The following is a 113,722-nucleotide window of genomic DNA, read 5'->3' on the forward strand; positions in this document are numbered from 1 at the left end:
CGCTTCCAAAAGTTTGTGTATCTCATTAAATTTAGTCCACATTATCTATTTTATAATCCGACGGTGTTATGTTATTCATGCTTTCACTGAAGATGAATAACAGTTTGTTTGAGAAAACTTTGATTCCTGCAATTGGAAGCTTTCCAACTTATATGTTATTTTTTAACTTTCCAAAGAACATTTGAGCCAAGAATGACAATGAACAAGTGCTTACAGCTTTACGTGTGATTTTTGATACCATGCAACTTAAAAGTTTTAAAAGATTTAAACTTTGCATTACAATATCTTGGAAATATTCCAAAAACCAGCTGGAATTCTTTATGCAATAATTCTTTATGCAACATTTATATCAACATTAAAAAAAAAAGATATTTATAAGTACTGAGCATCATCGTACATGCAAGCTTCCATTTTCAATATCGTGCAGGTTTTGAAATTTGAACAAAACCTAATTAAATATTTTACAAGAAACAGATTATTTAAAAAGAACGAAAAGGATTTCACCGAATAAAATTTGAAGCCCATTGACAGTTAACCACTAGTGCGCATTGTGTTGAATGATCTTATTTCAAACTTGGAATGAAGTAAATTGACTCATGCGTTATGTAATCGCTCATTTCTTCGCAATCAGTCAACCGATTCCGGTAAAATTAGCGTATAAGATGCAGCATAAGATGAGCTACACGCTGATGTTTAGAATTTTGGATTTTGATGTCTATTTCTTGACTTACGTCCAAATTCATTCGCCCGGTAATTTTTTCTGGGACACCCTGTATATAGACTTTACCATGTTTACCCCGAAACTACATGACAATAATCTGAACTTGAACCACGGGTAATCGGGTATTGAACTTAGGCTGGTGACTCCAAAGTCCAAATATTCGCTGTTAAATATTCGTGCAACAGTTTTAGTCAATAATGGTTCATTTATGTTTTTATCTTCTGCGAATGTTAAATAAAGAAATATCCATTTGATATATAACATGTAGGCCTATAACATGGAAACAGATAATCGATTTTTTTCGTCACCAATCATTCGTTAAAAGTTTTAAATACTGGAAATATTCGTGCAACAGTTTTAGTCAATAATGGTTCATTTATGTTTTCATCTTCTGCGAATGTTAAGTAAAGAAATATCAATTTGATATATAACATGTAGGCCTATAACATGGAAACAGATAATCGATTTTTTTCGTCACCAATCATTCGTTAAAAGTTTTAAATACTGGAAATAATATTGAAATAGGTTGAATACTCGAATACATATTGCATCAAATAAATGACGTCGAATCAAAAAATATTGTTTAGACCTTCAGACTAAAATCCGGACAAAAATAGAATATTTCCTGCTTGGGTTCTTCTTACACTTATATACAAAACAGTGTGTAATTGTTGTCTAGCTGAAAGGTAAGAAAACATACATGGCTTCTTAAATACTTCCGAGAAAGGCGAGGCGAAAGGCTTATGATCGGTAGTTTGGAAGGATGGTCTCTTATATTCTATTCTCACTTGATGAGTAAAAACAAAATTTCTCCAACCTTATTCTGTATAAAGGTATACATTAACATTGAAAACAAAAACCGCCTGACCCAAACTCAACCCCCACCCGAATTACATGGTGCGTCCCTATTGGATGTAGCATTTGGAGAATGAATTGACTCTTTATAATCAGAATGTTCAAGCCTAAGTTAAATTGGCCAACATTCAAACTGACTTTTTCGATTATTAATGAAGGCGTTCAACAAGGTTGTGTATTATCTCCAGTTATATTTAGCATTTTATTCATGAGTTTAGCAAGCTTCTGGGGGCTGTAGGCTAAAACAATTATGCACCATCATAAATTATTCAGTGTTATAAAGAATGATCATGATTGGCTGAAATGCCAACATATGGATAATTACTTCCAATCGAAATGTACGTTACTTTCGACGGTGGCTCCGATATTATATTGGCCCTAATTACAATTCCCGGTAAGGTGAGTTGGATTTTTTTGTGTCCATTTTAAGCCCAAAATTGTTTACTTTCATGCGAAAATGTAGATATGGCACTGGGAAATATATTTTATATGTCACTCCTGTTTTTCTGAAACGATATTGCACGAGTACGAAAAAGAGCCAAAACGCACCTCGCGGGAAATATAAAATTATATGGTGTTCACCGTACGGGAGTGCAGTGGATAAACAATCTGCTACAATACTTTCTATCTACTATAGTTTTTAACATGTTCCTATTATATTAAACTTAAAGTAACCGCATCCCATAGAAGCCAGCGAGAGCAGTGTTTTTGGAAGAACTTGTTTAAATTGTGATAATGAACTTGACGTAACCCTATGATTTAACATGAGCCTAATTAAATTATGACTCAAACCTCAGACATTAGATTGCAGTAGACCATAGATCCTGAAAAAAGAAAAACTAACACGAGTGGTTCGTTCTTAATTGATAATGTTTGGTAGGGTGGGGTATGGGGGGTGGTGAAGTAGGTGTTAGGTGGAGTCGGGGCAGGGAAGGGCCCCAAGCAAAAAGAGAAAAATGGGCCGAATTTACCTGGGCCAGGCCAAAATTTGGAGGCCCCAAACTCACCGTGAAGAAGGCATGTGCACTCAAAGAGGCCAAGTTTGGTTTACAAATTGGAGGCCAACTATAAGATCGACAGTGGTGGCAGAAGCATTGTAAATTAGAGGGTGATAAGCATATTTTGTTCCGATCTTACTAGGACATTTGCGCACTAGATACATTTTTAATTTAAGACCATTTTAGCCAAAATGAAGGTGAATTTTGCTTTGCCTAGTATGATATGCAGTTTTGCCATATTTTGGTCCAAAACATCATGTTGTCGGGCTAAGAAGAACATGTACAGGGCAATTTTAGGGGCCCCTCTGGCCCAATGGCAAATCCGGCCCTGCTAAAAGGGCCCCGCACTGTTTCTTGTCCATGGGCCCCCTAGGCACTTGCTACGCCCCTGAGTAGGGGTGGGGTAAGGGTAGAGGTTAGGTTTGAGATGAGTGGGTACTGGGTAGGTGTCAGTGGGATAGGGGGTGCTTGGTGTTCATTACAACAAGTTGCAATAGATCTAGTGACAAACTCTAATGAGCTGTGACATCACTCAATTGACATCTCGCCGTGATTTAGTAGTATATTTACTATGCAAATAACCACATTCCTTGCTCCACAGTGTATCAGGAACTAACCCTTTATTATGCTAAATAGGTTTCCCAATTTTACATGTTGAAGGCCACACTCTCCATACCTCAGTAAATATCAAAAGAGAAGAATACTTGTGTATAATAATTATTTGTATAATGGCTTGCCAAATATGGGCATTATAGTGGTATATTTATGAATATTGCAAAATACCTGGATGGTGTCCAGTTTGGCTCGAATATACCGCATGGTCAATAATATCGAGGGAGTTTGATATTTTATGAATGAACTGTAGTATGAATGGTAGCACACCGCCATCCAGAGCCTTGATTCACTACGAAACAGTAAAATGCTTGGTTGAAATTACATCTGTACCTGAGTCGGTTTTTAAGTTTTGTAATTTTTTTGCACGAAATATGAAGATAACTATTCAAATCAATATTACTTGTGATGTTTTGGCCTAAATACATTTGTTTAGCAAGATACGGCTTTCGAAAGAAGTGGATACGTGCTGGTGGCCTATACCCTTGAGTGTGTGATTATTATGTAGTCAATTCACCACACACTGGTGAATGGGAGATGTCCTCCAACTTTTTCTAATGTGTGGCTAGGTGGTGGTGGGAGGGGTAGGAATGAGGTTTGTTGAGTAAGAGTATGCTGGCATTATGAGTGTGTTGATTAGGGGTGGAGCATAGGGCAGGGTAGGGATTCATATGAAAAGATTTGACTACAAAAACGATTCTCCTATAGACGAATCCAACGAGCCAAGTCATGGTCAGGATTTGGTCGGCCATATTTGGTTCCCCTGCATGCACCAAACAGGTGTTGTGAGTGCCCAATTGGGTGGATTAAACCCGCTTAAAATGCGATGTTAGATTCTTTTGTATTGTAAACTGTCATCATTCTTTTGTCTACGTGTAACACGGGTGATAGAATGCAGTTTAAAATACCCTTCAAGGCCGCATCATTTCACAATTTAGGTGAGATAGCTGGGTCCCCGTCGCGGCTATGGCTGCCATTGAGGAGTAGGAATGCGTGAAATTGGATTCGTCTATAAATGCTTCTACGCACAGTTTCCACCTCGGTACACCCGAGTACACACAAATTTCCAGCACTGCGAGAATGAGCGAGTCTGGTCTCCACACAGTCTGTGTTATACTACACGGTTGAGTGCATAGCATTTTAAGAGCTGTGTGAGATCTATCCCTCGGTAGGTACGCCACTGCTCGTTATTATTTATTATAATGGTTCGATAAGAATATATTGTTCTGAAAATTTACTGGCATTTGAAATATTAACCCCCTTTTAGATTCCTTCAGATTTATGTCCACAAGTTTTTAATTCATCTTTCTCTCCATCCACATTTCGTATCGCGGTCCACGTCCTTTTTTTCCTGTCAGCAAAATAAACAGGGAAAAAGACACATGCTCCGAGAATGTAGGTAGCACCAAAAACGTAGAAACCAAGCTTGTAATTACCAGTTATATCATGTATTGCACCTGCGCAGAAACAATGAAAAGAAACGAGTAGCAATTTAAGGTCAGTTGTAATAGACATTAGTTTGATTGAAGTTTTTTTTATTTACAATTGGTATCTCGTACACAAAGTTTTTGTATCGATTGTAATTCCATTGATGATACGCGCTGTTACGTAATCAAGTATAAGATATCATTTTCGTAATTATGTGGTTTGAAAAACAAAGGTACAGTCTTAAAGAAATTCCATCCTAATATTCAATGGGGTCAAAGGTCAACTCTCGTTACATACTGACCACCCCTCGTATATTCTCGCGGAAGTCGGAATTTCGGAGGTCGAGACACATTGCACAAACCTGTGCACTTGCACGAAGTAATTATCTGTCATACACTTATGAACGATCAGTAAGTAGAAAAATATTAACCGCTGTATTCATAACTTTAGTTTTGAAATTTATATAATTCGCGCGCACTGAAGAGTGAGTCGGGAAATATTATATACACGGGACAAACTTTACAAGGCATATAAATCAACAATAGAATATTCAATTGGTTTTGTTTTTGATTCACCTGCTAAATATGCTCCAGTCATGATTCCCAAACAATCTACGAATAGCTCCATCCCTACCGCTGTCGCCAAATGTGATATCCCAGTTAGTTGAAGCAACATGACATACATGACTGTGAATAAAATACCCGTAGTAAATCCTGTGCCAAACGCAGACACCATAAATCCAGCATAATTATTAATTAATGGGTTCACAAAAGTAGATGCGGCAGCTACAATAAGGGTTACTTCATATAATGTCATCGGTGATACCCTGAAAACGTCAACTACAATGCCTTGAACGAAGCGTCCACAAACACTTGCAATGCCGAGCAACGATAACACAAATGCTCCGTCTTTAGAATAACCACTAATAGTCATCTGATTTGAAGAATGTATAATCGCAGCCGTGTAGGCCATATTTACGAAAAATGAAGTTAAATAAACAAGAACTAATATTGGCGTATCCATAAGCAGGATAATATGACTTGGAAACCACCCAGAGGAAATCCCCGATGATTTCGTTGCACCTGTTTCGTCAAACTGCTTCAGCGCTTTGTCATCTATATCCGGATCATTATATCGTAGGGAGGCTATCCTCCTACGATTCTTGAGTTTGTACGTGGCCACGAGCTTACTTCATTGTCAGTGAAATAGTGTGAGTGCTTGGGTACATGGTATTAGGTTTCGATAAATGGTGGTGTAGTAATTAATGGATATTGAATTGTTTTTTCAATTGCGATTTGTGTAGTGGAGCGTGACAGGGTAGGAAAATGTGTTTTGGGAGGAGTTGATGATTTAATGAATGTGGTGTTAATGAATGTTTGGACTGGTTTTTTGGAGTTTCAAGGGTTAATATTAATTGGAATTTGCAGTGGGAATTGTTAAGTTTGTTTAGTTGAACTTGGCCAAATTGTTTGTTTTCCGTTGATGGAGATTAATGGAGAGTGTATTAACATATGGATTGATGAGGTTGTGAATGCACAATGATCCCTTGGGACTACTGAAGGGTGTTTAATAAAAGTGGAATACCAGTAGTGATTTTAGGAGTTTTAAGTGCAGCAAGTAATGTGATATTGATTGAATGCACTTGAACCGAGTTCAAGGTTGTAGGAGGTTGTAACCAAATAATTTAGTTACTTTGAACTCAGAAAGTTCGGTAGATGGCTTGTGTGATGTAGCTGCTGTAAGGTGAGTGGGCTTTTTGTGTTATTCTTAATTGTGTGTAATATGGGACGTTTGTTTTAGAGCAGCTGTTATATTAGTGGCAGGATTGGTGTGGCTGTTTTGTAATGAAGGGTGTTTGTGTTCACACTAGCTAAGGGGTGTTCACACTAACTGAATTGAGAGGGGGAGTATATTAGTTATGGCACTTGTGATATAGCTGCTGTAAGGTAAGTGGGTTTTGTGTTTTTTATTCTTAATTGTGTGTAACTGTAACATCACGTTTGTTTAGAGCAGCTGTTCTAATAGTGTCAGGTTTGGCATGGCTGTTGTGTAATTTTACTTAAAAGTGATTTATCTGTTTGTTGTGGCAGTTGTAAGTATACGAAGGGACTTTCACACTAGCAGTATTGCGAGAGGGGGTATTTAACTCGAGTAAACTGGGTATTTATACCTCAAGTAAAGTGCCCAGTTGTGGTATTGTGGTACTGTAGGCTTACCCCCATTGACTCATTACAAAACATTTGTTTAAGAGCTTTAAAGGCAGATATTACTAGTACTTGTGGAACATGTCACTAACCATTTGCTTGACTCATCAGGGTATATATAGTACCCGGGAGATAGTAAACCTTAGAGGAGAAGGCCCCGTAAGAATGGGTGACCATTGGGAGAGTCTGTTTAATATTCAGTAGTAACACTAACATCAATCCCAATCACACCAGTTCTTTTGCCCAATATATCTGTACAATAATTGAATGACCTTTGAATGTGTAAAAAACTCATATTCCAAAAGATGAGGTCAAATATGAGCAATGATTGGTATTATGCTGGTGAACGATAGTTTTACCGAGATGGTGTCACTGTACATAATCACAGATTATAAGGACTGTGGTATATATGAACTTGACAAGGTCAGTGACTTTCTCTGTCAAAACATATTATGGTATTGTTTCAGTGTGAAAGTGGAGATATCTGAACAAAATGATCATGGTGATTGGTGCAATTATCTTGATTGTATCAAACAGTCAAAAGTCTTTTTGAAACCAGTTTTATGATGTAACAACTTATACATGAACCTTTGTTTGAGATAAAGCGGTATTGCAACAATTTTAATATGACTTCACATCGGAACTGGATAATATTTTGATGGATTTGGACAGATTTGTTCGGTGTTTTGTGTTTGTAATTTTTGCTATTCGTTATGTGTATTTTGAGTTGCGTTGGTGGAAAAGGTAAGTTTCTGAACCAAGTTTGAACAGTGATGAATGCCAATGGAACATGTAGTTAGAATTGAGGGAATCATTCTAAAAATGTCAACATTATTGATTGATCAGAATTGTCAGCAGTAGGCCTATTGATCAGAATAAAATGGGGGAAATGATAAGCACATTCAAGATCGCTAGTTCTTATTGACAGAATGAACTCATAAGAAAATATCTCAGGCAGGCCCATACACAGGGAGGAGGGTGTGCGGGGGTGCCACGCACCTCTCCAAATTTGGAAAAGTATACAAAAAGTCCCAAAATTTCAGAATTGGCGAGCGTAGCGAGCAAAAAAATCAGGTTTTTTATGCTTTTTGGACAAAAAAGGTCAAAATTGTGTCCATTTTTCACAAAATTGCCCCCTCCCTGGAAAAAAGTCCACTTTTTCAAAGTCAGCACCCCCCAAATAAAATCCTGCGTACAGGCCTGATCTCAGGTTTGGGCATGTAGCAAAAAAAATTGGTATGCCAACTCAACATGAAAGTTAACCCATACTCATGGATTTTTTCCTTATTTTGTGTACTACTACTGGTAGATACTATTGCGAAATGAAAAACCTGAAAATTTGAGGTCGTAACTCCCTTTCGTTTCCGCGCTACAGCAATTTGAAATTTAGGGGGGCACACGAAAATAACGCGTCGCGAGGTCTACTTTGATTTTCAAGGTGGCGTAATTTCAAAAGTATATATCCCACACCCCTGAAAATTTGTATTCTGGGCTAACTTTTTGTGTAGAATCCAAATATGCAACTTAGAAGTTCATAGATATACCATATTAAAGATACGATGGTCTAAACATAGCCGAAAATCAAAGCTGGACCCACTTTAGGGGGGTCGTATCACCGAAACACAAAATATTTTTAGAGTCCAAGTTTTGTCATCTTTAGCCTGCACCCCCTACTACTCACACACAAAAGAAGGGGCCAATTTCAAATTGTTCAACTGAGTTGCAGGCCTTCAAAATGAACACAATAAATTTTGGACCTAAATTGCCCCCCTGGAAATCCACATCAGACACCTCGAACCAACTTCTCTGTTACGACCTCAAATTTTCAGGTTTTTCATTTCTCAATAGTATCTACCAGTACACAAAATAAGGAAAAAATCCATGAGTATGGGTTAACTTTCATGTTGAGTTGGCATGGAATGACTCAATCAAGTTAATAATTGGTTTCTGGCCCCTAAGTAAACCATATAATAACAAAGCTGTTGTGGCACTCGACTGCCCCATCTATAATTTCCAATAGTGGTGCAATAGGAAAGGTTTTGGGAAGGATATCAGCTTTTGGTAGGGCATTAGGCACAACTAACCACCAACATCCCAACAACCAACCCCCAACCCCACCTCATCCCCCGTGCGCCCTCATCCACAGTTACAACAGCCATCACAGAAAAAACCTACGATATATGTGGCTCGAGAGCCACAGCGGCTCTAGTTCCAATCTGCTTTCTTTTCAGGACGACGAGATAGTTGATACGTTGCACCAATGGCCACCACGTGGAAAATTAAGGCGCCTTGTATCAGGAGAGCACTGCGCCAACCGTAAGTTGAAATCAGAAAATTTATTAAAGGCGGAGAACAAAGACAGCTGAAGCACATCCAGCAAACACTATACCTATCATGGTACCGCAGTATTTCGTAAAGTATGATGTGATGATTATTGGCTGGGATATGTAGACAAGAGATGCACCAAGTCCTGAAAGAAAAAAAAATAACGTAATAAATGGTTCATTCGTTCAAATTAAATGCAAGCCGAATACTACTAACAGGAATGCCTCATTCATTGCATTCTTCTTTCTAACTACAGATGAACCCGGGAGATGAACCAAATTTCACGCATTCTTATACATCAATGGAGATCATAGTTGGTTTCCATCCCACCTGAAATGTGAAATGATGCAGCTTTGGCGGGGATTTTAAACCGCATCCCATCACCCGTGTTATACGTAGACAAAAGAACGATGAAAGTTTACAACACAATACAATATAAGATCGATTTTTAAGCGGCTTTAATGCACCCAATTGGACAGTCACAACACCAGTTTGGTGCGGATGGGACCCAGTAATGGCCGAATGAATTCTGACCATTATTTGCCTCGTTGGATTCGTCTATAGCTCGTTAGATTCGTAACGAGCTAAAGTGATGGTCAGAACGAGCTAAAGTGATGGTCAGAATTCATTCGGCCGTTACTGGTCTTTCTGCACCAAACCGGTGTTGTGACTGCCCAATTTGGTGGATAAAGGCCGCTTAAAATCGATCTTATATTGCATTTGGTCTACGTGTAACACGAGTGATGGATGGAATGCAGATCCCCGCCAAGCCTGCATTATTTTTTTTTTACATTTCAGGTAGGATGGACCCTGTCAATCCCTGCCATTGAGGTGTAGGAATGCGTGAAATTTGAATCGTCTATACTCTTACCTACTCCTCCTTCATCGTATTTCGCTTATCAACATAACAATCATGATCTTCGTCTTCATCATCATGATTATCATCCCAACTCTTCAGCTTCGACTTCTTCCTCTTCATGTCTATCATCATCGTCTTCTCCTCCTCCTTCTTCATGCCCTGTTGCTTCGTCTTCTTCCAGGGCTTCTTCCACCTGCTCCTTATCATCATTGTCTCCTCCTCCTCCTCCTTCGTCTTCATCCCTTTCTGCATTTACTTCTTCCACTTCCTCATCACAAAATTAATGATTACCCCGGGTGATTACCATCTCCTCCTCCTTCTCCTCCCCCTTCTCCTTTGTCTTCATGTAAGTTCACACTACTGCATCTTTGTCTTCCTCTTATTCCTCCTATAATTCATGTTGATCAAGGGGAGTATGAAAGTCACATACCAGGGATAATGCCTAGAGTGATGAACAGTGCCGAAGTTGAATTGGCTAAATAGGTGGTCATCATTCCGGCTGCTTGCAATGTACCTCCTGCCATCACCACCCACCTGTAGTGGACTTTGTTAACCACAACACTTGTCAACGGACCTGTAAATATTTCCAATATAATAATTAATGAAGAAGGGGAGCAAAGAAAATTTGGCTCACGGGATTCGAACAGGTTACCGTTTTATTACGAGTTCAGTGTTTTACCATTTATCCAGCGCCGTGATGGACGGCGATACTGTATACTCATACCTTTGCTCGTATCGCATATACAGGGTGGTCCAAAAACAACTTTACCCAATTTCAAAGTTTCATATCTCACATTCTTAACAACCATCTTTCTAAGAGTATTCGTGCACATTCTTAACAACCATCTTTCTAAGAGTATTCGCTGAAAAAAATTAATGAAAAAAATTAAATTACAAATGTAGCGGCAGTTTTAAGACAAATGGTCAAATGAGTTTCAAATGGCTGCTGCCCCACAGCACATTATGCATCGAGTGTTTTCCCCCCGATGGTACGCAGGCATGTTGCAATTTTCAGATGGAATTCCGGAACGGGACGTAAAATACCTATAAATTTACGTGGCTTAAGGGATCTTTTTGTGGGACATGAGAGCACATCAGACATATCGAACTGCATTCTGAATACGAAGAATGTCTTTCTGGTATCAAATTTTTTTTTTGAAATTCACGATATAATACAATTTTATGACAAATTATTAAAATTTGATATTTTTCACATTTTTGATATATAACAGTCCTCGGAGTAAATTTTATAAATCTAATGATATATTCTTAAAGTGTATGTAGCTGGGAGGAAAAATCGACGATCAATTGAAAATTTTGACCTTTCATATTGAAGATTTTTTCCCCCAAAGACCTAATTTTGTGTGTGTTTTGGGAAAAAAATCCATATCTTCAATACGAAAGGTCAAAATTTTCAATTGATCGTCGGTTTGTCATCCCACCTACATACACTTTTAGAATAAATCAGTAGATTTATAAAGTTTACTTCGAGTACTGTTAAATATCAAAAATATCAATTTTTAATCATTTGCCATAAAATGTGTATTACATTGCGAATTTCAAAAAATCCAAAATAATTTGATATCAGAAAGACATTCTACGTAATCAGAATGCAACTCGATATGCCTGATGTGCTCTAATGTCCCACAATAAATACTGTCCAAACGTTCATACCCCTCCCCTTAACTTAAAAAAAAACAGCTTTAAAATCGGCTAACATCATATATATATATTATTCTAAATTAAAGAGACAGAAATTTATTCTGTAATTCTGGGGAAAGCTATATGCAGACATCCCAGCAAACACAAAAACGTTTTAAATAAGTTATATTTTGGCTTTTGGTTTAGGTAAAAACGTTTTAATAACATTAAAATGTCGGGTTATATAAAGGTCATGATAACGTTTTAAAACGTTTTGTATGAAAACACACTGCAACAATATTTTTAAATGTTTTCAAAAAATGTTATTGTAAACTGGTTTTGCAAACATTTTTGCCAAATATTGTGTCAATATTTAAATAACATTATGATAAAATATTTGAACCCAGCAAACACAAAAATGTTCTTAAAATGTTTTTTTCAAAACCTTTTAATAACATTTAAATGTCGGGTTATATAAAGGTCATGAAAACGTTTTTAAAACGTTATTGAAAATATCTTGGGCAAACGTTTTTCGCAAAATATTTTTTTATCCCCAAAATAACATTCTGTTTAGAATGTTTTGTATCAAGTTTTCAAGAATGTTTTTGGAATGTTATTAAAACGTTTTTTATATCCTTTATATAACCTGTAAAACATTTTTGTTTGCTGAGCAGTAGATTATCAAAAAATGTTTTTAAGGTTATGAAAACGTTTTATACTCTTAATATACCCTTTATATAACCCGACATTTAAACGTTTTCTGACAACCTTTTATAACCTTTTGCGAATGATGTCGAAAACGTTTTGTGTTTGCTGGGATGTTATACCAAAAACTCTCTACTTCCTGATGCCTCACACGTCATTCCCTCTGACATAACTTGTCGCATCTTTTACAAGTTGTTAATATTCACAAGACCTTCTATGTTTTGGGCATAATTTATGTTACAACGCTCTTTTCTTTACTTTCTAAAACATAAGGCCCTATTATACTAATGAATGTTGTATTGCAAAATACAGACATAATTATGATAATGAAGGCATGATTTGCGGGTATAAGCGAATTCTGCACATTACGATGAAACCGCTAACAATACTCGCATATTTAGGCCCTATTATACTAATGCATGTTGTATGGCAAAATACAGACATAATTATGATAATGAAGGCATGATTTGCGGGTATAAGCGAATTCTGCACATTACGATGAAACCGCTAACAACGCTCACAAATTTCCTTCACCAATAAAAAAAAAATATAGCACCATAAAATAAATTAAAAGAAAATTATTTTATACATGCATGTAGGTCTAATGCAATAAGCTGAAATCTTGGTAATTCCAACAATATGACACAGTCAGAATAATTTTAGAAGAGTCGTTGCGAGAATCGATCTGAGAGCATCGATTCCCGTGACGACTCTTCTAAAATTATTCTGTTTGCGAGAATTCTATTCTCCTAAATTCATCCCTTTTCCAAACGCAGTACGTTAAGGGGGTACTACACCCCTGCCCAATTTGTGCCTATTTTTGCATTTTTCTCAAAAATTATAGCGCATTTGATACAAGTAAGATATGTATATTATAGGGGCAAGGACTACAACTACTACACTGAAAATTCACCAACTCAAGGCAAGTAGTTATTGATTTATTGATCAAATACTGGTTTCCCTCATTTTTGACTGTAACTCCACAACTGTTGTCTGTGCTGAAATAAAATTTCCAGTGCAGTGGTTGTGGTCCTTGCCCCTATAATATAAATATCTTACTTATCACCAATGCACTATAATTTTTGAGAAAAATGCAAAAATAGGCACAAAATTGGGCAGTGGTGTAGTACCCCCTTAAGATGATTCTTTCAAGATGAGTATGCGTTTGTGAGTATCATTTTGTATTCACGCAAGTTCGAAACTGTACCACGGATGACAAATCCCATAGGCTTACGTGTGGACAAATATTATTTTGACCCTTTACGTTAAAACTGGCGCCACATAACATTCATTTTCAGTAAATTTTTCACCAAATACTTTCAGAAAGATGTTCTTTTAGGATATGCAACAAAATTTTGAAATAGATTTTTTTTAACTTAGAGTAATCAACCTTTGAAATTGGCCCGGGAAATTGGGCAAAGTTGTTTTTGGATCACACTGTATTTAGAATAGGTCTATGTAACGCTTTTGAGAATAGCTGCTCAAAACTCCGAGAAATGAACCTTCCAAATTGGGTAAAGTTCTTTTTGGACCACACTGTTAAGTAGAGATGGTCTAAATTGAAAAGGTTTCAAACATCAAATTGCAGTCCAGTCAAGACCTGACACTAGTGGATAGGTTCATATCCCAGCAAACACAAAACGTTTTCGACATCATTCGCAAAAGGTTATAACAGGTTGTCAGAAAACGTTTAAATGTCGGGTTATATAAAGGGTACATTAATGGTATAAAACGTTTTCATAACATTAAATAACATTTGTTGAAAATTTACTGCACAGCAAACACAAATGTTTTACAGAAAACATTTAAATGTCGGGTTATATAAAGGGTATAAAAAACGTTTTAATAACATTCCAAGAACATTTTGAAAACTTGGTACAAATCATTGTAAACAGAATGTTATTTTGGGGTTGAAAAATATTTTGCAAAAAATGTTTGCCCAAAATATTTACAATAACGTTTTTAAAATGTTTTCACGACCTTTATATAACCCGACATTTAAATGTTATTAAAACGTTTTGTATAAAAACATTTTAAGAACATTTCTGTGTTTGCTGGGTGCAAATATTTTAACATAATGTTATTTAAGTGTTGACAAAATATTTGGCCAAAAATGTTTGCAAAAATAGTTTACAGTGACATTTCGAAAACATTTTAAAAATATTGTTGTAGTGTGTTTTCATACAAAACGTTTTAAAACGATTTCATGACCTTTATATAACCCGACATTTTAATGTTATTAAAACGTTTTTACCTAAACCAAAACCCAAAATATAACTTATTTAAAACGTTTTAAAAACGTTTTTGTGTTTGCTGGGATATATACCGGTACTTCGATATATCTACCTACCTGCAATACATTGTGTAGCATATGCAAGACTGCAAATCCACCCTGCAGCTGCTGATCCAACATTGAATTCTTCTAATATCGGTGCCATATAAAGCCCCATAACCTGCACTGTTCCATTACTCAAAAGTAACGTAGTAAAGACACAAAGTACTACGCATATTTGTCGCAAATTCAAGTCCATGGTTGTTTCAATAATTTAAAAGACTGCTGGTTCAACCGTAAACATAGCACATGAATACATGTATGTAGGCCCTACATTACTGAATGCAAATAAAGGCTATTATCTTCGGTAAAAGGTCGGGACAATCGGTTAGAATTGTGCTATACAGGGTGTCCCAGAGAAAACTACCGAGTGAACAAAATTGAACGTAAGTCGAAAAATAGACATCATAATCAAACAATTTAAAATGCAGCGCATAGCCTATTTTATTGTGCATCACATACAAAAAATTTATTTGATTCGGTTGGCAGGTTGGGAAAATATAAACGATTACATAATGCGCGCATCAATGCAGTTCATTCCAAGTTTGATCAACAGGCGCTTTTTTCATACTCGCTCAACGCTTCCAAAAGTTTGTGTATCTCATTAATTTAGTCCACATTATCTATTTTATAATCCGACGGTGTTATGTTATTCATGCTTTCACTGAAGATGAATAACAGTTTGTTTGAGAAAACTTTGATTCCTGCAATTGGAAGCTTTCCAACTTATATTTTATTTTTTAACTTTCCAAAGAACATTTGAGCCAAGAATGACAATGAACAAGTGCTTACAGCTTTACGTGTGATTTTTGATACCATGCAACTTAAAAGTTTTAAAAGATATAAACTTTGCATTTTAATATCTTGGAAATATTCCAAAATCCAGCTGGAATTCTTTATGCAATAATTCTTTATGCAACATTTATATCAACATTAACGAAAAAAGATATTTATAAGTACTGTGCATCATCGTACATGCAAGCTTCCATTTTCAATATCGTGCAGGTTTTGAAATTTGAACAAAACCTAATTAAATATTTTACAAGAAACAGATTATTTAAAAAGAACGAAAAGGATTTCACCGAATAAAATTTGAAGCCCATTGACAGTTAACCACTAGTCCGCATTGTGTTGAATGATCTTATTTCAAACTTGGAATGAAGTAAATTGACTCATGCGTTATGTAATCGCTCATTTCTTCGCAATCAGTCAACCGATTCCGGTAAAATTAGCGTATAAGATGCAGCATAAGATGAGCTACACGCTGATGTTTAGATTTTTGGATTTTGATGTATATTTCTTGACTTACGTCCAAATTCATTCGCCCGGTAATTTTTTCTGGGACACCCTGTATATAGACTTTACCATGTTTACCCCGAAACTACATGACAATGATCTGAACTTGAACCACGGGTAATCGGGTATTGAACTTGGGCTGGTGACTCCAAAGTCCAAATATTCGCTGTTAAATATTCGTGCAACAGTTTTAGTCAATAATGGTTCATTTATGTTTTTATCTTCTGCGAATGTTAAGTAAAGAAATATCCATTTGATATGTAACATGTAGGCCTATAACATTGAAACAGATAATCGATTTTTTTTCGTCACCAGTCATTCGTTAAAAGTTTTAAATACTGGAAATAATATTGAAATAGGTTGAATACTCGAATACATAATTATTGCATCAAATAAATGACGACGAATGAAATATATTGTTTAGACCTTCAGACTAAAATCCGGATAAAAATAGAATATTTCCCGCTTGGGTTCTTACACATATACAAAACTGTGTAATTGTTGTCTAGCTGAAAGGTAAGAAAACATACATGGCTTCTTATACTTCCGAGAAAGGCGAGGCGAAAGGCTTATGGTCAGTAGTTTGGAAGGATGGTCTCTTATATTCTATTCTCACTTGATGAGTAAAAACAAAATTTCTCCAACCTTATTCTGTATAAAGGTATACATTAACATTGAAAACAAAAACCGCCTGACCCAAACTCAACCCCCACCCGAATTACATGGTGCGTCCCTATTGGATGTAGCATTTGGAGAATGAATTGACTCTTTATAATCAGAATGTTCAAGCCTAAGTTAAATTGGCCAACATTCAAACTGACTTTTTCGATTATTAATGAAGGCGTTCAACAAGGTTGTGTATTATCTCCAGTTATATTTAGCATTTTATTCATGAGTTTAGCAAGCTTCTGGGGGCTGTAGGCTAAAACAATTATGAACCACCATAAATTATTCAGTGTTATAAAGAATGATCATGATTGGCTGAAATGCCAACATATGGATAATTACTTCCAATCGAAATGTACGTTACTTTCGACGGTGGCTCCGATATTATATTGGCCCTAATTACAATTCCCGGTAAGGTGAGTTGGATTTTTTGTGTGTCCATTTTAAGCCCAAAATTGTTTACTTTCATGCGAAAATGTAGATATGGCACTGGGAAATATATTTTATATGTCACTCCTGTTTTTCTGAAACGATATTGCACGAGTACGAAAAAGAGCCAAAACGCACCTCGCGGGAAATATAAAATTATATGGTGTTCACCGTACGGGAGTGCAGTGGATAAACAATCTGCTACAATACTTTCTATCTACTATAGTTTTAACATGTTCCTATTATATTAAACTTAAAGTAACCGCATCCCATAGAAGCCAGCGAGAGCAGTGTTTTTGGAAGAACTTGTTTAAATTGTGATAATGAACTTGACGTAACCCTATGATTTAACATGAGCCTAATTAAATTATGACTCAAACCTCAGACATTAGATTGCAGTAGACCATAGATCCTGAAAAAAAGAAAAACTAACACGAGTGGTTCGTTCTTAATTGATAATGTTTGGTAGGGTGGGGTATGGGGGTGGTGAAGTAGGTGTTAGGTGGAGTCGGGGCAGGGGAAGGGGCCCCAAGCAAAAGAGAAAATGGGCCGAATTTACCTGGGCCAGGCCAAAATTTGGAGGCCCCAAACTCACCGTGAAGAAGGCATGTGCACTCAAAGAGGCCAAGTTTGGTTTACAAATTGGAGGCCAACTATAAGATCGACAGTGGTGGCAGAAGCATTGTAAATTAGAGGGTGATAAGCATATTTTGTTCCGATCTTACTAGGACATTTGCGCACTAGATACATTTTTAATTTAAGACCATTTTAGCCAAAATGAAGGTGAATTTTGCTTTGCCTAGTATGATATGCAGTTTTGCCATATTTTGGTCCAAAACATCATGTTGTCGGGCTAAGAAGAACATGTACAGGGCAATTTTAGGGGCCCCTCTGGCCCAATGGCAAATCCGGCCCTGCTAAAAGGGCCCCGCACTGTTTCTTGTCCATAGGCCCCCTAGGCACTTGCTACGCCCCTGAGTAGGGGTGGGGTAAGGGTAGAGGTTAGGTTTGAGATGAGTGGGTACTGGGTAGGTGTCAGTGGGATAGGGGGTGCTTGGTGTTCATTACAACAAGTTGCAATAGATCTAGTGACAAACTCTAATGAGCTGTGACATCACTCAATTGATATCTCGCCGTGATTTAGTAGTATATTTACTATGCAAATAACCACATTCCTTGCTCCACAGTGTATCAGGAACTAACCCTTTATTATGCTAAATAGGTTTCCCAATTTTACATGTTGAAGGCCACACTCTCCATACCTCAGTAAATATCAAAAGAGAAGAATACTTGTGTATAATAATTATTTGTATAATGGCTTGCCAAATATGGGCATTATAGTGGTATATTTATGAATATTGCATGGTACCTGAAGGCAAAATACCTGGATGGTGTCCAGTTTGGCTCGAAAATACCGCATGGTCAATAATATCGAGGGAGTTTGATATTTTATGAATGAACTGTAGTATGAATGGTAGCACACCGCCATCCAGAGCCTTGATTCACTACGAAACAGTAAAATGCTTGGTTGAAATTACATCTGTACCTGAGTCGGTTTTTAAGTTTTGTAATTTTTTTGCACGAAATATGAAGATAACTATTCAAATCAATATTACTTGTGATGTTTTGGCCTAAATACATTTGTTTAGCAAGATACGGCTTTCGAAAGAAGTGGATACGTGCTGGTGGCCTATACCCTTGAGTGTGTGATTATTATGTAGTCAATTCACCACACACTGGTGAATGGGAGATGTCCTCCAACTTTTTCTAATGTGTGGCTAGGTGGTGGTGGGAGGGGTAGGAATGAGGTTTGTTGAGTAAGAGTATGCTGGCATTATGAGTGTGTTGATTAGGGGTGGAGCATAGGGCAGGGTAGGGATTCATATGAAAAGATTTGACTACAAAAACGATTCTCCTATAGACGAATCCAACGAGCCAAGTCATGGTCAGGATTTGGTCGGCCATATTTGGTTCCCCGCATGCACCAAACAGGTGTTGTGAGTGCCCAATTGGGTGGATTAAACCCGCTTAAAATGCGATGTTAGATTCTTTTGTATTGTAAACTGTCATCATTCTTTTGTCTACGTGTAACACGGGTGATAGAATGCAGTTTAAAATACCCTTCAAGGCCGCATCATTTCACAATTTAGGTGAGATAGCTGGGTCCCCGTCGCGGCTATGGCTGCCATTGAGGAGTAGGAATGCGTGAAATTGGATTCGTCTATAAACGCACAGTTTCCACCTCGGTACACCCGAGTACACACAAATTTCCAGCACTGCGAGAATGAGCGAGTCTGGTCTCCACACAGTCTGTGTTATACTACACGGTTGAGTGCATAGCATTTTAAGAGCTGTGTGAGATCTATCCCTCGGTAGGTACGCCACTGCTCGTTATTATTTATTATAATGGTTCGATAAGAATATATTGTTCTGAAAATTTACTGGCATTTGAAATATTAACCCCCTTTTAGATTCCTTCAGATTTATGTCCACAAGTTTTTAATTCATCTTTCTCTCCATCCACATTTCGTATCGCGGTCCACGTCCTTTTTTCCTGTCAGCAAAATAAACAGGGAAAAAGACACATGCTCCGAGAATGTAGGTAGCACCAAAAACGTAGAAACCAAGCTTGTAATTACCAGTTATATCATGTATTGCACCTGCGCAGAAACAATGAAAAGAAACGAGTAGCAATTTAAGGTCAGTTGTAATAGACATTAGTTTGATTGAAGTTTTTTTTATTTACAATTGGTATCTCGTACACAAAGTTTTTGTATCGATTGTAATTCCATTGATGATACGCGCTGTTACGTAATCAAGTATAAGATATCATTTTCGTAATTATGTGGTTTGAAAAACAAAGGTACAGTCTTAAAGAAATTCCATCCTAATATTCAATGGGGTCAAAGGTCAACTCTCGTTACATACTGACCACCCCTCGTATATTCTCGCGGAAGTCGGAATTTCGGAGGTCGAGACACATTGCACAAACCTGTGCACTTGCACGAAGTAATTATCTGTCATACACTTATGAACGATCAGTAAGTAGAAAAATATTAACCGCTGTATTCATAACTTTAGTTTTGAAATTTATATAATTCGCGCGCACTGAAGAGTGAGTCGGGAAATATTATATACACGGGACAAACTTTACAAGGCATATAAATCAACAATAGAATATTCAATTGGTTTTGTTTTTGATTCACCTGCTAAATATGCTCCAGTCATGATTCCCAAACAATCTACGAATAGCTCCATCCCTACCGCTGTCGCCAAATGTGATATCCCAGTTAGTTGAAGCAACATGACATACATGACTGTGAATAAAATACCCGTAGTAAATCCTGTGCCAAACGCAGACACCATAAATCCAGCATAATTATTAATTAATGGGTTCACAAAAGTAGATGCGGCAGCTACAATAAGGGTTACTTCATATAATGTCATCGGTGATACCCTGAAAACGTCAACTACAATGCCTTGAACGAAGCGTCCACAAACACTTGCAATGCCGAGCAACGATAACACAAATGCTCCGTCTTTAGAATAACCACTAATAGTAATCTGATTTGAAGAATGTATAATCGCAGCCGTGTAGGCCATATTTACGAAAAATGAAGTTAAATAAACAAGAACTAATATTGGCGTATCCATAAGCAGGATAATATGACTTGGAAACCACCCAGAGGAAATCCCCGATGATTTCGTTGCACCTGTTTCGTCAAACTGCTTCAGCGCTTTGTCATCTATATCCGGATCATTCCAATCTGCTTTCTTTTCAGGACGACGAGATAGTTGATACGTTGCACCAATGGCCACCACGTGGAAAATTAAGGCGCCTTGTATCAGGAGAGCACTGCGCCAACCGTAAGTTGAAATCAGAAAATTTATTAAAGGCGGGAGAACAAAGACAGCTGAAGCACATCCAGCAAACACTATACCTATCATGGTACCGCAGTATTTCGTAAAGTATGATGTGATGATTATTGGCTGGGATATGTAGACAAGAGATGCACCAAGTCCTGAAAAAAAAATAACGTAATAAATGGTTCATTCGTTCAAATTAAATGCAAGCCGAATACTACTAACAGGAATGCCTCATTCATTGCATTCTTCTTTCTAACTACAGATGAACCCGGGAGATGAACCAAATTTCACGCATTCTTATACATCAATGGAGATCATAGTTGGTTTCCATCCCACCTGAAATGTGAAATGATGCAGCTTTGGCGGGGATTTTAAACCGCATCCCATCACCCGTGTTATACGTAGACAAAAGAACGATGAAAGTTTACAACACAATACAATATAAGATCGATTTTTAAGCGGCTTTAATGCACCCAATTGGACAGTCACAACACCAGTTTGGTGCGGATGGGACCCAGTAATGGCCGAATGAATTCTGACCATTATTTGCCTCGTTGGATTCGTCTATAGCTCGTTAGATTCGTAACGAGCTAAAGTGATGGTCAGAACGAGCTAAAGTGATGGTCAGAATTCATTCGGCCGTTACTGGTCTTTCTGCACCAAACCGGTGTTGTGACTGCCCAATTTGGTGGATAAAGGCCGCTTAAAATCGATCTTATATTGCATTTGGTCTACGTGTAACACGAGTGATGGATGGAATGCAGATCCCCGCCAAGCCTGCATTATATTTTTTTACATTTCAGGTAGGATGGACCCTGTCAATCCCTGCCATTGAGGTGTAGGAATGCGTGAAATTTGAATCGTCTATACTCTTACCTACTCCTCCTTCATCGTATTTCGCTTATCAACATAACAATCATGATCTTCGTCTTCATCATCATGATTATCATCCCAACATCATCTTCCTTTTCTCCCTTCTTCTTTGTTTTCATTCTCTTCAGCTTCGACTTCTTCCTCTTCATGTCTATCATCGTCGTCTTCTCCTCCTCCTTCTTCTTCATGCCCTTCTGCTTCGTCATCTTCCACATGCTCCTTATCATCATTGTCTCCTCCTCCTTCGTCTTCATCCCTTTCTGCATTTACTTCTTCCACTTCCTCATCACAAAATTAATGATTACCCCGGGTGATTACCATCTCCTCCTCCTTTTCCTCCTCCTCCTTCTCCTTCTCCTCCTCCCCTTCTCCTTTGTCTTCATGTAAGTTCACACTACTGCATCTTTGTCTTCCTCTTATTCCTCCTATAATTTACGTGTTGATCAAGGGGAGTATGAAAGTCACATACCAGGGATAATGCCTAGAGTGATGAACAGTGCCGAAGTTGAATTGGCTAAATAGGTGGTCATCATTCCGACTGCTTGCAATGTACCTCCTGCCATCACAACCCACCTGTAGTGGACGTTGTTAACCACAACACTTGTCAACGGACCTGTAAATATTTCCAATATAATAATTAATGAAGAAGGGGAGCAAAGAAAATTTGGCTCACGGATTCGAACAGGTTACCGTTTTATTACGAGTTCAGTGTTTTACCATTTATCCAGCGCCGTGATGGACGGCGATACTGTATACTCATACCTTTGCTCGTATCGCATATACAGGGTGGTCCAAAAACAACTTTACCCAATTTCAAAGTTTCATATCTCACATTCTTAACAACCATCTTTCTAAGAGTATTCGTGCACATTCTTAACAACCATCTTTCTAAGAGTATTCGCTGAAAAAAAATTAATGAAAAAAATTAAATTACAAATGTAGCGGCAGTTTTAAGACAAATGGTCAAATGAGTTTCAAATGGCTGCTGCGCCACAGCACATTATGCATCGAGTGCTTTTCCACCCCGATGGTACGCAGGCATGTTGCAATTTTCAGATGGAATTCCGGAACGGGACGTAAAATACCTATAAATTTACGTGGCTTAAGGGATCTTTTTTGGACATGAGAGCACATCAGACATATCGAATTGCATTCTGAATACGAAGAATGTCTTTCTGGTATAATTTTTTTTAATTCACGATATAATACAATTTTATGACAAATTATTAAAATTTGATATTTTTCACATTTTTGATATATAACAGTCCTCGAAGTAAATTTTATAAATCTAATGATATATTCTTAAAGTGTATGTAGCTCCGAGGAAAAGTCGACGATCAATTGAAAATTTTGACCTTTCATATTGAAGATTTTTTCCCAAAAGACCTAATTTTGTGTGTGTTTTGGGAAAAAATCCATATCTTCAATACGAAAGGTCAAAATTTTCAATTGATCGTCGGCTTTTCATCCCACCTACATACACTTTAAGAATAAATCAGTAGATTTATAAAGTTTACTTCGAGTACTGTTAAATATCAAAAATATCAATTTTTAATCATTTGCCATAAAATGTGTATTACATTGCGAATTTCAAAAAATCCAAAATTCTTTGATATCAGAAAGACATTCTACGTATTCAGAATGCAACTCGATATGCCTGATGTGCTCTAATGTCCCACAATAAATACTGTCCAAACGTTCATACCCCACCCCTTAACTTTAAAAAAAAACAGCTTTAAAATCGGCTAACATCATATATATTATTCTAAATTAAAGAGACAGAAATTTGTTCTGTAATTCTGGGGAAAGCTATATGCACACATGTTATACCAAAAACTCTCTACTTCCTGATGCCTCACACGTCATTCCCTCTGACATAACTTGTCGTATCTTTTACAAGTTGTTAATATTCACAAGACCTTCTATGTTTTGGGCATAATTTATGTTACAACGCTCTTTTCTTTACTTTCTAAAACATTAGGCCCTATTATACTAATGCATGTTGTATGGCAAAATACAGACATAATTATGATAATGAAGGCATGATTTGCGGGTATAAGCGAATTCTGCACATTACGATGAAACCGCTAACAATGCTCACATATTTAGGCCCTATTAGGCCCTATTATACTAATGCATGTTGTATGGCAAAATACAGACATAATTATGATAATGAAGGCATGATTTGCGGGTATAAGCGAATTCTGTACATTACGATGAAACCGCTAACAATGCTCACATATTTCCTTCACCAATTTAAAAAAAATATAGCACCATAAAATAAATTAAAAGAAAATTATTTTATACATGCATGTAGGTCTAATGCAATAAGCTGAAATCTTGGTAATTCCAACAATAAGACACAGTCAGAATAATTTTAGAAGAGTCGTTGCGAGAATCGATCTGAGAGCATCGATTCCTGTGACGACTCTTCTAAAATTATTCTGTTTGCGAGAATTCTATTCTCCTAAATTCATCCCTTTTCCAAACGCAGTACGTTAAGATGATTCTTTTGAATCTTTCAAGATGAGTATGCGTTTGTGAGTATCATTTTGTATTCACGCAAGTTCGAAACTGTACCACGGGTGACAAATCCCATAGGCTACGTGTGGACAAATATTATTTTGACCCTTTACCTTAAAACTGACGCCACATAACATTCATTTTCAGTAAATTTTTCACCAAATACTTTTAGAAAGATGTTCTTTTAGGATATGCAACAAAATTTTGAAATAGATTTTTTTTAACTTAGAGTAATCAACCTTTGAAATTGGCCCGGGTAAAGTTGTTTTTGGACCACACTGTATTTAGAATAGGTCTATATAACGCTTTTGAGAGTAGCTGCTCAAAACTCCGAGAAATGAACCTTCCAAATTGGGTAAAGTTCTTTTTGGACTACACTGTTCAGTAGAGATGGTCTAAATTGAAAAGGTTTCAAGCATCAAATTGCAGTCCAGTCAAGACCTGACACTAGTGGTTAGGTTCATATATACCGGTACTTCGAGATATCTACCTACCAGCAATACATTGTGTAGCATATGCAAGACTGCAAATCCACCCTGCAGCTGCTGATCCAACATTGAATTCTTCTAATATCGATGCCATATAAAGCCCCATAACCTGTACTGTTCCATTACTCAAAAGTAACGAAGTAAAGACACAAAGTACTACGCTTATTTGTCGCAAATTCAAGTCCATGGTTGTTTCAATAATTTAAAAGACTGCTGGTTCAACCGTAAACATAGCACATGAATTCATGTATGTATGCCCTACATTACTGAATGCAAATAAAGGCTATTATCTTTGGTAAAAGGTCGGGACAATCGGTTAGAATTGTGCTATATATAGACTTTATCATGTTTGCCCCGAAACTACATGACAATGATCTGAACTTGAACCACGGGTAATCGGGTATTGAACTTAGGCTGGTGAAGCTTGGTGACTCCAAATATTCGCTGTTGAATATTCGTGCAACAGTTTTAGTCAATAATGGTTCATTTATGTTTTTATCTTCTGCGAAAGTTAAGTAAAGAAATATCCATTTGATATAGGCCTATAACATGTAGGCTATATAACATGGAAACAGATAATCGATTTTTTTTCGTCACCAATCATTCGTTAAAAGTTTTAAATACTGGAAATAATATTGAAATAGGTTGACTACTCGAATACATATTGCATCAAATAAATTACGTCGAATGAAAAATATTGTTTAGGCCTTCAGACTAAAATCCGGACAAAAATAAAATATTTCCCGCTTGGGTTCTTCTTACACTTATATACAAAACAGGGTGTAGGCCTAATTGTTGTCTACCTGAAAGGTAAGAAAACATACATGGCTTCTTGTACTTCCGTTATACATATGACGCAGACAAGAGATCACAGGTGCAAAAATATGTACAGTGAAGTACTGATTAAAATTTTGATGCTGTCTGCTGTCTAGATGGAGCCGTCCCTCAATGCCATCTTGAAGGCATTGAGTGTTGGAAAGGCTGCTGGATCCTTCTTTAAGGAATTCCAATCCCTACTTGTGCATGGGATGAAGGTACACTTGCGAGCTGCAATATGGCGTCCAGATGCGGGAGTTATAACCTCTGGTGTTGGATGTAGCTTCAGTGATGTGATCTTTCCAACTGATGTCAACCAGATCAGAGTGAATCCTGTAGAGCATAGTTAGCCGGCTTTGGCGACGTCTAAGAGATGGCCACTGGAGCTCACTCAGCAGGGGGTAACACTTGATCTGCGGTCGTAGGTGTTGGTAACGTATCTGGCACTGTTTCGCTGGACTTGTTCCACTTTCTTGATGTTTCTTTGAGTGTGAGTAGCAGTAGGTCTTACATAAGTCATGTACGTAGCCTCCTTAATCCTGCGACTGCTGTGGTAGAAGTTGTGCTGGAGGAATGCACGGGTGGAATTTGCTTTTTTGGTGGTGATGTGACTGATGTCTACATGGTCGTTGAAACTCAGCTTGTTGTCTATGTTGAGACCAAATGTTCAGGTTTTAACAAAAGGTAGAAACAAAGAGTTCGATATCTTGTGACTCAAGTGGTTAGGCAGGATAATAGGAAACCACGTATTAAACCAAAACCAAAACCAAAACTAAAACTAAACATTTGAAATGACCGACTCTCTTCTCCCCTCTATCTTCTACTTTTGCAGTAAAAATTGCTTCAGTAAAAGTCATTAGGTTATTAGAGGTCATATAATGGCCTTCCATCGATTCTGGTACATGGGATTAAGGACATGAATCGATTTTGTTTATAGCACCTATACAATAGAGGTTATCCACTTTACTCATGCTTGACTTCTAACAAAAGGCGCTGGTTCCCGTAGTATTCCTCATTCAAAATAATTCAATGCACGACCTCGGATTTACCTGCATGACTTTGGCGGGCTATTTTGAAATAGTCATGGTTGCACATGCAGGTACTTCTTTTAAAGTCCTAAACAAGGTATAGGAGTCGTTGGTAGGATATGCTGCTTATAGAACACGGATAATGGCTTTTAATTAAGCGAAGTCGAATTAAAACTAGATTGTCAATGGGGAGAAAATTTTTGGCCAGGTGTAAAATGGGGAGTTTTTTTCGCCCTTGTGTGTATAATATGGGTTAAGCCGTTGATCCACTTGGGAGTTATGCACATCAGTGATTTCAGATATGCGTTCACCCGTGTTAAAACAGGTGCATGGTTATAAAGCAAGCATAATGGTTTTGTTAAATGTTTTTGTTGTTTTGTTGCTATGATGCAACCAATCACTTGGCATAATTGTAGCTGGTCAAATGCAAATGGGTTTTGACTCATATCATGTTTTATCATCGAGAGATCAACTTCTACTGAAAAAATGGTTAAAGCATCTATGGTTAAATAACTGCATGTCAATATAAAACAGTGGCATGTTTAATGCTTGCATTCGCTCTATGGCAAAGTATAGGAATCTCCCAACAGGATATTAACAAAATGGCAACACCGCAACAGTAAAACAATCAGGGTATCGAGTGCAAGCAGAATGTTACGTAGATTGCGATTGTAAAGCAGGATGGGGCGTCATCATGGTGGAATCCTTGTCTTTCGGTGGTATGGAAGAGACAGAGGACTTGAGTAGGCAAGTTATGATTAATCTGTTAATTATACTATGAAATAATAATGATAATAACAAATAACAGAAATAGCAATAACGAGGATCACCATGAAGGACAGCGATTAAGTTATACGAGTAACATACATGTAGCAAAAGATTAGGGAACTATAGGCCTACTTATCTCGTATCTTTTGAAAATTTTATTAAATGTAGGCCTACACGTATAACATCTATACGCGTATAACATCTATAAACAGTGCCAAGAAATGAGTGCGTAAAGGCATAAGATAGGATGCGAGTTAATTAAAACATTAAATAGTACCAACGTGGGCATTTCAGTTGATCGAATAATTATGAATATTATGTGGTTAAATAGGGCCTAGATTAATTTCAAACATGCTCAATATACATGAGCACATGGTATGTGTAAGACGGAGGGCAAGCAGTAGGACCTATGGTACCTTATGTACTGGGGGATCAAATTAGGCCTAAATACAAATGCACGGTCAGATTCATCTTCGAGTTATTGCGAGTTGATAGAGTACGTAAAAAACCCGAATTAGTATCACACAAGTTGGAATTAATGACGCTTCAGACCGGGGCTTCAGATTGACATGGTTTCGTCAAAAAATAATAAAGCCTAAACACGAATATTACAGGATATAAAAGTTGTATTAATTACGGTAGGCAATAAGTACAAGGATAACTAGCGGGGAAAAATATTATAAGCAACAAATGGTAGGGTCAAGGAGGTTACACTAAATTCATGGTTCTATTACTAATGCAAAACAGAATAACGAAAAAGTAAAACTATTGTTTATCAAGGGAGATAGACCAGCTCTATATAATGGCGGCAGAGTCGAGATCTTATAAACTGACATCTGAATAATATAAGAAACTAGCCAGATTAACAATAGATGTGAACAATTGCTGTACAAACGGAAGTAAAGAAGGCCAACAAGAAAAAATATCTTATTTTTCTGGAGGTAAACAAAGTGGGATGGTCACTTAGGTCACAAATAAGGAAATAAAGTATAAGTAATAAGCCTAACATAAATATAAAATAATAAGCATACCAGGTACAGTAATAGCATCTACGCGTATTTAGTGGATTAAAATAAAACACATTTGTATAGGTAATGATAGATATAATATGCAGTAAAATATATAAATATTTCTTCAAAAACATAGATTAATTACAAGGTAAAAATGACCGGTCAAAATTAGTGGATCTGCATTATATAATTTAATATAACAATATCAAAGAATACATACAGGTAATATTATAATGCAAGGGAAAAAAAAAAGTAAATAAATAAATGGAAGTGAGTATATTAAGTTTTAGGCCTGATATCAAAATTTATAGTGACATGCTTTTAAAAAGATTCTTTTGGGTGGTTGTCAATTAATACCAGTTATATTGAGTTAGTGCATTCACAAAACTCCACCGATGGTTTAGGACGTTTGGAGTGCAAGTATACATGGTATAGGATAGCGAGAGGCCTTGTTAAAATATAGAATGAACAAAAATTGTCTTGTACAATGGTAAAATATGAGAACCTTTAAGCTTATTACAGTGTTAGCAGATCACATGACCAGGTTAGCAATATTGGAATATATTCGTATCATAGGCAAGAAATATAGTTTGAGGATAGGCCTATACTAAAAATGTGAACTTATGTAGTTAGGCATTCATTTATAGTATTATAAGATATGCTGACACATCAAACATGCAAAGATATATAAATGTAGGCACGAGCAAGGAATACATGATTGTATAAAGTAGATGAGAAACAGGTTGATTTTAAGATAGAACAAAATAGGAGGAGCAGTAGATGAGGAAGCCACAAATTGCATAGTGCGTTAGTGATGTTGACCCCTTTACATGATAGTTAACCAACTAATGCAGTAAGAGAACAAAACAAGCCTAAGTAGAGGGGCGAAGGTTACGTTTGCGAGTTCATATGCATCCAATGTTAAACACGTTTATAACAAATAGACATTTCAAAAATAAAAACAAAGGAGTAGGCCTATATTTACAATTATAGGTGCAGACGTATATCAAAGAAACATGGCTGAACAGACACCAACAGACATCATATCTGCATAAATCATAAAACAGTAGTATAAGACATACAGTGTTTAGCATCAGTCGACTCGTGCTGTGTATTTTTGTTTCATTTCAGAAATTCATAGTGCTGAAGTTGTGGAATTAGCGTACTTGGTGGGATATGGCAAAATGTGTAGTGGACATAATGCATGGTATACAGTTCAGTCTATAACAAGCGACAATGGGCGGTACCTCACAAGGCAGAGCTCCTGAACTCAGGGAAATTAAAACAATTTCACGCATAACGCATGAACGCTTGGATCAAACTGCGGAGGATATCAGCATTCAAGTCTAAGGCCTACAAGAAGTTAATAATACCGAAGTTCTTGAATAACATACCACTGAAGATTATAATACGAACATGAATAATGATGGACGAGATATGGCAAAACGAAGTTCCTAAGCTCATCGAAATTAAAAACAATTTCATGCATGAACATTGGATCAAACCGCATTAAGGCCTAGAATGTACAGCTCATACTACTACTACAATATGGACTTAGGATAGACGCGGTATTGGCAGAAATGGGGTCGTAGCAGCCAAAATATTGATTTCGTTATCTAAATCAATATATCATGGAAAAATAACACGTTGATGTTTTGCAAGAGTACATTTTACAAATCATATACCGTGAAAATGTGCCGGATTATTGTATCGTTGTTACCCAGCTAACCAAAAAACGTTTTCTGAACGTTGTGAGAACGTACCGTTGACGTTTTCTAGACGTTCTGATAAAACGTTTTTAAAACGTAATTTTGTGGAGGGTTTTTGACGTTTTAAAAACGTTATTAAAAGACGTTCTAAAGAGTTTGGTATGGTTTACAAAAGTGTTGTTGTTTCAGCACTCCTTACAACATAACTCAAGAAGTGCACATTACCTACTAAAGTATATCTGTGATATTTAAATTCTTCTACACACTCGCTATGAAATGATGAATGCTATTTTTGCAAAAGCTCATCTACCAGTTGCAAGATGCTGTGAACTACCAAATTGCAACGGCAGGAGGTGCGAACGTGTCTCACATATGCAGCAATAATATTATACGTGCTTAGGTGATGTTGTAAACCGTGAAAATCGATGCACATCGATAAATTTATAATAGCTTATAATATTAATAGTCGCATCAACACCGCATCATCAACATAATTGTCAGGGGTGTGTCAGCATGGAATTGGCATTTGATGAAAGCTCAGATAACAAAAAACCAATGCAAGTAGTTTGTAGTCACAAAACAAAGTCAAGCAAACTTTATTCTGGAAATGGCATGATCATCACCAGAGTTAAACAATGTCCACAAAAGTACAAATGACTGCAAGTATATAGTACAGGGCCGGGTTAAGCAATCTTAAGATACATTTAATTGTTTTTCTTGGGGATACAAATTGAAACTTAATTCGTCAAATGCATAAAGCCAGTAGGTAACATTTAACACTCTTGCTATGAATTTGACAGTTGGCAAAGGCGAAACGATAAACCAAGTTCATAAAAGAAAAATTGTATATAGATCCTGTATGGAAATCCTTGGTAAATGTTGAAACGATACACGCTGCAATTGGAAGGTTTTCCTGCTTTTATCCCACGAAGGTTTTGATTAGGTTTTTCTACGTTCCAATTACATCTATTCGGTATCAGTGACAGTATTAAATCCAACGGATTGGTATGGGAATTTGTGTTTGTATGATTTCAAAGTATGGGTTTATTTAGTCAACAATTATTTGAAAAGCCGTTAAGAAAGATATAATATACAGTAAAGCAGTTAGCCACTCCAATGCTCAAAATCAGTTCTCGAGGTGCTAACCGCTTAACCCACAAGTAATTTGGGTATTATGTTGGGCAAACTGGCGGCATTCTAAAGTCACAATCATCAACTTATGCTCCACAAGTTGAAAAAAGTATCATCCTATATCAAACTGGATAGTGCCAGGTAACTTTATGCTGCATGTTTCACGCTGCATCATGGAATATTGAATCATTGAAATTGAAAAAAAAAGGGTGGGGGTTAAGCAACTTCCTTCTGAAATGAAGGAACTTGTTTGGCAGTTATTTTTCGGCTTTCAATGATATTATGCATTAATTATATGCATTTATGACAAATCATGGCAAATGACATGGTCATTATTTGAAATCTGCGTAAAGTATGGAATTGGGTGTTATAAAATACACTTTGAGGCTTTGGTAACTTGTGCCCTTAATTAGTGCAAATTATGGTCATGTTTGGCTTTGGGGCATTCACATAGGGAATAATATGTGCCCTGAAATGGCTGCGGATTATGGTCTTGTCCGGGTCAAGGGTCACTTTCCCATGGAATCTAGAAGTGTGCCAATTGGCGAATATTTATGGTGAACAATGGTAACTTGTGCCCTTAATTAGTGCAAATTATGGTCATGTTTGGCTTTGGGGCATTTACCATAGGGAATAATATGTGCCCTGAAATGGCTGCGGATTATGGTCTTGTCCGGGTCAAGCGTCACTTTCCCATGGAATCTAGAAGTTGTTAAATTAATAACGTCATAAGAAATAATGTGCCTTTAAATACGCGCAGATTATGGTCATGTCTGGTGTAGAGGCATTTTTCTTTGGTATGAGATACTTAAGAAATCCCATAAAGGATATTCTTTATATATAAATAAACCAAATGATCTCTCGGTTGGTATAGAACATGACCACCACAAAATGTTGTTGTCTCCCATGTTTGTTTTTGAGTCCATTGACAACCTCTATTACAATAGTGGCCCCTTTTGTAATGTCGAATGCAAATATTTCGATGGTCTATATTTTTTCACCACGTGACCAAAACCAAAACTAAAACTAAACATTTGAAATGAGGCATTGTTAACTCTGAAGTACCAATCAGCTTATTTCAATAGAGGTAATTGCCTGTGTCAATAAAGGCTGGAGATAAAAGAGTATGGAACACCGGTGTCTGACCGCTGTTTTAATGGTCTAGCACCCTCTCGTGTTTGACATTGATAAATTGATTCACATTATTATGACAAAATGCAAATCCGAATGAAAAGGTCCACTTTTTTCTGTAAAAACGTTGAAAATAAGCCCCTAAATCACAAAAGGTCCGCTTATGAGCATGTCGCACCCCAATGCACATGTGCAGGGCCACAGTGTTGCCCTTCCCTCGTATCAATGTCTATATCTCTATTTTGCTCCCCCCTCCGAATGATCAGTCTCCCCACTCTCTCCCCGGTCTCTTCTCTCTCCTCTCGAGTTCTTCTCTTCCTAATCTTTCCGTTTCTCCCTCTCCTCTCTTACTTCCTCATCCCCTCCCACTCTCACTTGTTCAGTCTCAAGTATCCCCTCCCTCCTCCTCCCTTGCGAAATTTATCAGTATGATCCATGACTGAAAATAAGCTCTGCAAAAATGAACATTTAAAATAAACCCGAGTCTTACAGGCCCAGCCAATTATCAGATTAGCTTGCCATTGCTACGAATGAATAGAATAAAGTATCTTTGCTCCAATGCAATTCTTTGCATTTCAATATAAAACATGTTTACCAAATCGCCACTTGTACGCGCCTCATTGGGAGATATTTGGCTATTTCAGACGCTCGTTTCATTGCCAATATGAAAGACTTTTGCTTATAACTTGGCAACATGGTTAATATATATTTCAATGCAAGACTATTTTTACGAGCTACTTACGCCTAGGCGTAAGTGCATATACACCAAACGCAAGTCAATTGAAGCCGTACAATTTACCACGAATTTAGGACCGTAAAATTTTCTAGATTAGCACCCAACCGCACATCTCAAGGTTTTATGTCAAAAATCATTACCAAAACGAAAACTGAAATCCACGAGCTTCAAATTGTCAGTAACTAACAAAAGGCTAGAATAAAAGATTGGTCACACCTGGGAGACTACCAATTCAGAATAACAATGACTTACAAAAACGGATACGGATACGGAAACAGAAACTGAAAAGATAAAACGACGGTTAGACTAGCATATAAACCGTGTTAAGTCCACAAACTCATGTATCTGATTTCCCTGTATATTGCAATGCTATAGTTTCAGTTGGATGAAATATTACAAAGCAATCGCATAGTAACAATACTGTGCTTGCTTTGTTCCCGAAATGAGAACAATAGTGTGCATATTGTTATGCAGCATTGTTATGGTAAGTGATAGTACAACTCTTTGTTGCTAATGTCAAACTTGTCAAAGTGATTGTGATTGTATGATGAGAGCGTGATATAGTGCCCGCTTCATTTACCTACGTCACCAGCCAAACGGGGGGAGAACACGTACGCATCAAACGGGGGAAGAACACGTACGAGCCTGAACTTTACCCACACAATTTCTCCTTTTTCAGGAGAAATACGCACAAAAAAATGCAACAAGTGTCAACTTGTAATGTAATAATTATTCTCTTCGAATAGAGATAAACTTGTTTTCGCAATAGACCTGCCCTTTAACATATTTCAAACATATACTTAATTCACAATTTAAGTACATTTTTGCATTGTCCTGTACCTCTTCAGAGTTCATGCAGCCAAAGTCTAATAGAAATATGTGCAAGCATAACATTTGGCCCATGATTTCATCCGATTCTGAGGTTATACATTTCTCCAAGTAATTATTTTCCTATTTGGTTTGCCCAGAGGAGTATTAAGACAAACTTCGATTGAATCAGTGCAACTTGAAAATTTGGGCTACTCCTTCATGTAATTATACACGAAATTAGGGTTAGGGTTAGGGTTAGGGTTAGGGTTAGGATTAGCTTACACGTACGCCACTGCTCGTTATTATTTATTATATGGTTCGATAAGACGATATTGTTCTGAAAATTTACTGGCATTTGAAATATTAACCCCCTTAGATTCCTTCAGATTTATGTCCACAAGTTTTTAATTCATCTTTCTCTCCATCCACATTTCGTACCGCGGTCCACGTCCTTCTTTTCCTATCAGCAAAATAAACAGGGAAAAAGACACATGCTCCGAGAATATAGGTAGCACCAAAAACGTAGAACCCAAGCTTGTAATTACCAGTTATATCACGTATTGCACCTGTGCAGAAATGATAAAAAGAAACGAGTAGTAATTTAAGGTCAATTAATTTATAATATTCAATTATTTGATTAAATAGTTTGAGTAGGTCCGGATTTACCTTTGTGTGGGCCATGGGCCAGCTCAAAATTTGGAGGCCCCAAGCTCACCATGAGGTATGGTCGTACCCAGCTTTCTTGGTTAGCAGGGGAGATTTTCGGGAAAAAAAAGAAAAGAGAGAATTTACATGTAAAGTCTTTGAGTTTCCAAAAAGCAGCCGTCAATCATTCCGTCACTACCTTTTTGCTATTGTTTTGGAAGTAGGAATAAAAAATGTTGGGTGTGTGGGTGGAGATGCATGGGTGTGACCAGTGTTCCCCTACATTTCTTTTGTTATATACATGGCAAGAAATGTTCAATGGGTGTGTGTGTTTTGATTTTGTTAACCCCCTGAGCACTACCTGTCGATCTAACATTGCCTCTGATTGGTTTCACTTTAATCACCAATCAGAAAGGAGCTTTGCAAATAATTCACCCCAATTTTTGGCGTGGTGAAATTATTCTAACAATGTTGCTGATTGGTCCAATTGATAATGAAAACTAATTTTTGGGCAATCGGCAGGTAGTTCTCATGGGTGCACTAGCACAAGAGTTTTGAGGTAATGTGAAAGTTTCCATCCGCTAATAAAACTCCAGATTATTGCTTGGAGTGGGTCTTTTACACATTGTTGACTAGATTAATAAATTGATATCAAGAAAGATATCCGTTGACAAAGGAAGTATCGTCCAACATGTCCAAATGTTTTGTATAGGATACACAAAACGGTTGATCAGGTGTTGGGGAAAATATTAAAGGACATTAGACTTCGATCATCGCCCAAAATAGAGAACCGAATCAACACACATTCATTAGCTGATATAATAAGCTGCTCTCTGGCTCTCCATTTTATAGATCATGATTTACTGCTGGAATTATTCCATTTTCGTAAACAAACAAATAAAATCTAAATATCCACAGTAGTGCCTTGGGTTTGTATAATACATATATATTCGCGCGAAAGTAAAAAGTTCGATTTTAGAGGTCGAGACATATTGCACAAACATGTGCACTTGCACGAGGTAATTATCTGTCATACTCTTATGAGTGATTCTCGCGCCGGGTTCGCCCGCACTGAAGAGTGAGTCGGGAAATATATATGCCCGGGACAAACTTTTACAAGGCATTATAACAATAGACTGAATATTCAATTGGTTTTGTTTTTTGTTTACCTGCTAAATATGCTCCAGTCATGATTCCCAAACAATCTACGAATAGCTCCATCCCTACCGCTGTCGCCAATTGTGATGTACCAGTCAGTTGAAGCAACATGACATACATGACTGTGAATAAAATACCCGTAGTAAATCCTGTGCCAAACGCAGACACCATAAACCCAGCATAGCTATTAATTAATGGGTTCACAAAAGTAGATGCAGCAGCTACAATAAGGGTTACTTCATATAATGTCATCGGTGATACCCTGAAAACGTCAACTACAATGCCCTGAACGAAGCGTCCACAAACACTTGCAATGCCGAGCAACGATAACACAAATGCTCCGTCTTTAGAATAACCACTAATAGTCATCTGATTTGAAGAATGTATAATCGCAGCCGTGTAGGCCATATTCACGAAAAATGAAGTTAGATAAACAAGAACTAATATTGGCGTATCCATAAGCAGGATAATATGACTTGGAAACCACCCAGAGGAAATCCCCGATGATTTCGTTGCACCTGTTTCGTCAAACTGCTTCACCGTTTTGTCATCTATATCCGGATCGTTCCAATCTGCTTTCTTTTCAGGACGACGAGATAGTTGATACGTTGCACCAATGGCCACCACGTGGAAAATTAAGGCGCCTTGTATCAGGAGAGCACTGCGCCAACCGTAAGTTGAAATCAGAAAATGTATTAAAGGCGGGAGAACAAAGACACCTGAAGCACATCCAGCAAACACTATACCTATCATGGTACCGCAGTATTTCGTAAAGTATGATGTGATGATTATTGGCTGGGATATGTAGACAAGAGATGCACCAAGTCCTGAAAAAAAAATAACGTAATAAATGGTTCATTAGTTCAAATTAAATGCAAGCCGAATACTACTAACAGGAATGCCTCATTCATTGCATTCTTCTTTCTAACTACAGATGAACCCGGGAGATGAACCAAATTTCACGCATTCTTATACATCAATGGAGATCATAGTTGGTTTCCATCCCACCTGAAATGTGAAATGATGCAGCTTTGGCGGGGATTTTAAACCGCATCCCATCACCCGTGTTATACGTAGACAAAAGAACGATGAAAGTTTACAACACAATACAATATAAGATCGATTTTTAAGCGGCTTTAATGCACCCAATTGGACAGTCACAACACCAGTTTGGTGCGGATGGGACCCAGTAATGGCCGAATGAATTCTGACCATTATTTGCCTCGTTGGATTCGTCTATAGCTCGTTAGATTCGTAACGAGCTAAAGTGATGGTCAGAACGAGCTAAAGTGATGGTCAGAATTCATTCGGCCGTTACTGGTCTTTCTGCACCAAACCGGTGTTGTGACTGCCCAATTTGGTGGATAAAGGCCGCTTAAAATCGATCTTATATTGCATTTGGTCTACGTGTAACACGAGTGATGGATGGAATGCAGATCCCGCCAAGCCTGCATTATTTTTTTTACATTTCAGGTAGGATGGACCCTGTCAATCCCTGCCATTGAGGTGTAGGAATGCGTGAAATTTGAATCGTCTATACTCTTAGCTACTCCTCCTTCATCGTATTTCGCTTATCAACATAACAATCATGATCTTCGTCTTCATCATCATGATTATCATCCCAACTCTTCAGCTTCGACTTCTTCCTCTTCATGTCTATCATCATCGTCTTCTCCTCCTCCTTCTTCATGCCCTTTTGCTTCGTCTTCTTCCAGGACTTCTTCCACCTGCTCCTTATCATCATTGTCTCCTCCTCCTCCTCCTTCGTCTTCATCCCTTTCTGCATTTACTTCTTCCACTTCCTCATCACAAAATTAATGATTACCCCGGGTGATTACCATCTCCTCCTCCTTTTCCTCCTCCTCCTTCTCCTCCTCCCCCTTCTCCTTTGTAAGTTCACACTACTGCATCTTTGTCTTCCTCTTATTCCTCCTATAATTTACGTGTTGATCAAGGGGAGTATGAAAGTCACATACCAGGGATAATGCCTAGAGTGATGAACAGTGCCGAAGTTGATTTGGCTAAATAGGTGGTCATCATTCCGGCTGCTTGCAATGTACCTCCTGCCATCACCACCCACCTGTAGTGAACTTTGTTAACCACAACACTTGTCAACGGACCTGTAAATATTTCCAATATAATATATAATATTATTATTTAGTGAAGAAGGGGAGCAAATAAAATTTGGCTGAAGCCTGATTCGAACAGGTTACCGTTTTATTACGAGTCCAGTTTTTTACCATTTATCCAGCGCCATGATGGACGTATCTTTTTATGGCACATACAGGGTGGTCCAAAAACAACCTTACTCAATAGAGGTTATCCGTGTTCTATAAGCTGCATATCCTATCAACGACTGCTATACCTTGTTTAGGATTGTCAAAAGAAGTACCTGCATGTGCACTGAGGCATGACTCTTTCAAAATAGCCCACCAAAGTCATGCAAGTAACTCCGAGGTCGTGCATTGAATGAGGAATACTACGTGAACCAGCGCCTTTTGTTAGAACTCACACATGAGTAAGGTGGATAACCCCTATTTCAAAGTTTCATATCTCAAAATTGAAAAGTCTGTTTTATATTGTTTTTGCTTATTCTTAACAACCATCTTTCTAAGAGTATTCGGTGAAAAAAATTAATGAAAAAAACTAAATTACAAACGTGGCTGCAGTTTTAAGACAAATGGTCAAATATGAGTTTGTCCACGCGTAAGCCTATGGCTTCTGCGCCACAGCACATTATGCATCGAGTGTTTTTCCCCCGATGGTACGCAGGCACGTTGCAATTTTCAGACGGAATTCCGGAACGGGACGTAAAATACCTATAAATTTACGTGGCTTAAGGGATCTGGAATGAGCGTTTCGACAGTATTATTTGTGGGACATGAGAGCACATCAGACATATCGAATTGCATTCTGAATACGAAGAATGTCTTTCTGGTATCAAATATTTTTCATTTTTGAAATTCACGATATAATACAAATTTTATGACAAATTATTAAAATTTGATATTTTCACATTTTGATATATAACAGTCCTCGAAGTAAATTTTATAAATCTAATGATATATTCTTAAAGTCGATGCAGCTGGGAGTAAAAGCCGACGTTCAATTGAAAATTTTGACCTTACATATTGAAAATATGGATTTTTTTTCCAAAAAGACCTAATTTTTTTTGGTGTTTTGGGGAAAAAAATCCATATCTTCAATACGAAAAGTCAAAATTTTCAATTGATCGTCGGCTTTTCATCCCACCTACATACACTTTAAGTATAAATCATCAGATTTATAAAGTTTACTTCGAGTACTGTTAAATAACAAAAATATCAATTTTAATCATTTGCCATAAAATGTGTATTACATTGCGAATTTCAAAAATCAAAATTATTTTGAGGACATTCTTCGTATTCTGAATGCATTTCGATATGTCTGATGTGCTCTAATGTCCCACAATAAATACTGTCCAAACGTTCATACCCCATCCCTTAAGATGATTCTTTTGATTCTTTCAAGACGAGTATGCGTTTGTGAGTATCATTTTGTATTCACGCAAGTTCGAAACTGTACCACGGATGACAAATTCCATAGGCTTACTTTTGGACAAATATTATTTTGACCCTTTACCTTAAAACTGGCGCCACATACCGGTAACATTCTTTTGCAGTAAATTGTTCACCAAATACTTTTAGAAAGATGTTCTTTCAGGATATGCAACAAAAATTTGAAATAGATTTTTTAACTCGAGAGTAATCAACCTTTGAAATTGGGTAAAGTTGTTTTTGGGCCACACTGTATTTAGAATAGGTCTATATAACGCTTTTGAGAGTAGCTGCTCAAAACTCCGAGAAATGAACCTTCCAAATTGGGAAAGTTCTTTTTGGACCACACTGTTAAGTAGAGATGGTCTAAATTGAAAAGGTTTCAAACATCAAATTGCAGTCCAGTCAAGACCTGACACTAGTGGATAGATTCATATACGAGGGGCAGTCAGTATGTTTTAAGAGTTGACTCGTGACGTCATTTGTGGATTGTTTTCATGGCATTTCTCAATGATTACATAAACACTGTACCTTTGTCTTTCAAACAACACGTGTACAAATTATGTCGCACACATGATTACGTAACAGCATTAGCATAAAATCAATGGTCTAGAGTCACTTGGTGAAATTGAGTCGTTTTTGTTCAGGGAAATAAGAGGCTGAAATGAGGTATTGTTGTATTTTCTATATTTTCTCGGGAATTAAAGTATGGAGAATGCTGCTTTTTGGAACAGTAATAGAACACAAACTACCAGTTTATTTAACCATGTTTGTTGGGCTGTAAAGGTTTTAGTTTATTAAAAATGCGTGGTCAAATGTGTCTTATTTTTGATAAAAACAAGGTTTTTCTTTCTATAAAAATCTTGATATTGCCAAAAATAGCAAACGTGAAATTTAAAAAGAATTTTGCCAGTTCTGTTGACTAATCTCCAAACATTAAAACGGGAATCTCCCTAGAAAATATTTGAATCCGTGATTAAAATATAACCGTTATTCTACCATTGTTACATTTATACAAAAAGTAGTGGTACAGAGAGAGGCCATCGTTTGAATGAGAAATTTATTTTTAAAACTTTTCTGTTCATTTCAGGTTGAGATCATCCATAAAAATTCATATGAATATTTAAATTCAAATTTTCATAGCATTTTGTAATATTTTAGGCCCTATTTACATGGAATTGTGCAATTTTTGTGCATTTCCACCATGTTGTATCGGTCATCCTACCTACGCATGCGCAGATTGTTGTTTAATTTGCACCAGTTATCATTGCAATGAGTACCAGCTCTCACACGTGACCAGTCATTAAATTTTAGTCTGTTTCATTTTGGAGATAATTAATGTCATCATTTGTAATAACTGCTTTTTCATTTTTGCCATTTTGGAGATAATTAATGTCATTTGTAATAACAGCTTTTTCATTTTTGCCATTTTTGCAGAATAATTTTGCTTCCATTCAAGCCCTAAAGTTGTTGAAGTTTCCAGACGTCTAATTTTCACCCAATTTTAATGGCAAGAAACTAGCCATATGCACCTTGTACTTTTGCTGTTCTCGGACATTTTAAACACGTGTTTTTTCTGTAATTTAAAAGGCCCGCCTGTTTGCGTGATTTGCCAGTGTCCCTAGTCTATTGATTTTATGCTCATGCTGTTACGTAATCATGTGTATGATATCATTTTTACATGTGTTGTTTGAAAGACAAAGGTACAGTGTTTATGTAATCACTGAGAAATGCCATGAAAACGATCCACATATGACGTCACGAGTCAACTCTTAAAACATACTGACTGCCCCTCGTACTAGTAATTATACCGATACTTCGAGATATGCCTATCTACCTACCAGCAATACATTGTGTAGCATATGCAAGGCTGCAAATCCACCCTGCAGCTGCTGATCCAACATTGAATTCTTCTAATATCGGTGCCATATAAAGCCCCATAACCTGTACTGTTCCATTACTCAAAAGTAACGTAGTAAAGACACAAAGTACTACGCTTATTTGTCGCAAATTCAAGTCCATGGTTGTTTCAATAATTTAAAAGACTGCTGGTTCAACGGGAAACATAGCACATGAATAGGCCTACATGTATGTACATTACTGAAAGCAAAGCAAAATAAACGCTATCAGCTGCTATCATCGGTAAAAACAAAGTTTCCCCAACCTTATTCTTTATAAAGGTATAAAACCCGCCTGACCCAAACTCCCACCCCACCCGAATTAAATGGTGCGTCCCTATTGGGTGTAGCATTTGGCGAATTAATTGACTCTTTGTATCAGAATGTTCAAGCCCAAGTTATATTGGTCAACATTCAAATTGACTTTTTCGATATTAATGAAGGCGTTCAACAAGGTTGTGACCTGTTGTGTATTATCTCCAGTTATAGCATTTTATTCATGAGTTTAGCAAGCTTCTGGGGGCTGTGCAACAATTATGAACCATCATAAATTATTCAGTGTTATGAAAGAACGGTCATGATTGGCTGAAATGCCAACATATGGATAATTACTTCCAATCGAATTTAATCGAAATGTACGTTACTTTCGCCCGTGGCTCCGATATTTATAATAACGATTCCCGGTAAGGCGAGTCAAAGTTTCTTTTCGTTTTCTGTCCACTTTTATCCTAAAATTGTTTAAAAATTGTTTGAAAATATAGATAAGTGGCACTTGGAAATATATTTTATGTCACTCCTGTTTTTCTGAAACGGTATAAAAAATATTGCACGAGTACGAAAAAGAGCCAAAACGCACCTGGTGAAAAATAGGCTATAAAATTATATGGTGTTCAACGTACGGGCGTGCAACAACCTGATCGGGGGCAACTTGTTTATATATACAATACTTTCTAAACTCAACCCAGAAAGTATCGAAACGATTTTAGATGGTCAGATATATCGGGAACTGAAATATATAGCAAAAATTATTTAATGTATATAAAGAGCAGCTTTCTCCTGCGTATTTTGATACCTCTCTTGTTGCTCTACGATATCATTTGGTCGAGTTATGGGCGCTTGAGTGCCTTCAAGTCGGATTTTGAAAGTTGCACTTAGCTCCTATTCAAGCCAAATGCGTGCGACGACGAATCCAGGCATTGATAGACAGGATGGTGGGCACACCAAATATTGAAATGTCAGCAGAAAGAGTTCATGAGATAAGTCAGAGATAAGTAAAGGGTAGCAAATATTGAAGTTGGAAGTCGAAGGAGTAAAATAAAGTAAAGTTCATGGTTAAGTAAACAGAGCACATCGGTGTCCTTTGTTGTGTGTGGGGGTGGGTGTATGTAGGGGGTGGGGGTGTGTGTGTGTACACGAAGAACGCATTTGGCTTGAATAGGAGCTAAGTGCAACTTTCAAAATCCGACTTGAAGCCACTCAAGCGCCCATAACTCGACCAAATGCACATCGTAGAGCTACAACAAAAGAGGTATCAAAATGCGCAGGAGAAAGCTGCGCTTTATATACATTAAATCAGTTTTTTTGCTATATATTTCAGTTCCCGATATATCTGACCATCTATAATCGTTTCGATACTTTCTAGGTTGAGTTTATCTACTATAGTTTTTAACGTGTTCCTATTATATCAAACATAAAGTAACTGCATCCCATAGAAGCCAGCGAGAACAGTTTTTTCGAAGAACTTGTTTAAATTGTGACTATGAACTTGACGTAGCCCTCTGACTTCGGAGCCTAATTAAATTATGACTCAAACCTCAGACATTAAATTGCAGTAGACTATAGATCCAGGAAAAAAAAGAAAACCTAACACGTGTGGTTCGTCCTTAATTGATTAAAAACTCGGTCGAGTATTGCCAAAGGTTTTTTATTATTATTATTATTATTATTATTATTATTATTATTATTATTATTGTTGTTATTATTAGGCGCGACCAGGTTTATTAGCGCGAAATCTACTTCCAGTTCAAATCTTTTGAAATCCACCATTATTGTTCTATATAGGCCTACCGCCGGTGTTTCGCATTTTTTAAGATTGAAATTGATCCAATACTCTTACAATTAGGCCTATAGACTTATGCCCGCTTTTTATAACATATCATGCAATTATGAAAACTAAAAACTCTTTAAATTGATCAAGTATCAACCATCAAAATACGCAAAAAAAACCTCTCTTCGAAAGTTCTACTTGAATTGTTATATTTGGGAAAATATCGGCATACCGATAGACAACAAATGTGCACTTCAGAAGTGGCCAATTATGTTCTAATAAATTGTTATCATTGCGCCCAACATCATACACGATTTTATACACCAACTTCACCAAGTACTGATTCATTTGGGCTTCATTACCGAAAATTAGAAGTCGTCAAAATGGTATCAATATGATCACATAAATACTATAATACAAGAAAATAGTCCATCGAAATCATTTAACGAGAGCCAAGATAAGATAACATTTCATAGTTTTGCTTTAAAAATCTAGCGAACCCAGTGCCTGGGTACAGGGGATCGAATGTCATTTGCCGCCCCACCAGGCTGCTATTTATGTGATTATTCAACATTTCTACAAGGGCTACAATTTGCAGATAAAAAGTGACTTATTTCCAGACGAAATCAACAAATCATAGCACATACCAGTTTCTTATCTATTATGAATATCAAAATGCTATGTCTAACCTTTTCTCAACAAAACCTAAACATGTTCAAACTCCACTTTCTGTTTTTACATGCAAAAATGAGCAAATAAGCACTGCAATGTAACATGCGCATGTCAACTTAGGAAGATACGCCCGTGAGCCCGTGACACGATTAGCTAATATCATGAATATATTTTAGGTTTCAATGTTAATGGGACCAACTTTAAAAAAAAAAGGTAAAAAGCCACACAGGAAAGACGTTTTTAAACGTTGGTCCCTTTTTACCTTTCGAAAGTTTTGGTACAAAATACTTATCTACCTGTAATACATTGTGTAGCATATGCTAGACTGCAAATCCGCCCTGCAGCTGCTGATGCAACATTGAATTCTTCTAATATCGGTGCCATATAAAGCCCCATAGTCTGTACTGTTCCATTACTCAAAAGAAACGTAGTAAAGACACAAAGTACTACGCTTATTTGTCGCAAATTCAAGTCCATGGTTGTAAAAGACTGGTTCAACCGTCAACATAACTATTAATATAGGCCTATATAAATCGGCATATATAATACTGACCAGGCAGAACGCTGACATTGACCTAGCTATAATTTTCAATCATGTTCAAAAAGTGTGGAGACCTTTCTTTTATTGGGCCCGTGAATTGTTCACTAATAGCGAAGAAGTCACACAAAATTTATTATCAACTAATATTATTTTTTTGGTAAACAATAGACTTGATAATAACTATTCATTCATTCGTCTTTGTTTCATTTAATATAGAATAGCCTAACAGCACAGCAACAAAATAATACAAACATTGATTGAGGAGATTCCAAGGCTGGATAGACTGTATTAATTACCCCCTGGCCTAAATTAAGTTTCAAAAAATTTACTCAAAATGTGTGTTCCTTGAATACTGTACATGCTCTTGGAGCTCTTACTGCAGACATTGGCAGATGCTCGAATTGCAGGCTTATATAATTTAGGATGGGGCTATGTTGGGGTGTTTTTTGGGGGGGGGTCCAATAAATTGTTTTCAAAAGTCGAAAGGTGGGATAGTCCTAGAGGTGATTTTGCACCTGTTTGTCCCATCCTTTTTACCAGCATTTTATTCTGTTTAATTTGTCTTGATTAGTATGTGCAATATTTATATATAATATATTTGTCTTTGTAATTGTAGGCCTATATGAACCAGTGATGAAGCATTAATAAATGAATAAATAAAATAAATCAACCTTTGAAATTGGGTAAAGTTGTTTTTGGACCACACTGTATTTAGAATAGGTCTGTATAACGCTTTTGAGAATAGCTGCTCAAAACTTAGACCATGCCATAGTCGATTTTTGATAAATAAAAACCCTTCAGAACTAATAATTGTTTCCACACAATTTCTACATAGAAAGAAGGACGATTTATTTACGCGCATTTTGATACCCCATTTGTCCAATTTCGTTCATTATTAACACCACAGCAGTGTTTTTAAAGAACATAACCCGAATTAAAAAGTTGCAGCTATTTGTATTGATTTGAAGTCAGCGCGAAGATAAATGGAGGGTTTTACGTGCCATAATGCTTGCGTAATAACCATTGATCGCTGTAACTTGACTGCAACTTTTAAATTCGGGTATTTTTTTTTTTTTTCACTACTGTGTTGTTAATATTGAACGATATTTGACAAATGAGGTATCAAAATGAGCAAATTTGTGCATGGAAAAGGCTATCCCCTCTTACAACCTATCGACAGGTCTGATTACTATAATGAGGTGTCACCGGGTTTAATAATACCAAATCTAAACACCATGAAATTCACCAAATCACGACCAAGCTCACATTGGGCGCCCCATTCCTTTTTTAAAATAATTTTAATAAGCCACCTATACAGGAAACAAATTTGGCCATAAAGAAAATGGCAAGATGCCTTAAATATCACTAAAGTAAACAAATTACACAGCCATTTGCTCTTGCTAGCTTTTGTCAGGGTCATGGTCCTGCTTTAATTTTATGAACACCAATATTATACAGGTTTATACACATGGGTTATTACAAGAGTCAATAAACATAATAGATAATGGACTTAGTTTTGTGCAATGTAGTAATTTTCTGAAGTAAATCGCCTGCTGCATAGTTTTCTATACAGATGATATGTTTACTTTATGATTAGGCCTGACCTTGACCTGCTAGTTTTGATTAACCAATCAGTTATGTGTATTGTCAGCATGTGATGGCTATAAGCCAATTGCAAACATGTTTATAAAAAAGGCTAACAAATTTCTACATTTAACAGACTTTCCCGGGTTTAAGGGCTAATATACTAAGTTGTCATGTGGGGCAAGATTAGATAAAGGCATACAAACTAGGGTATGAGATATTAGGAATTATTTCCTAGCCTCTTATAACCACAGGATTTGTGGGCTATATAGCTATTCAAGACACAGGATATGTAAGGGATAAACTGTGCATATGAGATGTGGGTGCAAGTGGTATCATTTCACTGCCGTGAAAAAAAGTGGAATTTGGAGTCTGGGGCTGTCCAATAATTATGAGCCATCATAAATTATTCAGCGTTATAAAGAAAGATTATGATTGGCTGAAATGCCAACATATGGATATTAACAATATTTATTTTCAAAATAGACTTTATTAGTAATAAAACATGATTATAAAATATTTGTATATTAATTTATCTGAGGACTTGCAGTAAATAAATTGATTGATCTGATTATATTTTTGTTGGTGTGGTGATGTACGTGTTGCTAGTAATCAGGTAATGATGATGATGATGACGACAATATAATGACGACGACAATGATGATGTTGATGACAGATGATGATAATAATTAGTACACAAACGACAAAGAGGAACAAACATGCCTAGTAACAATTCTATTTTTAACATCGAAAAATTTGACCGCTTGTCTCCTTGCAGATGCAAATATCTTTATAATAAAAACCGGTGTTTGGCCTTGAAGAAAATATTTTACATGCTGCTCTAACTATAAAGACATAGTTGGTTGACCTTATGTTTGTGCTGATAAATTGACCCCTGAACGCATTGGGTATAGGCACATCATACTCCACAACTTCAGGTTAACGTTCTTGTTGAATGGAGGTCTCGAGGTCACTGAACTGTGTCTTAGGAGATGTCTTATTTGGCTCATAGCACACGTGCTAAGCAAAAACAAACCTGAAAAGTGAGCAGGGTATTTGATATGTGCGTTTTGTTTAAATATTACAAGTGACATGAGTGGCAAACATTAATGTTCCATGTTGTTTTCAACCCCCTCCTCCCCCAATCAATGTTGAAGCCAACACTAGACTAATTGTCCGTTCCTGTCTCAGTATCAAAATAACATTGACTGGGTGGGTGTAGAGGTGAAGATTGCATACTTAATTAAATCACGCATCATTGCCATCATCATATTTTTTCATCATCACCACGATCATCAATCATGTGACATCAGTATTATTCATCATTATCAACAAGATAATCAACATCATCATCATTAACATCAACATCATCATCATTAACATCAACATCATCATCATTAACATCAACATCATCATCATTAACATCAACATCATTATCATTACCAATACAACCACACCAATAGAAATCATACATTAACTGCAACTTATCAGAAAAACAAAATATTTAAAACATTGTTTTATTACTGCATGCAGTTTGCAACATCAACTGTTAGATTATGCTCAAATGGGAAAAAAATAGACTATTTAAAGTTATAACTATTTCCAATTGAAATATATGTTACATTCGCGCACATACATGTAGCTCTGATATTATAATAACTTTATACTGAATTTCCACACAGGTGACTGATTTGATCCACGCAATGGTTGCGAGAGGTACAGGGGTAAATCGAGTTGTTTTTTTCTTTTTTTGTCCAATTGTTTGTCCCAAATTGTTTATTTTCATGTTAAAATCTGGATATGGCACTGGGAAATATATTTTATGTCTTGTTTTTCTGAAACAGTATTGCATGAGTACGAAAAAGAGCAAAAACGCACCTCGTGCGAATAAAAATGATGTGTTCAACGTACGGGCGGGTAGTAGATAAACAACCTAATCGGGGGTAACTTGTTTGTAAAAAAGCACCAATTGGGTGATTACGGATCTCATTATTGGTACTCAAATACATCAAATTACATATCAATTATATCCAATTTTAGATGATTTTCAAAATGAGATCCATTTTCCAAAATGTTCTGCACAGCAGTGTCTGTTGTAATTATCATACCATCTGTATCATTTCATAGGAAAATAGTGTCTGATTGAAATTCTGTCTGTCAGAAACTGTTGCACAGTATTAAAAACTGTATTAAATCAGCCATCGTAGCCACATGCTTTCAGCCATGTTGATCACCCGGTTGATCATAGTTGGTCACTAGGACTATTGGGTGGTGCCACAGATGTCACATGATCAACTTCCGATCAAATGTCATCCACTTCCGGTCAGTGGCCAAAACCGTGATTTTCACTAAAAATACTACTCCTTCCACATATTACATAGCACCGTGACGGCACTTGCACACATGCATCACCTATAGCCAGTGTCTAAAAGTTATACCACAAAATTGGAATCAAAGGTCATTATTAAGGGGTCACTTCTGGTAAAAGTCTGAAAAATTTGTAAAAATATTCAAAAAATCACTGTCTTTACAAATTACATAGCAGAGAGTCGCCATTAGCACACATGCATCGCTACTAGCTCGGGTCTTTAGGATGCCTACAGTTTTGGGGTCAAAGGTCATTAAGGGGTTACTTCCGGTCAAAAAACAAAATTATCAAAAAAGTTTAAAAATTTTTATCTCAAAATGTAAACAGACCAGAGTAATATAATCATCATACATGAATCAGTGTTACCTGATGTATGCATGGTATTTTTCTTTTGGGGTCAAAGGTCATTAAGGGGTCACTTCCTGTTTTTAGCTAAATAACTTTAAGAATTTTTATCTCGACAACTAAACAAAGTAGAATATTTTAATTAAAATTGGAACAATACATTTTGTCGGTGTACATGTGGTTTTTTTTTTCATTGAGGTCAAAGGTCATTAAGGGGGTCAAAAGGTCAATCATAAATTTAAAAAAAAATCAAAATCCATGTATAAGTTCCGATTAAGCTGAAATTCACCAGGAATATTCCTTATGACATCCTAAGCACTATGTATTTGAGAAGTATTTTCACAATATTTACATTGGTATGGTTTCTCTTTGGGGTGAATCCTTTCATATCTAATCTTGCATCTGTGAAAGTCTTTTCACAATATTTTTAAATCATGAAAGAAAGTCATGAAAGAAAATCATGAAAGGAAGTCATGAAAGAATACACATGGTGAAACCTTAAAAGGTTTCACCATGTGTATTCTTTCATGACTACATATAGTCTTGTTACATGTATTTGAGTCTTTTCACAATACATGTATTTACACTGATATGGTTTCTGTATGGTATGAATCCTTTCAGGACTGTTCTTGTTACCTGTATTATGAGAAAGTCTTTTCACAATATTTACATTAGTAGGTTTCTCTTTGGTGTGAATCCTTTCATATCTAAGTCTTTTTACAATATTTAAGGTTTCTCCATGATTTGAATCCTTTCATGATTAGTCTTGTTACATGTATTTGAGAAAGTCTTTTCACAATATTTACACTGCTATTTGGTGTGAACCCTTTCATGTACAGTCTTCTGACATGTTTTTGCGAAAGTCTTTTCACAATATTTACATTTGTAAGGTTTCTCTTTGGTGTGAATCCTTTCATGACTAGTCTTGTTACCCGTATTTGCGAAAGTCTTTTCACAATATTTACATTGGTAAGGTTTCTCTTTGGTGTGAATCCTTTCATGTCTAGTCTTGTTACCTGTATTTGGGAAAGTCTTTTCACAATATTTACATTGGTACGGTTTCTCTTTGGTGTGAATCCTTTCATGGCTAATCTTGTTACCTGTATTTGAGAAAGTCTTTTCACAATATTTACATTGGTACGGTTTCTCTTTGGTGTGAATCCTTTCATGGCTAATCTTGTTACCTGTATTTGAGAAAGTCTTTTCACAATATTTACATTGGTAAGGTTTCTCTTTGGTGTGAATCCTTTCATGTTTAGTCTTGCTACTTGCATCTGAGAAAGTCTTTTCACAATATTTACATTGGTATGGTTTCTTTTTGGTATGAATCCTTTCGTGATTAGTCTTGTGACCTGCCTGTGAGAAAGTCTTTTCACAATACTCACACTGATATGGTTTTTCTTTGGTGTGAATCCTTTCATGATTAGTCTTGTTCCATGTATTTGAGAAAGTCTTTTCACAATATTTACATTGGTATGGTTTCTCTTTGGTGTGAATTCTTTCATGATTAGTCTTGTTACATGCCTCTGTGAAAGTCTTACTACAATATTTACATTGGTATGGTTTCTCTTTGGTGTGAATCCTTTCATGCCGAGTCTTGTTACCTGCCTGTGAAAACGTCTTTTCACAATATTTACATTTGTAAGGTTTCTCTTTGGTGTGAATCATTTCATGTGTATTCTGTGTATTTGGACAAGAGAACCTATCATCGCAATATTTATATTGGTATGGTTTCGCTTTGGCATGAATCCTTTTAGGTATATTCTGTTTACAGCTGTACCAGTACCTGTATAATTTCGCTCTATGTCTCATCACATGGTTCACATAATATGTGAAATCACTGTAAAATCGTCTGCAGTAGATACATCTGTATGGTTGAAAACTTTTTGCATAATTTGACTTAAGTTGTACTTGATACGTCCTGCCCCATAAATGCTGAACTTTGTGTCTAGTCTTCATGGATCTGAAATGAGAAAGAAAACATATTAATCGGTTAAAAAGAAGTGTTTTAGAAGTAATTGCATGGATAAAGCTAGATGAAGCTACTCAAAGGGACATTCGCAAATTTGGAGTTTATGGTAACCCTACTTAAAAATTAAATTTGAGGATATATCATCTTGGAATGTCGCATATACATTATTACTTGCCTTCAGAGCCGGCGAATGAGATTTCTTCTCGTTGGGAGGAAGATTTCTTCCCGTTGCGAGGAAGAACATTGTTTTTCACAGCTGTGACATCCAGGGTTACTACGTACACTGAGTTTGGGGTCTTTTAGCACAGATCATGAGGGACTCCATATTTTTCAAATTTTGAAAATTATGGGTCCACCTGGACCCCATAATTTGAGACTAGAACATGATAACTGAGTCAGAATTTGTGTCCAATGACCCCCCCACATTGTTTGGGACCCTATATAGTTTTCAAATATTGCAGATTATGGCAGTTTAACCCTTACATACCCTGTGTCTTAAATAACTTGTAGCCCACCAACCCTGTGGATAAGAGCCTAGGAAATAATTCCAAATAGTTCATATCCTCATTTGTATGCTTAAATTTTTGTGACCCCCCCCCATCACGGCCTAATTTTTTATGATATTACGGGTTGAAAATTTTTTATGATCCCCCTTCCGCTTGTACACAGACTCAAGACAAATTATTCTTTGCCGGAACTAAAGGCACAGAGTGTGCAAAAACTTCAGTGTGAAGAAAGTGCATGGAGCATACATGTAAATTTGGATTGTAAGTGTAAAGAAGGCGCACAAAGCTAAAGATTGTGCACACATAACACCCTTATTTTTGGTCTAAAAAGTCTATGACCCCCCAGTATATTCATGACCCCCCCATTCTGAAGAAAATAACAACCCCACTAGCCCATTTAATCTTGCAGTGAGACTGTTTAGCGTAAGAAATTTTTAGCCTTTTTTTACAATTTGCAAGTCAGATGGGGAAGAGTGGATGGATGTTAAATCTACAGGCTTTCACTTCCAAACATTCTGTAACATAACTAACATCTCCATAATTATTCAAGCATCTTAGAAATAGGATTTTCAATTGGAAATTAATAGAACAGAATATCTCTAACATCCATAGAACAAAAAAAAAAGTCAAGTAGGCACAATGAGATGAAAGAAGACTGCAACAGGGTGATTTGACAAATTGTACTCTCACATCATTAGTCATGACTCACATATCTTCATCATATTCTTCATCGCCACTGTCCTCTTCATCTTCATTTGGCTCGTATGGTGGGTCCCGACTTTCATCGTCAACGATCTCAATGTCATCATCACCTTCATCATCTGCTTTGTCTTCCACGACCTGCTGTGCTGGTTCTTTGTCTGTTTGCGTTGCAACATGCTGTAGTTCAATGCTTCCAGTGGGCCTAACAGTTCCGTAGGTGATGTCTGTCTGTAAGCCTGCAATTATCATAAATTTAGAATTAGGCGACCAAAAAAAACCCACACAACTACTCTTTGGACGGACGGCTAAACTTTCACCAAAATCTGAAAAAAAATCTAAAGATTCTTTGTAAACATATTTTCTAAAAATGTTCAACCAAAATTAATAAAATTTTGGTTCAAACTTAACTGAAAAATTAGCAGTAAAGTTTCTCCTGAAAAAGAAAGGTATTATGAAAGTATGGTAAATTATGAAAAACAAGTATGATCCAATTATTATTAGCTACTAGTACTGAATGAAGTGGGGCAGATGGGTTTGTGTATGTACGGTATAATAATTACCTTTGTTATAACCAAACGGCCTCACTTGTAGTCCACATGTTTTGGTCTTGATCTTCATCTTTGCCTGTGATTTGCGGCTGACCATCTGCAAAGTAATGGTTATTTGTAATATGAAATTCTAGGATTTCTATAAAGTAATTACAGAGGAGTGGCAACAAATTGATGGGTCATCGGGTTTGTTTTAGTATGAAATTAAAACGGCATTTAGTTTTTTACCAAACTGGCTTGATTTTTACTGAAATTTTAGGGAAAAATGAGACAATTTTCAAAATATTTTTGAAAAACAATCACTCAAACATTTTGCTCTGCAAATCCAATGAAAAAGTAACTCAAAATCGAATGCAATATATCTATTTATTGAAAAAAATAAATCCATTTTTTTTTTCAATTTTATGTCTGCCATTAGAACAGTATTTTTTGTCACCTGATCAACAACAGCACATCTGGTAGGGGATAGACAGAAAAATGCACACAAGTAACATGCGCCTTTCTGCAGGCGCGTCGCAAGTGGGGTGCCACATTTTTTGTAGCTTCTTCAGATTCACATAACTTTGGGTGCCCCACTTTTTGTCACCTTGCTACGCCTGACTTTCTGAACCGGCAAAAGAGATTGATCTCAAACAGGTTCAAAACAAAAAAAAAATTGAAAAAAAATTGCATAAACACAATGATGTACTCACCATTGGGGTAGATTGGATAGCTTTATTATTCTCACGCTCTCTCCTTTCCATTTCTTCAGCAAGCTTTTCTTCTTCTTTCTTTTCATACTCCTCTTCTATTCTGCCTATTTCCTAAGAGACAACAAGCAATGTCACAACACTTTTTATATTTAAGAACTTAATTCCTTTTTGCTCATCAAAAGTTGGAAAATGTGATATAATTTTTGCCTCAGGTATAACCATTCGAACATTAATTATGTATTAAGTCCTCGATATCATGTTGGTCACTAGCCTGGAGAACTGGAGACAGGCTTCATAATACTTTTTAATTTTGGGGCCTGCTTTTAAAAACAAATCGCCCCCGTAATTTAACATTTGGGGGTACTTTCACTTCTCAATGGCCTGAAAAGCTGTAGGCCTACTCTGTCTATCCACCAGTTGGAGATCTTGCCCCCACCCCAATTTCCCCTGCTATAAGCATTTTTGAGGAAATTTCATGATTTGTTATGCCCTTTAAAACTTTATCCCCATGCCCCCAGGGCAGTTCCTAGGGATTTTGCCACCCTAGGCAAATCCTCTCCCTGCCGCCCCACCAAAGCATACCAAAAAAGTGTTAAGTGGGGTTATATTACCAGTGGCGGATCTAGAGCAGTCAGAGGGGGCCCAAAATGAAATGTAAAAATGGACGTAAAGCAGCAATCGCATCGTGCTTGAGTGACACAGGGGGTTGTCTGAGGGGGGATGTGGCTCCCTCCGAAGTTAGAAACGTTAGGAAAATGAAGACCAAATTGAAGCCATTTGGTGGACCATTTTGTCACTATTATTGTGTACAATCTTAGTTTGAAGAAGCCTAAAATTTGAGAAAAGATGTCTCAATTGAAGCCATTCGTGGACAAGTTTGGACTTTTATTGTATAAATTACCCATCATTGCTTTACATGTAAACATAAAGTTGCGCCAATTGACAGGCCAATTGAAGCAACCTTTTTCACTATTATTGTACAGTGTATATTGGTTTAAAAGCTTTCTTGGATCATTGTTGAACGCAAATAAGTCTTAATCAGCTTTAGCTTAGAAAAGCTATGTTCACCACTGGCAACAGATACAGGAAGGGTCCGAAAATGCCCTGTTTCCTCCCATTTTTTTCTTTTTATCCGCCCTCATTTTTTCTTCCCTTTTCTTTCTCCATTCCCATTTATTCTTTTACTTCCCTCCCGCTCTTTTTTTTGCACCCCTTTTTTTTGCCGACCTAGGCGACCGCCTTACCTGGCCTAATGGTAGGAACGGCCCTGCATGCACCGCCCCATGCATGCCTCCTGGAAAAAACATTTTGATGCCACCATTGATTTTAAGCCCTGACCGGAGCCAACCCGGGGGGAGGCACTTGACTTTGGAAGAGACGGGGATGTGCGGACAGTATTTCGAAACTAGGGGTCTTTTGTTGAGAGCCTAGACACCAAAAAAGGGGGGTCTTTCAGTGAGAAGGCCCCAAAAAGGATGTTTCTACCATGAGACTGGGGAAAATCTTACCAAAAAAGGGGGTCATTCAGTGAGACTGGGAAAAATTTTGTGTCAAAATATAAAAGTTGACATAAAATGTTAAAAAATTGTTACAAATTTGAAAAACTGGAAAATTTGAAGAAAAATAATGAAAAAACAGGATCATTCAGTGAGAGATTATCAGAAAATTGTCCAAAATTTTGAAAAAAAATGGGTCTTTTGGAGACAGGAAAATAGAAAAGGGGTCATTAGGTGAGAGGGAGTTACGTAAAACAAACTAGGGGTGAGAGGGAGTTGAAAAATGGGAGTCAATGTGGTTGCACATCCCCGTCACTCAATTTTAGTGAGTGGCCCCCTCTCCTCCCCCGAGGCAAATTGTCAGACTTAGGAGTCATTGCTTTGGTTGGTTTGATATAGGTCAAGGGATAAGTCCAATTAAGCCCTTTTTAAAAGGTAAATTGTATGAAATGAGTTGATAAAATTACCTGTTGTCGTAAATATGCTGAATGACGCCTCTTCCTTTTCTCAGACTGCTCAGTATCATCATCATGTTCTAAAGGAATAGGCACAGGCACAGTATCAATGGGCATGGGCTCAGGCATAGCTGTCATCATCACACTTCTGGCATTTCGTTTTCGACTAATATGATGGGTGGTATGTATAGGAGTGGGCGTTATAGTCATACATGTACATGTAGCTGTCATCACAGTTGTGCTTCGACTAGGGGTGGTAGTAGTTGAGCACGGAAAGCCAGGTGGAGATCCAATTCTTGCTGAGGTGGTTATGATGGTAGTTGTCACTGTTGATGTTGTTGATGTTGGTGCTGATGGTGCAAATACCTCGGTCTCTGGTCTGATGAACCAATCAGGTGGAAATGGCTGCAGTGCCTTCTTGATATGTGGAATGGCATTGGGAAGTAGTCTTGGTGGCTTCTTTCTTAGCCCTAGTCTATACTGTCTAAGTTGGGATTGATCATACTGTTCTCTAGCAAAGTGTCCGCTACATAAATGCACACGTTTCCTATCGTTTGCTTTGAACCCTACTAAAGTACACTGGATAAACTTATTCCATCCACCCCTAGATGTACCAGAATTCGGCATTTCATGGATGCTGAACCCATCATATATGGTATTGCTGCATCCTCCCAGTACACACCTGCATGATGCATCCTCCCTTTGGCTTTGGTTTCTTGTCAGATCCCCTTCCTCAGCCATACCTGGGAGAAATATTTTCAATCAAGAGAAATTCAAGCAAACAATTACAGTTAAAGATATAACAATATATCAGGTAATTTTTGTAAAATGCAATTCTATGAAGCTTCTCAAATCAAGCAAACCTGCAATTCCAAGAAAATGGATGCGGTATAATATATTATAATAACCTTTGACGAGAGCATATTCTAATATGAATATAATTTGCGTACAAAATGCGTACATCGCATATTTACTGCATTGAAATGTACTGTCTCTGATTGGCTGCTGTGGCGATCTGCTGTTGCCGAGTGGAAATTTTTGAATGAACTTTGCGCAGTACGCAATTGTTAGCTCTGACTTTGCAACATCACAGTAGTAAGCGGCTACGCGCTTGTTAAAGATTTACTGCAAAATAACAGTGTAGTGGTTGTATGCAGTTCGCTCAAGCATATCCATATACCAGTCCCTTGCCTTTGTTGATAAACATTGAGGTCAACTCATCTATTAGAAAACTATTCAACATATTTGAAATTGAGATATTGCCAACTTGCAGTGTTCCTGGAGCACATTAGGCGCAGCGTTGGCGCAAGACATTTTTTATGCGTAACACTATCAGCATGCACTACTTGACTTTTGCTACACGTTTCCAAAATTGTGTAGCAAAGTGATCAAAATTGAGTAGCATTTTGCTCCGCGATACAGGCTCTGGCCAATGCTGATTAGGCGATTTGCTTCCAAAAACATGAAATAAGACTTCCTTTAAAAGGAATGCAAAATGAGTTTGTTTGTTTTTTTCAATTATTTACAAGAGTCAAGATGCAGGTATCATTAAGCCTCAAATCACTTATTTATTGTCAAATCACTGCACAGTAGGTTAGATATGAATATTGAAAGTTAGACCAAAGTACTATACACCTGATCCGTGAACTTTGCCTTTTTTAAAGACTTTTCTTGTTTTTAAAATAGCCGTACAAAAACCACTACCAGGAAAGCACCTATAGCACGTACGGTACACGACCATGGGAATCCCCTCTCGAAATGCCATTTAAACCTCAACGTGGTTGTTAAGAATCAAGAACACTTATTGGCAGGGCCGTAGCAAGGTTGAAAAATGTGGGGCGGCCATCACAAATGTGGGGCGGCCAAATTACAAATATAGGCCCAAATTGAAATAAATATAAAGAAAAACATAACAAATTTCTCAAAAAGTGGGCGGCCATGGCATCCCGGCCGCCCGCTTGCTACTGGCCCTGCTTATTGGCTTAGCAATTGTCCAAGTAGTTTTTTAGACCAATCAGGTTATTACGATCTTCGCTTTTTGGGTCTACACCACCGTCACATTCATTGATTGGCTTACAATTGCGGGAAATGATTTATGCAACAAATCACAAAACGGGTTATGGCGCACGTTGGAATTTTGCCCATGTCATGCTCAGTACCGCTGAGCATTAATGAGAATCACTTTTTTGCAAAAGCAATCGCTCGAGTATAAATTCAGCTTCAGAGTCGCGCTGCATATTTGCCCACCTGATTAATGAACCATTTCTGACGTAACTTTCGCTTCACTTCGTGACTCGTTGTCACTGTCCCTCGACTTGACAAGGATCGTCGGGAGGGATATCGAGTCGTCTTTGACAAAGACTACCCCTGGTCATGAGATTTGTTGTCAGAGTTTGAGCCCCATATCGGCTGTTATTATGTATCCAAAGTGCCAGTGGGTCTTTAGTCGCTCATATTACCTAACAACCATTTTGTACCACATTTTCCACCCCCTCCAAGTATTTCTGAATACCGTACTCCCTTCCCTTAGTATGTTGTTGTTGTTTTTTATTTGTCTCAGTTTTATATTGTTTAATTCCACTTTTAAAGTCACCTACACCCCCTCCCCCCCACACACACGCTATGGAAAATAATTTTATGTGCCTCAATTTGTTTCCTCGATATGCACAAGTTGAGGTCGATCATGCCAAGTTCCGACCACAAAAAATAGATGCTAAATAAGCCAACAATTTGAAGATCTCAATCCCATAAATCTGTACCATAATTTTAATACATGTCTGACAAGGAGGTTTAATTTATCATATTCATCAAATTGTTTTTACCAACACTCTTTTTATATGTGCATGACTCAAGAATATTATAAATGTGTAAATACACTTATCATCCTGTTAATACATTGTGTATACCCGACCCAGGCTTATAATAATACGGTATGTTAAAACTTTTTAGCAAGTTATAACCAGGACCGCGACACTCCGGCACTTGTTGGAAGACATCTAGTACAGCAGACAGTAGGCCTACATGTACAATGTGATTTTCTCATTTATAATTAGGATTACGTCATTGCCAGAGCTTGTTTATTTGTTCATTAGAATGATTGACAGCAGTGGGCGGACTTATACTCTTTGTTTTGTGAGCGGTACAAAAATGTGATTCTCTGATTAATTATAGGTCAAGGTAGGTCAATTCGGACCGTCTCTTCCTCAGACCTCTATGTAGGACTCTATGGTATCTTCTCATTACACGTTCGTAGTTAAGACTTGGCCGGCGACGACGCTTGCGAATTGCATGTCTTAAACTGCGGTATAGCATATATAGGCAGTTTGTAGAGAGTGTCTTATCTCATTATTATAGTATCTCTGTTATAACTGTGCCTTTAATGAAACCACTTCTCTGAAGTGTCAAGGGTTAGCCACCTAACAGGTGATGAGAGCTTTACTATGAGATGTAATGAAGTACAAAAGCATATAATTCCAGGGTTGAGAGCCAGAAATATTCCCACAAAATGAGCATAAAGTCGCCAGGGTACTATAGAAGACACGAGTCCATTAATCATGACAAAATTCAATAGTAAACAAAAAGAACATGTGCATTTTCAATTTGTTGCCAGCGGAAGCAGAAACACAAAAGATTCCAATACCTAGCTGGGGGTGTAAACCCCCAGCAAGCATTCCAATACCTAGCTGGGGGATAACCCCCCCCCCCCCATTCCAATACCTAGCTGGGGTATAACCCCCCCCACAGCTAGGTAACTAAATGCACCCGGCCAATGCCTGGAGGTAACTAAATGCACCCGGCCAATGCCTGGGATGAAGCGATCTATCGCGAGAGAATTTAAGCTTACCTGACGCTGTTTTATTAACAGCTTAAAAGCATTCAATTTTGAGTTGAATGCGGTTATGCACTCACCCGAGTACAACTAGAAGGTGTGCTGTGGCTGACTGTGAACCATAAAATCAAGATACATTTTAATTTACAAGTCTCGAGAAGTGCGAGAACAACTTCTATTCTATCACAACCTGAGCGCAAAAAATTAATTGGCTTACGAGCTGTCTGTTAGGTTGAAAATTATGGGCGCATGCCACCAAATAATTAATACCGTTGCATGCACGGAGGTATCATATTCGTGGAGGCGCAATAGATTTATATATATCGTCACCCTCATAACCAAAGTGCCTGTTGATGCCATTTACCAAAATCAAAGTTTGTTTAAGTGTTGTGCATCCTTAATCATTGCATTCCTATGGCATGTTTGTTTATGTGATGAGCGCCCTTGAAGTATAAGCTAAACATAGCCTGCAGCCCATCAATCACATGTAATTTGGTGCCGAATTTGGCACTGGAGGCTGTCATCTTGTATTTTGAAGTATTGTAGTGTAGAAGCTCTCGGTAAAGACACAATTAATCTTTACCTAAACCAACATAATTAGTATTTGTGACAAGAACAAGAAGAAGAATAGCAAGTGAAGATAATAAACATCATCAAGATACGTTTCAGCTAAAGTGTATCCTTGGATTTGTGATGATTTGTGTCACTTTTTGTTGTTGGTTCCGAGTCATCGAAGATTGTATTATTTAGTACCAAGCTTCTGCTAACCAGGGGAGCAATCCAAGTTTGCCCCTACATTTGTAAAGATTAATTTTCTGTAAAAAGATGCTAGTTGGTAAATAGTTACCAAATAAAGGTTCAGTTGAGCGTCTGTTTTGTAAGCTTACCTAAAAATAGCTAAAAGCTTAAGGTCGTGTCAGCAGTGTAAACATAAACATTGCATTGGCACAGACAGTCACCACAGCCTCCAGTCATGTCAGACGTCACTGAATATAGCAAATATTAATGAGTGTGCATGTAGATAAATGCACATTTGGTAGAAGCTTAAGGATTAGAACTTCAAAGAAGTTATTGAGGCCTATGAATCCGAATCGTAGAAATCAAAATAAAGATATCAGTAGTAGCTGCCTGTATGTACATTTCTAACACAGACATTAGATCTCTTGCACCGTTGTGCAGGAATGACTTGTAGAATCAAAAGCACAAACTGACACGGGACTACTACTGAAAAATAGCTTTGTGGTATTTTAATAAATATCTAATTAAGGGGTAACAAGTTTACTCCCATGAGTCGCTTTTACAATTCATGAGTCGCTACGACAATTCAAATAAAGTTTGGTAGTAAAGTGCCTGCGTGTACGCCTTTAATACTGACATTAGTAATCTTGCAGTTGCACAGCTAGTGCATGCAGGAAAAACTCATAGAATCATACAACACTGACACAGGACTTCTACCTAAAAAAGAGTTTTGTGGTATTTTGTTATCAATAAACGGGCGCAAAGAGCTTACTCCCGCCCGTTGGTGCACGATAAACGAGTGGATCGAGCTTTCTCCCACCCGTCGGTAAGCAACGTAGGGCCTGCATTCAAGCCGAAGTTTCGTATATACTGACATTCGTATTTATTTTAGGTTTCGACACATGTAGCCTCACGAAGCACACTTTACACAGGTCCTACGTATAGTTTCCCACATAAATTAGTGAACCGTTGTTCACTTTAGAAAAATATTTAACCGTTGCTTGCATCGGCGTCGTTTCGTTAATTCGCTCGTTTGATACTATCGAAAACATCATGTCGAGTCATAAAAGCGGTTCCGAATTAAGAAGCAGAAGATCTTATAAAAGTGATGCATTATCTAAAAGTACAGAATATGCTTTATTGCAAGCTGTAACTCGAAAAGTAGAGCTAGAATGTCGTGCCAAAGCATTGAAGGAAAAACAAGCTCTAGAAAGTGAGGAATTTAATATCCAAGCCAGGGCAAGGGACTTGCAACAACAAAGAGAGTGGTTGGAAATGAAGACTGAAATAAACATAGAGCAAGCCAAAATAGATGTATTGGAGGATTATGAACATAAATCCCAGAGCTTAAGAAGTAGACCAAAATCGGTGCTTGATGACCTCACAGAAGCTCAACCAGATACAAACACATCAGTGAGGCAGTGGTTGAACCACAACACTAGAGAAGGTCAAGAAATTGATGGCAAGTTCCTAGCTAAACATGATACAATTGGTGCTGTAGGTCTAAATCCAGGGGCAAGACCAAAATACACACATGTGGAGTTGGGACCTGCAAAAGAGCAGCCAGCAGTGGGCATGACTACTGATGGTAAAGTACATACTGATTTAGGTCAACAAGTTCAGCCAAGAAGCAGGTTAACAACCAGTCAAGTTATGCAAGTCAACTTTCCACCACCAAGTGAAGTCTTGTTTCCTGCAGCAGCACCTGAGGAATCAGAAAGTACAGGGGACAGAATACCCCACATTATTTGTCAGCCACGAAATATGAAAATATTGATGAACAGTATCGTCCAGTATGGTCAAGAACAGTACAGTGAACAGTATGAACATGACGGGCCTTCATCAGTAAAGTATGGTCATAGAGTAACTTCGTCACCAGAGCCTGATGTGAAGAAAAAACAAGTCATGTTGCCACGGCAACATACAACAGAAGTGAAAGAAGAAGATAAAGATACCAGTATAGAAAATTTGGCACGCAACCAAGACAACTTAACAAGGCTGCTGGTGGAACAACATAAACAAGCGAGTCTACCAAAGCGGACATTACAGACATTTACTGGAGACCCGCTTCAGTATGTTACTTTCATACGAGCCTTCGAATTCATAATCGAAAATAAGAGCAAAAGCAATAGAGACCGTCTGTACTATCTTGAACAGTACACAAGAGGTGAAGCCAACAGTTTGGTGAAAAGTTGTATTCACATGGAGGATGAGGTTGGTTACCTGGAAGCAAAAAGGTGGCTGGAAAGGAAATATGGTAATACGCACACGATTGCAGAGGCCTACTTAGCGAAGATGAGGCAGTGGCCGAATGTGAAAGGTGATAGTTCAGGGCTACAAGATTTGTCATTATTTTTGTTAGAATGCAAAAATACCATGACCAGCCTGGGCTATACTAATGAGTTGCAAAGTACAGCAAACATTAGAATGTTGATGATGAAGTTACCATATAGTATGAGAGACAGATGGAGGAGACAAGTAGATTATGTAGAAGAAGAAAGAAACAAAGTGGTAACATTTGAAGACTTCAGCCACTTCCTAGAAAAACAGGCTAGAATCGCAACTAATGCTGCCTACGGTAGAAGTGTGACGGAGAAGGAAGATAGTACTAAGAAGGAAGAAAGGGTAAAAAACCCAAACTATCAGACTTATAAAGCTAGAAGAAATCTAGCAACAAACACAGAAGCTGTGTCGTCAAGTGTGACATCAAATAGTCCAGGAGCCAGACCAAATGTACTGTCTAATAGTCCAGGAGCCAGGCAAAATGTGCCGTCAAGTAGCCCAGGAGCCGACAAGCCGTGTACATATTGCAAGGGTAAAGAACACACTCTGGAAATGTGTAATAAATTGAAGGAAAAGCCTATAAGTGACCGGTTGCAGTATCTAAGAGAGTTGGGAGTTTGTTTTGGCTGCCTAAAGAAAGCAACACATTACAGTAAAATCTGCAAATACAAGCTTACCTGCAAGACATGTAAAAGCGCCATCCAACAGTGCTACATGTGAAACAGGAAGAGACACAGAAGTCTGGTGAAGTTGCTAATCAGACATGTGGGCTTACAGGCGCCGGAGTTAAATCTAGTGAATCATATCCCACAATAATACCAGTCATAGTCTACTCAAGAGTTTCCAGAATGTCTGTAGAAACATACGCCTATCTCGACAACGGCAGTGATGCTGTATTCTGTTCTGAAAGGCTGCAAAAGGAACTACATGTTAAAGGCAAGAAAACCAAGCTGGGAATTGAAACCATAACAGATGATATCATAGTAGACAGTGAAATCATCCAAGATTTAGAAGTTTCTGACATGAACAGAAATAATATCATCTCTCTTCCAAAGGCATACACACAAGATAAGATCCCTGGTGACTTGGCTGACATCATCAACCAGGATGATATTGATGCAATTCCTTATATGGAAGAAGTTAAGCTAGGAAGATTAAATGATGAATCTCAATGCCATATTGGTCTCCTCATAGGAAATAATGTCCCTAAAGCATTTGAGCCAATACATGTAGTAAATAGCCAAGGTGAAGGACCTTTCGCCTGCCAAACTAGACTCGGATGGACAGTGTATGGTGTCAAAAATAAAGAACACAAAAGGACATCAGTCATCCACAGAATTAAGGCACATGACACTATTGACCAGCAATTAGAGAAACTCTCCAACGCTGAGTTCAATGAGCGAATCATTGATGATAAACCAGAGAGAAGCGTGAGTGAAGGACAATTCCTAAACAGAGTAGAAGCATCAATCAAGTATGTAGATGGGCACTACCAAGTAGGTTTCCCGCTCAAAGATGATGACATGAAATTGCCGAACAATATACATCAAGCCGAACAGCGGGCATGCCATCTGAAGAGGAAGTTAGAAAGGGACTCTGTTTTCAACGACCAATACACTGCATTCATGAATGATATGTTTAAAAATGATTATGCAGAAGAAGTGCCCAAAGATGCATGCAATAGAAAGGATGGCAAGGTGTGGTATGTCCCCACCATGGGGTGTTTCACCCCACCAAGGGCAAGCTGCGAGTTGTATTTGATTGTGCGGCGAAGTACATGGGCCAGTCTTTAAACTCACAATTACTAAAAGGACCCGACTTGACAAGCAACTTGGTAGGTGTGTTGACGAGGTTTAGAGAGCACCCTGTTGGAGTTGTAGCAGATATAAAAGCAATGTACCATCAAGTGCGTGTACCAGAATCAGACAGAGACTTAGTAAGATTTCTATGGTGGCCCTACGGTGACCTGAGTCTGCCTCTGAAGGAATATAGGATGAATGTGCACTTGTTCGGGGCAACTTCGTCACCTTCATGTGCGAATTTCGCACTGAGAAAGACCGCTGATGATGGTAAGGAGAAATACAGCGAAGAAGTATGCAACACGGTGCTGTCCAACTTCTATGTCGATGACTACCTCAAATCTATCGAAAGTGAAAGCAAAGCTATTCAACTCGTCAGTGATCTCACCAATTTGTGTAAGGATGGTGGTTTCAAGTTGACCAAGTGGTTGAGTAACTCAAGAGAAGTGTTGCAGTCAGTTCCTGAAGACGATAGAGCTGAGACTACAAAGACACTAGATTTGAAGAATGAAGAGTTACCATCAGAAAAGGTGCTGGGGTTGCTATGGTCACCAGAAACCGACAGGTTTGGCTTCCATATTAAAGTGAAAGAGAGACCTCCTACCAGAAGAGGCATCCTAGCAACTGTAAGCTCCATCTATGACCCGCTAGGATTTGTTGCTCCAGCAATCCTGCCAGCAAAACAAATATTGCAGACCTTAAGCAAGCTGCAGCTTGGTTGGGATGAGTCTATTCCTAGTGAGCTTCTGACCCGTTGGGAAAGATGGCTTGATGAAGTACCGAAATTGTCAGATTTCACCATCGAAAGATGTTTCAAGCCCAAGGACTTTGAAGAAAGTGAAGTCCAGATGCACCACTTCTGTGATGCAAGTGAGGAGGGGTATGGTTCAGTGAGTTACTTACGATTCGTTAATGAGATGGGTCAAGTGCATCTTACTCTCCTGACAGCCAAGGCAAGAGTTGCTCCCTTGAAGATCATAACTATACCTCGCCTAGAGTTAACTGCAGCTGCAATGGCAGTAAAGGTCAACAACATGTTGCAAAAGGAACTACAGTTGAAGGTCGAAAGCACATACTTCTGGACTGATAGTCAGACCGTGATCAAGTATATTAACAATGACACCGCCCGATTCCACACCTTTGTGGCTAATCGAGTCGCATTGATTAGAGATGGCTCCCAGCCACACCAATGGAAGTATGTAGGAACCAGCTCAAACCCTGCAGACGACTGCTCAAGGGCTTAGCCGTTGATTGCTTCCTCAAGAATAGAAGGTGGACTGATGGTCCAGACTTCTTACACAAAGCAGAAAACCAGTGGCCAAAGACTACCATTGGAAACAGCGCTGAAGAGCTAGCTGATGATCCAGAAGTTAAAAAGAAATTAGTAGTCAACACAGCGTCGACAGAAGAAGCAACAGATACAATGGAGAAACTACTTACACGATTCTCCTCATGGTATCAACTTTGTCGTTGTGTTGCATGGATCCTCAGAGTCAAGAAATATCTCCGTAAGATCTGTCATGATAGAGATGATGATAGAGTTGATAATGGAGATGATGATGGTAGAAAGAATGATGAGAATGAAGAGCATGGCAACATTACAGATTTGCTTAATGTTGCTGATATGCAAGAAGCAGAAAGAGCTGTAATAGTATATGTCCAAACCAAGGCATATCCAGAAGAAATTAAGACACTAAAAGAGCTGCAATTGAGAAGTAATGACAGTCAGCCAGAAGACAACTTGCGACAAGTTAGCAAGATTAAGAAAGCAAGTCCTCTCTACAGACTTAATCCATTTATAGAAGACGGTGTAATCAGAGTAGGTGGTCGACTGGCTAAGTCAGCTCTACCAGAAAAGACAAAATTTCCATCAATCATATCAAAGAAGTCCCACATTGCAAAGTTGATTTTACATGACGTTCATGAAGCAACTGGACATGGGGGCAGAAACCACATGTTGGCTCACCTGCATAAGAAGTACTGGATACCAAATGCTAATGCAGCAGCTAGAAAGGTTATCAACAGTTGCATCACCTGCAGAAAGAGGAATGCAAAAGTACAACAGCAGATGATGAGTGATCTTCCCAAAGACAGAGTCACTCCAGGAGAGCCACCATTTTCAAGAGTCGGAATGGACTATTTCGGTCCACTAGAAGTTAAACAAGGCCGTAGTATAGTCAAGCGATATGGTGTAGTGTTACGTCTGCCTTGCATCCAAAGCCATACACATTGAAATGGCAGCGTCTTTGGATACCGATGCCTGCGTAAATGTCATCTGACGATTCGTGTCCAGAAGAGGCCAAGTGAAACAGATCCGCTCTGACAATGGCACCAATTTGATAGGGGCAGAAAGAGAGTTACGCCGAGAAATTGCAGCTTGGAATCAAGACAGAATCCATGACTACCTTCTGCAAAAAGAGATTGAGTGGACCTTTAATCCACCAGCAGGAAGTCACCATGGAGGCATCTGGGAACGTCAAATACTGAACAATCAGGAAAGTGATGTGCTCTGTTATAAAGGAACAAATACTAACAGATGACTCTCTTCATACATTACTGTGTGAGATAGAAGCCATAGTTAACAGCCGACCACTCACCAATGTTCCTGGAGAAGTATCTGATTTAGAGCCACTTACACCAAATCACCTTCTTCAACTAAAGAGTGACATGATCTTACCACCAGCCACTGCAGGAAAGCTGAGTCAGTATGCCAAGCGTCGGTGGAGGCAAGTCCAGTATCTGGCAGACCTGTTTTGGCGCAGATGGATCAAAGAATACCTTCCTCAGTTACAACAAAGACAAAAGTGGATTCACCCACAGCGAAATGCCAAGGTGGGAGATGTCGTCATGGTTGTAAATGAATCTACACCAGAAACGTCTGGCCGCTAGGAAGGGTGATTGAAACTCTCCCAGCAAGTGATGGACTGGTTCGGCGTGTGCGAGTGAAAACTAGGACAAGCATTCTCACCAGACCCATTGATAAACTGTGTTTGCTGTTGGAATCAGAAGTCCCAGATCAAGATATAGGAGTGAAGAAAGATTCTACTTCAGCTCATCCACCAGTACCAGCACTGGGTAACCCAAGTACCAAGCCTAAAACTACGTCCAGTGCTACCAACAATGAAACTGTATCAGTGTCAGGTACTCCAGAATCAAGACCACGGCGAACATTGAAACCAGTGAAACGCCTGGACTTGTAAAGAACTAAAGAACTAATAGTGTTATAACAACAAGTTACTGAAACCGTTATAACCAAAAGGTATCAGCTAAGCTAAATTGCCACTTAGTCTGGAGGCTAAGCTACGGATCAGCTGATATATAAAATAAGACTAACCATCAGTTTACGTTAAATTGCCATGAAAGGCAAGCTGACACCTTGCTTTCACTTTGGAACAACTGATGCAAACTGTCAAATTCATCATGAGATCTACCAGATGTGATGACGGATGAACCTACCTGTACTACAGATGTGAAGACTGGTGATTCGTCTCTACAGCGGCGTGTCTGCGTTTAGTGTGAAGTTGCCAGATTCGTATACAACTCATCGTCAAGATCAAGAATGAACATGTTTGACACCTACATCACCACATCTGTGAATTTGATTTTGTAAAGAAGAATCCTATGCATGCAATTTGTACCGATGGAACCAGTGTGCATCATTAGCAAGTTTGTTAAAGTTTGGTACACCACAGGCCCATGGAGCGTTAATTTGCAAGATTCTACATCGTATTCTACTGCTTACAATGTGTGCACAATTTGTTGGTTGTGTACAGTGATCTACATGTAATCCATATTTGGGATACACATTTGAAAGTAATGTTCTCTGCGTGTATTTTGGAATCTCGATAATGCTCAAATTTGATTTCTCTTGAAATTGTTGCTCTGCTATTTATCAAAGGGTATGCATGATCGAGGTCTGAAATAATTTCACTCAAGTTTGTAATTGTGTATTCCTATCTACATGTACTTTGCAAGTAAATGCATCCTATCAGCATCTGGTGTTTTTGACTATAACCTGGATTGACTGAATTTGCAAATTTGGGCCATGGCTGCTATGGTTGTGCACAGGCAGTCATATTATATCAAGTTGTGTTTTTCTCATGGCTGCTATGGTTGTGCACAGGCAGTCATATTATATCAAGTTGTATTCTCATTTACAAGGTGTACCAAACAAGATATTCGCATGCAAAGAGTTATGTACTCTTATTGAAAGGACAGCAACAGACTGCATTTCTAGTTTACAAACTAAACATTGTTGTGTTCATGATAATATGTTGTGATCATGTTGCACTTAAATAGTATCTCCCATGTGTTCAGTTGGCTTTCCAATCTCACCAATTTGCCTGTTGTGTGGGCTTTTGTTTGGTTTTGTTTCAAGTAATTTTGGTTGGCATGGGCAGTTATCTCTTGAGTGCAGCATCATCTATCCTGTAAAATGAAGCTAAATAATTCTTTCATGTGAAGTTAAAATCACTTTGAAATGTCCAAAACTCAGTTTATTTTTTCTTTTGGATCAAATCACTTGAAATTTTTGAAATGTTTTTTTGTTTTGAATCATAGCATTGATACAAGTTTTTTATCACACAAGTGAATCAGATAAAGGTTTTTGATTTCATAAACTTTATTCATGTTTCAAAATCAGTCAAGTTTGATGTTTTGAAGTTTAAGGGGTCACAAAGGCACCTCTTGTAAAAGGTTCAGTTTTGTCAGTAAATGGCACACCAAAACTATGTTTTAAGAAGTAATTGTTGCTGGTAGCAGACAATTAGGCGCCGGAATGTTGATGCCATTTACCAAAATCAAAGTTTGTTTAAGTGTTGTGCATCCTTAATCATTGCATTCCTATGGCATGTTTGTTTATGTGATGAGCGCCCTTGAAGTATAAGCTAAACATAGCCTGCAGCCCATCAATCACATGTAATTTGGTGCCGAATTTGGCACTGGAGGCTGTCATCTTGTATTTTGAAGTATTGTAGTGTAGAAGCTCTCGGTAAAGACACAATTAATCTTTACCTAAACCAACATAATTAGTATTTGTGACAAGAACAAGAAGAAGAATAGCAAGTGAAGATAATAAACATCATCAAGATACGTTTCAGCTAAAGTGCATCCTTGGATTTTTGATGATTTGTGTCACTTTTTGTTGTTGGTTCCGAGTCATCGAAGATTGTATTATTTAGTACCAAGCTTCTGCTAACCAGGGGAGCAATCCAAGTTTGCCCCTACAGTGCCTAAAGTCATTATTACATGTTTCTCATTTGCAATTTTGATTTTCTGAGTAATAAACCCATGATTAATAAAATTTCCAGTCGCATTCTTCATTAACTTGTGGAATACATCAAAAGAGATGAATTCCACAAGTTAATGAAGAATGCTGCTGGAAATTTATAATCGTTCACCCAACTGAAACTATAATACTAGCTCATTGCACAGGTAAAACAGACACAAGTGCAGTGTGTATTTAACCAGAGAAGATCTGATGTAACATAGTTGAGCTGTTTTCATTGAGTGTTATCTTGGTTTAATAGCTTCTAATAGGGTTTAAATCCTTCAAAGGTTGTGGTGAGTTCTACTGTAGACATGACTGCATCATGATTATTTTAAAGTCAACAACATTTAACAATATGGTCACCGTGATAGTATGAGAGTATCAGTACCGTGGGTGTCAGTGATCCTGGCCTGACACAGTAGACAAACAAACAAACAAACACGCCACACACATGACACATGCATGCAAGGTAACATTGACTATACACTAATCAAACAATGGTATTGATCCTGTACAACTGGTCGTGGTTTATTTACAATCGATTCATTTAAAATCCCCATAGTAAACATTAATTTTGGCAAGAGTTTTCTCTCTCTGGAGCGAGGATGCATCCACTGGCTCCGCGTAATGAAAAGATCTAACATGATTGGTCAATTTAGCTCCGCGAAGCGAAAAGTAAGCTACGCGTAGCAGCTCCACGTTGTGGCGGTTACGGCCAGCCATATATTGATCATGCGAAAATCGTAAAACATAGAATAGAAACAGTGTGGCAGGCTCTCAAAATCTCAAATTGTATGCTTAGCCTGAGTCGCACGGCCTATCTCGAACAAAATCACCATGCGTAGTTGTTGAAAAACGTGAGGATTCATCGTACTATCACGGCAATTTTTAACACGAAGATATAGGGATGATGACGGTGTGCAAGTCCTGCAAGATAGAGGGTTAAATGCACAAAGTAGAAAAAAGTGACTATATCTCATCAACCAATGATCCTACAGATATGCGACCACCGACTTTTTTGTTCCTTATGACCAGAGGCAAAGTTTGACATATCGCACGACTCTGTGGTATATTTGGCAAAAAAGATAGAGGGTTAACTGCACGAGTGTGATGTTCTTATTACATGAGCTTGGCGATTGAGGGCCGCATATACAAAAGTTAATGGGGGTGTTCCGCTTTGCCCCGTGTCCCGCTTTGCCCCGGTCTCCCTAAATATTCGTCTCAGGCTGAAGTATTTAGGTGCTGTTCACCAAACAATTCGACATTTTTGTAAGACGGGGGGTGTAGGCCCTCTAAATATCCCTAAAATCCTTCAGATACCTTATTTCAGATTAACTTCTTTAAAATAATAAAAACTTTACACATTCAAAGCTTAATATTCTTTTCAAAGTCCAGAATCAAGTCAAACATTTTTTATAATCACTCTTCAAGGCAAACATTTTACAACAACCCCGTATAAAGAATTTATGACCGTCCCTGCCATTTTTTTTCTAATGCATAATTCATTAGCCCGACATGCAGACACATTCAGCATTTTGTATTGTAAGAACTATTAATATTAGAGTACTTGACAGAATGATTTGTCATGGCAATCCGGCTATTATTCCGCCCAATAGTCGTGTTTTAGGTTCCAATTCCAATACATACTGCTTTCGGCAGAAAAACACTATTGATAGTGATACTATGGTTTCACCTTGGTGTAAATCCTTTCATGTGTATAGTTTATTCTGTGCACTAAGCGAAACAATTGTTGCAATATTTATATTGGTATGGTTTCGCTTTGGTGTGAAATGTAGGCCTATATCAGGGTGTTTCAAGAAATTCCTGATTCCAACAGAAAACATATTAACCAAACTTTTTCCTGATTGGTCAGTAAATAGAGAGGACCTACCATTATGAAGAGATCAACTTTTTTTAAAGAAAAATTTAATGAGATGAGAACTACAACAGGTTGAAGTGACACCATTCAGGATGAGCTTATTTTTATATGGTTATAAGCAAATATAATGTTCCAGATAATGCTAGTTAATAAATAAAGAAAAAGCACCTAAAAATTGTACTTTCTGTTAGTATTCCTTTTTGGACTTAAACTTAACATGTTCTAGCAGCCCTATATAAAACCGTGACACTCGAAAGGTCATATCTCTGGAATGAAACGTCCGATTAAAATTATTTAAACGCCAAAATGTTTCTTTCATCAATTCCCAGCCAATAAGTTAGGTCTGAATCAATTTAAAAACTACTTCAATTTTTAGTGGACATGCCTAATATTAGTAAGATTTCTCTTTGGTGTGAATCCTTTCATCTAGTCTTGTTACCTCTATTTGAGAAAGTATTTTCGTAATTTACATTGGTATGGTTTCTCTTTGGTGTTAATCCTTTCACATCTAATCGTGCTACTTGCATCTGAGAAAGTCTTTTCACAATATTGAAGGTTTCACCATGATGTGAATCCTTTCATGACTAGTCTTGTTACATTTGAGAAAGTCTTCACAATATTTACATTGCTAAGGTTTCTGAATCCTTCCATGACTGTTCTTGTTATCTATATTTGAAAAGGTCTTCACAATATTTACATTGGTAAGGTTTCTCTTTGGTGTAAATCCTTTCATGGTTAATCCTGCTACCTATAGTTGAGAAAGTCTTTTCACAATATTTACATTGGTAAGCTTTCTCTTTGGTGTGAATCCTTTGATGGTTAATCTTGTTACCTATAGTTGAGAAAGTCTTTTCACAATATTTACATTGATATGGTTTCTCTTTGGTGTGAATCCTTTCATGTCTAGTCTTTTGACCTGTATTTGCGAAAGTCTTTTCACAATATTTACATTGATAAGGTTTCTCTTTGGTGTGAATCCTTTCATGACAATTCTTGCTGCCTGTAGTTGGGAAAGTTTTTTCACAATATTTACATTGGTAAGGTTTCTCTTTGGAGTGAATCCTTTCATGGTTAATCTTGTTACCTGTATTTGAGAAAGTCTTTTCACAATATTTACATTGGTAAGGTTTCTCTTTGGTGTGAATCCTTTCATGGTTAATCATACTACATGTATTATGAGAACGTCTTTCCACAATATTTACATTGGTAAGGATCGTCTTTTTAGTGAATCCTTTCATGACTATTCTTGTTACCTGTATTTGAGAAAGTCTTCACAATATTTACACTGATAACGTTTCTCTTCGGTGTGAATCCTTTCATGGTTTATCTTGTTACTTGTATCTGAGAAAGTCTTTTCACAATATTTACACTGATAAAGTTTCTCTTCGGTGTGAATCCTTTCATGGTTTATCTTGTTACCTATATTTGAGAAAGTCTTCACAATATTTAACTGGTAAAGTTTCTCTTCGGTGTGAATCCTTTCATGGCTAGTCTTGTGACTTGTATCTGAGAAAGTCTTTTCACAATATTTACATTGGTAAGGTTTCTCTTTGGTGTGAATCCTTTCATGGTTAATCATGCTACATGTATATGAGAAAGTCTTTCCACAATATTTACATTGGTAAGGTTTCTCTCTGGTGTGAATCCTTTCATGGTTAATCTTGTTACCTGTATTTGAGAAAGTCTTTCCACAATATTTACATTGGTAAGGTTTCTCTCTGGTGTGAATCCTTTCATGCCTATTCTTGTTACCTGTTTTTGAGAAAGTCTTTTCACAATATTTACATTAGTAACGTTTCTCTTTGGTGTGAATCCTTTCATGGTTAATCTTGTTACTTGTATCTGAGAAAGTCTTTTCACAATATTTACATTGGTATGGTTTCTCTTTGGTGTGAATCCTTTCATGTTTAGTTTTGTTACTTGCCTGTGAGAAAGTCTTTTCACAATATTTACATTGGTAAGGTTTCTCTTTGGTGTGAATCCTTTCATGTCTAGACTTGTTACGTGTATTTGAGAAAGTCTTTTCACAATATTTACATTGGTAAGGTTTCTCTTTGGTGTGAATCCTTTCGTGGTTAATCTTGTTACCTGTAGTTGTGAAAGTCTTTTCACAATGTTTACATTGGTAACGTTTGTCTTTAGTGTGAATCCTTTCATGGCTATTCTTGCAACCTATAGTTGGGAAAGTCTTTTCACAATATTTACATTGGTAAGGTTTCTCTTTGGTGTGAATCCTTTCGTGGTTATTCTTGTTACCTGTATTTGAGAAAGTCTTTTCACAATATTTACATTGGTAAGGTTTCTCTTTAGTGTGAATCCTTTCATGGCTATTCTTGCAACCTATAGTTGGGAAAGTCTTTTCACAATATTTACATTGGTAAGGTTTCTCTTTGGTGTGAATCCTTTCATGGTTAATCTTGCTACCTGTATTAGAGAAAGTCTTTTCACAATATTTACATTGGTAAGGTTTCTCTTTAGTGTGAATCCTTTCATGGATAATCATGCTACATTTATGTGAGAAAGTCTTTCCACAATATTTACATTGGTAAGGTTTCTCTCTGGTGTGAATCCTTTCATGACTATTCTTGTTACCTGTTTTTGAGAACGTCTTTTCACAATATTTACATTGGTAACGTTTCTCTTTGGTGTGAATCCTTTCATGGTTAATCTTGTTACTTGTATCTGAGAAAGTCTTTTCACAATATTTACATTGGTATGGTTCCTCTTTGGTGTGAATCATTTCATGACTTATCTTGTTACCGTTTTTTGAGAAAGTCTTTTCACAATGTTTGCATTGGTAACGTTTCTCTTTGGTGTGAATCCTTTCATGGTTAATCTTGTTACTTGTATCTGAGAAAGTCTTTTCACAATATTTACATTGGTATGGTTTCTCTTTGGTGTGAATCCTTTCATGTTTAGTCTTGTTACATACCTGTGAGAAAGTCTTTTCACAAAATTTACATTGGTATGGTTTCTCTTTGGTGTGAATCCTTTCATGGTTAATCTTGTTACTTGTATCTGAGAAAGTCTTTTCACAATATTTACATTGGTATGGTTTCTCTTTGGTGTGAATCCTTTCATGTTTTGTCTTGTTACCTGAGTGTGAGAAAGTCTTTTCACAATATTTACATTGGTATGGTTTCTTTTTGGTATGAATCCTTTCGTGAGTAATCTTGTGACCTGCCTGGGAGAAAGTCTTTTCACAATATTCACATTGGTATGGTTTCTCTTTGGTGTGAATCCTTTCATGATTAGTCTTGTTACATGACTCTGAGAAAGTCTTACTACAATATTTACATTGGTATGGTTTTTCTTTGGTGTGAATCCTTTCATGTCTAGACTTGTTACCAATCTGTGAGAAAGTCTTTTCACAATATTCACATTGGTAAGATTTCTCTTTGGTGTGAATCATTTCATGTGTATTCTGTGCACTTGGACAAGAGAACCTATCATCGCAATATTTACATTGGTACAGTTTCAGTTTGGCATGAATCTTTTCAGGTATATTCTGTTTACAGCTGAACCTGTGTAATTTTGCTCCATGTCTCATCACATGGTTCACATAATATGTGAAATCACTGTAGAAGCGTCTGCAGTAGATACATCTGTATGGTTGAAAACTGTTTGCATAATTTGACTTAAGTTGCACTTGATAAGTCCTGCCCCATAAATGCTGAAATTTGTGTCTAGTCTTCATGGCTCTAAAATGAGAAAGAAAACATATTAATCGGTTAAAAAGAAGTGTTTTAGAAGTAATTGCATGGATTAAGCTAGATGAAGCTACTCAAAGGGACATACACATTTTTGGAATTTATGGTACCGTAACCCTACTTAAAAATTAAATTTGAGGATATTTCATCTTGGAATGTCACCATGGATCATAATACATCATTACTTGCCTTCAGATGGCCTGCTGCGACTGTAATCACATTTTATACATTTTACTGGCGTTGAAGGTTATAATGTTGACCTTTTAACAACACAGTAATCACACAAAATGGCAGAAACCTAATACACTCATAGAAGTGAATAGTGTACAGTAAAAAAGTGAAGAATTATCTGATCCACAAATTTTATAAAATTATTTTCATTTATGATATCGTTAACCCCTATCCCCCTCATGAAATCTGAGACTTTGAATGTGTCTTTAACACCAATATATATGATTATTTGTAAATTATGCATTGAGCAAATTGCATGGTCCCAAGACCTTTTATCTTTGGCATGGTAAATGACAAGAGGCAGAAAAATCCTTGTAAAAATGGATGCGGGATCAATTGTGCAGTTTTATTTTTTTGTTGTTTACGGAACAGCAAATGAGATTTCTTCTTGTTGCCAGAAAGTTTAACATATTTTTTCACAGCCATGACATCCAGGGTTCCTACGTACACCGAGTTTGGGGTCTTTTAGCACAGTAAAATCATGAGGGACTCCATATTTTTAAAATGTTGAAAATTATGGGTTAATTAATATTCCACCTGCATCCCATAATTTGAGACTAAAACATGATAAGTGTGTCAGAATTTGTGTCCAATGACTTGGACTTGACGAAAATGACTTGTTACCAATGCAAGTCTGAGTTTACTTTCCTGTAAAATGAAACTTTGTGGAAGTACATAGAATTTATGAATATTAGTACAATAAACCATGAATTATCATTTAGATTAGGCCTATTCCATTTCCTTCAAAAACTACCAGTGTTATAATTATCCAAGATGGCAACATCTTAACCAGACTTGTTGGATGATGTCATCCTTCTAGATGACAAAGGTGATCTTAAAAGCGGTCAATCTTCATCTTCTTCTCCTCGTGCATGTCGACCTAGACCTTGAGCTCAACGGTGTAACATTTGACACATGAAAAACTTCAATCTGGTGTGATACCAATCTAATCGCATCCGCCAAATAATGATCAACCAGGACAAGACCAATCTCGACTACAATCTTTGTCTTCATCAACAGCAGAAATGGATGCCAGCTACACCCAGTCTTCTAGCTACTTCTTACAGGTTCCACACCATTCCCTCATGTTCTGCATGAGGATTGAAACTTTACCACCAATATGTATGAAAAGAAACTGCACAAGAAAGTTATAAACACCTTCCAAACATCATAGTGTATGAAATAAAAGATCCATATTGATCGAAAGAAAGATCCTCAGTCTAAATGACGTATGGCAGAACTGCTTTTCGTCCGTTTTGTCAATAAGACAAAGCATCCTTCTACTCATGCAAGAAGTCCCCGACAAGCCTGGGGAGAAGGCAACGGACAGAACCTGTAAACTTAAACTGTACCATCTTTGAGAAATTTTTCTCTTTGTCTCTTTTCAGAGTCACCTATACTTCTAAAAGAGAATATGAAGCTGTTTTATATGCTGTTTGCAATCACCCCAATATTTTGCCAGGGGGATGGTCCAATACAAGCCGAGAATAAATGCACAATCGGGTGTTTCTCTATTCAAATCTTGCAATATCTGAACGCGTACGTTTTCAAGATTTTGTACGCATTGGACTTTGGGACTATGGATTTGAAGGAGTCAGAAAAGTGCCTGAACGCGTAAATACGCGTGTTTTGTGCGTTAAAGCAAACCCTGGTCTGCACTACACTACCAATCTCTTTACATTACTTGGTTAATTTACGTTTATTCTATTAACACTTTTTCATGATAAAAAAAGAATTAATTATTTACCATAGGCCCTACTCTTCTTCTGAATATTCCCCACTTTTATCAGCTAGATGACGTACCACACTATAGCTCTGACTTTTCCACAATACTTTTGCTTTACACTCTATTATCTCAACTTGGAGCCACTTCAATGCATATTTTCATCATATTCAATTTATCCTATTCCTAATCCTGGTTCAAATCCCCATTTATAAAAAAATGTAGACTTTCCAATATAAAAGTGGTAGTAAAACAATCTATAATAAATTACCGAGTTGCAAAACTTTTTGTGATAAAAACTCGAACGGTGGTGATGCAACTGCAAATTTCACTTTTGCAAACCTAATCATTCACCGAGTTACGCTGCATATTCACCTCATTTTTTTTTCAATCTTAGTGATTAAAGTCTAAAAATGAGCAAAAATACCTTTAAAAATATCCAGGGACCTCAAAATAGTGAGCATCAGTTACTATGTCCGCCTAACAATTACTTCGCGTCAAACAAAAAAATCCTGCGTCTTAGCGTATCAACACACCGCGTCAAACAAGTAAAAGCGCGTATCAACACGCTGCCTCTAACATGTCTAAATAATAAATACGGGAAAATCAAAATGAGTGAGAAGAGTGCATGGGTGCCATGGGTTGGCAATATTATTTAATAATCCGCGATGCATGGGTGACCATCAAACATTGCGAACATGACAAAAATACAAATTAATAGCCGTTATAAATATTTTGAGCATAGGACCTACCGTATTCATTCCAATAAGCGCCCAGGGCACTTAACAAAGTCATTTTGGATGGGCGCTTATTTTTTAGCTTGGTTACCTAATTTTTTAAATAATAATTAAGGGACGTTTATTACAGACAAATTTTTGTATTATTATAAAAGGGTCTAAGACGTTCTAGTAGCTTTTTCTGATGCAGAAAATGTATTGCAAGTTTATGCAGGACTTGTAGTCCTGCAGCTATTTCACTGTATCAACATCTATCTGTCACTTCAACATTAATGATACCCTTTAGCAAAATGAAAATACCCTTAGTGGGCGCTTATTGGAATGAATACGGTACTTATACTGACTTAAAAATTGTACATGATTTTATGTTTCACATTCACAAATTTTTAGCAGTTAAGAAGTACTATTAAAGGGGGTAACCCTATCGGTTTAGGATATGGATTCTCTTCAACTTACATACAATGTCAAATATTGTCCCCTTTATCAATCTATGTGAGAAAACGGGAACAATTTCAGCATAAATGTGAATAATTAGCATATTAGCAAGCCAATACACTGGTAATGCTGCGTGAATTGCATTCTGGTCAGGCATCCCGAAACAACGGATGAGCGCATGTCCCGGTGGAAACAGGAAGTGATCGCCTTGGCACTGAAAACCGGCTCGACCCTGTACACTTTTATACCCTCTATTCATACTGATTAATCTTAAAAAAACATTACATATCACTGCGCTCATTATCATTCTTGACAAGACAGCCCATGCTGTATTTACTTCGCTTAATTATTTCTTTATTTTTAGCTATGATGCACATTTTCACATATTTATGATTTTTCTTTGTTTTATTTTTTAACTAATTTTTTTTAATGGGGGAGGTGCTCTCATATTTTTTTCATATTCCTCGTATCATGCTTGACAATATAGGTCATGTTTCCTTATTTATTTACGCCTCTTATGTATTTCTTTATTTTTGTTTTTGTTTTATATCATTATAGCGCCATCTATAGTTTGACATTAGGGGCCTATTTGATGTATTTTTGATGACCAATTGGTACTGGGGTGAAGTCTTCCGAATCTATTCGATTTCATTCTATCACTACCCAAAACTCCCGTGTCGTGTAAAATGCGAACAACTGGTAGCCTGTAAAACCGCTGTGTTTCATGATTTCTCCGAAATACATCGACTTGGGCGTCAAATTTCAGGATAGTAATGAGAAAAATAGTATCTATTATGTGATACCAAAACCTCATCAACAATGAAAAAAATCGGGGATGATGCTGTCGATCGGGTTACGGACCTTTAAAACCCATGATACTTTGGACAGATAGCGGCATAGCGGATAAGAAGGAGAAGAGGGATATGAGCTAAAGGAGTAACAGCGGAAAGAACTTGAGGATAGGGGACAACATGGGGGGACAACAAAGAAGAAGTTGATTAAAATGAATTAAATGAAATGACTTATCAATTAGGGAGTTGGTAAAATTGTTCGCAATAAAAACTCGGAGGGTGATGATGCATTTGTAAAATTGCATTTATTTACGAACCGCGAAAGACGTTAATGTGATTAGTTTGTGATTATAAGTAGTCATAGGCTGTATAAGGGTGTAGTTGCAAACAGCTTAGGGTACCAGCTTATTTGATGCAGCTTGTTGGTCTGAGTAATTTGACACCAATTTTATTGAAATCGGCCAAAAATTGAGACAGTGCCGGCCAAATAACGACACACAAGGGGCGGTTGACCTTTATTTTCTAGTTTTAAGGAATTTTATCACATTAAGGATTATGTAATGCATTTTTGGTATTTACTTACATAGTTTTAGGTCCAGGAAGGTCATTTATGCACTTTGTGTCAAATGAAACTTTTACGTGTCCTTAAAATTAACGGTTTTAGCAAAATTAGGCTGTGAGGGCGCTTTACCTTTAGTGACCCCTTTCGCAGCCATTTTTTATTTTTAAGTTAATCATACTAGAGATAATCATTAATCATCCATATTCTAAAATTTTTAGTCATTTGTCACATTTGGTGTGACCGTGGCACTAATTTTTAATACAGGGGTAACCTGCCCATAGCAATATACAGGGGTCAACGAACTTTGTATCACATGTAAGTCAATGGAAGCGTCTCTACACATTTTCAAATGGTTACCACGCACAAGTGAAATAAGGTTGAGAGTTCAAATTTGGACAGATGCTGTTATTTATCAGTAACTTTGATTTGATAATAAAAATTATAAAATTTTAGTAGGGGGATACGTGCTTGGCTATTATGTTGAACAGCGCCTCACATCCTAAATTAGCTCTTAAACTTGCATCAAAACATACGATTTGTGTAAAATTGCATAAATATATCCAGGGGACCCAAAATCATGTAAATAGTCATTAGAATCCAACAAACAGCAAAGAAAATGCCCATAATTGTCAAAATAGTGAAAAACAGGGGGGTCCCAAGAAATCCCCCCTTGTGCGTGAGTTTTTGGCCCGCACTGTCTCATTTTTCAACTGATTTTTTTTTAAAAAGGTGTCAAAATGCTCAGAAGGATTAGCTGCTTCAATTCAGCTAGTACCCTTTAGAAGCTTTTTCCAACATCACCCCTTTTTTTGGGCTGTACAGCCTATCACTATTATAAGTTATAACAAATTATCAGGTTTCATTGCTTCACCAAGAGGTATTTGTTTTATATGACATGTTTTGTGATTTCCCCCTGGGATTTGTCCAAGGTCAGTGTCCGAGGGTGCATGTTCATGGAACAACGAAACTCAGCAAACGTCAAATTGGATGAAGCGATCCATCGTCATGCGAGTGACATCATGTCGACCGAGAGATAAGACAACCCAGTGGGCACATCTGACGTTGAAATCGTGTTGAAGTTTCGACGTCAAAATCAAATTCAACGTTGAAATCACGTTGTATTTGCAAATGGACAACCTGATGGACTTCAACCTGATTTCAACCTGATTTCAACCTGATTTCAACCTAGAGGTTAGTTGAAATCAGGTTGAAATTTCAATGTTGTATCAAAGTCGAAATTTCAACCTGATTTCAACTAACCTCTAGCTTGAAATCAGGTTGAAATCAGGTTAGGTTGAAACTTGACGTTGTATCAACGTTGATTCAACGTCGAAATCTAACCTGTGCCCACTGGGAAGGGGCTATGGGTCGCCTGTTAACCTCGTTCCCTGTATTTTCTTGAATCTTTTCAACCTAACCCAAACCCTAACCCTAACCCTGGACCTAACCCTACCCCCAATTAGATGTCGATTGACAGGATAGCGGTCTAGTACAAGGAACTTATACGATGTCCTCATTCACAAACTGATACTATCTGGCCATCGTATAAGCCTGTTCCGTACGGAAAATGGTTAAAGGAATATTACACAGTCAAGAATAGGCTCCGTCACCCGCTGGTTGGGATCCCTCACAGTCTCCCAAAACATCAAAACATCAAAAGCGTTGCACATATACATGTACTTACTTAAGACTGTCCTTTTTCACATAACGCAAACAAAAGAGGGCCAACTTGCCTAGAAATGGTCAAATTTTGGCCAAAAATATCTCTGTGTAATCCTATGCAAGTCCCACATCACATCGATATTGGCGATCATGTTTTTTTACTGAGTTTAATAGGCACCAGCATCATGCATGTGACATGACACAGCTAAAATAATCGGGGATCATTAAAACGCCAACCATTTCAAAATACGCAATGACAGTAAACTTATTGGCGAGCGGTCTGAATTTTGAGCCATACAAGTTTACGTGGTGAACTAATAGCCATCAGTCAACGGATTACTGCTTACTGTGTAACAATAATTAGGTATGCCAGGTGAATTCAAATTTGCCATCAAACTGCATCATTTTATATATCAAATTAAAGCCCTTGAGTAAAGAAAGACAATAACTGAAAACCTTTTTGTCATAGCACTTTCTGTAGCAAAGTTACATCTTGTCAAAGATTGACTTTCATCAAAAAGATTCTGCTGGCAAAATTAACCAAAACAACATTTCGGGGTGTTTCTAGATCTTAGTCTCATTATGATAGCACTAGCAGCTTTTTTTAATGGAACTGCTATCAAAATCCCTCTAAAATTCCATGTGCGATCAGGGCCGTTCCTACCATTAGGCCAGGTAAGATGGTCGCAAAGGGAGGAAAAAAAAAAAGGAAGAAAAAAAAAGGTGAAAAAAGACAAAAACCTGAATAAAGAAAGAAAAGGGACGAAAAAATGAGGGTGGATAAAAATAAAAAATGGGAGGAAAAAATAAAAAGGGGGCGAAAAGAGAAACAGAAAACAGGGCGAAAAAAAACCAGTGGCGTACTAGCGATGGGGGAGGTGGGGGCACATGCTCCTTGGCGCCACCCTTAGGGGGCACCGAATTTACCAATTCAGGATCGATTCTCGCCCCTCCAAGTGATGAAAGTCCAGAAACACAAAATCATTTGAAATTTCAATTTTAGACCGATATTCAATTTCATTATAACCAAAATTAATTAGTGGTAAGCCCTATTTGTGCACATTTTTTGCAGCTCCGCGCTAATTCTTTCAAGACTTGGGGGAGGTGTCATTATGTATCCTAGCCCTGGGAGTTTTCAATGGAGTACCCCCCCCCCCAACACTTTTTTTGGTATGCTTTGGTGGGGCGGCAGGAAGAGGCTTTGCCTAGGGCGGCAAAATCCCTAGGAACGCGAACGGCCCTGTGTGCGATTGTCTCATCACCATAAAAAATCATATATTTGGGTCCACTGAAGTATAGAAAACATATTTATGTAGCTTAGCTTTCCTTGATCTACCTGTTCTTTTAAATTTCTATGTAAAATATGTATTGTGTTCTAGGCGAATTTGGTTGATTAACAAATGTGTTAATTAAGGTTTGCCTGGCATGCCTACAATAAATAATTTAATACCTGGTGTCCCGTAGCCGCTTAGTGAGTGAGATAAGCTTACCTGATGCTGTTAAGCTGTTAATATTGGGCATTCAATTTTGAATTGGATGCGGCTATGCACTCATACAAGTACAACTTCACGGTGTGCTGTGACTAATTGTGAGCCATAAAATCACGATACATATATGAATTAATATTTACAACATTTTCGAGAACAAAACAACCTGACAGTGCAGTGGTGCAGCGCATGCATGCGGAGCGCAAAAATAGTAATTCTTAATTGGCATACGAGCTGTCTGTTAGGCTGAAAATTATGGGCGCATGCCACCAAATAATTAGTACGGTTGCACGACTTCAGCTTTTTCCTAGGTGGGGCCCGGGGCCGGGGGTCTGAACACAGTGAACAGGCTTGTCGTTGAAAAGATTCACATAAAACTAAGGGTCTTGTTTAATGTTACGGAATGTATGATTTTCATCAATACCTCGATCCTCCTTCTTTATTGCATATTTATGAAGTAGGTCTATTAGGCCTGCGGTATGTCCCTGACTGACCTCATGGACTCAAATGATATCTACAAAGTGCTTTTTTTTTTATAAATCAGGGATGTAAATGATGAGTAGGGCCTACCGATACAATTTAGATTGCCTAGTTGAAATGGATCGGACAAACAAAGGTAAAATATCATAATCACAAAAGTGAAGCTTATGAAAAAATCTGGTGGTATAGGCCTATAATAGCCTATAGGTAACGAGAAATTTTTTTTTTCAACATTACTGTAGTTTGGCTTAATTAGGTCTCAGTGAAATAATGTCGCTAGTTTAGGGGGTACTACACCCCTATGGTAAATTTGTGACTATTTTTGCATTTTTCTCAAAAAATAACACACTGGTAACAAAAGTTATCATATTATTGGGGCAAGGAATCCAATTACTACACTGGAATTTCAGTGACTCAAGACAAGCGGTTCAGTATATATGATAGCAAATGAGTACATTCTAGCGGTACCTCTTTTCTTATAAATAACGAACCACATGTCTTGGGTCACTGAAATTCCAGTGTAATATTTAAATTGGACTCCTTGCCCGTATAATATACATAACTTTTGTTACCACTGTGTTATTAGTTTTTGCGAAACATGCAAAAATAGACACAAGTTTATCGAGGGGTGTAGTACCCCCTTAAAATTACAAATAGGCCCTAGCTCAACATTGAAAACTGAGCATAGGCTATTACAATTCGATTTTTGATAGGTGTCATAACCAAGACCCAACAAGGATGACAACTATGCCCCCACCGCGCCAAAACCCTATCCTCTGATAGTGAACGCCTGGAACAGGAAATGGACCATGTCAAGAAATCGCTTGCCATCTGCGGTTACACCAAGTGGGCGTGGAGTTCTCCTTCCAGCAAGCGTCATGAGCCTAAACTCAAACAACGGACAGACCGCCCCAAGGGGCACATCACTCTCCCCGGTACGTACGCGGTGTCACTGAGTCCATCAACAGGAAGATACGCAAGGGTTCATGTGAAACCAACAAACACCATGGTTGTGTCGCCTAAAGACAAACCAAAAACTCTGGATCGCACTGGGACAATATATAATATCAAGTGCCAGGATTGCCCATCACAGTATGTCGGTGAAACTGAGCGTCCACTGTCCAAACGTGTTTCTGAGCACAAACGCGAAGCGTCACCTGTTGGTGCACACATGAGAGCCGCCAAACACACCTTTGATCCTCAAGAAGTGCAAATCTTAGACTCGGACCCCCGATGGTATCAGAGAGGAGTGCAAGAGGCTATTTATATCGCCGCCACTAATCCAGATCTCAACAAAGACTTGGGACGGCACCCCCTCCCCCCGCCTACAAGAAGCTGATCGGGTCTAGTGATTTGGGATCAAGACCCAGGTCACGTGATCCGATTCGCGCTACCACGTCTAGTACCAGCAATCCAGGGGCGGATCCAGGATTTCGAGAAAGGGGGGCACACATGAAAATTGAAACATGTATAAGAAATGGCCGCGAAGCGGCCATCCCGGAGCGCTTGCGCGACGCAGGGGGTGTCTGAGGGGATGTGGCCCCCTCAGAAGTGAGAAACTTTTGGAAAATGAAGACCCAATTGAAACCATTTGGTGGAACATTTTGTCACTATTATTGTGTAAAATTTTAGTTTGAAAAAGCCTAAAATTTGCAAAAAGACGGCCCAATTGAAGCCATTTGTGGATAAGTTTTGACCTCTTTTGTATAAATTATTGCTTTATATGTACCCATAACGTTGCGCGCCGCTGTCTGAGGGGGATGCCCCCTCAGTAATGAGACACTTTTGCAGAATAAAGACCTAATTGAAGCCATTTGGTGGACCATTTTGGCACTATTATGGTGTAAAATGTGAGTTTGAAAAAAGCCAAAAATATAAAATTTGTGAAATGACAGGCCAATTGAAGCCACCTTTTTTCACTGTTATTGTATAAATTCAGAGTGATGGGTGTGAAATACAGAAGCGAAAACGGGCAGTTGTTTATAGAGGCAGGGGTTGTCTGATGTGGCGAAATTTAGGAAATTTTACAAAATGAAGGTCAATTGAAGCCATTTCAGTGCATTTGGTGCATTAGTTTTACACTATACGAGAGTATAATCATTGCTTTTTTTTTTTTTTTTTGTTTCGAACTCAATTTGCAAAATGTTACACTGACACTTTATAGGCCTAAGACTCGGAAATTTTTACTAGGATATTTGCGCGCGAAAAATGTAAATGTTACGACTATTTTAGCCCAAATTGAAGCTAAATCTTGCTATATAACATGTATAACAGGCCAGTGCGCGCGAAGCTAAAATTTTACAATTTTGTAGGCTATTTTGGCCTAAAACATGGTGTTTTTCGGCTAAATGGAAGATGGACACTGCACAGGGCAATTTCGGGGGCCCTATGGTAAATCCGGCCCTGTCCTTTTCTCTTCTCTTTTCTCTTTCTCGTTCTCTTTCTCTTTCCTTCCTTCCTTCCCTTCCTTCCCTTCTCTTAGTCTCTTTTCCACTTTTTTTTTTTTTGGGGGGGAAGGAAGAACACTCCTTGAATCCGCATCTGGAGAGTGCCAACCCGGTGTATGATACTCACTACAGATTTATTAGGCTATAGGCCTATAGGCCCAAAGATTTTCTTTCTTTCTTTCTTTTTACGTTGTTCCGTTTTCTTTTTCTTGCTTTTGTTTTCATTTTCCCTTTCTTTTCCTCTTTTCTTTCCCTCCTTCCCTTCTCTTTCTTTCCTTTTTTTTAAATTTATTTTTTGGATCCGCCAAAAGGGGTGCCCCCTCTAAATCATGCAGCAATCCATCAGAGTGCTGAAGAAGTGAGCTTGGATAAGTCACGAAAATTACACGTAAGTGTAAAATCAATTTGCTTGTGTGAATCAGTTAAGTTAAAAATTTTTTCTTTTTCTTTAATTTCTATGAAATTAACATTTGAAATTAATTTCTGCATGTATACGACACAAAAAGGAGAACAATATGACAATACATCCATCTATTACTGCTTTGTACTAATTATGAACCGGAATAGAGTTTTTAATGTATATAACCTACGGGTACGTTACACTCTTTTATGGGATAGAGACTATAGAGAGACAAAATACCGATTTGGACTTTCGTCAGTTTGGCTGGACGTTCTGCTACCCACCCCCCCCTTCCCCCCCCCTCAATAATTGTTACATGCATTTTAAGATAGAAAAAAAATTATAAATGTATAAAGTGATGATGATGATGATGGCTCCAAAAGAGTCCCGTTTTTTTTTCTTGCCCTAAATCGTGCCGTATCTAGGCCTATAAGCTTCTATAGCCTACGTCTTGTTTGTACATGTTTGTACATCACAGGCTGCTAGTTCGCAACACAAACTTAAGGGCTGGGGTATGAACGTTTGGACAGTATTTATTTTGGGACATTAGAGCACATCAGACATATCGAATTGCATTCTGAATACGAAGAATGTCATTCTGATATCAAATAATTTTGATTTTTTGAAATTCGCAATTTAATACACATTTTATGGCAAATCATTAAAAATTGATATTTTTGATATTTAACAGTACTTGAAGTAAACTTTATAAATCTGATTATTTATACTTAAAGTGTATGTAGGTGGGATGACAAGCCGACGATCAATTGAAAGTTTTGACCTTTCGTATTGAAGATATGGATTTTTTTCCCAAAACACCAAAAAAAATTAGGTCTTTTGGGGAAAAAAATCCATATCTTCAATATGAAAGGTCAAAATTTTCAATTGACCGTCGGCTTTTCCTCCTGCTACATACACTTTAAAATATATCATTAGATTTATATAATTTACTTCGAGGACTGTTATATATCAAAATTTGAAAAATATCAAATTTTTATAATTTGTCATAAAATTTGTATTATATTGTGATTTAAAAAATGAAAATTATTTGATATCAGAAAGACATGCTTCGTATTCAGAATGCAATTCGATAGGTCTGAGTGCTCTCATGTCCCACAAAAATACTGTCGAAACGCAATAAACGCTCATTTTGGATCCCTTAAATAACGGACAAAACAGACACATCATTTATCGGGCTGCGTAAAGCTGGACGGCGAGATACACGCATTGTAGGCACTGTGGAATGAAATGCAATTTTCTTCGTTTTACATCATTTGTCATGTTTGTTTGGTTCGAAATTAAAGGGACAATCAGTAGCTATCAGTAAAACTAACATTTAAATAGGAATCTGATCTATTTTTATGCAAATCACACATTATTTCTTTAAGAAAAGAAATCATGTGTTGCATGCCAGCGATCAAAATGTCAATTTTGCGTACTACTGTCTGTTCAATTAGCTTAGATTCTTGAATTTTTAAGATATTTGAAAAAATAAAAACTTGTGGCCAAAGTCATCAAAGAAAAGTGTTAGCACAGCCTTAGACCTAACGTGATTTATACTTTTCAAATTCCAAAGTTCAATTTAAAACCCCATTTCTGTTCAATTTTGCCTCATTTTAGGCAGTTACTTGGGTCCACCGAAAGGGTTCGCGACCTTTTTACAAATAGAGTGGGACGGTCCATTCTCAACTTAGGGCATAGACCCTATCCAATTTAGCAAAACAATCTGTCCACCAATCTCTCCTGCCATTTCAATTGTTATACCGTTCCGGTTATTGGATATAGGTTCTATAGGTGATGATGGTCCACTGGTTTTTGTTACACGAAATTATATGGCGCGATTACGTTTTATGCATAACATTATTTTTCCCTAAACAATGACATTAAAATTATGGATTTCGTTTTCAACTGGTTTACAATGTAAATTGAGTTTTGTTTAATACCACCATTCCTTCCCAAGAATATCAGCATTCGCTTGACATTTTCAGATACAGTGACTTTACAAGAATTGTTTTCTGTAACCTGATTGTTTTAAATAATATTTTCTTGTACAAAAGTTCTTTTGTTTCACATTTTTTTCAGTTTGTATTCACCAAACAAAACGAAATAACAAATTGAAAATAAATGTGTAGTTTTATAATAGGCCTATAGGCCTACACCTTCTCAGACCCATTCTCAGACCCATACGCAAAATAAATAAATAAATAAATAAATAAATAAATAAATAAATAAATAAATAAATAAATAAATAAATAAATAAATAAATAAATACGCAAGGAATGTATTTATATATGGCCTATTTTAGAAAACCTTAGTTCATAAATAATAACGTATTGTTTCAACAGTAGGGTTTCAACACAAATTAGGCATACTGGCAAATATTTTGCTGGACAATACTTCCTGATGCGGATGGTCGAATAAATACTATCTCTGCACATTGTGACATTCGTCCCCATTGCTCTAAATGGATTGATTCAAAAAAGTTTATGGTACCCGACGTTCTACGGCTTTTTATAAAAATATCGCGGGAAAAGACCAAAATTGAAAAGAAATGGGGTTTTAAATTGAACTTTAGAATTTGAAAAGTATAAATCATGTTAGGTCTAAGGCTGTGCTAACACTTTTCTTTGATGACTTTGACCACAATTTTTTATTTTTCAAATATCTTAAAAATTCAAGAATCTAAGCTAATTGAACAGACAGTAGGCCTAGTTTTGGGTCATTTCATCCCAATTTAAACATGTCACAATACACTGATGCATGGTCACTGGATCTCAGTACTTTTGTCGGCATTTTGTTGTAAGCATGGAACTTACTTTTAGTAGTAGAATTCCTTCTTCGTGGGCAAAGAATTTAATTGGAATGGGGGTGTTGCTACAATTTGGCCTATAGCTAATTATTTTGTAAATAGCTAAATAGCTAAACCTTAAAAAAATTGCTTAAAGCCATAATGTACGATCTTATAATATGAAATTGGTTTATTTTTTTCAAACCTGATTTTGTTGCACATTTGTAATGTTTACACATGTCCCAACTTGCACCTAAATGGAATCGGCCAAATTTGTTTTCTTTGTGGGTCAACAGAGCAAAGTTCGACATAAAGTCATAATTTTTTAATTATGACTTTATGTCCTCACATAGAACTGCATGTTAAATGGCCAAAATAACCAGTGGGATTTCTTTCACTTTACCTAGTTGATTCAGCTTAAAATTAGACTATGCCATAGTCGATTTTTGATAAATAAAAATATGTTATTAATCATGATGAACGCATTCAGTTGAACTCGAAATTATACTGATATTTATTACATCAAAATACTAGTATAAAATGGTTATGAAAAAGTTTATATAATTATATTTGTGACAGTAAAAGTAAAGTAGGCCTATACGTAGGCTTATATTATTGAATGCAACATATCATAATGGCATAACTATACGCCGTAGAAGTGACGTCATAATCGGATTAAATTCCATAGCAATAGATGAATACATTTTTTGAATAGACCGCCCTGCACTACAAACCAATTACACTTATCATCTGTGTATGTCAGTAAACATAGATTGAATACAATACCGCTCTTTTCATCTTACAGGTGCGAGTGATCAACCTTTCTTTGACATCTATGGTTCAATGCATCGGTACCGCGTGAACGTTGTAACGCAGGGCGGTATAGTCAAAATTGTATTCATCTATTGCTATGGTAGTTAATCCGATTAACTACGTCACTTCTATGGCGTATAATGGCACTTCAATACTGAACAATTCTAATTTTAGAATCTGTTTATTATCCGAGTTAAAAATCACTTGGGAAGCTAACAAACAGAGCCGTGACTAAAAAGATCAGATGTGAAAAGCTATCAATTGTGCACAAATAATTGAATCAGAGTTTTAAGCTTAAATGTAATTATGCACAATTGGCAAGTGGACTACGGAGAAGTCTAGCTTAAAATGGACAGCAACCCTTACCGGCAGTTATTACTAATATTATTTCAACATTTTGAACAAAGAATAACAAAATTAAAATTTGATGGAAATCGTAGGCCTACATTAAGGCTTTAAAAAATAAACCCCATTAAAAGCTATTAAACCAAGATAACACTCACAGCTCAACTATGTTAAATCAGAGCTTCTCTGGTTAAATCCACACTACACATGTTTTTTACCTATGCGATATTGCAATGAGCTGGTATTATAGTTTCAGTTGTGTGAACGATTATAAAGCAAACGCAAGGTAACAATACGTGTGGGCCTTTGTTTCCGAAATGAGACAACAGCAACTCTGCATATTGTTAACCAGCATTCTTGAAAATGAGAAAGATAATGGTTGTAGACTTAACACGGTTTGGAAATAATTTCTTCTATTTTTTTGGTGTTATCTGTCGTTTATATATCCTTCCTAAAACACCAAAGTGCGAATATTTCTGAACACCTAAATTAGCTAAAATTTAGGAAATATTACAAAACTATATTTTCTAGAATTTCAGAGAGTACTTTAAATATTGGCCAGTTATTTTTCACACAGTGACGTTAACTAGGCAATGCCCATATACCTATAACATACACTAAAACACCAAAAAGTGCGAATATTTCCAAACACCTAAATTAGCTAAAAATTTAGGACATGTTACACAACTCTATTTTCTAGAATTTCAGAGAATAGCCTACTTTAATTATTAGCCGGTTATTTTTCACACAGTGACGTTAACTAGGCAATGCCCATATACCTATAACATACACTGTTTGTAGAGGTCACGCGTCAATGGTGAGAGTACTGTGTATTATGTATAGGAAAATGAACAGTAGGCTAACTGCAGTATGAGACATCGCCATCTTAATATTAGCATGGGCGTCAATCCCCGGGGCAGGGACAGGGGACGTGTCCCCCCCCTTTCGTCAAAGTGACCCATTTTTTGTTCTTTACAGCCACTTTTTAACAATTTTGGCAGGTTGCCCCCAGGGAATATAATAATAATGTTCCAAATTTAACCAAAAATTGGCAAACAGTGTAAATATGCCCCCAAAGCTATTTTTTCACAACTGGTAAGATGCTACACCGTTCAGTTAAATAACGCCCAAAAGTAGCGTGATCAAGTTTGATATGAACGGCGGTATTATAAAACACAACCAAATGTCTTTCGCACTCCGCCCGCTCGCTCGCTCGCTCACTCACTCACTCGCTCGCTCGCTCACTCACTCACTCACTCACTCACTCACTCACTCACTCACTCACTCACTCACTCACTCACTCACTCCTGACCCACCCACCCACCCAACCACCCACCCACCCACTCACTCCTCCCACCCACCCACCCACCCACCCATTTGTGAGTGTAGCGAGCGAAAAATAAAGGTGTTTTTAGCCCTTTGGTCAAAAATTTCCAAATTAAAAAAAATCAAAAGAACAACTTTCAAGAACAACTGTCCCACCTACCCCAAGTGGATGGGGTGAGTGGGACACCAAACTAAATAGGCCCCAATCGGATAATTTGCATAATTTCATCATGATTTTCTGCTATCATGCTTGTAAAAAGTATTCTTTTTATGGTAAATGAAATATATTATCTCTCAATTTGTAAATAAATAAGTAAAATTCCTCAAAGTTGGCCGCCATATGAGCTATCAAGGTAAATATTTTTTTTTATATTTCTGTGTTTTTTATTTTACAAGATATCACACAAAAAGAATTACAAAGCAATCATAAAAAATCACAAAAAATCATCACCAAAAAAAAAATTGCACAAATTTAACACCAGTGATACAATCCAGCAATAAATGTTGAAAAATCATAGGATAATTGATCATGCAGCCATCAAAACTTAATGATATATTATGTTGATCTTAACGCGGCTGTATACTCTCGACATTGTTTCTTTCGCAAAAATGAGCTTTTTCTGCCGAAAGCAGTATGTATTCGAATTGGAACATGAAACACGACTATTGGGCGAAATAATGGCCGCATTGCCATGACAAATCATTCTGTCAAGTACATTTGGGCTACGTTTTCCATGTTGCCACGAAGTTCTTACAGTACAAAATGCTCAATGAGTCTGCATTTCGGGCTAATGAATTATGCATTAGAAAAAAAAAAATGACAGGGACGGTCATAAATTCTTTATACGGGGTTGTAGTAAAATGTTTGCCTTGAAGAGTGATTATAAAAATGTTTGACTTGATTCTGGACTTTGAAAAGAATATAAAGCTTTGAATGTGTAAAGTTTTTATTGTTTTAAAGAAGTTAATCTGAAATAAGGTATCTGTGAAGGATTTTAGGGATATTTAAAGGGCCTGCACCCCCGTCTTACAAAAATGTCGAATTTTTTGTGAACGGTAGCTAAATAGTTCAGCCTGAGACGAATATTTAGGGAGATCGGGGCAAAGTGGAACACGGGGCAAAGCGGAATCATCAGTCGGCTGCGGAGCAGGTGACTACAAGCTCTATCTTTGGCTGCATCCTTTTTTGTACTTTGTGTACTTAACCCTCTATCTTTTTAACCAAATATCCCACAGAGTCGTGCGATATGTCAAACTTTTCCTCTGGTCATAAAGAACAAAAAAGTCAGTGGTCACATCTCTGTAGGATCATTGGTTGATGAGATATAGTCACTTTTTTCTACTTTGTGCATTTAACCCTCTATCTTGTTAACCAAATATACCACAGAGTCGTGCGATATGTCATACTTTTCCTCTGGTCATAAGGAACAAAAAAGTCAGTGGTCGCATATCTGTAGGATCATTGGTTAACGAGATATAGTCACTTTTTCTACTTTGTGCATTTAACCCTCTATCTTTTAACCAAATATACCACAGAGTCGTGCGATATGTCAAACTTTTCCTCTGGTCATAAGGAACAAAAAAGTCAGTGGTCGCATTTCTGTAGGATCATTGGTTTATGAGATATAGTCACTTTTTTCTACTTTGTGCATTTAGCCCTCTATCTTTTTAACCAAATATACCACAGAGTCGTGCGATATGTCATACTTTTCCTCTGGTCATAAGGAACAAAAAAGTCAGTGGTCGCATATCTGTAGGATCATTGGTTAACGAGATATAGTCACTTTTTCTACTTTGTGCATTTAACCCTCTATCTTTTTAACCAAATATACCACAGAGTCGTGCGATATGTCAAACTTTTCCTCTGGTCATAAGGAACAAAAAAGTCAGTGGTCGCATTTCTGTAGGATCATTGGTTTATGAGATATAGTCACTTGTTTCTACTTTGTGCATTTAGCCCTCTATCTTTTTAACCAAATATCCCACAGAGTCGTGCGATATGTCAAACTTTTCCTCTGGTCATAAGGAACAAAAAAGTCAGTGGTCACATCTCTGTAGGATCATTGGTTAATGAGATATAGTCACTTTTTTTTACTTTGTGTACTTAACCCTCTATCTTTTTAACCAAATATCCCACAGAGTCGTGCGATATGTCAAACTTTTCCTCTGGTCATAAGGAACAAAAAAGTCAGTGGTCACATCTCTGTAGGATCATTGGTTAATGAGATATAGTCACTTTTTTCTACTTTGTGTACTTAACCCTCTATCTTTTTAACCAAATATCCCACAGAGTCGTGCGATATGTCAAACTTTTCCTCTGGCCATAAGGAACAAATAAGTCAGCGGTGGCATATCTGTAGGATCATTGGTTAATGAGATAGAGCTGTTACACTTTTCCAATTTTGTGCATTTAACCCTCTATCTTTTAACCAAATATTCTAGAGAGTCGTGCGATATGTCAAACTTTTCGTCTGGTCATAAGGAACAAAAAATTCAGTGGTCGCGTATCTGTACGATCATTGGTTAATGAGATATAGTCACTTATTGTACTTTGTGCACTTAACTCTGTATCTTTTTAATCAAATATCCTAAAGAGTCGTGCGATATGTCGAACTTTTCCTCCGGTCATAAGGAACAAAAAGGTTGATTGGCGCGAGGTTCATATTGGTGCGTATGCACCAAATATGTATCTTGTAAACCTTACGTTTTGCCTTGCTTGCTCGTAATCCTGTTTGGGCTGGACAAAAATATGTTCCACTTTCCCCGATCTCCCTAGGTAATATCAGGGAAGTGCAATTTGCACTTCCCTGGTAATATTCGTCTTAAGCTTACTGATTTTCTTTATTTTATTACTAGTATATGGTGAAAAACCATGTAGCTGTGGTGTTAGCTCAATATGCTAGGAAAATATTATAACCGATGACCCCATGTTGAATTTGGCTAAATCAGCTGTATTTTTGCTGATAAAATAGCACGTACTCGATCGACATCCGCCATCTTGTATTTAAAATGCCTAGCAACTGTCACTCAAACTTACGATGTGTCAACTGCCGTTCACTTTTATACAGGGATTGAATACGAGTGTCACGGCCCGGGTTTTAGTGTGCATTCAAATCCTTACTAGCCGTCGGAAATGACTGCAAATTACACATTTGTAATCATTTTGACCACAAAATATGATGTGAAACACAGGTAAGCAATGAGAACAAATGCTACATTTGAAATTTGTAGCTTACTACAACCTGAGACTAGCATTGACTAGTCTCAGCTGCATGTACTCATCTGAATTCCTACTGACTGAAGACAGCCTGAAGACATAATCATAATTCATATACATGTCAGATGTATAATTGTATTGGCAAATATCCACAAAAGCGTTCATTATCAATTTATTTTGATAACTTGTCACATTTTATGCCATGTATTATATTCTTAAAACTAACGGTGGATTTGCGAACAATTTGTCGCAATAAATGACGTTCATGGTGAAACGGTGGGCCAAAATGGGTTATAAAAAAATTATTTGGTAATATGCACACGAATGGTCAAATGAATAGAAAAATACCTGTGATAAATTTATCTGTACACAGTGTCGCACTCCGAGGGACATATGGTATATTTGCAACCCTGTGGTGGATTTGCGAACAATTTGTCGACATAAATAACGTTAAATGGAGAAAGCGGTTAAGCCCAAAATGCATTATTTTTGGTAATATGCAGACGAATGGCCAAATTAATAGAAAAATACCTGTGATAAATTTATCTGTACAAATTGTCGCACTCCGAGTGACATATGGTATATTTGCAACCCTGCTGTGGATTTGCGAACAATTTGTTGACATAAATGACGCTTTCGGAGAAATTATTAGAAAAAAAGCTTTTATTTTGCCTAGGCCTGTCCTCCATGCTAGGCAGGGTCTTAGGCAGGATCAGAAGGTTTGGGTGTGTAAATTTAAAAACTGGGGGTGTAAATTTAAAATTTATGTACAAAGTGGGCAAAAACTGGGTGTGTATATTCCTGCATTAAATACATCAGAATTATTACCATTGCAAGATGGCTTAAATAAAGCTAGTTCACCACGTAAACTTGTATGGCTCAAAATTGGGACCGCTTCGCCATTAAGTTTACTGTCATTGCGTATTTTGAAATTGTTGACGTTTTAATGATCCCCGATTGATTATTTTAGCTGTGTCACGTCACGCGCATGACGCTGGTGGTAACCAGCCTAGCCTAACTTCAGTAAAAAAAAAACGATCGCCGATATCGATGTGACGGATGTGATGTGAGACATGCGTAGGATTAGACAGAGATATTTCTTGCCAAAATTTGACCATTTGTAGGCAAGTTGGCCTTACTTTGTCTGCGTTGTGTGAAAAGGACAGTCTTAAGTATACGCCGCATAGCGCTTTTGATGTTTTGGGAGACAGTGAGGGATCCGAAACAGCGGGTGGCGGAGCTTATTCTTGACTGTTTAATATTCATTCAATACGCTGCCTTACGGTAATAGTCTTATACGATGGACAGATAGTATCAGTTTGTGAATATGAGGACATCGTATAAGTTCCTTGTACTAGGCTTAAAGCTAGCATTTCAAGTATCTCTTATGGCAAATAACAGATGGTGCCCGCTGGAATCTCTTGAGGCATTGTCTTTTTTAAAGACATTTCTTGTTTGAAATGTATTTACTTTTTTATAAATACAAGGAAAGAAAATCCAGATTTGTTAACTCCAACTGCCCTTTTTTATGGATTTTATTTCACTATTTCACTCGTTTCCGCAATTTAAAAGGAAAGAAAATCTTTGTTGTACCATCCAGTCTATGGTACCATCGGGGTATACTTTCGCGCAACAACGCATCGCGTTTTGTAGACGCGCAATTTGTTAACGCACAGATACGCTACGCAAAGCATAACGCTTATCTGCATGCTTGGCGCATCTTATGGAAGCACCACGGAAGCACTGATTTCATAAAAACCTGGCGGTCAAATGGCTCCGTTTTAGCTGATAAAATGTGATTTTTTTTTCAAGTTCTTTCCCCGATTTAAATATCAAGATATGAATAGATTTCGCCTAAACTTTTCATGGGGCTGTGGATTTACCCGATGTTCACGTAATGTAAGGTAGAAAAACGAGAACTGCCGCATTCTCCTGTGAGCTTCGATCAAAGTGCAAAATGTGACCACTTTAAACTTCAACGGCCCTTCATTTCAATGTTCATTTTCTCGGTAAAATGACGATTATAGGTACACGATAACTCAATAAATACAGCATCTGTATGTAAGCAATTATGCTCATCATAAAAAGCATGATCGACTTTAAGAAACGGTTTTCTTATTTTTTTTATATTTTGGTCTATTTCCGATTTTAGGGAGTGTTCAGAAATACTTTGGTGGGGGGGGGCTGGAAATTTTTTTTTTTTTCATGTCGAAAATTTTTTTAACCCCCCCTCGTCGCGAACCCAAAACTTTTTTGACCCCCCCTCTTAATGGACCTAAAACTTTCTTGACCCCCCCTCATATTGGTTCAAAACTATTTTGACCCCCCCCCCCATCATAATGTACCATTCTACATCAAATGGCAGAGGAAACATATTAATGATATACTAAAATTTGTATTCATATGCAATGAAATTGTACCCATGTCATTGATATAAAATATGTGGAATTGTGGAAATGTTTTCAAGTAGCATAAGTATGTTCATGCAACCCAGTATTAAAAAACCATATACATTTATGATTGGAATCAATGGCGACGGAAGCATTACAATTTAGGGTGGGGGGGGTGTTGTCGGGTTGACTGGGTCCACTGCTTTTCATTATATATGTTAACGATATTCACTTAATTACTGAGTCACTTGATGTGATTTCATTTGCTGATGACACCAATTTATTTTACTCTCACAATCAGTTTAATGTTATTGAGGAGGTCTTCAACAAAGAGCTTACTAATGTGAATAGATGGTTCCAGGTAAATAAATTATCTGTCAATGCTAAAAAAACTAATTATATGTTACTCGGTACCAAGAAGAACACAAAACCTGAGTACAATTTGCAATTGTTTCTTGACTCTGACAGGCACTCAAGAACACCGCTTGAAAAAGTCCCAAGCACTAAGTTTCTAGGTCTACAAATTGACCAGAATATCACTTGGAAAGAACATATTGATAATATTGTAAAAACATGTTCAAGAAATGTTGGTATCATTAATAAATTAAAAAACTTCCTCCCACATGAGGCGTTATATACATTGTATTGCTCTTTGATATTACCGTATATCAATTATGGTATCTTAGCTTGGGGATGTGCATGTTCATCATACATAAATGATCTCTTTAAAATTCAAAAGAGGGCACTTCGTATTATAAGTGCAAGTGTAAGATACACAGGGATCTTAGTTCAATTTTACGGCAAGGCCGGGTTGGAAACGCTCTATATCTTGGCTCCACGACATGTCATAACATTAGCTTATTCATGACTCATTACTATACTCACTCCGTTGCACGAATTTCATGTTCTTTTTGCAACAATGTTCTTTAATCAGCTAAAATAAGCAAGTTCGTAAGAACGTTATCGTGTCACACAACTTTGCTGTAAGCTGCCATTTTCCAACAGTCTTTTTTACCAGTCGCAAATAAACAAATCGGGAAAGAGCCTCAAAGAGGCGAAGGACACCATCAAAAGTCAAAAAGGTGTTTTGGACGTTACATCCCGGCCCCCAGTCGAGGATCTTATCGACGATAAATAATCTAAGTTCAAAACACACCTCCCAAAAAACCTATTTTTGGTACCTAAATTTTGGGAATGCAATGTGTGTAACACAACAATGTTCTAAACTTCACAAGTCATAAAACTTGTCATGTAATATCAATAAAGTCAATGCTTCTTTGGCATGAAAACTAAAATGTTCAAAGTGTCCTTTGTTTTTAAAGTGTCAATCAGTTAGGACTTTCAGTAAGTTCAAATTTACAATGTTCATTGTGCTCCCTGGCACATTTGGTTGTAAGCTGTCTAATCACTATTAACTACAAGTGCTGGTTTGGCACTTTGAATCAAAAACAAATTGTTTGAATACATGCTCTTGCAATATAAAATATTGAATGAAGAAATGTTTTAACTAGCATGCATCAATAATGAAGTTACTTTCCTTCAAAGAATGAATGATCAAAAACATAGCTGGTATGTAAGTGTCATACTAGGATTGTAAACCAGTTTTGGTAATCAAAAAATTTCAATCATGAAACTGTTCTTTCAGATAATTAGTAACCTTTCTCACATAAATTTTACACTATTTGGACTGCCAGCGCATGTACCATGGCAGTTTTCAACCATCAAAAATGTTACCAGCATGATTTGTTTTGGTAAATTTGGTTATTAAGTTGATTTAATTGCCAATTCTGCTGTCATCTGGTTCGCTCAGGTCTCACAATCAGTCACATCACAATGTAGCTCCAACAATACAGACAGGTGCAAAGTCCACCGCAAATGTTCATAATCAGGCACATTATATTATTGCTCAAGCTGTAGAAGTTCAATGTCAAATTGTCCATCATGCTGATTCTTGCACAGTCTGGCTCCATCACACACGCTGAATTCACTCGATGAGTTTACCACAGGCTGAAATTCACTTTATGTGGTTCACAAGGGCTGATTCTCTAGATGTGTGCACAGGCAGTTAGATTCACTTGATGTGTGCACAGGCAGTTAACTTCACTAGATGTGTGCACAGGTAGCTAACTCGGGAGCTAACTTCACATGATATGTGCACAGGCAGCTAACTTCACTTGATGTGTGCACAGGCACCTAACTTCACTTGATGTGTGCACACTAAAATCTGTGTGATTCATTACTGGCATCGTTCATCACAACATTCAAGTCAATTATTCAACTTGGCAGGGCTATAGTCTGATTTCAGTAGTTTTCTGTCCAAATGCAGTTTCTGTAGAAGTGTCAATACATTCACATGATACTTGTCTGGCTACATTTCAGTGGGTTGATTAGTTTATAGTTCTCACATACTGTAACTGTAACTTCTTTAGTTATCCTGTTCAAGTAGAAGACACAGTTTGTTAACAGGGCGATCCAGGGTGGTCGATTGTGTCTTCACTGTCACACTGCGCACTAGGCCTTTGTTTCCCACATGAATCTTCTCTATTCTGCCCATCGGCCAAGAGTTGCGTGGAGCTGAATTATCTACCACAAGCACTATGTCCCCGACTAGAAGATTTCTCTTGGGTTTCAGCCACTTTTGGCGTGTTTGGAGCATTGGTAGGTATTCTGCAACCCATCTTTTCCAAAATAGGTCGGCTAGGAATTGTACTTGTCTCCAACGTCTTTTGGAGTAGGCATCTTTCTCTGTGAATACTCCTGGTGGGAGCGTTTCTGGGTTCTGCTGCGCAGCTGTAGCAAGTGGTTCGGGGTCAGTACACACAGGTCTGTTGGGTCCTCCGACATTCTTGTCAGTGGTCTGCTGTTGATGGTGTTCTCCACCTCACACATCAGTGTGTGCAGTTCATCATCTGATCTTGCTACTTTGATGTGCTGTTCTGTAAGTAAGGCTTGTAGTATTTTCCTGACAGTGCGGATCATGCGCTCCCACACTCCTCCATGGTGGGAAGCGGAGGGTGTGTTAAACTTCCACTGAATCTCATGGCTGGATGCAAATCGCTGCAAGGCTGTTTCATCCAGCTCCTTTATGGCTTCAACTAGTTGATGGCTAGCGCCCACTAGGTTGGTTCCGTTGTCGGATGTGATTTCTTTCACATGTCCTCTTCTGGCAAGGAATCTTCTCAGCGCATTTATACAAGAGCTGGTGTCCATCGAGTCGGCAATCTCAATGTGGACTGCCCTGCTGTTCATGCAGGTGAATAGTACACCATAGCGCTTTCTTATGGATCTTCCATGCTTAATGTTGAAGGGTCCAAAATAATCCATACCTGTATAGGTGAAGGGTGGATCATCTGGCTTGACACGGTTGCTTGGCAAGTCTGCCATCATTTGCTCATTTAGTTTACAACGTTGTCTTCTGCACACAATGCATCTCTTCATCAACTGTTTAATTGTCACGCCGGCCCCCAGTATCCAGTATTTCTCTCTCAGTACAGCAAGAACATGATTCCTGCCCTGGTGATTGCTCTGGATGTGCACATGCTGTAGGATGAGGTCAGAGACTCGGTGGGTTCTTGGTAGGATCAGCTGATGTTTGGAGTGTTCAGGTATTGCTGCTGCACTAAGTCTACCACCTACTCTTAAAAGTCCATCTTGTAGTACAGGATCCAAGTTCAGTATTGGACTTTTACTGTGAATCTCCTTCTGTAGTTTTACTTCAGCTTTCTTTGTCAAATCCTCTTCACTGCTGGCATCTTTCTGGGTCAACACTCTACACTTCTGCAAGGCTGTGATTTCTGCTGGAAAAGCTTGCTGCTGAACTTTCTTTATTATAATTTCTTCAGCATGCTGCAGTTCTTCCACTGAGAGTTCCATGGACTCACTTCTGGCTTCACATTTCTTCTGGGCCTTTTGCTGAAGCATTCGTTTCAGGCGGAGCAGCCATGCTACTATCCTCTTCACCTTCATCCAGTCAGAACAGTGATTTACCACCTTAGTGATAGGGTCTTGTACTTCATCAGAGCATTCAACTAGTCCAACTCCAACTTTGATGCGGACTTCAGGATCATGGTTTGATATTTCTTCTGTCTTGTCTGGGCTTGTTGGCCATTCGCTCTTTGGCTTCCAAAGGAACTGTGGTCCATTAAACCACCTTTCAGATTTCAACAGTTTCTCTATGGTGAGCCCTCTGGAGCAGTCATCTGCTGGGTTTTCTTGAGATGGCACATAATGCCATTGTGACGGGTCTGATTTTTCCCTTATTTCGTCCACCCTGTTGGCTACAAAGGTGTGGAAACAGGATGTTTCATTCCCTATGTACTTTAGGACTGTCATACTGTCTGTCCAAAGATGACTCTCTATCTCCTCGTCTTCACTGCCTTTCTTCCATTCATTTCTTAGTTTACAATCCACTCTTACAGCAGTGACAGCAGCTGTCAGTTCCAGTCGTGGTATTGTCACCTTCTTTAGTGGTCTTACTCTGGCTTTTTGCTGACAAGAAGGAACAATGTATTTGTGTTCCGTACATGTACCTCACATAGCTCACCACTCCATATCCCTGTTCGCTGGCATCTGCGAAGTGGTGGAACTGAATGTTTGTAGGTTGATCAGATCTTGGTGGCTTCAAACATCTGTCTAGCTTTACCTCCTGGAGTTTTGGAAGTTCTTTGGTCCATTGGTTCCATTCATGGGCTTGTTGGTGTGGAATCTCTTCGTCCCAACCTATCTTCTGCTGACAGAGGGTTTGAAGTATCATCTTTGCTTTGACAACATACGGTGCTACCATGCCCATGGGATCATATATGCTGCTTACAATTGACAGCATGCTTCTCCTGTTGTTTACATTCCATTTCTGGTCTTCATTGTAGAAGAATCCAAGCTTGTCAGTTTCAGCATCCCATCTTACTCCTAATGCTCTGTCTGAAGGAAGGTTGTCCACATTAATATCTATCTCTTTGAGATCTTTGGCTCTCTCTTCTTCTGGGAAAGCTTCTATTACTCTCCTTCTGTTGCTGTGCCACTTGGTAAGGCGAAAGCCTCCTTCTGCAAGTGTTTCTTGAATACACTCTGACGCATGTATAGCCCCCTCTTCAGTGGCAAATGAGTCCAGCATGTCATCAACATAGAATGCATTCAAAATAGTATTTGATGCTTTGGGCTTTGTACTCTCACAATTGGCTATGTGTTTCATCACATAATTCACACAGCTTGGTGATGACACTGCTCCGAACACGTGTACTTTCATGCGGTGGCTCTGTAATTTACTGTTTAAGTCACCACCTGACCACCACAGATATCTTAGCATATCTCTGTCTCTTTCAGCTACTCTAACTTGATAGAACATCTTTTCTATGTCCGCTTGCACAGCTACCGGCTCCTTCCTCCACCTCATCAGCACACCAGTCAATCCATTTGTAAGGTCAGGACCCTGGAATAGCTGGGCATTCAAGGACGTGCCCTTGTACATGGCAGGACAGTTGTACACTACTCTGATCTTTCCTGGTTTGTTCACATTAAACACACCATGATGGGGAATATACCAACAGCGACCATCTCCTCGTTCTGGCTCGTCATCTGGAATCTTCTCGCTGTATCCACCGACTTCTAAGTCTTCCATGAACTGGGTGTACTGTTCACACAGGTTGCTGTCTTTGGCGAGTCTTTTCCTGAGGTTGCTAGCATAAGCCTCTGCTTGTGATCTGTTATTTGGCATCACAGCAGCTGCATCTCTAAAAGGAAGTGCTGTAGTGTAATGGCCATCTGGTTCTTGGTGTATAGTGTCTTTCATTATCTGTAGAAATTTTTTGTCCTCTACCGAAGGTTTGATTTCATCTCCTATTTCATCAAAGTCCTTGTGTATGTAGCTCCTGAACAGTTCCTCGAGCTTTTGATTGCTGGTTTCAGCTGCTGTACAGAAATGGGCTGCTAGATGCTCATGAGTTTCTTCTGACACTAAACCATGGATCTTCCAGCCTATGGTGGATTTAATTCCAAAGGGTTCTCCCATTTTGCCAGTTTTGACTTCCATCGGCTGTGATGCGGCCGGAACATTGTTTCCTATCATCAAGCTCACTCTGGGGACACAATGCCTTGATGGTTCTTGTGTCAAATCCGGAAACTTGATGTCCCTCAGGTGACTCCACTTTTCCAACTCTGTCTGTTTGGGGATATCATTCCCTGTAACCGGCACCTCTTTGACATACACGGCGGGAAGGTCAACAAAGGATTGTGCTTTAAGATCTCCGACTTGCAGTTCATCTAAAACCATCTTTGTATCACATGTGGTTTCATCTGACAGGGTCTTCAGGGTTATTTTTGTGTTCTTTGTTTTCAGATTGAGTTTTTTGCAGAGCTCGGGTGACATGAAAACGCCTCCACAGCCATCATCCATAAAGGCATATGTGGTGATGCACGGGTTTCCTGCGGATGTCACTGTCACTGGTAATATGGTCATTCTCGTGGATGCACATTCTCCATTCACACAGCCTGAAGTCATCTTTGTTGTTGAAACTTCTTGCTTGCTGACAGATTCCTGTAGTCTTGAGTCATCATGCAGTGCGGTATGGTGTTGCTTTCCACAAATGCCACATTTTCACGATTCTTGCATTTAATCATTCTATGTCCAGATCTCAAGCAGGAGAAGCAGAGTCCTTTCTCCTTGCAAAATTTTGACTTGTCTTCAGGTTGAATTGACCTGAATTTTCTGCATTCTTGTAGTGTGTGTTTTGTCTCTGGGCCACAATATACACATGATGGCTTTACTTTGTTTGTGTTAGGTTGTCTGCCATTCTGGTAACTGCTGCTAGTTGGAGTTTTTGTCTCTGTTTTCTGCACTGAGGTTGCAAAGGCACTCCTTTTATTTCCTCCTTTTTGGCACTGTGCTTGATTTCTTTCACTTGTGTTGTGTTTCTTCTGGTAACCCAGTCCAGTGACCCATGGGTCGTTTTCATCTCTGGATAATTTGCCTACAAAGTTCTCAAAGTCCTGTAGTGTTGGGGATCTCATATCCCTTTCCTTATTTTCCCAACTTGTCCTATCCATCTTTGTTGGATTGGGGTGGGTAGCTTAGTGGCTAGGTCCCGTACAAATTCATTCCCGTCTAGAGATGTCATGTCTGGGTTCCCATGCTTCGCATTCAGTAAATTGATCAAGAAGACAGAGAATTTTCTTATACTTGTGCGGTCACCTGGTTGTATGTTTGGCCACTTTTGTGCAGCCTTCTTGAATGATGCTGCAATGGCGCTGGCTGCCCGTAGTCACGTTTCAGAAGCTGCATGGCTGTTTTATACCCCTCTTCAGGTGATTCTATCAATCTGCAGTTCTTGATAAGATCATGGGCTTCACCTGATGTATGGTTGATAAGCATTTCAAGTCTCCTTGAAGTGTCGTCTGTATTTCTCTCAATTGCATGTTCAAAGTTCTTCATGAACCGGCTGTATTGCATCGGTGAACCATCAAAACACTCCACTTCTGTTGGTGGTAGTGTTGCTTCTCGCTGATAAGTCACCAGTTTATCCAGCAATGTTACTAACAGATCTTTACTCTCTGTTTCTGTGTTTACAGTAGGCTTGGCTAAATTTGACTTTGTTTCTCCACTGACTCTTGCTCCCTCTTGATTCCTTGTATCTGGTTTCCTTTCTTCAGTTGTATCTGTTCGTCTTTGTATCGCATCACTTGTTTTCTCCAATCTTTGCTTTGAAGTTGCTGGCCTATACATGAAACCATCCTCCGCTGTAGGCGTACTTAATGTATGCACACCAGCGGCATACATGTACTGTGGTGGCGCTGTCACGGTTGGAGACCTATCTGTATCACTGGCTTGGTAAATTGAGTTTCTGGTTCCAATGCTGGTAACTTCAGACGAGCAGCTTCCAAGTGCGTAGGTAGTTGCTTTCGCCGCTTCCCAGTCTGTTGTTATAGCCATTTCCTGTTCTAAGCAGCTTAAGCGTTCCTCTTCTTCCTCAATTTCTTTGCGTAAATTCATTTCGTCTGCCTTTTGTTGTGCTAACCTCAATTCTTCCTTTGCTCTACAAGCTGCGGCTTGAGTTCCTGTTGTATAACAGCCTCTTGAAGTCTTCGCTGTAGTTGACGCTTCCTTTCTTTGATTTCATTACTTCTTCTAATGTTTGCCATTTTTGCTGCTAACTCAATTTCCTTCACCTTTGCTTTCTGCACAGAAGATGTGGACGAATGTAATGAAATGTTGGAGGCACTGTCATCTGGGTTAACTTCATCTTTCTGTTCCTGTCTCTGCTGTGCACGGCGTGCTCTTTCTTTGGCAAAGCTCAATTCTTCTTCCATCTTTCGAACAGCTTCTTGAATTTCTTCAAGTGTCCCATCTGGTAGGGTATTCTCATCCTTTGTATACGGTGACATTACTGTTTGTTGTAACATAGCATCTGGATTCACCTGAGAGTACATTTCATATTTTGATCTTGTTCTGCTGGCTATAGGCCTACTTTCAGGTTCTGACGCCATACTGATCTTTCTTGGATCCATTTCACGATTTGTGTTTCACATAAATATCACTGTTTTCAGTGTCAATAATTCTTTCTTGATAACACAGTTCAGCTTACTGGATAATTCTGAACACTAGCAAGTGCTACACCCCGACTTCCCGGATCTCCACATCCAATGAGCCGGCACAAGTGTTGGGCCACAGGCTGGACTAATGTCAGATCTTATTGTGTGAAATACTGTGTTTCTTTAATTGTTTCTGGAACAATTTCATGGATTCATACCTTTAGTTTCCAACACGTCACTTTCTTACTTATGATTGTGTCGAACCAAATTTCAACTTCAGTTGTCATTAGCAAGTGCTACACCCGACTTCCCGGATCTCCACATCCAATGAGCCGGCACAAGTGTTGGGCCACAGGCTGGACTAATGACAACGCAACGGTCAACACTTATTGTTTACCACGTCTCTTTAATTGTTTCTGGAACAATTTCATAGCTTCATACTTTTAGTTTCCAACACGTCACTTTCTTACTTATGATTGTGTCAAACCAAATTTCAACTTCAGTTGTCATTAGCAAGTGCTACACCCCGACTTCCCGGATCTCCACATCCAATGAGCCGGCACAAGTGTTGGGCCACAGGCTGGACTAATGACAACGCAACGGTCAACACTTATTGTTTACCACGTAGATACTTTCAAGACTTGGTTTGGTGATCAAGATTTATAGATGAGGATGAGAAACAGTTTTTGCTGGTCTACACTATCACACACAATTATTTCATCCAGTTATTTTAATCTTTCTGTTGTCTTTCCAATTCGCCTATTCAGCTAGTCTAAAATGGTATCATGCTACTCCTGATGTGTCAGAATGTTACTTCAAACAATTCAAAGTGTTCTGTAAACCATGGCAAATTCTGACTTTGAAGTTCACTTGAGAGTTGATTGTGAAATCAGCAAGTTCAAATCGGGTCCGGCACCGTCTGAGACGAATTCTGACATTCGCATACCGCCCTCATCGACTGGCTGTCAAAATACGTATTGCACGCGTACGTTCTTACTGTAAGATACACAGGGATCTTCAATTTTACGGCAAGGCCGGGTTGGAAACGCTCTATATCTTGGCTCCACGACATGTCATAACATTAGCTTATTCATGACTCATTACTATACTCACTCCGTTGCACGAATTTCATGTTCTTTTTGCAACAATGTTCTTTAATCAGCTAAAATAAGCAAGTTCGTAAGAACGTTATCGTGTCACACAACTTTGCTGTAAGCTGCCATTTTCCAACAGTCTTTTTTACCAGTCGCAAATAAACAAATCGGGAAAGAGCCTCAAAGAGGCGAAGGACACCATCAAAAGTCAAAAAGGTGTTTTGGACGTTACAGCAAGTGATTATAGAAGTAGCACTAATCCCTTACTGATTAGGTATAATACTTTAAGTGTCAGGGATATGTATACATTTGAACTTGGTTTATTTATGTACAAACATGATAATGGACTTTTACCGAGTGTTTTTGATGATTTATTTGTAAAACAGTCTAAGATCCATGACTTAAACACCAGATATAAAGATCGTCTGAGGCTTCCATTTATCAGAGCTTTCTGTGAAAAATCTATTAAATATGCAGCTACTAAATTATGGAATAATGTTGATAACAGCATTAAAAGTTCATCATCGATTAATCAATTCCGCCATGTATTTAAAAAACATCTTATGCAAAGTTACTATTAATTCCTATTGTTTCTGATTTATATGACCACGTTGGATATTTATATTTTATATTACTTATTGTTGTGCATTTTTCTTATTTACTATTGTTTACTGTTATTTTTCATGTATTTAGGTTAATTCATATCAAGATATGACAGCTTACTGTTGCTTCTTCATTGAAATGACAATCTGCTGCCATGTCTAATGATGAATTAACCAATCAAGGGATCACAGACTTTCAGGCCTCTTCTTGGCCTTTCCTGTGATTCCTTCACTCTCACTTGTATTATTGATTTTGTATGTATCCTATGTTTTATTGCTATTTGATGAGTGAAAAAAATAAATGAATGAATGAATGAATGAATGAATGAATGGATGAGTATATTTTGTTCTGGTTTTACTGGCAGTGGTGTAGATTTCTTTTTGACATTGGGGGGATGGGGTTGGAAAAAGTTAATGTATCCAGTACCATTTGACTACAGAATAAGTGAATGGTACAAATATGCGCGAAGCGCGCTAATTGTTTTGCCCTTTGGAAGCTAAACGACTGAAATTTGATGCAAAAGTGGATTAAATATGCTGTGAAGCGCAAAAAATTTGTACTTTGAGGGCTAAAATGGTCAAATATGAGCTTAATTTGGTCAGAAACACACATACATGTACTTGAGCTTTCAAAAAAGGCTTTATTGGGACAAAATGCGTGCAAAAATTGTGTATTTCGCCCATGATGGGATGAAAATGCCTTTATTGTGACAATGTGCGCACACAGCGTGCAAACATTTTGTATTTTACACTATTTTGGCCCATGATCGGGTCGAATTTATATGGAAAAGGGGCTCCTTGCTCCTTTTCTTTGCCCTCCAGATTTTCTCTTTCATTTTTTGTCAGAGGGGCACTTTTCTCTTTCATTTTTTGTCAGGGGCCCTTCCGCCCCGTCTACACTACTTCCGAAATGGTGTGTTTTGCTATTAAATTGACAGGCCAGTTCGTTGTGATCGCTTGAAGGGCAAAATTGTGCAATTTTACCCTATTTGGGCCCAAAATGCTTTTTGATGTGCTAAAAAAGTTGCACATGGCAATTATTGCTTTATCTTTTCTTCTATAGGATTTTTAGGGGATGTCCCCATTATGGAAAAAAATTAGGGGCGTGTAACCCGGTTCTCCAAGCTTCCTCCGCCTATAATTGTAACATGATTTAGTTGTATGTATCAGTGACAATAAATCAATAATCTGTACTACATGAAACATTATTGTAAAAATTGTCAACACTAAAGAAGAGCAAAGATATTGCAGCTTTTAGTGATTTAAAGAGCTGAACAGAAAGAACTGACACAACCCTCAAAATTAAGTTATAGACAACAATTTTTAACACTGGATTAAATGTACTTTTGTACTGGTTTCCTATGGGAACATTTGCGCGTATTTTTTTACACCCCCCCTCTACGTGCCAAAAAAACTTTTTAACCCCCCCTGTTCATACACCCAAAACTTTTTTAACCCCCCTATTCAGAGCTCCTAAAATTTTATGACCCCCCTACATATTTTCCAGCCCCCCCCACCAGAGTATTTCTGAACACTCCCTTAGGCATCATTTTGTGCAAATAGGCGTTTGTGAATTTTAAAAAGTTCATTTTGATGCTTTATATGGTCAATATCTCAAAAAATAAGGCCAATATCAAAAAACTAAAAAAACCGTTTTTGGAATGGTGTCTCAAGAAACAAAACAAAAATTTTTGGAAAGAGTGTTTTTTTGTTATGATGTACCGAACAAAAATTGCCAAAACCTCACTTTTTTGTGATTTTCTTCATAATTGATGTTTTTACACCAAATCTGTATTTATATTAAGATTCATTGATGTATTGCCTTTATAAAAATGTATACTTTTATATGTCTTGCGTGAATAATTACAAAGTTATGGCACTTTTACTACATGCATGTCTGAGAGTACACAGCTGGCATGATTGAGCATAATTATACCGTGCCATTATCTCCCGCAGCTCAAATACCAAATAAACTCCAATATGAGCAGTAGAAATTATAACATACATATTTGCAATGGGGTAAGTAGATGCCATTCGGTATTGTATTGGTCGATTTAGTGCTGCAATGAAGATGTAGTATAGTAAGTTAAGGTCCCACTTACCCCATCATACCCTATGTAAAAAACCCCCCAAAAAAACAGGCCTGAAAAAAAAGGGGGGCAGCCCTCAACGTTCCTGCTTGCTTCAATCATCTATATTATATTAATACGCTATTCTCTGTCTGTCTGTCTGTCTGTGACTGCTAATGTGAGGCCACCGTAGGTCATACGGGGCTCAAACTTGGTGGGTGGGTACAGCTTGGTATGAGGAAGAACAAGTTTATATTTTTAAGGTCAAAGGTCAAGGACGGGGTCATATTAGTTCAATTGAAGTCTAATTTCAAATACTTTAAATGGCAAATCTAGCCATGCCATTGTGTTGATCTTGGACTATCAAACAAAAGTTTCCACGGTGACCTTTTCGTCAGACCAACGGTTAAGAGGTCAAAGGTCAAGAAAGGTAAAAATTTCAAGCTGCCCCTATGAAGCTCAAACTTGGTGGGTGGATGGAACTTGGAATAACAAATAAAAGTTTCCACGATGACCTTTTTGTCAGACCTACGGTTAAGAGGTCATAGGTCAAGAAAGGTAACAAATTCAAATTGCTCCTATGGAACTCAAACTTGGTGGGTGGGTGGACCTTGGACTAACAAACAAAAGTTTCTACGGTGACCTTTTTGTCATTTTCATCATACCTACGGTTAAGAGGTCATAGGTCAAGAAAGGTAACAAATTCAAATTGCCCCTATGGAGCTCAAACTTGGTGGGTGGGTGGACCTTGTACTAACAAACAAAAGTTTCCACGGTGACCGTTTCGTCATACCTACGGTTAAGAGGTCATAGGTCAAGAAAGGTAACAAATTCAAATTGCCCCTATGGAGCTCAAACTTGGTGCGTTGGTGGACCTTGGACTAACAAACAAAAGTTTCCACGGTGATCTTTTCGTCAGACCTACGGTTAAGAGGTTATAGGTCAAGAAATGTCAAAATTTTCAATTGTCCCTATGGATCTCAAACTTGGTAGGTGGGTGGACCTTGGACTAACAAACAGAAGTTTACACAGTGACCTTTTCGTCAGACCTAAGGTTAAGAAGTCATAGGTCAAGAAAGGTCAAAATTTCAAATTGCCCCTCTGGAACTCAAACTTGGTGGGTGGATGGACCTTGGACTAACAAACAAAAGTTTCCATGGTGATCTTTTCTATAGACCTATGGTTAAGAGGTCAAGGGTCAAAAAGGTCAAAATTTCAAATTCCCTATGGAGCTCACACTTGGTGGGTCTGTGGAAATTCGACTAACAAACTGGAGCTCACACTTGGTGGGTCTGTGGAAATTCGACTAACAAACAAAAGTTCCATTGTGACCTTTTTGTCAGACCTACGGTTGAGAGGTTATATGGTCAAAAAACAAAGTTTTCAAATTGCTCATGGAGCTCAAACTTGGTCGGTGGGTGAAACTTTGGCCAAGGAAGCCCAGGTTTGAGATCTGCAAAAACCAATAACTATGACAGCCGAGAACTGCGAAATACGGGTAACCGCCTAGTCTATATAATAATACGCTATTCTCTGTCTCTCTGTCTCTCTGTCTGTCTGTGACTGCTAATGTGAGGCCGTCGTAGGTCGTACGGGGCCCAAACTCGGTGGGTGGGTGCTGTTCTGTCCTGGCAAGAAGAAGTTTATGTTTGTTAAGTCATCTGACCCCAGGGGTCCCCTGCGGGGGGTCATTTGAGGTCAAATTACTAAAAACTGTTGTGTGAGGCTGTAGTACGTCGTACGGGGCCCAAACTCGGTGGGTGGGTGTAGTTCTGTCCTGGCAAGAATAAGTTTAGGTTCATTAGGTCATCTGACCCCGGGTCCCCCTCCTAGGGGTCAACTGAGGTCAAATTACTAAAAACTGTCGTATGGGCATGAAACTTGGTAGGTACAGTCAACATTTAGAGCCAAAATTTTGGAAGGTCATTTAGGGGTCACCAAGGTCACCCAGGGGTCATCTGAGGTCAAATTACTAAAAACTGTCATACGGGCATGAAACTTGGTGGGTACATACAACATTTAGAGCCAAATTTTTGGAAGGTCATTTTGGGGTCATCAGGGTCATCTGAGGTCAAATTACTAAAAACTGTCATACGGGCATGAAACTTGGTGGGTACATACAACATTTAGAGCCAAAATTATGAAAGGTCATTTTGGGGTCATCCAAGGTCACCCACAGGTCATTTGAGGTCAAATTAGTAAAAACTGTTGTATGGGCATGAAACTTGATGGGTACAGACAACATTGAGAGCCAGTTTTTTGGAAGGTCATTTTGGGGTCATCCGAGGTCACCCACGGGTCATCTGAGGTCAAATTAGTAAAAACTGCCGTATGGGCATGAAACTTGGTGGGGACAGTCAACATTTAGAGCCAAATTTTTGGAAGGTCATTTTGGGGTCATCAGGGTCATCTGAGGTCAAATTAGTAAAAACTGTCATATGGGCATGAAACTTGGTGGGTACAGTCACCATCAGCCAGGTAATCGCACCCAGTCGAGAACCGCCAAAAATGGGTAACCGCCTAGTCTAAAAATAATACGCTATTCTCTGTCTCTCTGTCTGTCTGTAGATCTGTCTGTCTGTCTGTGACTGCTAATGTGAGGCCACCGTAGGTCATACAGGGCTCAAACTTGGTGGGTGGGTGCAGCTTGGTATGAGGAAGAACGAGTTTATATTTTTTAAGGTCAAAGGTCAAGGACGGGGTCAAGTTCAATTGAAGTCTAATTTTAAATACTTTAAATGGCAAATCTAGCCATGCCATTGTGTTGACCTTGGACTATCAAACAAAAGTTTCCACAGTGACCTTTTCGTCAGACCAACGGTTAAGAGGTCAAAGGTCAAGAAAGGTAAAAATTTCAAACTGCCCCTATGAAGCTCAAACTTGGTGGGTGTATGGAACTTGGAATAACAGATAAAAGTTTCCACGATGACCTTTTTGTCAGACGTACGTTTAAGAGGTCATAGGTCAAGAAAGGTAACAATTTCAAATTGCCCCTATGGAGCTCAAACTTGGTGGATGGGTGTACCTTGGACTAACAAACAAAAGTTTCCACGGTGACCTTTTCATCATACCTACGGTTAAGAGGTCATAGGTCAAGAAAGGTAAAATTTCAAACTGCTCCTATGGAGCTCAAACTTGGTGGGTGGGTGGACCTTGGACTAACAAACAAAAGTTTCTACGGTGACCTTTTCGTCATACCTACGGTTAAGAGGTCATAGGTCAAGAAAGGTAAAAATTTCAAATTGCCCCTATGGAGCTCAAACTTGGTGGGTAGGTGGAAATTGGACGCACAAACAAAAGTTCCATTGTGACCTTTTTGTCAGACCTACGGTTGAGAGGTCATAGGTCAAAAAACAAAGATTTCAAATTGCTCATCGAGCTCAAACTTGGTTGGTGGGTGTAACTTTGGCCAAGGAAGCCCACGTTTGAGATCTGCAAAAGCCAATAACTATGACAGCCGAGAACCGCGAAATACGGGTAACCGCCTAGTCTTACTATAATTCACCAGAATCTGTCCATCTGTCCATCTGTTTGTTTGTGTGTTTGTCTGTCCGTCTCTTTTCTCTGAGACTGGGGGTCGCACGTTCCTCAAACTTGGTGGGTGGGTGTATCTTGACCCCAGGCAGAACGAGTTTATATTGGTTAGTGGGTCAAGGTCACCCAAGGTCATCCAGGGGTCAAATTAGTAAAAACTGTTTTTCTCTGAGACTGGGGGTCGCACGTTCCTCAAACTTGACGGGTGGGTGCGTCTTGACCCGGGACAGAACAAGTTTGTATTGGTTAGTGGGTCAAGGTCACCAGAGGTCATCTAGGGGTCAAATTAGTAAAAACTGTCATATGGGCATGCAACTTGGTGGGTAGGTGCATCTTGACTTAAGACGGAACAAGTTTGTATTGGTTAGTGGGTCAAGGTCACCCAGGGGTCATCTGAGGTCAAATTAGTAAAACTGTCGTATGGGCATGAAACTTGGTGGGTACAGTCAACATTTAGAGTCAAATTTTTGGACGGTCATTTTGGGGTCATCCAAGGTCAAATTACTAAAAACTGTTGTATGGGCATGAAACGTGGTGGGTACAGTCAACATTTGTAGCCAAATTTTGGAAGGTCATTTCGAGATCACAAGGGGTTATCTGAGGTCAAATTAGTAAAAACTGTCCTATGCGCATAAAACTTGGTGGGTACAGTCACCATCAGCCAGGTAATCGCGACAGCCGAGAACCGCCAAATACGGGTAACCGCCTATAATAATACTGGTAGTCTGTGACTCTGTGCTTCTGTGCCTCTGTCTGTCTGTCCGCCTATTTTCTCAGAGACTAGGGGTCGCACGTTCCTCAAACTTGGTGGGTGGGTGCAGCTTGACCCCAGACAGAACAAGTTTGTATTGGTTAGTGGGTCAAGGTCACCCGAGGTCATCCAGGGGTCAAATTAGTAAGAACTGTTTTTCTCAGAGACTGGGGTCGCACGTTCCTCAAACTTGACGGGTGTGTGCGTCTTGACCCGGGACAGAACAAGTTTGTATTGGTTAGTGGGTCAAGGTCACCAGAGGTCATCTAGGGGTCAAATTAGTAAAAACTGTCATATGGGCATGCAACTTGGTGGGTAGGTGCATCTTGACCTAAGACGGAACAAGTTTGTATTGGTTAGTGGGTCAAGGTCACCCAGGGGTCATCTGAGGTCAAATTAGTAAAAACTGTTTTCCGCCTATTTTCTCAGAGACTAGGGGTCGCACCTTCCTCAAACTTGGTGGGTGGGTGCATCTGGACCTCAGACAGAACAAGTTTGTTTCGGTAAGTGGGCCAAGATCACCCGAGGTCATCCAGGGGTCATATAAGGTCAAATTAGTAAAAACTGTCGTGTGGGCATGAAACTTGGTGGGTACAGTCAACTTTTAGAGTCAAATTTTGGACGGTCATTTTGGGGTCATCCGGGGTCACCCAGGGGTCATCTGAGGTCAAAATAGTAAAAAATG

The 113,722-nt window shown here is 38.0% G+C and overlaps 7 protein-coding genes across 8 annotated transcripts; 1 reads left to right on the forward strand and 6 right to left on the reverse strand.

Moving 5' to 3' along the window:
• Positions 1–9,157: 9,157 nt before the first annotated feature.
• LOC140150135 (monocarboxylate transporter 9-like) lies at positions 9,158–14,792 on the reverse strand. The gene is made up of 3 exons (XM_072172140.1): positions 14,699–14,792; positions 10,433–10,576; positions 9,158–9,288 (listed from the first exon to the last, which is right to left on the reverse strand). The coding sequence occupies exons 1-3, from the start codon at positions 14,784–14,786 to the stop codon at positions 9,158–9,160; spliced, it is 363 nt and encodes a 120-aa protein (XP_072028241.1). The 5' UTR covers positions 14,787–14,792.
• Positions 14,793–19,570: 4,778 nt separating this feature from the next.
• Positions 19,571–24,919, reverse strand: LOC140150136 (monocarboxylate transporter 14-like). Its single transcript, XM_072172141.1, has 4 exons — positions 24,829–24,919; positions 22,281–22,424; positions 20,278–21,093; positions 19,571–19,731 (listed from the first exon to the last, which is right to left on the reverse strand). Exons 1-4 carry the CDS (start codon positions 24,914–24,916, stop codon positions 19,571–19,573), a joined length of 1,209 nt encoding a protein of 402 aa, XP_072028242.1. The 5' UTR covers positions 24,917–24,919.
• A 9,414-nt stretch (positions 24,920–34,333) lies between these two features.
• Positions 34,334–36,517, reverse strand: LOC140150137 (monocarboxylate transporter 13-like). Its single transcript, XM_072172142.1, has 2 exons — positions 35,776–36,517; positions 34,334–34,527 (listed from the first exon to the last, which is right to left on the reverse strand). The coding sequence occupies exons 1-2, from the start codon at positions 36,515–36,517 to the stop codon at positions 34,334–34,336; spliced, it is 936 nt and encodes a 311-aa protein (XP_072028243.1).
• A 12,779-nt stretch (positions 36,518–49,296) lies between these two features.
• On the reverse strand, positions 49,297–59,167 carry LOC140150822 (uncharacterized). Of its 2 annotated transcripts, none has more exons than XM_072172960.1 (6): positions 58,971–59,167; positions 55,139–55,869; positions 53,176–53,286; positions 52,496–52,580; positions 51,943–52,171; positions 49,297–50,718 (listed from the first exon to the last, which is right to left on the reverse strand). In XM_072172960.1, the coding sequence occupies exons 2-6, from the start codon at positions 55,865–55,867 to the stop codon at positions 49,566–49,568; spliced, it is 2,307 nt and encodes a 768-aa protein (XP_072029061.1). In that variant the 5' UTR covers positions 55,868–55,869; positions 58,971–59,167; the 3' UTR covers positions 49,297–49,565. The 2 variants fall into 2 exon arrangements, with proteins under 2 accessions (XP_072029061.1, XP_072029062.1); XM_072172961.1 differs by having other exon boundaries at positions 59,036–59,165.
• Positions 59,168–63,870: 4,703 nt separating this feature from the next.
• On the forward strand, positions 63,871–65,019 carry LOC140150138 (uncharacterized). The gene has a single exon (XM_072172143.1). The coding sequence runs from the start codon at positions 63,871–63,873 to the stop codon at positions 65,017–65,019; it is 1,149 nt and encodes a 382-aa protein (XP_072028244.1).
• Positions 65,020–69,262: 4,243 nt separating this feature from the next.
• On the reverse strand, positions 69,263–82,436 carry LOC140150823 (uncharacterized). Its single transcript, XM_072172962.1, has 2 exons — positions 82,265–82,436; positions 69,263–74,624 (listed from the first exon to the last, which is right to left on the reverse strand). Exon 2 carries the CDS (start codon positions 74,618–74,620, stop codon positions 72,710–72,712), a length of 1,911 nt encoding a protein of 636 aa, XP_072029063.1. The 5' UTR covers positions 74,621–74,624; positions 82,265–82,436; the 3' UTR covers positions 69,263–72,709.
• A 16,728-nt stretch (positions 82,437–99,164) lies between these two features.
• Positions 99,165–102,960, reverse strand: LOC140150139 (uncharacterized). Its single transcript, XM_072172144.1, has 2 exons — positions 101,011–102,960; positions 99,165–100,955 (listed from the first exon to the last, which is right to left on the reverse strand). The coding sequence occupies exons 1-2, from the start codon at positions 102,958–102,960 to the stop codon at positions 99,165–99,167; spliced, it is 3,741 nt and encodes a 1,246-aa protein (XP_072028245.1).
• Between the last annotated feature and the right edge of the window lie 10,762 nt (positions 102,961–113,722).

This window comes from Amphiura filiformis, chromosome 4 (assembly GCF_039555335.1).
Source record: "Amphiura filiformis chromosome 4, Afil_fr2py, whole genome shotgun sequence".
Lineage (NCBI taxonomy): Eukaryota > Metazoa > Echinodermata > Ophiuroidea > Amphilepidida > Amphiuridae > Amphiura > Amphiura filiformis.

What these genes read in the sequence shown, in the direction of transcription:
- LOC140150135 (XM_072172140.1), bottom strand. Translation starts at nt 14,786, where the DNA reads ATGGCACCGATATTAGAAGAATTCAATGTTGGATCAGCAGCTGCAGGG. An exon ending in TGCTACACAATGTATTGCAG is followed by an intron (nt 10,577 to 14,698) that starts GTAGGTAGATAT and finishes AAATATTTACAG; the next exon opens with GTCCGTTGACAAGTGTTGTG. An exon ending in CACTCTAGGCATTATCCCTG is followed by an intron (nt 9,289 to 10,432) that starts GTATGTGACTTT and finishes TTTTTCTTTCAG; the next exon opens with GACTTGGTGCATCTCTTGTC.
- LOC140150136 (XM_072172141.1), bottom strand. Translation starts at nt 24,916, where the DNA reads ATGGCATCGATATTAGAAGAATTCAATGTTGGATCAGCAGCTGCAGGG. An exon ending in CACTCTAGGCATTATCCCTG is followed by an intron (nt 21,094 to 22,280) that starts GTATGTGACTTT and finishes TTTTTTTTTCAG; the next exon opens with GACTTGGTGCATCTCTTGTC. An exon ending in GACTGGAGCATATTTAGCAG is followed by an intron (nt 19,732 to 20,277) that starts GTGAATCAAAAA and finishes GTTTCTGCGCAG; the next exon opens with GTGCAATACATGATATAACT.
- LOC140150137 (XM_072172142.1), bottom strand. Translation starts at nt 36,517, where the DNA reads ATGATAGGTATAGTGTTTGCTGGATGTGCTTCAGGTGTCTTTGTTCTC. An exon ending in GACTGGAGCATATTTAGCAG is followed by an intron (nt 34,528 to 35,775) that starts GTAAACAAAAAA and finishes ATTTCTGCACAG; the next exon opens with GTGCAATACGTGATATAACT.
- LOC140150822 (XM_072172960.1), bottom strand. Translation starts at nt 55,867, where the DNA reads ATGGCTGAGGAAGGGGATCTGACAAGAAACCAAAGCCAAAGGGAGGAT. An exon ending in CAGCATATTTACGACAACAG is followed by an intron (nt 53,287 to 55,138) that starts GTAATTTTATCA and finishes GTTGTCTCTTAG; the next exon opens with GAAATAGGCAGAATAGAAGA. An exon ending in CTATCCAATCTACCCCAATG is followed by an intron (nt 52,581 to 53,175) that starts GTGAGTACATCA and finishes ATTACTTTGCAG; the next exon opens with ATGGTCAGCCGCAAATCACA.
- LOC140150138 (XM_072172143.1), top strand. Translation starts at nt 63,871, where the DNA reads ATGTACCATCAAGTGCGTGTACCAGAATCAGACAGAGACTTAGTAAGA.
- LOC140150823 (XM_072172962.1), bottom strand. Translation starts at nt 74,620, where the DNA reads ATGAAGACTAGACACAAATTTCAGCATTTATGGGGCAGGACTTATCAA.
- LOC140150139 (XM_072172144.1), bottom strand. Translation starts at nt 102,960, where the DNA reads ATGACTTCAGGCTGTGTGAATGGAGAATGTGCATCCACGAGAATGACC. An exon ending in GCGAACAGGGATATGGAGTG is followed by an intron (nt 100,956 to 101,010) that starts GTGAGCTATGTG and finishes CCTTCTTGTCAG; the next exon opens with CAAAAAGCCAGAGTAAGACC.